At 42.0% G+C, this 144,179-nt stretch overlaps 4 protein-coding genes across 4 annotated transcripts; all 4 read right to left on the bottom strand.

The window, feature by feature from the left end:
- Window positions 1-2,983: 2,983 nt before the first annotated feature.
- LOC124712291 (trypsin delta-like) lies at window positions 2,984-6,510 on the bottom strand. Its single transcript, XM_047242585.1, has 2 exons — window positions 6,145-6,510; window positions 2,984-3,403 (listed from the first exon to the last, which is right to left on the bottom strand). Exons 1-2 carry the CDS (start codon window positions 6,508-6,510, stop codon window positions 3,005-3,007), a joined length of 765 nt encoding a protein of 254 aa, XP_047098541.1. The 3' UTR covers window positions 2,984-3,004.
- Window positions 6,511-28,098: 21,588 nt separating this feature from the next.
- Window positions 28,099-31,644, bottom strand: LOC124712290 (trypsin delta-like). The gene is made up of 2 exons (XM_047242584.1): window positions 31,279-31,644; window positions 28,099-28,546 (listed from the first exon to the last, which is right to left on the bottom strand). The coding sequence occupies exons 1-2, from the start codon at window positions 31,642-31,644 to the stop codon at window positions 28,148-28,150; spliced, it is 765 nt and encodes a 254-aa protein (XP_047098540.1). The 3' UTR covers window positions 28,099-28,147.
- A 39,794-nt stretch (window positions 31,645-71,438) lies between these two features.
- On the bottom strand, window positions 71,439-78,449 carry LOC124712289 (trypsin delta-like). Its single transcript, XM_047242583.1, has 2 exons — window positions 78,084-78,449; window positions 71,439-71,837 (listed from the first exon to the last, which is right to left on the bottom strand). The coding sequence occupies exons 1-2, from the start codon at window positions 78,447-78,449 to the stop codon at window positions 71,439-71,441; spliced, it is 765 nt and encodes a 254-aa protein (XP_047098539.1).
- An 18,197-nt stretch (window positions 78,450-96,646) lies between these two features.
- On the bottom strand, window positions 96,647-141,037 carry LOC124712288 (trypsin 5G1-like). Its single transcript, XM_047242582.1, has 4 exons — window positions 140,979-141,037; window positions 97,563-97,683; window positions 96,952-97,032; window positions 96,647-96,799 (listed from the first exon to the last, which is right to left on the bottom strand). Exons 1-4 carry the CDS (start codon window positions 141,035-141,037, stop codon window positions 96,647-96,649), a joined length of 414 nt encoding a protein of 137 aa, XP_047098538.1.
- Between the last annotated feature and the right edge of the window lie 3,142 nt (window positions 141,038-144,179).

Below are 144,179 nucleotides of genomic sequence, written 5' to 3'. Positions count from 1 at the left end.
GCCCAACCTACATAGGTAGGAATGATCATCAAAATAAAATACGAGAAATCAGAGCTCGAACAGAAAGGTTTAGGTGTTCGTTTTTCCCGCGCGCTGTTCGGGAGTGGAATGGTAGGGAGATAGTATGATTGTGGTTCGATGAACCCTCTGCCAAGCACTTAAATGCGAATTGCAGAGTAATCATGTAGGTGTAGATGTAGGATTACCTGCCTTATGCAAATTAAAATCATTTTCTTTATTTCTTAAGTTAACTGTTAAACTAATTCTTTGCCTTCGTGGAAAATAGAATCCCAAAAGGAAGAGGTCGATGTTATAATATTTACGTCACTATAGTTCAGCAGCTGACCCGTATGTATACAGTGTTCTGCCTCAACCTTGTATAGATACGGGTCATTTCATGAAGTACAGTGACATGAAGATTTTATCATCCACCTCTTCCTTTTGGGGACCTGTTTTCAAATATTTCACAGACATTAGATTAACCTTCAACTCAATACATAGGGATGGATGATGGTTTTAATTTGCATGAGGGATGGAATTGCACTTTTGGTGTATTTAAGTTCCATCTAAGTCGTCAAGGTGTTACCGCCGCCGAATATACATTGATAAGCAAATCGAACATGTGAACGCTTTCACCACAGGTGGCGCGTGTGTACGAGTGCCTCTTAGCCATCGACCAGCATCTGTAACCAGCGGACGCAGTAGAGCCGCAGTGGAGCTTATAAGGTCACGATCGCCACCCTGTCAGTCTCTCGACTTATTCTGAGGATAACCAGACGATACGCAGTCCGAAATATTACTGGAAGATGCAGTGTTTGCGTGGCTGCATGACCGAAATTTAATTGATTACGCATTACACCGCAAGTAGATAAAAATCCTCATTGGTGGGTGATATTGTCACTGTAGGTTGTAAGCCTCCTGAACATTTAGCTAATTCAGACTGCTTGTTCAAAGTTGAAAGATAGCAGTGCAAATCTTAATTTTCAGGTAAAGTAGATACCTCAGATATTAACTTCTACAACTACGAGTCGAGAGCGCTCCAGAATACACGTCGTCTCCCTCACCACCACAAGGCCATCGAACAGCGGTCGACACAGATCAAGGGATGGACTCACTCTGACCCAGTTTGTGACCTCCAATGAAGCAGTTAACATAATCTAGAAAGGACACCACTTCTACGCAAGTCTCAGGTGGAACTTTTCTTTCGTAAATGTCGAAATTGTACTTAAAGAGAAGGGTTTATAATTTTCAGAATCAAATGATGCTGTATTTATTCAAAGACTGTTGCACATATTCGACACTCTCCTGTGTCGATGGACTGTATAATGTTACCTAACTCATTTTATATCCCTATAATAAAGTGAACTAATGTTTCACATATTATGATGTCATAAGGCATCTCCCAGAACAACTGAAAAACCACAGTTATGACCGAAGGACTGTAGTTTCGTCAGGTTATTACATATATAAAATTCATTAACAATTGATATTCTGTTATATCAACAATATTTTTACAATCAGATGGAATTTTTTTACAGCTTTTCTTACATTTACATCTACCTGTCCTACATTTACATTTACATTTCTTTTATTCTGACTATCATTATTGTTTTACAGTTTCCATGATTTTAGTGACGATGATTATATTTTTATACATACACTGACGCGACAAAGAAACTGTCACACGTATTGAAATACTGAGATATGTAAACAGACAGAATACGGCGCTGCGCTTGGGCAACGCTTATGTATGGCAGCAAGAGTCTGGCAGAGTTGTTAGATCTATTACTGAATACTACAACGGCACCTTACCAAGATTTAAGTGAGTTTGAATGTGGTTTTATAGTCGGCGCACGAGTGATGGGTCACAGATGATGGTTTGTAGACAAGATGCCACACCACATGGAATATCGGACTAACCGGTTTTTCAATAACCATAGCCAAACACGATACCGCATGCGCTGTCGACTGCATACAGAGTGTTTGTGCACAAACTTTCCTGCTGTTAACACGTCCCGCTCTCAACATTAATCTTTACTATGTTTGTTAGGGAGCTCCATGCTAATTTTATGTTTCGTAGCAACTGTCAGTTGTTCCTTAACAACTGTCAATTGTTCCTTAATAATTATCAAGCAGTAACATTTTAATTAGAAACAGACATTAACCGATACTAAACAAGCAGCGATACGCAGTACAGAGTACTTGGTGATAAACTGAACTCGAAAATCTCTTTAGACATGCTCTGTTTCGCTAGCCTTCACACATGTTGGGATTGCTGCAGGGCCAGTACCGGGGCACTAGTCAGATAAATAGTTGTGACTCGGCATATCACAAGGCAGTTCGGCTGCCAGAGTTCTTGAACAATTTACTACGGTTATTTGTTTCTTTCGACGACAACTGTATCGATTTAATGTTGGGGCGCTCTACCAGGTTGATTGTCCTCCTCATCTGACTATCCCTTTTATCTCTATAAAGCTTACTGACGAACATGAGATACGACATGGACCATGAGGCATGCCTTGTTTTCTCATATGGTACTGCCCCCCTGCACAAATGTCGAGATTGGCGCTCTAATGAAGTTGCCTTTATCGGCCTGCCAAGAAACATTCATAAACGCATACTTACAAATGAGGGAAACTGAAAGATTAGCTACTTTCTGACGTTAATACCTGTATTCAGTTGTCACACAACACAAAACAAAGAATACCTCAGCACTATAAACTTGCCAAAAGATTAATTTATTTCCCATTCATTTATTAACGCGTAGATGAAGTAGTTTCCCATAGACAATTGTCAGTAATTCGGGTACCTCGTCTTCAGTGTGTTGTCTCCAGTTGGCAATACTTCCTACAGAACGAAAGAATTACGCTAAAATAAATAAAACAACGAAACGCTTGCGTTTCTCAGATTCTTTATTTAAAAGAACAAAGAATTGCACATAAACATTTTGTTCGGATTACATATTCCAATGATGGAACCCAGTACAGTAGATAGACTAGAGTCCTTAGACGCCAGATGCATTTCGGATCCAGGAACGCAGGTTGCCGACGTTGGCGAAGACACCGGGGGTGGCCTCGCACCTTGAACTGCCCCAGGAGACGATGCCCACCTGGGTGCTTCCGCTGACCAGGGGACCACCAGAGTCTCCGCTGCAGACGCTCTTGCCGGCCTGGCCGGCGCACACCATGCGGTCGGTCACAGTGTTGATGTTGGCGAAGGTGTTCCTGCACGTGTTGCGGTCCAAGATGCTGATGTCCACCTTGAGCAGACTGTTGGCGGACGGTCCATCGGTGTACGTGGCTCCCCAGCCAGTCACCGTCACTGCGAGACCACCTGGTGGGTCGTAGTTGTCACTGGCGAGGCCCACTGCCTGTGCGTTCGAACCCAGCAGAGATCCGGACACCTGAAAATCAGAATAAAACAATTCACATGTGCTACATCGTGCGACGTGCAATCTGTTACTTAACGTGTGGGAACTGAATATGAGTGTGTCAAAATACCATTCTCAGTGTAACAGAACATTCTGTCAGGAGATGGCATTGGACGACAGGGGAAGGAGGGCTGATCGCTGTTTTAGCACAAACTTAATCCACTACACAGTTGTCATATATGAGTGTAATCATTAACTATTTAACAAATACAGTGTCCCACTTCAAAATTTAGAGAATGTCCTAGGAGGAATGTTCAGTATTCAGGGTTATGCAGCCATCATCGTCAGTATTTTGTCCAAGGACAGGTGTTCAAAGGAGCTCTCCTTCTAGCTCTGTCAGTTGTTACCCTCTTCATTTTCTGATAATTGTTTTCTACTCTGGTACTATCCATCATCTCGTACCTTCCGCATCCTATTCTTCTTCTTCTATTCATAGTTTCTTCCATAACATCCAACAGTAAACTATCCGTTCTCAGCAATGTCCACGACAATTTTTGAAGGACCACATATTCTCCACTGACTGCAGAAATTATTCATTTCTCCATAGAAGTTTCGGGCTTTGGGCCATTATTGAGTGGTACTGGAAATTATTTTGCTTCACCATCATGTCAGTTTTTTAATCCTGCGGCATTATGCACACATCAATTTTAAAGTCTGACATGTGACGAAGCAAAACTGTTCGTAGTACTACTTGCAAATGGCCCAAAGGCGAAACTGCAATAATGGAATAAATAATTTCTGTAGTCAACGGCGATTATGATGTTGAATACTACATGACTATGAACTCCAATCGTGAAAAAATATCGCAAAGGCAATCGTGTTTGTTCTTCTTACTATCCTTATTTTTTTTCTCTCTTCCCACATTGTCAGTTCTCACTCTGTCTACTCATTTTATCCTTTCCATCTTCCTCCTAATTTCTCTTTCCTCCGTGTCCATGTCTTAGCTCCTTATAGTGACATGCTCCATATAAATCATCACGTTAGTCCCTTCTTCAGTTCCCTGTCCATACACCCGCATAGAAGGCTCTTGTTCTTTTTAAAATTCCTCCTTAGCAACGGCTGTATGCGTTTTCGCCTTATTATTAATTCGCATGTCTACTGTGGCTGTGCTTTCCAGATATTTCAAAGCGCTAACTTGGTCTATGTGTTCCTATTATAGCTTTATAGTTCTTATTGCTCCCGCACTTACTATCATATATTTTGTCTTTTTCTTCTTGATCTTCATTCCGAATTCTTCACAAGTGTTTATTCAATTTTTTTTTCATATCCCGATTATAGTACTTTCGCTGTCTGCCAACAACACCTCACCATCCTCGAATCGAATACATTCTATCTGCCTGATCATGAAGTAATCTAACTGAAAGTAGCATTCACTATCATTAGCTGAACTTTATTGCACAACTCAGGTAACCTTTCTCGTCCTAATTGCAACTGCCAAGCCCATATATTGCCATAACGGTTTCTCCTACTTCTTCCATTATAATCGCATTCCCACAAATCAGTTCCCCAAGAACGCTCTACTAGAAACCATAAGGCGGCATGTGGAGTTTATACTAAAGTAGAGCTAGATGCTTCCCATTATAGATACGTCGTTTAGAAATAATGTCTTGCTTAAAAAATTGTGACACACGTAGAAGTTCTGATGAGCTTATCATTTAGTAAGTCTAACTTTGTTTCCCTGCTGCTTGCGTAACTATATATACAGACAACCTCCTTAATGCACGTTACTTTCTAGAAGCTCCATTACAGAAATAGTATCCAAATTTCGGTTGAGACTAGGAAATTGAGTACAACAGAGACTTGAGAAAGGGAGACCATGTATTGAACCGTTGTCTTTTCACAAGGCCACTTACCGGTTTCACTCATTTAATTTGTGGAAACCAGAAATAAAGAACCTCTGATTCACCGAATGGAAAACTGAACACCTTTCGTCCAGAATGCATTAACTGTCACTCGAATCTGAGGTACATTGTTATAGTCATAGGGACAGAACAAAATAATCCTCACCACTGACAAGTAATGAGAAGTGCTGTAGTGATGAATAATTAAAAAAAATTGATCAAATGGCTATGAGCAGTATGGGACTTAACATCTGAGGTCATCAGTCCCCTAGAACTTAGAACTACTTAAATCTGACTTACCTATGGACATCACACACATCCATGCCCGAGGCAGGATTCGAACCTGCGACCGTAGCGCTCGCGCTGTTCAAGAGTGAAGCGCCCTAGAACCGCTCGGCCAGAAAAGCCGGGATTAATAATACCTGATGACCAATGTCCTGAGTCATACCCCAGTCCCCTTGTGGAAACTAGCTGATGCAGAGTTTATGTGTCAAGTGTGTTACGGTAGCACACAATTAATATGCAAGATTAGGACTCTCTAAAATGTACTAGCTCTGTACTGCGTGCTACTATCGGACCACTGCCACCAATCGAACTCGTTGGCTGGAGGTCCGTGACATGTAAATGCTACACATATTTGCAAAACACTCGCGCGACAGGCTACCTTGTTGATGTAAAATGCTTCAATAGGGGAAGGAAATGATATTGTAGTCAAAGAACAGGAGAACTATGAAAACAAGAACAATTTTTATGATAAACGTGGCGGCATCATGTTGTTCACCAAAGAGAGAGGACCTACCAACATCTGCACTCAGGTGATCTAGACAATGTTCAGATGTTGTATTAAATCTAATTGAGGCATATACCACGCACCTGAACAACAGCAACATCGTAGTCTACAGTCTGGTCGTTGTACGATGCGTGCATGTAGCCAGAGCTGGCGCTTCTGACGAAACCGCCGCTTCCACGGGTTGAGGTGCCGGCCCGGAAACTGACCAGAGAGAGGCTAATGCCGTCCACACAGTGAGCAGCCGTCAGCGCCCAGTTGGAACTTATGATGGATGCACCACAGATGTGCGAACCGCCGTACTGGAAAGACAGTTGCCACGGGTAGTTGGCTATGTTGGCAGAGGACCCTCCAATGATGCGGCCATTACCCTTGCTCCACAGCCTGGCCGGAGTGGGCAGAGCTAGAGCAGAGCTCAGCAGGAACACGAGGAAGATGGCCAGGCGCTGCATTGTGGAAGCTGAGTCTGCCAGAGCAGCCGTCCTCACCCTTTATATACCATTAAAACTGCAGACGTAGATGGGGTCGACGATCTTCATATCTCGTCTGCGCTTCATCATGATCTTGATAACAGCAGTAGTGATATAACTTTTATCTATTTGATGAGTCCTTGATACGAATATAGATGACGACGGTGATTGGGACAGATGTTCAACGTTCTGCTTGATTGTTACTTGTTGCAACGTAACGGTAATTTCTTACCAGTCGACTACGCGTATGATAAATGTCTATTAAGAGAGTACATAACTAGTCCACGTAACTTCAGTTACCTTGTAATCAAATCTACGTTCACCAAGAAGCTCTTAATAATTAGCGAACAGCACTGTATCTTCCGTTTCTTCAATACAGTGTCATTGGACATATTAGCAACTCATGTTTCATGTAACTGAATATGGTGTGAAATTTGTGGTGATCCTTAACACACACGAGTCTGCCAAATTCCAATCGCACATTGATGTCCATTAAACATCATCCATATTGTTTTCCGCTAAGACATTAATAACAGAAATTGTAGAAATTGCTCCTTGGCTTACAGTTGGGATCGTAATTTAAAGCGGATGATTCAACCTATGGACGACAATACACATACACCAACCTGCAAAACAATATTTATTGTTAGCACTAAACCGCTGTGTACACAAAGTTCTTACAAACAAATAATCTTGAGCTAAGAAACAACTTTTAAATGGATACAGGGATTAGTGAACACAGGGTTGTCGATACGAAACTGAATGTTTTAACCCTCAAATTCTCCATAACCAAACGAAAAATATACTAATCCAAAAAATCAGATACGTGAAAATTTATTCGACCCCTTCCTGAGAATCAAACTCAGCTCTTTCCAAATTAACAATGTAGGTGTGGAAGATATAAGGCTTACAATCAAAGAAATAAAATCAACAGCAAGAGTCAATACCTTCTCTGTGCGATAGGAATAAAATACTATAAAATATACTCGAAGTAGTGAAGCAACTTAAATCACTAAATAAAATGAAGTATTCTGGTCCAGACTGTATACCAATTAGGTTCCTTTCAGAGTACGCTGATGCATTAACTCCATACTTAACAATCATACACAACGCAGAATTACAGTTACACTAACCTCACTATCAATTCACCCTTGTCAAAATACCTCGTATATGTTACTATAAGTAAATGGTAAAATTAACCTCCACTGTACAACACATAGGAAACGCAAGGCAATATGCTCCAAAACAGTAAAACCGTTGACTCTGGGACACAGACATGCTACAGGCATATCTAAATTTCACCACTACACTAGGTGAGTTAATATGTTGTTGAACAACAGCAAGCTGTTTATCAACCGTTATGTATTAAGGTGGAATTTTCAGGTTCATTAAGTTGATCTTTTAAATTAACCGTCAGTTTCATTGTATATTGTTGGAGAAATTCTCAAATGGAGTTCGATGTATTTAGAACTTAACTATACAACTCTCAGCAGATGCCGAAAATTCTCATGCACGTTACTTTTCTTCGTTTTACATTTACTTCCTTCTTAACTTTTCATTCTCTGTCCCTAAGGATAGATAGGACTGATGAAGATGCGTTCCGCAGAACGACCTCGTTTCTGTCGGGAAGAAATACATAGATGAGAGCTTATGACAGCAGTGTTTGCAGCTACTTGAATTAGGAAGACAGTTACTAGTTGAAGCATGAAGCCAACTCTCAGTATCACTTTAAAAATGCATAATTATACATTAGAATCTATGCGACGAGGTTCCTAGTCGTAAATCCACGACACTAATGCTCATGGCCTGATGTTAAACGGGTTAATAATTTTAACAATGTAGAACTGATATTTCAGGTTCTGCTCTATCGTTTAGTTAGCTCTTATACTTTTCTTTACAAACAATGGTTTACCTTGATCTATCCAGGACGCAATCGCCATTCTTCTGCCTGGAATAGAGGTATGCAGTCCTCTCAATTCAATATTTGGGGGAGGGAGATATCCATCCACTCTCACACGAATGCTGCATCAAATCTCACAATATGCGTTATATTTTTCGTAAGATTTTCGTCTTTGATCACACTTCTTTTGAATTTTAAATCCTTCCTGTAAAATGTACAATAATCTAACTGCAAGAATAACGTTCAAAACGGATTGCATTTCGGTAAAATTGAAGGCAAATTTCACGTATTTTGCAGTCATTATGTATCTTCCCCCGGAATTACGAAAGCGTAAATCACAACGAGAATCGACATAGCTCTAACTCTCAGAAAATGTTTATGCGTTCACAGGATTTGTTCGCATCTTGATGGAATATTGTCGAAGAAGAAGCTGTGATGTAGTAGTTACGATATTAGGCTGTTGCATGGAGCGTCGTAAACTGTAAAATTTCAGTTTCTATATTCGGTTCAAGAACACTCTAGAGGTATCCAAAAATGGCAGGAATCATTGTACTAGAATGATCTGTAGCTGTATATATATTCTGAATGTGTTCTGGACGTGGCAGTTCGCTCCGCGCTCTTGAATGTGCTAGTGCTGAATAGACCTTCGTTAAGTAAAGTTAGTGCTCGTGATTCATCTACTTACACCTTCCTCTGCGTGACATTATTCTAGTGGAGATTCTGGGTACTGGAGCTTATGATACCGCACATTATCGACGACACAGTGGCTCCCATCAGAGCCGCCGTTTGCTTGGCGAGAAACACGAGTTGGAGCCATAATCAGCAGTTTACAATCTACCGGAGTCAGAAGAAGACGTTACAATGACAGCAACTGTGTGCCTCCCGTTGAGACATCCTTCTGGGTTCTCTGGTGACGATGCCCAAGATTCAAAGAAGGGGCTAAAAGTTTATGAACGTATAGCCAAATTTAACAAATGGGATGACAAGGTGTGTTTGACAAACGTATTTTTCGACCTGGAGGGCACTGCCAAGCAATGGTAGGAGAACAACGAGGACAAGTTCACTAGCTGGGAAATATTCCAGGCGAAACTGCGCAAGTATTTCGGGGACACAGAACGACAGAAGTGCAAGGCTGAAGTTAAAGTGCATGACACAGCGTCCAGGAGAAACTACAGCATCCTACATTCAAGACGTCTTGGAGTTGTGTAAAATAGTGGATCCTAGAATGAAGGAGGAACATGAAGGGTGTTGCTGAGGACATGTATCAAGCCCTACTCGTGAAGTAGGTTCCGACAGCAGTCAACTTCATAAAATGGTGCCGGTATATCGAGACAATGCATCAAATAAGAATTATACGCAAGAAGTTTGAACGGGTTGCAAACATCACACCGATGCCTGTGATGGAGGATAAAACTGATTTCACAAGTGTTCTTCGTCAGATAGTGAAAGAGGAAGTTCAGAAGCCACTTGGATTGTACGGCGAGCAAACAACCGAGACGCTTGAAGAGGTCATAAGGAAGGAAGTGGAACAGACATTGAGCCTAATCTCTCGTCCTTCATTTCCCTTTAAAACGGAAAAAGTTGAGGCCGAGGCCAAGTTACGCTCCTCAATGCCGCATGAGAAATCTGTTAGGGCACCAAGGAAGACTGACGTCTGGAGGACCCAGGATAACCAATCAGTATAATTCCGCTGCGGACGACCGGGACATGTCGTGCGCTATTGTCGAGAAAGGCGGCAAATGTTTGATGACGCCCGCGCCAGAAGGCAGTAGACCGATCTTAGCCGACGCCATCTCCGGGACGACGAAGATGAACAAGAAGATGTGGGTGCAGGCGACGTAGGTCACCACCGTTCCAAGCTAGCTGTTGGAGGGGACGCTCCACAACACCCCGATCAAGGTCTCCATCGCCGTTCAGAAGCTCCATCCGATCACCTAGAAGCCGCAACCTGAAAAACTAAAGGATGCGACCTATCTTGGAGGTGAGGCTGCCGAAGAGGAAAGTCCTCTGCCGTCGATCGCTCCAAAAATGACAGGAAACTACGTCGATATACTCATGGATGGCCAACAAGCCCAAGGTGTTGTGGACTCTGGAACATCATATTCAGTCATTTCGGAAAAGTACCGTCGCTAATTCCAGATAACGGTATTCGTTGACAGAAAAACATCTCTGCTTAAGGTGCTTAATGGGAAATATGTAAAACCTATAGGAAGATATGTCAGTCGTGTAGATACAAGTGGTCATACACAGCCGTTAGAATGAATCGTCTTACAAGAGTGTAGTCATGACATCATTCTCGGATGGGACTTTTTGAAAGCTTCTCAGGGAATTATAGATTGTGGTCGCTCAAAAATTATGCTAGATGAGATACTGTGGACAGGAGGTGGTAGAAAGGTAACCGTCATGTGTAATGCCATGCGTCAATCCATTGACTTGTAGTGGAATGTAAGAGAACCATACCACTGAAGAGTAACTTGGTTATCCCAGCCTCTGTCGCCTCGGTTAAGAACGGATTCGGTGAACTGTGGATAGTTAACTGTCGAAGAGAATCGCAGATCCTTCCAAAACGTATGTGCCTAGCAAACGCTGAGATTTTAATTGCAGAACAGCTGAGCGTCTTAGACACCCCCCCCCCTCCCCCCCCCCCCCCCACACATGCCGAGACTGTGGGCGAAATTATTTCGTCCACTACGAGACAAGATCTTCCAACTCGACTATCTCCGGATCTCACTAAGGAACAACAGAAGACGCTACTTGCCATACTTCAACAGTTCTCTGAATCCTTCAATCCACAGATGAAGAGCAGATTAGACAAATCGACAGTGAAGCGCCGGATTAGTATTGGAGAGCATCAACCAATAAAACAGAGAGCATAACGGGTCTCAGCAGCGGAACGTCGAATAATTCGAGACGAGGGAGAGAAAATGATGAAGAATGACATCATTCAGCCTTCGCAGAGCCCATGGTCCTCACCAGTGGTCCTCATCGGGAAGAAGGATGGCAATTGGAGCTTTTGTATTGATTACAGGAAGATTAATAAGGTAACTAAAAAGAACGTTTAAGATCTTTCATGAATTGACTATACACTAGATTGTCTGGAGGGGGCTAAGTTTTTCTCAACCATCGATATGTACTCGGGATACCGGCAAATCGATGTAGATGATGGCGATCGTGAGAAAACTGCATTCATCACCCCTGAGGGCGTGTATGAGTTTAAGGTATTGCCGTTTGGTTTGTGTCATGCACGAGCAACTTTTGAACGAATGATGGATAATCTTCTAAGGCACCTGAAGTGGACCATGTATCTTTGTTATTTAGATGACATTATAGCGTTCTCAGAGACATTTGATAAACACATAAAAAGACTGAGGGCCTTTCTTAAGTGTCTCCAACAAGCTGGACTGAAACTTAATCCAATAAAGGGTCTCTTTATAGCAAAAGAAATCAAAATCCTTCGGCACCTTGCGTCAAATGAAGGTATGTGGCCAGACCCAGAAAATGTCAGATCTATAACGGAATTTCGTATTCCTGGTTGTGTTAAGAGAAGCTTCCTAGGATTGTTTTCTTATTACTGTCGTTTTAAACAGACTTTTGTATCAAAGCCAGGCCACTCCAAGAGTTGTTAAAGGCCGATGCTAAATTTATCTGGGGTGGTGCTCAACAAGATTCTTTCGATCTGCTGCGAAAAGCTCTGACGACTGAACCTGTACTTGGTCTGTATGATGAGAGAGCACTTACAGGACTACACACAGATGCCAGTGGGCATGGCTTCAATGCCGTTCTGGTGGGAATTTCCGATGGAAAATAGGTTATAGTATATGCTTATAGGACACTCACAAAAGCCGAGAGAAACTACTCAACTAATGTCTTTCTGTGATCTAGGCCATGTGTAATTTTCGACAGTATCTCTATGGAAGGCCATTCACAGTTGTTACAGGCCATCATTCACTTTGTTGGCCGACAGGTTTTAAGGATCCAACACGACGACTCGGCAGGTGGGCACTACGTCTTCAAGAGTATGACGTTACCATCGTGCAAAAAAGTGGAGGAAAACATCAAGATGCCGACTGTCTCTCAAGAAACACTGTGCTTGACCATCAAGACTTTGATGAAGATAGTGACTCGCTGCAGTCCAGGATCTCTTTGCTGAGCACAAGAAGATATCTCAAATTATGCTTGCCTTAGATCGGTCAGATGATGTGAAATGACAATTTAAAGTATTTAATGGATTACTTTGCAAGAAAAACATTGATTTCTAAACACATGCGCTACGATGTTTTACGGAAATTTCATGAAACACCTGAGGCCGGACATTTAGGATTTATTTAGACATACGACAGGATCCGCAAGAGATTTTTCTGGCGAGGTTTATTTAGGAGTGTCCGTCACTATGTATCGCTCTATCGAGAGTGCCAGAGGAGAAAGCCAGTTCCTCAGAAACCACTTGGCCGACTCATACCAATGTCACCAGCCGAAAAGCCTTTCCAGCGTGTTGGGAATGACCTCCTCTGACGATTTCCAACGTCTGCAAGTGGCAATAGATGTATTATTGTTTGCACTGATTATCTAACCCGCTATGCCAATACAAATGCCGTGAAAACAGTCGTAGCATCTGAGGTAACTAAATTCATCGCTGAAGACACTGTATTAAAAGACGGTGACCCGGCGTCGCTAATTACGGATCGAGGGGGAGATTTTCAATCGAATCTCGGAACAGAATTAAACCATCGGTGCAACATTACTCATCACATGACGACTGCCTACCATCCGCAAAGTAACGGGCTTACTAAAAGCCTTAATAACACCTTGGCCGAAATGCTATCAATGTTCGCCAATATTGAGCAGAGCAACTGGTATGAGGTGCTACCTTTCGTAACGCTTGCCTGCAATGCCGCCAAACAAGACACCACAGGATTTATGCCAATTTTCCAGGTGCATGGGCGTGAGGCGACTACGACTATGGACACTGTGTTTCCGTTACAACCTGATGACGTGGACGACGACTACATCGGCCAGGTGTTAACCAGAGCTGAGGAATCTCGGCAGTTAGCTCGAATCCGCACGCTGCAGGCTCAAGAAAACGATCGCCGAAGGTATGACGCAAGGGACCGCCCTGTTGTCTACCAGCCTGGTGACCTCGTCTGGATCTTCACACCTGTTCCAAAGGTTGGTCTGCACAGAGAAGCTCCTCAGGCGCTACTTTGGACTTTATACGGTTATAAGACAGTTGTCTGTTATTACTTATGAAATTGAAGATTTCGACCCCGACACAAGACGACGAAAGATCTGAGATACGTTCCACGTCCTTCGAATAAAGCCTTATAATGATCCTGCAACCCAGGGTAAATTCGAAGCTCCAACGACAGGCAACAAGCGGAAACGTGACGAATAGCGCAGCGGCAGAGGAAGTTCTAAGAAGGTCACCGCCAGGGCGAAGATCAGTCATCGGGAGTCGGAGTATGCAGGACCGGGAGTATGCAGGACCGATGACTCGTTCCCGGACTAGGAGGCCGTAACATCGAGACGCTCTTCTCTTCAGTAGAGAGCAATCTCCCTGAAGAAGCTGTGGTGGAGTGGTTATGGTATTAGACTACTGCATGTAGGATCGTGAGTTCCAAACTCGCCTGAGCTGTGAAGTTTTAATTTCTGTATTCAGTTAGAGTAAGTCTAGAAATATCCACAAACGGCAAGATACACTGTCCTGAAATGTTCTGTAGGTGTATATATACTGTATGTCTTCTGACCAGAGGCAGTTCCCTCGGCTCTATTCCATGTGCAAGTGCTAAACAACGTTATGTGAAGTTAGTGTTCGTGATTCCTCTACTTACACCTTCCTCTACGTGGCATTATTTTTACTTATCGATTTTCGCAATAATACTCTGACCTTAAAACCAATTAATGATAAGTTTGGACACAATATTTTTATCGCCTTGTAATATTCAGCGTCACGAAACCATCTCCGCCAAAGCAGATTCTTAGGGATGTGTACAAAATTGCTAAGTGTGTACTCTGTGGAACAATTAACTACAGCAGACACATTCACTGAACTATTTCTTAATTTAATCAGTTCTCACATTGGTTTTATGCGTCCCGCTACGAATGCCTCTGCTGTGCCAACCTCTTCACCTCAGAGTAGCTCTCGCAACTTAATGCCCTCAATTATTCTATGGATGGTTTTCAGTTTCTGTCTTCCGCTGTTGTTTTTACCCTCTACAGCTTCCCCTAGTAATATGGCCGAAATGTTTCTTTTCTGGTGGTTGTGGTGGTGGTGGTGGTTGTTAGTGTTTAACGTCCCGTCGACAACGGGGTCATTAGAGACGGAGCGCAAGCTCGGGTTAGGGAAGGATTGGGAAGGAAATCGGCCGTGCCCTTTCAAAGGAACCATCCCGGCATTTGCATGAAACGATTTAGGGAAATCACGGAAAACCTAAATCAGGATGGCCGGAGACAGGATTGAACCGTCGTCCTCCCGAATGCGAGTCCAGTGTGCTAACCACTGCGCCACCTCGCTCGGTGTTTCTTTTCTCTCCGGTGCTGTGGAGGAGGTCTATTTCTCACCATATCAGACCATCCTAACTTTCAACATTCTTCCGTAGCATCACATCTCAAGTGCTTCGAATCTCCTCTGTTGTGCCTTTCCCACAGTCCATGTTTCACTACTACACAATGCTGTACTCCAAATGCACAGTCTCAGAAATTTCTTCCTTCAATGATGGCTTCTGTTCGATACTAGTAGACTTGTCTTACACAGGAAAGCCCTTCTCGCCAGTGCTTGTCTACATTTTACATCTTTCTTGCTCCATCATGGGCTGTTTTGCTACCTAGGTAGCAGATTTCCTGAGTTTCGTCTTCTTTTAACCCTCAACTCTGATGTCTAGTTTCTCGCTGTTGTCATTTCTGCTATTTCTCATTTCTTTCGTTTTATTCTCTATCCTAATTCTGTACACATTATATTCTTCATCCCAACTGCTATAATTCTTCTTCCTTTTCACTGAGGATAGTAGTGTCATCAGAATATCTTATCATTGATATCCTTTCACCTTGAGTTTTAATCCCTCTCTTGAATGTTACTTGCACGTCCGTCATTGGTTCATCGATGTATACATTCAACACTAAGGCAATCCGAATACTTCACTCTTTGTGTTCCAGTCTTACCGTTCCCTCTTGGTTCTTGTACATTATATCACCCTTCTTTCCCTACATCTTACCCCTATTTTTCTCAGAATTTCGTAAATCTTACACCATTTGTTATTGTCGAATCCTTCTTCCGCGTTGACAAGCTTTATCTAGGAACATGTCTAGATATTTCTTCAGTCTTCCCTCCAGTGCCACCTGCAACCTGATATTGCCCTTCTGGTGCCGTTACCTTTCCTAAAACCAATCTTACTGTCATGATACACATCCTCAATTTTATTTTCCATTCTTTTCATTATTATTCATGTTAGCAATTTGGGTGTATGAGCAATTAAACTGATTATGCGACTGTTCTCGGACTTACTGGCATTCTCTATCTTATGAATTTTGTGGATGATGTCTTTACGAAGGTCAAGTGGTACATCGCCAGTCTTATACATTCTACATGTCAACGAGAATGGTCGTCTTGCTGACACTTCTTTCAATGATTTTAGTGAGTCTGACGGAAAGTTGCCTATCCCCTTTTCCTTATAATGCTCATTTAAATTCTGACTCTAATACGGGATTCAACCATCCTTTCCTGTCACGTTATCAGACTATTCCTCTCTCTCACAGAGGCCTTCAATGTACTCTTTCCACTTATTTCGCCTTAGCTTCACTACACTGCCCACTTATTTCATTAGTGAGTGGCTTGTATTCCTGTAATTGTGAGTTTACCTGAATATTAGTCTTTCTCCTCTCTCATTTACATTATCGTGCCCATATTCTCTCGTCAACCTTTCTTCTCCAAATTCCCTTATAGCAGCATGCCTGTCTCCCATGACTGGTAGATTTTCACTCCCTTTGTATACTGAATTACCCGTTCATTATCCCCATAAACATTCTTTCTCTCTTCATCTCTTGCTTTCAGCATCTGGATTTATACCAGATGTGTTGTTGTTGGTTTCATGATTATGACGAGAACTGCCCTATTACTGAACTGTTCACTACAACTCACTCTCTGACCTACGTTCCTGTCCATAACGAACCCTACCCCATTATACAATTTTCTGCTGTTGTTGATATATCCTTGACTTATTTAATCAGAAATAATTGTTTTTTCCCTTCATTCCCTCCCTCTATATCTAGATTGAGCGTTAACCTTCCCTTTTCAGATTTTCTGGCTTCCCTACCACATTCAAACTTCTGACTTCCTACACACCGACTTCTACAACATTACCCGTTCATTGGTATTCCAACCTCTTTCTCATGGTCACATCGCCCCTGGCAGGCCCTTGCTAGATTTCTTAATGGGAGACTAGTCTGGAATTTTTTACCAAAGGGAAAATCATAAAGACGCTTTTTCAAATCAGGCCACACGTCCTGTGGATACCCACTATTTGTCTTTAATGAGAAATATTCCATGGACTTCTGTGTCCCTATGCCGTGGATCATTACTGATTTTTTCGCCTTTTAGGGGCAGATTCTAAATGTAAACGAAAGAGGGTGCCCTGAACCACTGTCCGCTCCTCCTCCCTCTTTGACAAGGCCGTTGCCAGAACGGGGGTAAACCCTTATACCAGAAGTCTTCGGCTGAAATTGATGATAATTTTTACACAAAATTTAAGCAGCAGACGTTTTCCAACAGTGGACCCAAGAGGTTCTGATTGATAAAGATGCTACACCCTCCTTTATTTTTCTCTGGGCGCTCGTTACGTCACACCTGTTCAAGCTGCTCGTCGAATATTTGACGCAGATTTATTTTTTTAATTACAGAGGGCAACTTGCCCTCTCGCTAAACACGCTGAGCTCCCGCGCGCCACAAAGAGTTGTCCCTGGATGGATTACAGAGTACTGGTCTAATACATAGATATTTCGGTGTGTGCAAGTCAGACACTTGAAGCTGTTAATGTGTGTACAAGGTTATATTGTGTTATCAGCCAAAGATCGCGATGTCACACCGATACGACAGTCAAAAGCGATGTCTCGGTACAGTTCTAATGGTAGATGGCAGGTGGCCCTGAAGATAAGCCCTCTCAACATCGTCGCGCCATTGTACGGAACAGAGACAAGCTTGGACTCAGCTCTGCTTCTATCTAAAACGAGCTATGATGAAGCACACATCATTATTGAGTTAGGACGACAGTGCTATTCAAGTCTCAGTTGTTGATGTACTGCTGTAAATGTTGTACTTGTACTTCAAGAGAAAACTTTGTAATTGTGCGCATAAATTGATACTTTACTAATCAAAGACAATCGTGCACATTCGACACTCTCATGTGTCAATGGATTGTACAATTATCATTCATGCACTAAAGTGAACAAATATCTCATATGTTGTTGTTCAGCTCAGCTGTCTAGCAGAGCAATCAAACGACCCACAGTCATGACCAGACGATTGTAGTTTCGTCACGTCTTAAAAAATGGCAACGAGAAATCCCCCCCGAACTTGATCGTTTTTTTTTTTTCGCCTGCCGCGTTCCCTGTGTGCGAGATGCAAACGTATTGTTCCTGATTGCTGCTGCCCTAATTTTTTCTCATTTATGTTGCGCTACGTTTCTTCATTCGTGTTATAGTGTGTCTTACAATATTTTACTATGTCTGAGCAGCCACAGGAATACCTCTAAGAGAAACTGGACAGTTTCAGAATCATCAGGTTGATTGCCTGCTGCTCACTGACAGCCAGATAACATCTTTACTAAACAAGCAGCACCCCGCTGGTAGCTGCTCCCAGATTTCGCCCATACCACAGCCAGGAAGCAAGATGTCGGACTCAATGGGGCAAACGCAGGACCACTTTGCTGCCTACAAAATAACAACGACGCAGGGCAAAGCTTACTTGTTGCCCACCATTGGTCCAGTCGCGGATCGCCACTGTGTACTGCTCCAGGGTTCTTTCATATGAAGCAGCAGCCTGCCCTGACTATCAAACAGTGGAGAGCAGAAATCAGGAATCTAACCACGCATTTCAAGCTTAAATAGTCTTGTGGAATTAACAGCAGTGGTGTCATATATCTAAATGCTATCACACGAGGAGTATCAACACACACATTCTCGATGCAATGTTCAAACGGCTACTCCCTGATATTAAATCAGTTCTGTCTGTTGTGAACTCTCAAACAGTTGTGCGGTCAACAGAGATTCTTCAGAGCCTCCGTGTATTTCAGTCGTTCACAGTGCACCACATACTCAGTCTCTACAGAAAAACAGCGGTCAGGTGTTTCAGAATAAAACTCGGGCAAACAGTAAAAGCGGTACAAGTGAAAACTACGGTGTCACTCTCGTGGTAAAAGGCGTGTCCTACAAAATTATGTGACAAAATCATGTCCGCAGTGCTTTTTGAACAGGGTTGGAAATATTGTTCTTGTCCTAATGCAAATTGCCTTCGATGTGGTCCCGCTTGCCACATTCAGTTGGTGTGTCTATGCAGAAAGAAAGGTCCGGGCATCAGCCGCTGTCACGTGAGACCCACGGTGGTCACAGCTACTCTGCCAACAGGTGTGTAAGGAAATGGCCTCACCACTCACTCACACGCAATCCGAACATCGCACTTCCGTAACGCTGAAGTCTTCCGCTGGAATATGCAGGCAGGCGAAGAAACTCTTAGTTGAGTTACGAGTGGAATAAATAGCCAGTTGGACACTGGTGCTTCTGTTTCCCAGGTGTGACAGAACTGCTATCCCACGCAGCCTATTTCTATTTTGACTACCTACAATCTGCATGAAATTCAAGTCCTTGGCGTGTGTAGTTTGCCAGAAACGTATCAGAGAGTAATGAAATATCTGAACCGGAGATAGGAAGGGCTGGAGACTATGAAGCACACGCAGCTGCGATGGACAATGCGCAGCCACGAATTTTTTGTGCACGGCCAGCCCCGTTGCAAGCTGTGAACTGGTTGCTCAGGAATTGCAAAAATGAAGGAGAGAAAGAGGATATTAGTGGTTTAACGTCCCGTACACAACGAGGGCATTAGAGACAGAGCGTAAGATAAGATTAGAAAAGAATGGAAAAGGAAATCGGCTATGCCCTTTCAAAGGTACCATCTTGGCATTTGCCTGAAGGAATTTAGGGAAATCATGGAAAACGTAAATCTGGATGGCGGTATGAGTGTTTGCACCGTCGTCCTCCCGAATGTGAGTGCACTGTGAAACCCAATGAATTGCAAACAATGACCACAACTCGTGCCATGTCATTCTGAAGAGCCACAAACAATCCAGAGCTAATAGAGAGCATCATGACTGATACAGGGATTAGTGATCACAAGGTCGTTGTAGCTAGGCTCTATACCGTTTCTTCCAAATCCACCAGAAACAAACGCAAAATAATTTTATTTAAAAAAACGGATAAAGTGTCACTGAAGCTTTCCTAAGAGAGAATCTCCATTCCTTCCGAACTGACTATCCAAATGTAGACGAGATGTGGCTCAAATTCAAAGATATAGTAGCAACAACAATTGAGAGATTCATACCTCATAAATTGGTAAGAGATGGAACTGATCCCCCATGGTACACAAAATAGGTCCGAACGCTGTTGCAGAGGCAACGGAAAAATCATGCGAAGTTCAGAAGAACGCGAAATCCCGAAGATTGGCTAAAATTTACAGACGCGCGCAATTTGGCACGGGCTTCAATGCGAGATGCCTTTAATAGGTTCCACAACGAAAAATTGTCTCGAAATTTGATAGAAAATCCGAATAAATTCTGGTCGTATGTAAAGTACACTAGCGGCAAGACGCAGTCAATACCTTCGCTGCGCAGTGCCGATGGTACTGTTACCGACGATTGTTCCGCTAAAGCGGAGTTATTGAACGCAGTTTTCCGAAATTCCTTCACCAGGGAAGACGAATGGAATATTCCAGAATTTGAAACACGAACAGCTGCTTGCATGAGTTTCTTAGAAGTAGATACCTTAGGGGTTGCGAAGCAACTCAAATTGCTTGATACGGGCAAGTCTTCAGGTCCAGATTGTATACCGATTAGGTTTCTTTCAGATTACGCTGATACAATAGCTCCCTACTTAGCAATCATATACAATATCTCGCTCACCGATAGATCTGTACCTACAGATTGAATTGCGCAGGTCGCACCAGTGTTTAAGAAGGGTAGTAGGAGTAATCCATCGATCTACAGACCTATATAATTGACGTCGGTTTGCAGTAGAGTTTTGGAGCATATACTGTATTCAAACATAATGAATCACCTCGAGGGGAACGATCTATTGATACGTAATCAGCATGGTTTCAGGAAACATCGTTCTTGTGCAACGCAGCTAGCTCTTTATTCGCACGAAGTAATGGCCGCTATCGACAGGGGATGTCAAGTTGATTCCGTATTTCTAGATTTCCGGAAAGCATTTGACACCGTTCCTCACAAGCGACTTATAATCAAGCTGCGGGCCTATGGGGTATCGCCTCAGTTGTGCGACTGGATTCGTGATTTCCTGTCAAGAAGGTCGCAGTTCGTAGTAACAGACGGCAAATCATCGAGTAAAACTGCTGTTCCTGATCACTATAAATGACCTGGGTGACAATCTGAGCAGTTCTCTTAGATTGTTCGCAGATGATGCTGTAATTTACCGTCTAGTAAGGTTATCCGAAGACCAGTATCAGTTGCAAAGCGATTTAGAAAAGATTGCTGTATGGTGTGGCAGGTGGCAGTTGACGCTAAATAACGAAAAGTGTAAGGTGATCCACATGAGTTCCAAAAGAAATCCGTTGGAATTCGATTACTCGATAAATAGTACAGTACTCAAGGCTGTCAATTCAACTAAGTACCTGGGTGTAAAAATTACGAACAACTTCAGTTGGAAAGACCACTCAGACTGGCAACACGAATGTGCATTTCGTGGAACTGTTTCAGCGTCACGATCGGCCTCATCTTAATATAGCCGTCAGGCGTAATAACATGAGACTTGGGGGTGCGCTGATGACAGAAGGCATGAGTCACATTTCAGTGGTGTCGGTGGAGTCTATCAGTAGGACGGGTTTCACTAGACATGGCCTGCACCTCAACAGGTATGGGAAGGGGAGGTTGGCAAAACTTATAGGTGACAGCATAGGTGGGGGTGGTGGGATCACTCATGGGAAAATTCCGGTAGTTGTGGGTGTTAGAGCTGTACCTTTTTTAGATTGAAGTCAGCTGATAGGTATTCCTGCTTAAGGGAAGTCTCTCTAACAAAGAAACCACTTTCTACAAAGCTTGGGTATCCGATTAATGAGGGAATTAGTATATTTCATCAAAATATACAAGGTATTCGAGATAAAGTTAGTGAACTGCTTATAGATGTTGACTCTGAAATTATTGGTATATCTGAACACTTCTTAAATAAGGAGATAATTCAGAGGCTTCCTTTACCAGGATACAGGTTGGCTGGCAGCTTTTCTAGGAGCTCTTTGCGGTGTGGGGGAGTAGCCATGTATGTGAGAAACGGTATCCCATTTGAGTCAATTGATGTTTCAAAGTACTGCACTGAAAAGGTGTTTGAATGTTGTGCAGGTGTGGTTAAATTTAGTGGAGCTAAACTTCTTACTGTTGTTATTTATAGATCCCCAGACTCCGATTTCACAACATTTTTGCTAAAGCTAGAGGAGGTTCTTGGTTCACTTTATAGGAAATACAAAAAGTTAGTTATATGTGGTGACTTCAATATTAATTGTATAAGTGATTGTGCAAGGAAAAGGATGCTGGTAGACCTCCTTAATTCATATAATCTTATGCAAACCGTATTCTTTCCAACGAGAGTGCAAGGGAACAGTAGAACAACCATAGACAATATTTTTGTTCATTCGTCATTATTAGAAGGGCATTCTGTTAGCAAAAAGGTGAATGGCCTTTCAGATCATGATGCACAAATTTTAAGTCTAAAAGATTTTTGTGCTTCAACACATGTTAAATATAATTACCAACTTTTTAGGAAAGCTGATCCAGTTGCTGTACAGACTTTTGTAAACCTTATCAAGGAACAAGATTGGCAAGATGTTTATAGTGCTGATACAGTAGACGATAAATATAATGCTTTCCTCAAGACTTTTCTCGTGCTCTTTGAAAGTTGCTTTCCGTTAGAACGTTTAAAACAGGGTACTAGCACAAACAGGCAGCCTGGGTGGCTGACTAAAGGGATAAGAATATCTTGTAGAACAAAGTGGCAATTATATCAAAACGTTAGAAACAGTCAAAATCTAAATGCAGCAGCCCATTACAAACAGTATTGTAAGGTGCTTAAAAAAGTTATTAGGAAGGCAAAAAGTATGTGGTATGCAGATAGAATAGCTAAGTCTCAGGATAAAATTAAAACCATATGGTCAGTCGTAAAGGAAGTGGCTGGTCTGCAGAGACAGGTCGAGGATATAGAATCAGTGCGTAGTGGGGATGTCCGTGTTGCTGATAAGTCGCATATATGTACAGTACTTAATAATCACTTTCTGAATATAGCAGGTGAACTAAATAGAAACCTAGTCCCAACAGGGAATCATATAGCGCTCTTAGAAAAAAGTGTTCCGAGACTGTTACCTGAAATGCTCCTCCATGATACTGACAAGAGGGAGATTGAGTTAATAATTAAATCACTAAAGACCAAGAACTCTCATGGATATGACGGGGTATCTAGCAGAATACTGAAGTATTGTTCCACGTATATTAGCTCAGTACTTAGCCATATCTGTAACTTTTCCTTTAGCAGTGGTCGGTTTCCTGACCGATTAAAGTACTCGGTAGTGAAGCCACTTTATAAAAAGGGAGACAGGGATAATGTTGACAATTATAGACCTATTTCTATGCCATCGGTGTTTGCTAAAGTTATCGAGAGGCTTGTATATACAAGGTTACTGCAGCATTTAAATTCACATAATTTGCTGTCAAATGTACAGTTTGGTTTTAGAAATGGCTTAACAACTGAAAATGCTATATTCTCTTTTCTCTGTGAGGTTTTGGACGGATTAAATAAAAGGTTGAGAACGTTAGGTGTTTTCTTTGATTTAACGAAGGCTTTTGACTGTGTTGACCACAAAATATTACTGCAGAAGTTGGAACATTATGGAGTAAGGGGAGTAGCTTACAATTGGTTCGCCTCCTACTTTAAGAACAGAAAGCAGAAGGTAATCCTCCGCAATATTGAGAGTGGTAATGATGTTCAGTCCCAATGGGGCACTGTTAAATGGGGCGTTCCCCAAGGGTCGGTGCTGGGGCCACTGCTGTTCCTTATTTATGTAAATGATATGCCTTCTAGTATTACAGGTGATTCAAAAATATTTCTGTTTGCTGATGACACCACCTTGGTAGTGAAGGATCTTGTGTGTAATATTGAAACATTATCAAATAATGTAGTTCATGAAGTAAGTTCGTGGCTTGTGGAAAATAATTTGATGCTAAATCACAGTAAGACTCAGTTTTTACAGTTTCTAACCCACAATTCAACAAGAACTGACATTTTAATCAGACAGAATGGGCATGTTATAAGCGAGACGGAACAGTTCAAGTTCCTAGGCGTACGGATAGATAGTAAGCTGTTGTGGAAAGCCCATGTTCAGGATCTTGTTCAGAAACTAAATGCCGCTTTATTTACCATTAGAACAGTATCTGAAATAAGTGACATTTCAACACGAAAAGTAGTATACTTCGCATATTTTCATACGCTTATGTCATATGGTATTATTTTTTGGGGTAATTCTTCTGATTCAAAAAGGGTATTTTTGGCTCAAAAACGGGCTGTTCGAGCTATGTATGGTGTAAGTTCGAAAACCTCTTGTCGACCCCTATTCAATAGTCTGGGAATTTTGACATTGCCCTCACAGTATGTATTTTCTTTAATGTCGTTTGTTGTTAGCAATATTAGCTTATTCCCAAGAGTTAGCAGCTTTCACTCAGTTAATACTAGGCAGAAATCAAATCTGCATGTGGAATGCACTTCCTTGACTCTTGTGCAGAAAGGAGTGCAGTATTCTGCTGCATCCATTTTCAATAAGCTACCACAAGAACTCAAAAATCTTAGCAGTAGCCCAAACACTTTTAAGTCTAAACTGAAGAGTTTCCTCATGGCTCACTCCTTCTATTCTGTCGAGGAGCTCCTGGAAGAGATAAAAAATTAAGCAAATTCCAGTGTTACATTCTTGATTTTCTTTATTTAAACTAACGACTTGTTTCATTTTATGTGTTTCTACAATCGTGTTATAATTTCATGTATTGACTCGTTCCATGACCATGGAGACTTCTCCTAAATGTGGTCCCACGGAACAATAAATAAATAAATAAATAAATAAAAAATTGAGGGGAAGGCGAGACAAAGGTTGCGTTTCATTGGCAGGACACTTAGAAGATGCAACAAGTCCACTAAAGAGACGGCTTACACTACACTCGTTCGTCCTCTGTTAGAATATTGCTGCGCGGTGTGGGATCCTTACCAGGTGGGATTGACCGAGGACATCGAAAGGGTGCAAAAAGGGGCAGCTCGGTTTGTATTATCGCGTAATAGGGGGGAGAGTGTGGCAGATATGATACGCGAGTTGGGATGGAAGTCATTGAAGCAAAGACGTTTTTCGTCGCGGCGAGATCTATTTACGAAATTACAGTCACCAACTTTCTCTTCCGAATGCGAAAATATTTTGTTGAGCCCAACCTACATAGGTAGGAATGATCATCAAAATAAAATACGAGAAATCAGAGCTCGAACAGAAAGGTTTAGGTGTTCGTTTTTCCCGCGCGCTCTTCGGGAGTGGAATGGTAGGGAGATAGTATGATTGTGGTTCGATGAACCCTCTGCCAAGCACTTAAATGCGAATTGCAGAGTAATCATGTAGGTGTAGATGTAGGATTACCTGCCTTATGCAAATTAAAATCATTTTCTTTATTTCTTAAGTTAACTGTTAAACTAATTCTTTGCCTTCGTGGAAAATAGAATCCCTAAAGGAAGAGGTCGATGTTATAATATTCACGTCACTGTAGTTCAGCAGCTGACCCGTATGTATACAGTGTTCTGCCTCAACCTTGTATAGATACGGGTCATTTCATGAAGTACAGTGACGTGAAGATTTTATCATCCACCTCTTCCTTTTGGGGACCTGTTTTCAAATATTTCACAGACATTAGATTAACCTTCAACTCAATACATAGGGATGGATGATGGTTTTAATTTGCATGAGGGATGGAATTGCACTTTTGGTGTATTTAAGTTCCATCTAAGTCGTCAAGGTGTTACCGCCGCCGAATATACATCGATAAGCAAATCGAATATGTGAACGCTTTCACCACAGGTAGCGCGTGTGTACGAGTGCCTCTTAGCCATCGACCAGCATCTGTAACCAGCGGACGCAGTAGAGCCGCAGTGGAGCTTATAAGGTCACGATCGCCACCCTGTCAGTCTCTCGACTTATTCTGAGGATAACCAGACGATACGCAGTCCGAAATATTACTGGAAGATGCAGTGTTTGCGTGGCTGCATGACCGAAATTTAATTGATTACGCATTACACCGCAAATAGATAAAAATCCTCACAGTTGGGTGATATTCTCACTGCAGGTTGTAAGCCTCCAGAACATTTAGCTAATTCAGACTGCTTGTTCAAAGTTGAAAGATAGCAGTGCAAATCTTAATTTTCAGGGAAAGTAGATACTACAGACATTAATTTCTACAACGACGAGTAGAGGGCGCTCCAGAACACACGTCGTCTCCCTCACCACCACAGGGCCATCGAACAGTGGTCGACATAGAACAAGTTACGGACTCACCCTGACCCAGTTTGTGACCTCCAATGAAGCAGTTAACATAATCTGGAAAGGACACCAGTTCTACGCAAGTCTCAGGTGGAACTTTTCTTTCGTAAATGTCGAAATTGTACTTAAAGAGAAGAGTTTATATTTTTCAGAATCAAATGATGCTGTATTTACTCAAAGACTGTTGTACATATTCGACACTCTCCTGTGTCGATGGACTGTATAATGTTACCTAACTCATTTTATATCCATATAATAAAGTGAACTAATGTTTTACATATTATGATTGTCATAAGGCATCTCCCAGAGCAACTGAAGAACCACAGTTATGACCGAAGAACTGTAATTTCGTTAGGTGATTACATATATAAAATTCATTAACAATTGATATTCTGTTATATCAACAATATTTTTGCAATAAGATGGAAATTTGTTACAACTTTTCTTACATATACATCTAGCTGTCCTACATTTACAGTTACCTTTCTTTAATTCTGACTATATTTATTGTTTTAGAGTTTCCATGATTTTAGGGAATATGCTTGAATATTTATACATACACTGACGCGACAAAGAAACCGTCACACGCATTGAAATACTGAGATATGTAAACAGACAGAATACGGCACTGCGCTTGGGCAACGCTTATGTATGGCAGCAAGAGTCTGGCAGAGTTGTTAGATCTGTTACTGCTACTACAATGGCACCTTACCAAGATTTAAGTGAGTTTGAATGTGGTTTTATAGTCGGCGCACGAGCGATGGGTCACAGATGATGGTTTGTAGACAAGATGCCACACCACATGGAATATCGGACTAACCGGTTCTTCAGTAACCATAGCCAAACACGATACCGCATGCACTGTCGACTGCATACAGAGTGTTTGTGCACAAACTTTCCTGCTGTTAACACGTCCCGCTCTCAACATTTCACTTTACTATGTTTGATCGGGAGCACCATACTAATTGTATCTTTCGTAGCAATTGTCAGTTGTTCCTTAGCAAATGTCAATCGTCCCTTAATAATTATCAAGCAGTAACATTTTAATTAGAAACAGACATTAACCGATACTAAACAAGCAGCGATACGCAGTACAGAGTGCATGGTGATAAACTGAACTCGAAAATCTCTTTAGACATGCTCTGTTTTGCTAGTCTTTACACATGTTGTGATTGCTGCAGAGGCAGTACCGGGGCACTAGTCAGATAAATAGTTGTGACTCGGCATATCACAAGGCAGTTCGGCTGCCAGAGTTCTTGAACAATTTACTACGGTTATTTGTTTCTTTCGACGACAACTGTATCGATTTAATGTTGGGGCGCTCTACCAGGTTGATTGTCCTCCTCATCTGACTATTACTTTTATCTCTATAAAGCTTACTGACGGACATGAGATACGACATGGACCATGAGGCATTCCTTGTTTTCTCATATGGTACTGCCCCCTGCACAAATGTCGAGATTGGCCGCTCTAATGAAGTTGCCTTTATCGGCCTGCCAAGAAACATTCATAAACGCATACTTACAAATGAGGGAAACTGAAAGATTAGCTACTTTCTGACGTTAATACCTGTATTCAGTTGTCACACAACACAAAACAAAGAATACCTCAGCACTATAAACTTTCCGAAAGATTAATTTATTTCCCGTTCATTTATTAACGCGTAGATGAAGAAGTTTCCCATAGACAGTTGTCAGTAATTCGCGTACCTCGTCTTCAGTGTGTTGTCTCCAGTTGGCAATACTTCCTACAGAACGAAAGAATTGCGCTAAAATAAATAAAACAAGGAAAAGCTTACGTTTCTCAGATTCTTTATTTAAAACAACAAAGAATTGCACATAAACATTTTGTTCGGATTACATATTCCAATGATGGAACCCAGTACAGTAGATAGGCTAGAGTCCTTAGACGCCAGATGCATTTCGGATCCAGGAACGCAGATTGCCGACGTTGGCGAAGACACCGGGGGTGGCCTCGCACACCGAGCTGCCCCAGGAGACGATGCCCACCTGGGTGCTTCCACTGACCAGCGGACCACCAGAGTCTCCGCTGCAGACGCTCTTGCCGGCCTGGCCGGCGCACACCATGCGGTCGGTCACAGTGTTGATGTTGGCGAAGGTGTTCCTGCACGTGTTGCGGTCCAAGATGCTGATGTCCACCTTGAGCAGACTGTTGGCGGACGGTCCGTCGGTGTACGTGGCTCCCCACCCAGTCACCGTCACGGCGAGACCACCTGGTGGGTCGTAGTTGTCACTGGCGAGGCCCACTGTCTGTGCGTTCGAACCCAGCAGAGATCCGGACACCTGAAAATCAGGAAAAAAAAAAAACAATGAACATGTGCTACATCGCGCGAGGTGCCATCTATTACTTAACGTGTGGGCACTGAATATGAGTGTGTCAAAATACCATCCTCAGTGTAATCAGAACATTCTGTCAGGAGACTTCATTTGAAGTCAGCGGAGGGAGGGCTAATCGCCGTTTTAGCACAAAATTAATCCACTACACAGTTGGCATATGTGAGTCTAATCATTAACTATTTCACAAATACAGTGTCCCACTTCAAAATTTAGAGAATGTCGAAGGAGGAATGTTCAGTATTCAGGGTTATGCAACCATCATCGTCAGTATTTTGTCCAAGGACAGGTGTTCAAATGAGCTCTTCTTCTAGCTCTGTCAATTGTTACCCTCTTCATTTTCTGATAATAGTTTTCTACTCTGGTACTATCCATCATCTCGTACCTTCCGCATCCTATTCTTCTTCTTCTATTCATAGTTTCTTCCGTAACATCCAACAATAAACTATCCGTTCTCAGCAATGTCCACGACAATTTTTGAAGGACAACATATTCTCCACTGACCGCAGAAATTATTCATTTCACGATAGTAGTGTCGGGCTTTGGGCCATTATTAAGTGGTACCGCAAATTATTTTGCTTCACCATCACGTCAGTTTTTTAATCCAGCTTCATTATACACACATCAATTTTAAAGTCTGACATGAGACGAAGCAAAACTGTTCGTAGTGCTACTTGAAAATGGCTCAAAGGCTGAAACTGCAATAGTGAAATATATAATTTCTATAGTCAACGGCGATTATGATGTTGAATACTACATCACTACGAACCCCAATCGTGAGAAAATATTGCAAAGGCAATTGTATTTCTTCTTCTTACTGTTGTTATTTTTTTCTCTCTTCCCACATTGTCAGTTCTCACTCTGTCTACTCATTTTATCCTTTCCATCTTCCTCCTAATTTCTCTTTCCTCCGTGTCCATGTCTTAGCTCCTTATACTGTCACGCTCCATTTAAATCATCACGTTAGACCCTTCTTCAGGTTCCTGTCCATACACCCGCATAGAAGGCTCTTGTTCTTTTTAAATTCCTCCTTAGCAACGGCTGTATGCGTTTTCGCCTCGTTATTAATTCGCATGTCTACTGTGATTGTGCTTTCCAGATATTTGAAAGCGCTAACTTGGTCTGTGTGTTCCTATTATAGCTTTTTAGTTCTTATTTCTAATGCACTTATTAGCATTTATTTGTCTTTTTCTTCTTAATCTTCATTCCGAATTCTTCACAGGTGTTTATTCAATTTTTTCATATTCCGATTATAGTACTTTCGCTGTCTTCCAGCAACACCTCATCATCCTCAAATCGAATACATTCTATCTGCCTGATCATGAAGTTATCTAACTGAAAGTAGTATTCACTATCATTAGCTGAAGTTTATTGCACAGCTCTGGCAACCTTTCTCGTCCTAATTGCAACTACCTAGCCCATATATTGCCATAACGGTTTCTCCTACTTCTTCCATTATAATCGCATTCCCACAATCAGTTCCCCAAGAACGCTCTACTAGAAACCATAAGGCGGCATGTGGAGTTTATACTAAAGTAGAGCTAGATGCTTCCCATTTAGATACGTCGTTTAGAAAGAATGTCTTGCTTAAATATTGTGACACACGTAAAAGTTCTGATGAGCTAAAGTCTAACTTTGTTTTTCTGCTGCTTGCGTAACTATATATACAGACAACCTCCTTAATGCACGTTACTTTCTAGAAGCTCCATTACAGAAATAGTATCCAAATTTCAGTTGAGACTAGGAAATTGAGTACAACAGAGACTTGAGAAAGGGAGACCATGTATTGAACCGTTGTCTTTTCACAAGGCCACTTACCGGTTTCACTCATTTAATTTGTGGAAAAAAGAAATGAAGCACCTCTGATTCACCGAATGGAAAACTGAACACCTTTCGTCCAGAATGCATTAACTGTCACTCGAATCTGAGGTACATTGTTATAGTCGTAGGGACAGAACAAAATATTCCTCACCACTGACAAGTAATGAGAAGTGCTGTAGTGATGAATAATTTTAAAAAAATTGATCAAATTGTTGTGAGCCGTATGGGACCTAACATCTGAGGTCATCAGTCCCCTAGAAATTAGAACTGCTTAAATCAGACTAACCTAAGGACATCACACACACAATCATGCCCGAGGCAGTATTCGAACCTGCGACCGTAGCGCTAGCGCTGTTCAAGAGTGAAGCGCCTAGAACCACTCCGGCACAAAAGCCGGCGATTAATAATACCTGATGACCAATGTTCTGAGTCATACCCCAGTCCCCTTGTAGAAACTACTGATGCAGAGTTTATGTGTCAAGTGTGTTACGGTAGCACACAATTAATGTGCAAGAGTAGGACTCTCTAAAATGTACTAGCTCTGTACTGTGTGCTACTATCGGACCACTGCCACCAATCGGACTCGTTGGCTGGAGGTTCGTGACATGTACATGCTACTCGTATTTGCAAAACACTCGCCCAACAGGCTATCTTGTTGATGTAAAATGCTTCAATAGGGGAAGGAAATGATATTGTAGTCAAAGAACAGGAGAACTATGAAAACAAGAACAATTTTTATGATAAACGTGGAGGCATCATGTTGTACACCAAAGAGAGAGGCCCTACCAACATCTGCATTCAGGTGATCTAGACAATGTTCAGACGTTGTATTAAATCTAAGTGAGGCATATACCACGCACCTGAACAACAGCAACATCGTAGTCTATAGTCTGGTCGTTGTACGATGCGTGCATGTAGCCAGAGCTGGCGCTTCTGACGAAACCGCCACTTCCACGGGTTGAGGTGCCGGCCCGGAAACTGATCAGAGAGAGGCTCATGCCGTCCACACAGTGAGCAGCCGTCAGCGCCCAGTTGGAACTGATGATGGATGCACCACAGATGTGCGAACCGCCGTACTGGAAAGACAGTTGCCACGGGTAGTTGGCTATGTTGGCAGAGGATCCTCCAATGATGCGGCCATTACCCTTGCTCCACAGCCTGGCCGGAGTGGGCAAGGCTAGAGCAGAGCTCAGCAGGAACACGAGGAAGATGGCCAGGCGCTGCATTGTGGAAGCTGAGTCTGCCAGAGTAGCCGTCCTCACCCTTTATATACCACTAAAACTGCAGACATAGATGGGGTCGACGATCTTCATATCTCGTCTGCGCTTCATCATGATCTTGATAACAGCAGTAGTGATATAACTTTTATCTATTTGATGAGTCCTTGATACGAATATAGATGACGACGGTGATTGGGACAGATGTTCAACGTTCTGCTTGATTGTTACTTGTAGCAACGTAACGGTAATTTCTTACCAGTCAACTACGCGTATGATAAATGTCTATTAAGAGAGTACATAAATAGGCCACATAACTTCAATTACCTTGTAATCAAGTCCACGTTCCGTAAGAAGCTCTTAATAATTAACGCACAGCACTGTATCTTTCGTTTCTTCAATATAGTGTCATTGGACATATCAGCAACTCATGTTTCATGTAACTGAATATGGTGTGGATTTTGTGGTGATACTTAACACACACGAGTCTGCCAAATTCCAATCGCACATTGATGTCCATTAAACATCATCCATATTGTTTTCCGCTAAGACATTAATAACAGAAATTGTAGAAATTGCTCCTTGACTTACAGTTGGGATCGTAATTTAAAGCGGATGATTCAACCTATGGACGACAATACACATACACCAACCTGCAAAACAATATTTATTGTTAGCACTAAACCGCTGTGTACACAAAGTTCTTACAAACAAATAATCTTGAGCTAATAAAGAACTTTTAAATGGATACAGGGATTAGTGAACACAGGGTTGTCGATACGAAACTGAATGTTTTAACCCTCAAATTCTCCATAACCAAACGAAAAATATACTAATCCAAAAAATCAGATACGTGAAAATTTATTCGACCCCTTCCTGAGAATCAAACTCAGCTCTTTCCAAATTAACAAAATAGGTGTGGAAGATATAAGGCTTACAATCAAAGAAATAAAATCAACAGCAAGAGTCAATACCTTCTCTGTGCGATAGGAATAAAATACTATAAAATATACTCGAAGTAGTGAAGCAACTTAAATCACTAAATAAAATGAAGTATTCTGGTCCAGACTGTATACCAATTAGGTTCCTTTCAGAGTACGCTGATGCATTAACTCCATACTTAACAATCATACACAACGCAGAATTACAGTTACACTAACCTCACTATCAATTCACCCTTGTCAAAATACCTAGTATATGTTGCTATAAGTAAATGGTAAAATTGACCTCCACTGTACAACACATAGAAAACGCAAGGTCAATATGCTCCAAAACAGTAAAACCGTTGACTCTGGGACACAGACATGCTACAGGCATATCTAAATTTCACCACTACACCAGGTGAGTTAATATGTTGTTGAACAACAGCAAGCTGTTTATCAACCGTTATGTATTAAGGTGGAATTTTCAGGTTCATTAAGTTGATCTTTTAAATTAACCGTCAGTTTCATTGTATATTGTTGGAGAAATTCTCAAATGGAGTTCGATATATTTAGAACTTAACTATAAAATTCTCAGCAGATGTCGAAAATTCTCATGCACGCAATTTTTCTTCGTTTTACATTAACTTCTTTTTTAACTTTTCATTCTCTGTCCCTAAGGATAGATAGGACTGATGAAGATGCGTTCCGCAGAACGACCCCGTTTCTGTCAGGAAGAAATACATAGATGAGAGCTTATGACAGCAGTGTTTGCAGCTACTAGAATTAGGAAGACAGTTACTAGTTGAAGCATGAAGCCAACTCTTAGTATCACTTTAAAAATGCATAATTATACATTAGAATCTATGCGACGAGGTTCCTAGTCGTAAATCCACGACACTAATGCTCATGGCCTGATGTTAAACGGGTTAATAATTTTAACAATGTAGAACTGATATTTCAGGTTCTGCTCTATCATTTAGTTAGCTCTTATACTTTTCTTTACAAACAGTGGTTTACCTTGATCTATCCAGGACGGAATCGCCATTCATCTGCCTGGAACAGAGGTATGCAGTCCTCTCAGTTCAATATCTGGGGGAGGCAGATATCCATCCACTCTCACACGAATGCTGCATCAAAACTCACAATATGCGTTATATCTTTCGTAAGAATTTCGTCTTTGATCACACTTCTTTTGAATTGAAATCCTTCCTGTAAAATGTACAATAACCTAACTGCAAGAATAACGTTCAAAACGGATTGCATTTCGGTAAAATTGAAGGCAAATTCCACGTATTTTGCAGTCATTATGTATCTTCCCCCGCAATTACGAAAGCGTAAATCACAACGAGAATCGACATAGCTCTAACTCTCAGAAAATGTTTATGCGTTCACAGGATTTGTTCGCATCTTGATGGAATATTGTCGAAGAAGAAGCTGTGATGTAGTAGTTACGATATTAGACTGTTGCATGGAGGGTCGTAAACTGTAAAATTTCAGTTTCCATATTCGGTTCAAGAACATTCTAGAAGTATCCAAAAATGGCAGGAATCATTGTACTAGAATGATCTGTAGCTGTATATATATCCTGTATGTGTTCTGGACGTGGCAGTTCGCTCCGCGCTCTTGCATGTGCTAGTGCTGAATAGACCTTCGTTAAGTAAAGTTAGTGTTCGTGATTCATCTACTTACACCTTCCACTGCGTGACATTATTCTGGTGGAGATTCTGGGTACTGGAGCTTGTGATACCGCACATTATCGACGACACAGTGGCTCCCATCAGGTCACGACAGAGCCGCCGTTTACTCGGCGAGAAACCCGAGTTCTCTGGTGACGATGCCCAAGATCCAAAGAAGTGGCTGTAAGTATATGAACGTATAGCCAAATTTAACAAATGGGATCACAAGCAATGATTAGAGAACAACGAAGAGAAGTTCACAAGCTGGGAAATATTCCAGGCGAAACTGCGCAAGTATTTCGGGGACACACATCGACAGAAGTGCAAGGCTGAAGTTAAATTAAAGTGCATGACACAGCGTCCATGAGAAACTATAGCATCCTACATTCAAGACGTCTTGGAGTTGTGTAAAATAGTGGATCCTAGAATGTAGGAGGAACATGAAGGGTGTTGCTGAGGACATGTATCAAGCCCTACTCGTGAAGTAGGTTCCGACAGCAGTCAACTTCATAAAATGGTGCCAGTATATCGAGACAATGCATCAAAAAGGAATTACACGCAAGAAGTTTGAACGGCTTCCAAACATCACACCGATGCCTGTGATGGAGGATACAACTGATTTCACAAGTGTTCTTCGTCAGATAGTGAAAGAGGAAGTTCAGAAGCCACTTGGATTGTACGGCGAGCAAACAACCGAGACGCTTGAAGAGGTCATAATGAAGGAAGTGGAACAGACATTGAACCCAATCTCTGGTCCTTCATTTCCCTTTAAAACGGTAAATAAGTCGAGGCCGAAGCGAAGTTACGTTCCTACAATGCCGCATGAGAAACGTGTTTGGACACCAAGGAATGCTGACGTCTGGAGGACCCAGGACAACCAACCAGTATAATTCCGCTGCGGACCACCGGGACATGTGATAAGCTATTGTCGAGAAAGGTGGCGAATATTTGATGACGCCCGCGCCAGAAGACAGTAGACCGATATTAGCCGACGCCAACTCCGGGACGACGAAGATGAACAAGAAGATGAGGGTGCAGGACGACGTTGGTCACCATCGCCGCAAGCTAGCTGCTGGAGGGGACGCTCCCCAACACCCCGATCAAGGTCTCCATCGCCGTTTAGTAGCTGCATCCAATCACCTACAAGCTGCAACCTGGAAAATTAAAGGATGCGACATTTCTTGGAAGTGAGGCCGCCAAACAGAAAAATTCTCGACCGTCGCTCAAGCCCAAGCTGTTGTGGACTCTGGAGCATCATATTCAGTCGTTTCGGAGAAGTACCGTCGCCAATTGCAAATAACGGTATTCGTTGACAGAAAAACATCTGGTGAAGGTGCTTAATGGGAAATATGTATACCTATAGGAAGAGGTTTCATTCGTGTAGATACAAGTGGTCATACACAGCCGTTAGAATTAATCGTCTTACAAGAGTGTAGTCATGACATCATTCTCGGATGGGACTTTTTGAAAGCTTCTCAAGCAATTACAGATTGTGGTCGCTCAAAGGTTATGTTAGATGAGATACTGTGGACAGGAGGTTGTATTCCAGCAGTCTGTGCTAGAAAGGTAACTTGGTCATCCCAGCCTCTGTCGTCTCGCTTAAGAACGGATTCGGTGAATTGTGGATAGTTAACTGTCGAAGAGAAACGTAAATCCTTCCAAAACGCATGTGCCTAGCAAACACTGGGCCGTTAATTCAAGAACAGCTGAGCGTCATAGAAACCTCCCATGCCGAGACTGTGGGCGAAAGTAGCGCTACCACTACGAGACAAGACCTTCTAACTCGACTGTCACCGGATCTCACTGAGGAACAACTGAAGACGCAACTTGTCATTCTTCAAGAGTTCTCTGATGGTTCAATCCACAGGTGAAGAGCAGATTAGACAAATCGACAGTGAAGGACCGGATTAGCATTCAGCCCTCGCAGAGCCCATGGTCGTCACCAGTGGCCCTCATCAGGAAGAAGGATGGCAATTGGAGCTATTGTATTGATTACAGGAAGATTAATAAGGTAACTAAAAAGGACGTTTAAGATCTTTCACGAATTGACGACACACCAGATTGTTTGGAGGGGGCTAAGTTTTTCTCAACCATGGACATGTACTCGGGATACCGGCAAATCGATGTAGATGATGCCGATCGTGAGAAAACTGCATTCATCACCCCTGAGGGCGTGTATGAGTTTAAGGTATTGCCATTTGGTTTGTGTCATGCACGAGCAACTTTTGAACGAATGATGGATAATCTTCTAAGGCACCAGAAGTGGACCATGTAGCTTAGTAATTTAGATGACATTATAGTGTTCTCAGAGACATTTGATAGACACATAAAAAGACTGACAGCCCTTCTTAAGTGTCTCCAACAAATTGGACTGAAACTTAATCCAAGAAAGTGTCTCTTTGGAGCAAAAGAAATCAAAATACTTGGGCACCTTGCGTCAGTTGGAGGTATGCGGCCGGACCCAGAAAATGTCAGAGCTATAACGGAATTTCCTATTCCTAAAGGTGTTAGAGAAGCTTCCTCGGATTGTTTTCTTATTACTGTCGTTTTACACAGACTTTCGTATAAAAGCCAGGCCACTCCAAGAGTTGTTAAAGGCCGATGCTAAATTTATCTGGGATGTTGCTCAACAAGATTCTTTCGATGTGCTGCGAAAAGCTCTGACGACTGACCCCGTACTTGGTCTGTACGATGAGAAAGCACCTACGGAACTACACACAGATGCCAGTGGGCATGGGATCAATGCCGTTCTGGTGGGGATTTCCGATGGAAAATGTATAGTTATAGTATATGCTTATAGGACACTCACAAAAGCCGAGAGAAACTACTCAACTAATGTCTTTCTGTAATCTGGGCCATGTGCAATTTTTGACAGTATCTCTATGGAAGGCCATTCACAGTTGCTACAGACCGTCATTCACTTTGCTGGCTGACAGGTCTTAAGGATTCAACACGATGACTCGGCAGGTGGGCACTACGTCTTCAGGAGTATGACATTACCATCGTACAAAAAAGTGGAGGAAAACACCAAGATGCCGACTGTCTCTCAAGGAACACTGTGCACCACCATCAAATCAAGACTTTGATGAAGATAGTGACTCTCTCGCTGCAGTCCAGGATCTCTTTGCTGAGCAGAAGAAGATATGCTTGTCTTAGATCGGTCAGAGGATGTGAAATGACAATTTAAGGTAGTTAATGGATTACTTTGCAAGAAAAGCATTGATCCTTGAAAAGAGGTGGCTACCAGTGATTTCTAAACACATGCGCTACGATATTCTACGGAAATTCCATGAAACACCTGAGGCCGGACATTTAGGATTTATTTAGATATACCACAGGATCCGCAAGAGATTTTTCTGGCGAGGTTTATTTAGGAGTGTCCGTCACTATGTATCGCACTGTCGAGAGCGCCAGAGGAGAAAGCCAGTTCCTCAGAAACCACCTGGCCGACTCCTACCGATTTCACCAGCCGAAACTCCTTTCCAGCGTGTTGGGATTGACCTCCTCTGACGATTTCCAACGTCTGCAAGTGGCAGTAGATGTATTATTGTTTGCACTGATTATCTGACCCGCTATGCCAATACAATTGCCGTGAAAACAGCCGTAGCATGCGAGGTGTGGTGTCACCGCCAGGCACCACACTTGCTAGGTGGTAGCTTTAAATCGGCCGCGGTCCATTAGTACATGTCGGACCCGCGTGTCGCCACTGTCAGTGATCGCAGACCGAGCGCCACCACACGGCAGGTCTCGAGAGACTTACTAGCACTCGCCCCAGTTGTACGGACGACTTAGCTAGCGATGCAACACTGACGAAGCCTCGTTTATTTGCAGAGAAGATAGTTAGAATAGCCTTCAGCTAAGTCAATGGCTACGTCCTAGCAAGGCGCCATAGCAATTGATAGTTATCGTATGAAGCATGTCTCATCAAGAACGATGTATACATATGATGGATTAAAGTTAAGTATTCCAGCAGCTACGTACTTTTCTTTGTAGCATTCATTCCGTATCCTGTTTCAGACCTCACGCCATCCTGCGTGGGTGTAAGTGCGTGCCTTTCGGTTACCCGTCACTGTGGACTGGCTGTCTTGTCAGTCCACAACACGAGGTACCCAAATTCATCGCTGAAGACACTATATTAAAAGACGGTCCCCGACGTCGCTAATTACGGATCGAGGGGAAGTTTTTCAATCAAATTTTGGGATAGAATTAAACCATCGGTGCAACATTACTCATCACACGACGACTGCCTACGATCCGTAAACTAACGGGCTTACTAAATACCTTAATACTGAGCAGAGCAACTGGGATGTGCTACCTTTCGAGACGTTTGCCTACAACACCGCCAAATAAGGCACCACTGGATTTAAGCTATTTTTCCTGGTGCATCGGCGTGAGCCGACTACGACTATGGACACTGTGTTTCCGTTACATCCTGATGACGTGGACGACGACTACGTCGGCCAGGTGTTAACCAGAGCTGAGGAAGCTGGGCAATCAGCTCGAATACGAAGGCTGCAGGCTCAGGAAAACGATCGCCGAAGGTATGACGCAAGCCACCGTCCTGTTGTACACAAGCCTAGTGACCTCGTCTGGATCTTTACTCCTGTTCCGTAGGTTTATCTCTCTGAGATGCTGATCAGGCGCTACTTTGCACGTTATAAGGCTATAAGACAGTATTCTGATGTTACCTATGAAGTTGAAGATTTCGACACCAGCACAAGACGACGAAGTATCAGAGAGACGGTCCACGTCGTTGGAATGAAGGCCTATAAGGATCATGCAACCCAGGTCAAATTCGAAGATCCAGCGACAGGCAACAAGCGGAAACGTGACGAAGAGCGTAGCTGTAGAAGAAGTTCTAAGAAGATCACCGCCAGGGCGAATATCAGTCATCAGTATGCAGGACCGATGACTCATTCCCGGACTAGGACGACGTAACACCGAGACGCTGTTCTCTTCAGTAGACAGCAATCTCCCTGATGAAGCTGTGGTGGAGTGGTTTTGATATTAGACTAGTACATGGAGGATCGTGAGTTGAAAACTCACCTGAGCTGTGAAGTTTTAATTTCTATATTCAGTTCGAGTACATTCCAGAAGTATCCACAAATGGCAAGAATCACTGTATTGGAATCTTCTATAGCTGTATATATACTGTATGTCTTCTGACCGGAGGCAGTTTGCTCCTCGCTATTCTATGTACAAGTGCTGAAAAACCTTCGTTAAGTGAAGTTGGTGTTCGTGATTTATCTGCTTACACCTTCCTCTAAGTGACATTATGTTTACTTATCGATCGTCGCAATACTACTCTGACCTTAAAACCCATAAATGATAAGTTTGGAAACAATAATTTTATCGCGCTGTAATAATCGGCGGCACTAAACCGCCGTCCGTAATTGAATGTTACTTTCCTACCAAGTCAACTATTTTTTCTCAAGTTTAGGAATGTGTACAACATTGATAAGTGTGTGCTCTGTGGAGAAATTAACTATAGCAGACGCATTCACTGAACTATTTCTTTTTTTTTATCAGTTCTCACACTGGTTTTATTCGTCCCGCTACGAATTCCTTTACTGTGCCAACCTCTTCATCTCAGAGCCGTTCTCACAACTTAGTCCTCAATTATTCTATGGATGCATGCATATATCTGTCTTCCTTTGTTGTTTTTACCTTCTTCAGCTCCCCCTAGTGATGTGGTCCAAATGTTTCTTTTCTCTCCGATGCTTTTGAGGAGGTCTATTTCTCGCAATATCAGTCCACCTAATTTTCAACATTCTTCCGTAGCATCACATCTCAAATGCTTCGAATCTCTTCTGTTCAGTCTTCCCACAGTCCATGTTTCACTACTACACAATTCTGTACGTCAAAGACACAGTCCCAGAAATTTCTTCCTTAAATGAAGGCTTCTGTTCGATATTAGTAGACTTGTCTCGCCCAGGAACGCCTTTTTCGCCAGTGCTGGTCTACTTTTTACATCTTCCTTGCTCCGTTCATTAGAGGCTGTTTTGCTACCTCGGTAGCAGAATTCCTGTGTTTCGTCTGCTTTTAACCCACAACTCCGTGGTCAAGTTTCTCGCTGTTCTCATTTCTGCTACTTCTCATTTCTTTCGTCTTAATTCGTTTTATTCTCAATCCATAATAAGTACTCATTATGTTCTTCACCCCAACTCCTGTAATCCTTCTTCCCTCTCAGTGAGGGTAGCAATGCCATCAGCAAATCTTATCATTGATATACTTTCACCTTGAGTTATAATCCCACTCTTTAAACTTACCTCTATGTCCGTCATTGATTCATCGATGTATACAATGAACACTAAGGCAATCCGAACACTTCACTCTTTGTGTTCCAGTCTTATTGTTCCCTCTCGATTCTTGTACATTATATTACTCGTTTCTCTCTACACCTCTCTGCATGAACATCACGTAGCCTAACCGAATTCTTCCCACATCTCCAGACCTTTAACAAATACATCTCCTCTTCTTGCGGTTCTTGGACAGAGCATTCGCTATTAGTTGCTGAATACAGCGGAGAACTCAATTAGTCTTTCTCCTCTCTCATTTCCATTACCGATCCCATATCCTCTCGTCAACCTTTCTTCTTCTACTTCCCATATAAGAGCATGCCTGTCTCCCATGACTGTTAGATTTTCACTCCCTTTGTGTACTGAATTACCCGTTCTTTATCCCCATAAACATTCTTTCTCTCTTCATCTCTTGCTTTCAGCATCTGGATTTATACCAGATCTGTTGTTGTTGGTTTCATGATTATGACGAGAACAGCCCTAGCACTGAACTGTTCACTATAACTCACTCTCTGACCTACCTTCCTGTGCATAACGAACCCTACCCCATTATACAATTTTCTGCTGCTGTTGATATATCCTTAACTTATTTAACCAGAATTAGTTGTAATTCCCCTTTGAGTTCATTCCCTCCCTCTATATCTAGATTAAGCCTTAACGTTTCCCTTTTCAGAGTTTCTAGCTTCCCTACCACATTCAAACTTGTAACTTTCAACACCCCGACTCGTAGAACATTACCCTTTCATTGGTAATTCCACCTCTTTCTCATGGTCGAATCGCCCCTGGCTGTGTCCTATCCTCCCAGATATCTGAATGGGGGACTAGTGTGTAATTTTTTAGCAAAGGGAAAATCGTCAAGACAGTTTTTCAATTCAGGTCACACGTCCTGTGGATGCACATTGGGCAGATTCCAAATGTAAAGGCAAGTGAGTTTTCTGAACCGCTGTCCACCCTCTTCCACAGGGCCGTTGTCGGAACGAGGGCGAATTATTATACCAGAAGTATTCGGCTGCCATTGCTGATAATTTTTACTCAATATTTAAGCAGCAGACGTGTTCGAACAGTGGGCCCAGGAGGTTTTGATTGCTAATCAAAGGTGGTATTCCCTCCTCTCTGCACCGCCACGTCATTGCGCAGAGTTCAGTATAGAGACAAGCTCGCACGCTGCTCTACTTGTCTCTATACCGATCTATGATGAAGCAGTCATCATCATCCAGTTACGACGCCAGTGCTTTTCAACTCTCAGCTGGAGATGTACTTATGTAAATGTTGTACTTGGACTTCCAGAGAAGAGTTTGTAATGCTGTGCATTATAACACTCATGTGTCATTGGATTATATAATTATCATGCATTTTCTAGAGTCAAGAAATCTTTCATATGTTGTAGTTCCGATTAGCTGTCTACCAGGGCAAACCAAGAACCCGCATTTATGATCAGATGATTGTAGTTTCGTCAGGTCATAAACAATGGTAACTAGAAGTCCCGCCTAACCTGATCGCTTTTTTCTAGTTGCCCTACGTTTCTTCATTCGGGTTACAGTGTGTCTTACAATACTTCACTATGTCTGAGAAGCCACAGGAATAGCTCTAAGCGAAACTGGAGAGTTACAGGATCATCACATTGAACGCCTGCAGCAATCAGCCAGAAAAATTATTTACTAAACAAACAAGCAGCTTCCCGCTGGTAGCTGCTCCCAGATTTCGCCCATACCACAGCCAGGACGCAAGATGGTCAGACTAAACGGGGCAATGGCAGGCCCACTTTGCTGCCTATAAAATAACAAGGATGCAGGGCTAAGCTTACTCCTGGCTCACCATTGGTCCAGACGTTGATCGCCTCCGTGTAGTGTGGCGGAACTGCTCCCAATAAAGTCTCGTAAGATGATCTTGTTCAGTTACTGGATGAACATGTCGTAGTCTAATTCGTAGAAACTGCACGGTTTCAATTCTTTCGTATGAAGCAGCAGCCTGCCCTGACAATGAAAGAGTGGAGAGCAGAAGCCAGGAGTCTAACCACGCATTTCAAGCTTACGTATTCTTGTTTAATTAACTGTAGTGGTGTCATATATCTGAATGCTATCACACGAAGAGTATGAGATACACACATTCTCGATGAAATGTTCAAACGGCTACACCCTGATATAAAATCAGTTCTGTCTATTGTGGACTCTCAAACAGTTGTGCGCTCCACAGAGGTTCTTTAGAGCCTTCATGTATTTCAGTCTTTCACAGTGCATCACGCGCTCTGTCTCTAGTGAAAAATAGTGTTCAGGTGTTTCAAAATAAAACTCAGACAAATAGTAAAAGCGGTACAAGTGAAGACTACAGTGTCAGTCTCGTGGTAAATGGCGTATTCTAAAAAATTATGTGACAAAATCATGTCCGCTGCGCTTTTTGAACAGGTTTGGAAACACTTTTCTTGTCCTTCTGCAAATTGCCTTCGATGTTGACCCGCCTGCCACATTCATTTAGTGTGTTTATGCATAAAGCAAGGTAAGGGCATCAGCCGCTGTCACGTGAGAGCCACGGCGGTCACAGCTACTCTGTCAACAGGTGTGTAAGGAAAGGGCCTCGCCACTCACTCACACGCAAGCCCGACATCGCACTTCCGAATCGCTGAAGTCTCCCGTTGAAATATGCAGGCAGACGAACAAAGTTTTTGTTCAGTTACGATTGAAAAAAATTAACGGTTGGACACTAGTGCTTCAGTTTCCCTGATTAATAACGACACGTGTGGCAGAGCTACTTCCCCTCGTAGCCTATAGCGAATTTTACTGAATACAATCTGCATGACATTCAAGTCCTTGGCATGTGCAGTTTGCCAGCAACTTGTCAGAGAGTGACAAAGGTGTGTCTCTTTTCATGTTCTTTATTCAAAGGCAGTGAAAATACACAACTGGCCATTAATGTTGCTATACTAAGATGAAATGCAGATGATAAACGGGTATTCATTGGATTAATATATATCATACTAGAACTGACATGTGATTACATTTTCACGCAATTTGTGTGCATAGATCCTGAGAAATCAGCACCCAGAACAACCACCTCTGGCCGTAATAACGGCCTTGGTCCTCCTAGGCATTGAGTCAAACAGAGCTTGAATGGCGTGTACAGGTACAGCTGCCCATGCAGTTTCAACACGATATCACAGTTCATCGAGAATAGTGACTGGCGCATTGTCACGAGGCAGCTGAACGGCTGGCCGAGCGGTTCTAGGCGCTACAGTATGGAACCGCGCGATCGCTACGGTCGCAGGTTCTAATCCTGCCTCCGGCATGCATGTGTGTGATGTCCTTAGGTTGGTTAGGTTTAAGTAGTTCTAAGTTCTAGGGGATTGATGACCTCAGAAGATAAGGCTCATAGTGCTCAGAGCCATTTGAACCAGTTGCTCGCCCACCACTGACCAGACGTTTTCGATTGGTGAGAGGTCTGGAGAATGTGCTGGCCAGGGCAGCAGTCGAACATTTTCTGTATCCAGAAAGGCCCGTACAGGACCTGCAACATGCGGTCGTGCATTATCCTACTGAAATGTAGGGTTGCGCAGGGATCGATTGAAGAGTACAGCCACGGGTCGTAACACATCTGAAATGTAAAGTCTACTGTTCAAAGTGAAGTCAATGCGAACAAGAGGTGACCGAGATGTGTAATCAGTGGCACCCCATACCATCACGCCGGGTGATACGCCAGTATGGCGATGACGAATACACGCTTCCAATGTGCGTTCACCGCGATGTCGCCAAACACGTATGCGACCATCATGATGCTGTAAACAGAACCTGGATTCATCCGATAAAATGACGTTTTGCCATTGGTAGACCCAGGTTCGTCGTTGAGTACACCATCGCAGGCACTCCGGGCTGGCTCTGAGCACTATGGAACTTAACTGCTGTGGTCATCAGTCCCCTAGAACTTAGAACTACTTAAACCTAACTAACCTAAGGACATCATATACATCCATGCCCGAAGCAGGATTCGAACCTGTGGCCGTAGCGGTCGCGCGCTTCCAGACTGTAGCGGCTAGAACCGCTTGGCCACTCCGGCCGGCGCAGGCGCTCCTGTCTGTGGTGCAGCGTCAAGGATGACCCAGCCATGGTCACCGAGCTGATAGTCCATGCTGCTGCAAACGTCGTCAAACTGTTCGTGCAGATGGTTGTTGTCTTGCAAACGTCCCCATCTGGTCAGGGATCGAGACGTGGCTGCAAGATCCGTTACAGCCATGTGAGTAAGATGCCTGTCATCTCGACTGCTAGTGATATGAGGCCATTGGGATCTAGCACGGCGTTCCGTATTACACCCCCTTGAACCAACGATTCCATATTCTGCTAACAGCCATTGGATCTCGACCAACGCGTGCACCAATGTCGCGATACGATAAACCGCAATCGCGATAGGCGGTTTTTATCAAAGTCGGAACCGTAATAGTACGCATTTCTCCTCCTTACACGAGGCATCACAACAACGTTTCACTAGAAACGCCGGTCACTTGCTGTTTGTGTATGAGAAATCGCTTGAAAACTTTCTTGATGTCAGCACGTTGTAGGTGTCGCCACCGGCGCCAACCTTGTGTGAATGCTCTGAAAAGCTAATCGTTTGCATATCACAGCATCTTCTTCCTGTCGGTTAAATTTCGTGTCTGTAGCACGTCTTCTGTGTGGTGTAGTAATTTTTAAGGCCAGTAGTATATTTCTGAGTTAGATTTGTTTGATTGGTTCAACCTGCAACCGCACGACCGCTACTACCTGTGCATTCAATACTGTACGTTACATATCAGTGTTTCTGTACTTCGCACTATTGTTTCTGACTTCTGTACTAAGAGTAATGAAATATCTGAATCGGAGATTGAAAGGGCTAGAGACTTTGAAGCACACGCAGCTGTGAAGGACAATGCGCAGCCACGAATTTTTTGTGCACATGCCAGCCCCCTTGCAGTCTGGGAGTAGGTTGCTCAGGAACTGCAAAGATGGAGGAGACAAAGAGGAGAACAGTGGTTTAACGTCTCGTCGACAACGAGGTCATTAGAAACAGAGCGTAAGATAGGATTAGGAAAGAATGGAAAAGGAAAGCGGCTATGACCTTTCAAAGGTACCATCTGTTCTGAGTAAAAAACACCAGAAAGCCCGTAACCTGTCGAGGATTCTATTCCTCCTCCACATCCAGAAGAACTAATTCACAGACTGGGATACGGCAGCAACTTTTCACAAATACTTTTAAGAGTGGTTTGTGTAGAGCTACCGCTGGACGAGCGATAGTAAAAATTCATTTAGGTTTGTTTGAGTTTCTAAGACTACCGTTTGTAACTGCTTCAGATGCTGCAATTTTTGAGTGATTCCTGGAAATTTTAGCAGAAAAACTCTCAACAAATGGTTCAAATGGCTCTGAGCACTATGGAACAACTGAGGTCCAGTCCCCTAGAACTTAGAACTACTTAAACCTAACTAACCTAAGGACATCACACATATCCATGCCCGAGGCAGGATTCAAACCTGCGACCGTAGCGGTCTCGCGGCTCCAGACTGTAGCGCCTAGAACCGCTCGGCCACTCCGGCCGGCTAACTCTCAACATGTGGAAACTATTTAGACGAGACTTCACTAAATTTCTGGAACAGCCGCGCAAGTACTACTCCTTAGAATTCTGTTTCGGCCGCGTATCGCCCGTCCATCCTCAGAGTGAGTCACAAAACTAACGACAAACAGCCAAGCGCGACCTTTTATGCTCCACAATGGCGGTCGTACGTACGCTGGTCACAGATGCTGGTCGGTAACAATGAGAGACAGTTACACTCGTGGCATTTCTCTGCATTTTAATTACACCGAGAGTCGGATTACGTGACTAACGCAAATTAAAGCTATTGTCTCTATTTATTAACTGTTAAACTAATTGTATGACTTCTTGGAAAATTGAATTCCAAAAGGAAGAGGTCGATGTTAATATATTCACGTCACTATAGTTCACCAGGTGACCAGTATCTATACAGTCTTCTGCCACAACCTTTTATATATACGGGTCATTTCATGAACTACAGCGACATGAAGATTTTGCCACCCACCTCTTCCTTTGGGAACCTGGTTTCTAATATGTCACAGACATTAGGTTAACCTACAACTCAATACATAGGTATGATGGTTTTAATTATCATAAGGGATGGAATCGCACTCTTGGTGTACTTAAGTTCCAGGTAAGTCGTCAAGGTGTTCCCGCCGCCGAATATACATCGATAAGCAAATCTAATATCTGAACGCTTTCACCACAGGTGGCGCGTGTGTACGAGTGCCTCTTAGCCACCGACCAGCATCTGTAACCAGCGGACGCAGTAGAGCCGCAGTGGAGCTTATAAGGTCACGATAGCCACCCTGTCAGTCTCTCGACTCGTTCTGAGGATAGCCAGACGATACGCAGTCCGAAATATTACTGGAAGATGCAGTGTTTGCGTGGCTGCATGACCGAAATTTAATTTATTACGCATTATACCGCAAATAGACAAAAATCCTCACAGTTGGATGATATTGTCACTGCAGGTTGTAAGCCTGCTGAACATTTAGCTAATTCACACTGCATGTTCAAAGTTGAAAGATAGCAGTGCAAAAGTTTTCAGCGCTAGTAGATACCACAGACATCAATTTCTGCAACGACGAGTAGAGGTCGCTCAAGAAGACACGTCTCCCTCAACACCACAGGGCCATCGCACGGTGGCCGACATAACAGCTAAGGATGGACTCACTCTGACCCCTCCAATGTTCTACTAGACCAGTTCTACTCAAGTCCCAGATGGAACTTTACTTTTCGTAAATGTCGAAGTTGTACTTAGAGAAGAGTTTATAATTTTGAGAATGAAAGGATGCTGTATTTATTCAAAGACTGTTTTACATATTCGACACTCTCCTGTGTCGATGGACTGTATAAAGTTACATAACTCATTTTAGGTCCATATAATAAAGTGAAATAATGTTTGACGTATCATGGTTGCCATAAGGCATCTCCCAGAGCAACTGATGAACCACAGTTATGAGCGAAGGATTGTAGTTTACGAAACGAAGGTGATAACATATATAAAATTCATTAACAAATATTATTCTGTTATATCAACAATTTTTTTGCAATAAGATGGAATTTTTTTACAACTTTTCTTACATTTGCATTTATCTGTCCTACATTTACAGGTACTTTTCTTTAATTCTGACTATCATTATTGATTTAGAGTTTCCATGATTTTAGGGAAGATGCTTAAATATTTATACATACACTGACGCGACAAAGAAACTGGTATAGGCAAACGTATTGAAATACAGAGATTTGTAAACAGACAGAATGCGGAGCTGCGCTTTGCAACGGTTATGTATGGTAGCAAGAGTCTGGCACAGCTGTTAGATCTGTTAATGCTGCTACAATGGCACGTTATCAAGATTTAAGTGAGTTTAAATGTTGTGTCACGAGCGATGGGACACAGATGATGTTTTGTAGACCGGATGCCACACCACATGGAATGTTGCATTAATCGGTTCTTCAATAACCATAGCCAAACGCCATACAGCATGCACTGTCGACTGCATACAGAGTGTTTGTGAACAAGCTTCGCAGCAGTTAACACGACCCGCTCTCGATATTTCCTTTTAGTATGGTTGATCGGCAGCTGCATACTAATTGTGTGTTTCGTAGCAATTGCCAGTTGTTCCTTAGCAACTGTCAATCGCTCCTTAATAATTATCAAGCAGTAACATTTTAATTAGGAAGACAATTGTTTTCGGCTTAACAGACATTGTCAGCTCCTAAATAAGCACCGATACACCGGGTGCATGGTCATAAATTGAACTCAAAAATCTCTTTAAACTTGCTCTGTTTCGCTAGTCTTTACACATTGTAAAGGAATTATACAGACATTTTTTTATGAATATATAGACACTAGTTCAACTACCAGAGATTAATGTGTAAAGCATTTGCTGAACCTTTAGAAGCTTTACGCTCTTCGTTTATTAGTTTTTAGAATAAGTTACCTTTCGCTGTTATCCTGTCCCAGTATTAAGACGTGTTGTGCCATTTCTTACTGATGAAATTGTGTTAAATAATGAAAGTGATTTTGAAGCAGAGAGATTTCATCATTTGTGATACCATGGGTCCAGCTCTTGAAATTCTGGAAAATTATTACTATTATTTTAATTTTATGCAGAGAATTTTGGTGGAGACGACGATCTTCACGGCGACGCTGCTCGACAACAGAGGTACGTAACTGTGTTCATCTTTTTCCTTTCATGGCCGCTACCGTCAATTTCAATATATTTGCCGTGACATTCAGAACGTGCGGTATTTTTTTCATTTAATTTCGAAGTCAACGCATTTACGTTCTAAGATTAATAAATTCATTTAACTGTAAATCTTTTTATCCAGGCCACGGGGGATGATTGCACTCAGAATGTACGTGCCTCTATCCCGTTCATATATTCTCATACATTTGAGTGTGTACTAGCGTAACTCTATTTAAGACTCATTTCTTATACAGTATTAACGCTTTTTTTAAACACTAATTTGCGAATGTACGTGCCATCTTATTTTATGTAGTCAGTCGGCTGTATTCTTGAACAACATTGTTTGTAATATTCAGTGGCTTAGTTTCCACAACTGATCTTTGCCTATGTCGCAAAAGCGCTTCACGCGAAATATTTTTTACGCAACATCCACAATAACTTTTATTTCAAAATTTCGACAACCGACTGAATAAAGATTTTTCTAACAATAATAATAGCAAAGCATAATAAAATACGAGGACGCGTTACAAATGGCGTCCGAGTGCCATGACGTTTGCTAATTTTCAGAAAAATTTAGTTCAAATTTTAAGGTGAAATATTTAAGTAATTTTTCCCATCCATTATTGCGATCGTAACCAATTGTTTCTGTTACATGTTACGCTAACTGCGTACAAGATCACCAAATTTACTAATGAAATCAGCCCATAAAATTCACATATATCGATAAAATAAAAATTTTGAATAAAGGAGGAACTTCTGGAACATGAAATTTTTTACCGACTTCTAAGAAAACGACCGGCAAAAGAAAATACGTAAGGTAAGAGCAACAGCACTACTACGCTTTTAGTAGACCGTAAATGTGGGACTGAGTAGCATTTTCCGACACCCACAGCGTAGCACGCATTTTTTTCAAAATTTCAGTTTTTTTTAGATGATTTGTAGATTGCTGTTAGTAAAATATATGTGAATGCGTCACAAAATAGCGGATCATTTTCACTGATTGCGCGCGTAAAAGTCATTTATCAGTCTACTATTTTGCCAGAGACATATTTTACTACATTGAATTACGCGAAAGTGCGCGACGTCATCTGTGATTCGTTTACGTGTAGTACAAGCCGCAGTAGTGAAGTTCGGCTGCACGCTGGTTTACGATTACATACACCTATGGTGAAGTTAAGATCACAAACCAAAACGATGGATAATTCGTCAGATGAAGAATCAGTTGCTCAACTTATACCTGATACAGAGATAGAAAACATTGCAGATACAGATTACCGCAGTCGCAACGACTAGTGGTGTTCAGTCGCAAGCGACAGGCGAAAATATGTCAACTATAGAAACTGTTCCGGATTCCGCAGATGTACCAGGTCCAGCAGAGCCAGACATTATGCAGATGTTAAGAATAATAACAACCCAGATAGGGAATGTAACAGTCCAAATGAGTACATAGGTAGAAAATGTAATGGCACAGACAGAGAATGTAACAGCCCAAATGAATGCACAAGCTGAAAATGTCACAACGCGGATAGAAAATGTCACAGCACAGATAGTGATGTAAAAACCCTTACGGAAATGCACAATAACCTGACGACACAACTGACAACTAAAAAGAGAGGTAGCAGATCAGGTAATAGAAGTGGTGCGTGAAGATCTAAACTGCATGAATCGGGATATTGATAATTTGAAAACCACAGTTAAGGATGTGCCAAATCAGATAAGTAAGTTAACTGTAAATTTCAATGCCATGAGTGTTACAGCAAACCGAGCTCAATACAAAAATGCAGGAAGCTGTAAATCAAGTTGAGGACTTGACAAAACAGCTATTCGAGGGCTTTTTAGAAGAAAAAGACACACATGTAAACTGTACTCTAGAAACAGAGTTATAAAAAGCAATAAGAACAAGTATACACTACACAAAACACATCTGTAGTTAAACTGCAAACTGACATAGGCCAGATACAGAAAACTTTGACACAGGACTTACCAGGTTGGCAGAATCAAATAGTCAAGCAACTAAACAGGACAATGAGTAAGAGCGATGGTGCGGTCAGTGAATATCCTACCCCGAATGTACATGTGTATTCACCAAACTACGAGGTGTACGGGACCAACGACACCGTGATGAAAGAAGGGAGCAGCAGATAGCTGAACCCACTTTGCCATCAGTTTTCTTGGAAGAGAGTCTTATAAAACACCGTCAATTTCAAGTGTTTATCCCGGAAAGAAAATCCGTGCATCCGGTAATTTTTATAAAGTCATTCAAAAATGTATTGCCTAAAACGTGGTCGGAACAGCAGAAGATACAATATGTTACGGGTTATATCCAAGGCGATGGAGCGTTATGGGCGATGGAACTGTCAGAAACTTGACAGACACTAGAACAATTTGAAAACGCGTTTCTTTCAAAGTATTGGTCACATGGCGTGCAAGAGAGAATAAGAAAAGCCTTATCCAACCCTGAACAATATAATCCAAAATTTGGATCACTCCGAAAGTACTTTGAGAAATATTTAAATAAAACAAAATTCTGGGATGAACCAGTGACACGCACGGATGTCCTACGCATTCTGAAAGCTAAACTACCGCTAAATATGCGGGAAAAGCTTGTACAAGTACCCGAAAGTTATTTGGAGTATTTTCTATCTGTCTTGAGCTCTATTGACTTAATTAATGAAGATGCAAGACAAAGCCACACCAATCAAAATAATTTCCGTAGCAGCGTTGGCAACCAGCCTCAGTGCCAGCCGCAGTTCGGCGTCAACAATGTAGCGCGCGCGGCTGAGTCACGACCGGCTTTTGTAGATTCCGCCGCAGCAGCGCAAATGTCAGGCACGAATTCGGGAGGCAATTTCAATAACAACTACGAGGGCCGTTCAGAAAGTAAACTCCGGTTGATTTAAAAAAATACACCAAGTTAAATAAAAATATTTTAATATATACATCTTACAACTACATCTTTGCACTATTTTTCTACATAGTCCCCATAGCGATTGAGGCACTTATCGTATCTCTTCACAAGCTTTGAAATTCCTTCTGCATAGAAATCACCCGCTTGTGCCTGGAGCCAGCCTGTGACCGCATACCACGGCGTTTGTTCTGTATAGCCCGTCGTAACTTTTTTATTGTTTCACAGTACACGTCTTGATTAATGGTCGTACCACGTTCCATGAATTCAACCAACAACACCCCTTTGGCATCCCAAAACACCGTTGCCATCAGTTTTCTGGCAGAAAAATCTTGCGAGGCTTTTCTTGGTTTGGTAGGCGAATTTGAATGTGCCCACATCTTTGATTGTTCTTTTGTCTCAGGGTTCACGTACTTAATCCAGGTTTCGTCACCGGTCACGATTCTGTTTAACAATGGTTCTCCTTCGTCCTCATAACGTGACAGAAAGTCTAATGCAGAGGCCATTCTTTGAGTTTTGTGGTGGTCGGTAAGAATTTTGGGCACCCATCGTGCACAGAACTTACGGTAACCCAATCTTGCTGTCACTATCTCGTACAAGAGAGTCTTAGAAATCTGTGGAAAACCAGTAGACAACTCCGACATTGAGAAACGTCGATTTTCACGAACTTTTGCATCAACTGTCTGAACGAGTTCGTCAGTCACCAATGATGGTCTACCACTCCTCTCTTCATCATGAACGTTTTCTCGTCCACTTTTAAATAAACGTACCCATTCACGGACAACTCCTTCACTCATAACTCTTTTTCCGTACACGGCACAAAGCTGACGATGAATAGCCGCTGCAGAATATCCTTTGGCTGTAAAAAACCTTATGACAGCACGCACTTCACATTTGGCGGGGTTTTCTATTGCAGCACACGTTTCAAACTGCCACAAAAACTAAACTAGGTACGACGTTCACTCGACCACGGCTTGATGCCGACTGACCTGTTGAGTGCGTGAACGCACAGATGGCGTCGCTACTCCCCCCACAACCCGCACTGTGACCAATCGGAGGTTACTTTCTGAACCGCCCTCGTATAATCAAAATTTTAATCCAGGATTTAAAAGAAAAAAAAAATGGGGACAGAATCTACTCTGGCTATTCCGATAACCGGAAGCGAAACTGGAATAGGAACGACAATGGAAATCAGTGGGGTAACGCTCACAGTAATTTTCAGCCTCAATTTAGCAACAACATGGATAACCCACGAAATGTGCAGTGGCAGTGTCCGATTAGCAATCTACACTATCAGCCCCAAGCTCAAAGTAACATTACCCCTGTAAACTCGGAGCAAAATCCTGATCGCAATGTGCAATGGAGTAACAACACGTCGGGAGTGAATATTATAGAAGTGACGAACGAAACACCTACAAACAGTAATAATGGGGCGCCAAACTAAACGTGGCCTCATTGTGCTCCCAAATGTTGGCCATGAATAGTCGTGGGGACGATCCATGCTACCATGGTAATAACTTGCAAAGATATCAAGACGAAACAGACATGCGTGATTTGTTAACCAATGAGGGAGAACGACAGTTGTATGAAGAGGATGGTATAGTGCAAGCTAACATACAGACTATAGTAGGAAAAATACCCACTCATATTGTTGTGGATACTGGCGCAAAAATTAGTGTTATGTCGAAAGCATTGTTTAAAGAGATTGACAGCCACAAAGCTTTACCGACCTATCCAGTGCAGAATTGCAGGATATTAGGAGCCATAGGTGGAAAATCTAAATTAATTAAGGTACAAACCATGGTCGAAATACAAATTGAAGATATTGTTTTTCAGGCAAATTTTCTAGTAGTGGAATGACTGATGGAACAGTGTATTTTTGGCATGGATTTCTTAAGGGAAAAATGTGCAAAAATTGACCTAAGAACTGGGAAGTGTTATCTGTTTATAAATGGGAAGAACTGTACTGTAGATTTGATAAAAGTCAGAAGTAGCAACACGAAGCCTTGTCAAGCTATACGCATCCAAATTTTAAAAGCAGGGTGTATACATAGACAAGCAAAAAAAAAAGCCCGGATTTTTCCCGGATTTCCCGGTTGAAAATACACTTTCTCCCGGGCGAAACTACACTTTTTCCGTGTTAAGTGACAGTATACTTCTCCTCGGCGCTGTAAAACTTATCAATCCTTAGTATGTTTATGGTTTTCTACAGAGACGTAGAATTTTCCGACACTTTAGAAACGAAACCTAGAGGGAGGGAGGGGGAGGGAGGAGGGGACACGTTTTGGAAAGATCTTTGATGTGCAGCAACATGTACGGTGCATTTTTTCGTGTTACGGAGGTACAAATTCAAATTCCACCAAACACCGCATGTTACTTTCCGAAGCAATGAAATCGAGATTGCGACGCACTTTTGTACGCCAGTCATAGCTCATGTCACGTGATCTCGCCAGCTGATGACAGCATAGGATACATGATGTCGTCAACCAATAGCAAGATTACTCTTAAGTAGCGCGAACGCAAAAAAAAAGAAAAGTTAATGGTTTAAATTAATATACACAATGTTGCTACAAGAAAGACAAAGCATTCACAAATAATATTGCTCTCGAAGGTTAATAAGCTGCAAGAGAAGCTAAGCTTCCACATATAATGCTGATCTTTTTTGCGCGTGTTACACTTTGAGATACATCACACAAATGCGCCAGTAAAATTTTTAATAACGACGTAAATGTCTGATCTCATCGGCTCGAAATTCTTCTAGATGGTCGTCCTCAAAGAGTTGATTTTTAAATGAGAGTCAAACACTCTGTGGCTTAAGAAATTCATCGTACATTCTCGCACATAGTTCATCTTGCGTCAAAGGAAATTTTTTTGAAAGTAACACTTTTCAAACCACATTCGCAGTATTTTCCCGTGACCTGATAGAAATTGGCTCGTTGCTGCAGTTGCCAGAGAGCGCCGGATAACAGGCGTCACTGCGCCTGCGCAGCTACGATGACGCAGGAAGCCCACATGTTCGTACGTGTAAAACATTAAAAGATCTTGTATTATGTCATAAAAGAAACAAGACATCAAAGGATATTTCAAGAGCATCGGAATATCGTGAACCATACTAAAATGCATAATTCGGCTTAAAGTTCACAATCCTATGTCCAGATTCGGATGTAAATTTTCTTGAGTACCAGTAGGCCTACTGTATTTCATGTTTGGTTCCTTATTATGGCATAATGGCAACGAACTAGAAGATGGAAAACGTGCACTTGAAATGCAGCGAATAGTTGAAAATAGCCAACAGTGTGAAATTAAACACTTCGTATCAAATAAATTGACTGCCTCAGCGCAAAAGATAAATAAAAGCCAAATCTCTTTAGCAAACCGACAAAAATAACTTCATTGTTCTGCAAGGCGGTTAATGCTTGACTGTCAGAAATGTGGAAATAAAACCTGAAACTAACAACATATTTTAGCCTTCCGTAAATATGCGAAACGCGACTCAACTGTGCATGCACAAGAGCCCGCCCGCAACTGCTCAAATGATTCTGATGGCCGGCCGGAGTGACCGTGCGGTTGTAGGCGCTACAGTCTGGAGCCGAGCGACCGCTACGGTCGCAGGTTCGAATCCTGCCTCGTGCATGGATGTGTGTCATGTCCTTAGGTTGGTTAGGTTTAGTTAGTTCTAAGTTTTAGGTGACTGATGACCTCAGAAGTTAAATCACATAGTGCTCAGAGCCTTTTTGAATCTAATGTAAACAGCTCTCACGTCACGCTCGTCGGAGGCAATTTGTTGTTAGGAAGCACTGGATATTCTTCCTAAAGCCTTTGACACACTTTGGTTGGCAGACGCTTGTATGAGCTCTGTGTTTTGTTGTTGTATATGGCGTATCTCCTTTGCGATTTAAGTTTTATTTTCATTTTTTTTTCTCGTTCATGTTTTGTTGCTGCAGTATTATTCTGCAGAAGCGGGATACAGTAATATCCTTTGTTAGAGTATTGGTTCTTACTAGTGAAAATAACAAAAATTTAACTGGTAACTAAAACAATGAAAAATTCCCGGGATTCTAAAAAATTCCCGGGTTTGTCCCGGTTTTCTCCCGGACGAAAAAATTCCCGGATTTTTCCCGGATCTTCCGGATGTCCCGGGTCGTATACACCCTGAAAAGTCAACACCTTTCGACACCATGACTCGACCGAAATGTGGTGTCAGCAAGTAGAGCAGCACGAATTTGAGGATAAAATATCAGAATGCACAGGAATCTGAGCCACAAAAGGACAACCTCAGAAGTGTACTGTTACGTTATGTACGCGTGTTCGACAAGAAACCTGGAGTTATTAGAACGTATCAATATCGCATGGATGTCCGGCCCCACGACACGTTCTGCAAAAACACTTATTCCATACCGTGGTCACAAAGAGAGGCAGTCGCCCAGGAGATAAGAAGGATGCTTGCATGGAATATTATAGAGACCTCCTTATCGCCATATTGCAGTCCATTGCTTGCAGTAAAGAAAGCGGATAAATCAGTGAGACTTGTTCTCGATGCCAGGGAAATCAGTAGGATTATTGTTCCAGTAACCACCCGACCTGAAAACCTAGAAGAACAATTGCAGCGATTCCACGGAGTACAATTTTTAACTAGTGTCGACCTCCGTAGTCCGTACTGGCAAATTCCCCTATCACCTGAAAGTAGGAAATACACAGCATTCATATTTGCAGGCAGGTCCTACCAGTATTGCGTTTTGCCCTTCGAGTTAAACCTGAGTGCTGGTGTTTACATCACTGCACTCGACGCCGTGTTGGGGCCTGAACTTTTACTAGGAAAGTACTTGGGCTCGAACAAACACAAATACACCAAAATCGTGTGAGATATAATGTAAAGGTCTCATATTGCACTAGTGATACTCCCGCATCTGCAAACCTCTGCAGTCGTCCGTTAGAGGCCTCTGCGCATGCCATGCCGCATTGCACACTGACCTGCCGCTACGCCAGTCGGGACCAGTAGGGACGGTGCAGTGTGCCTCTGAAGTTGCGTTTTGTGACATTGTTTGTATATTGAAGCATCAGATGGCTCGGCGATTGGTAATCAATCCTGCTAATGTATTGCGATTGGTTGAGATGAAGTTACGAGAACCCTTCTTCGTGAAGATGGTATTGGTGTAGAAGACGAATCATTCGCATGTTTTCTGGTATCTATCATAGTGCAGAAATATGAGCATAAGTTAGAAACATACTTTTCTATCACTAACACATAATGATGACGATAGGGATGATAATGACGAACAACTTATTGGAAACGGTAGTGCTACGGCAAGTGCGGGAAGAGGCGATGGAAGCAGTGACAGTGAATACCAACCGTCTTCCAAGAAGAGGCTTAAAGTTGCAAATAATCATCACGGCGTTTGATGACAACACACTGGAGAACATGTACGATGATCATTACGTAAGAAGTTTCAGCACATACGACAAGCTTCTGAAAAGATACCCTAAACTGAAGTCTAAAAGCAATATTAAAAACATACTGGATTACGTGGCAAAGAAAAGAGAATGAAATACAGTTTTCAAAGGAAATCGTACACTGCTGCTCAAGACCATCAAGGAGCGTGTAATGGCGAAATTCGATGAAGCGCGAGAATGCGGTTCCGCCGTTCATTATTGGCATTTACAACATTGGGCATTGGACGTAGCTACAAATCTCGGGTGTACAAACTTTACAGCTTCACTAGGATTTATTACTAATTTGGAAAAGGAGTTTAGGATAACATCAGGCCGTATCACTATGCTCCAAGCACGAAAAGATAAGGATGACGAAGAAGAGCTGATTGAAAGAGCTCAAACGTTTGTTGCTGACGTCAATGAGCATACCACGAGAGAAAACATCGATATTAGTTCTGTATGGAACTGTGATCAGAGTCAGTTCAGCTAAGAACTTTTTTGTGACAAAACACTACGCATGAAAGGGGAGAGAAACACTGTCGCGATGTTGCAATCAGTTAACTGTGCGACACATAGTTACACGATCGATGTTGCTATATCAATGGACGGACGATTGGCAGACAAACTCTATATTTGCTTCCAAGAATCCAGTGGAAAGTTTGGACCCCGCGTGTCAAGGGAAATAGAAACGCGGTGCCCTCCAAATGTCGTCGTCCATGCAAGTGTGAGTGGGAAGATGACGAAACAACATCTGAAGACGTTTTTTCACTCAGTTTTGAATCCACATTTGTCGAGAAAGCCATTAGTACTTTGTGACTCCTGGTCTGGATATAAGGATGAACGAGTACTGCTGGAAGCATCTGGCGGAAAACATGTAGATTTAAAAATCATTCCGCCTAAAACTACAAAATATGCAGAACCTCTGGATGAGTATTTCTTCAGGCAATATAAAATAATGGCCAAGAGAATAACAGACTTCATTAAACTACGTTCCAGTGATATGCAGCCGAAATTGCACGACAGATTCTTTATCATGAATATGCATTCTGTCATTTACAATCAGTTATCTGCGGGAGTATACAGAGCAATGCTTCGTTACGCGTGGCAGAACGCTGGCTACGATATTGGTGAACCAGTGAACAACTTCAAAAGTATTGACGTGGCGTTCAACATTGATATTATAGAATGTGCAAATACGCCATGCGATCAACTTGCATTTCTTCACTGTGCGTTTTACAGTCATTCGTATTGCTCGGAGCATTTTATTGAAATACCGCATTTGCATTTATAGTTAAGATTTCTGCATTGCGTATGGCGTCTACAATTACATCTAGAGCATGACTGCAGAGTTTTGCAGAAAAACGACACCCACCAGCACATTCAGAGGTACATAATGGTCCTGTAACCAAACGTTCATACAGATCTGTTTGTTCAAGCCCAAGTACTTTCCTGGTTAGACAAACTTCACAGTATATATAGACGACATCTTAATAGCAACACCTACTTGGGATGAACATATAGAACTTTTAGACTGGATGTTACAGAGATTTTCAGCAGCTGCTGTTACAGCGAACCTCAAGAAATCTAAATATGTAAGAAAAGACATCAAATTTCTCGGTCACATAATTTCGCCCGCTGTGATAAAGCCTAACCTGAGAAACTATTAGGATACAAAAAATTCCAGCCCCTTGCACAAAGCGACAGCTAAAGGCATTCGTAAGCTTGTGTTCATTTTTCCGCCGGTTAGTTCCGAACCAATTGCTCAATAGTCCCGCATTATTAAATCTATTAAAGAAGGACAAACAGTGGAACTGGACGCAACAGTACCAAACTGATTTTGATAGTATAAAACATGCTTTGGTAAACTGCAATATTTCAGGATATTCTGACATGAGCAAAGATTTTTGTGTAGCGGAAAATGCTTCATTTTCTGGATTACGAGCCTGTCTGTTTCAGCTGGACGAAGGTGGGGGCATAGACAATGTTAAAGTTATTGGTTTTGCTAGCCGCACATTATCCTAATGTGAACGCAATCTTCCATCACAGAGTTAAGAGCCCTTTCTATTTTGTGGGCATTCAAGATATTTAATTATTATCTATTTGGCAAACATATACGAGACTACAGTAACCACCAGGCGTGAAGCTTTTTACTCACATGTAAGTTATGACGCAATCACCTAGGGCGGTGGACTTTCTTTTTGCAGTCTTATGTTTTGAATTTATATATGTGAAGGGCAAAGACAACGTAATCGCCGATGCACTGTCACGGTTACCCCAAGAATTACCCGAGTTTGAAGAGCTGATAGAACAAAACACAGAATTTAAGGTTATGCTCATACAAGACACTAAATTTAGAAAATGTTTTTTGGATATGTGTAAAAACATGGCGAAATTGCAGGAAGGAGATAAGCGGTGGAAGAAAGTCAGATTTCAGCTAAACAATAATCCACCTGCACCTGTACGACAGCATTACAAGTTGTATAAAGATGTCTTATTCTATAGGATAAACCTAAGCAGCGATGTGTGGTGCGTTTGTGCACCCGAAGCGTGTGAGAAAAGTTTAATTTGGCATACTCATTTCACTTAGGGACACTAGGGTGCCCGCAAGTGCTGTAAAAAGTTCAATGTGTACTGTTATTTTCCCATTATACTTCGACGCACACAACAAATTTTGAAAACTTGTATTGTTTGTCAAAAGGCTAAGCCTGTCAGTCTGAACTGCGAGACAGAGTTACATCTTATTTTACCAAATAAAGCCTCTAGAGCTAGTATGCCTAGACGCAATGGGTCCTTTACCCTCTTCAAGAGGAGGGGTGAAATACACTACTGGCCATTAAAATTGCTACACCATGAAGATGACGTGCTACAGACGCGAAAATTAGCCGCCATTGGTTACACGTCTCGGTCACCTCTCCTTCGCATTGACGGCACTTTGAACAGTGGACGTTACATTTCAGATGTGTTACGACCCGTGGCTCTACCCTTCATTCGATCCCTTCGAAACCCTACATTTCAGCAGGATAATGCACGACCGCATGTTGCAGGTCCTGTACGGGCCTTTCTGGATACTGAAAATATTCGACTGCTGCCCTGGCCAGCACATTCTCCAGATCTTTCATCAACTGAAAACGTCTGGTCAATGGTGGCCGAGTAACTGGCTCGTCACAATACGCCAGTCACTACTCTTGATGAACTGTGGTTGCATGGGCAGCTGTACCTGTACACGCCATCCAGACTCTGACTGACTCAATGCCCGGGCGTATCAAGGCAGTTATTACGGCCAGAGGTTGTTGTTCAGGGTACTGATCTCTCAGGATCTATTCACCCTCATTCCGTGAAAATGTAATCACATGTCAGTTCTAGTATAATGTATTTGTCCAATGAATACCCGTTTATCATCTGCATTTGTTCTTGGTGTTGCAATTTTAATGGCCAGTAGTGTATATAATTGGTGTATATGATGTATTTTCGAAATTTGTGAAACTGTATGCCACAACCGCAGCTAAGCCTATTATTAGACGTAGCCTAAATGACTACTTTCCGTCTGTTAGCAGATAATACAATCAATTTTACATGCCATGCTTGGAAACAATTTCTAAAAGAGCAGCAGGTGAAACAAATTTTGATATCCAAATATAGCCCACAAAAAAATGTGTGTGAAATCTTATGGGACTTAACTCCTAAGGTCATCAGTCCCTACGCTTACACACTACTTAACCTAAGTTATCCTAAGGACAAACACACACACACTCCCATGCCCGAGGGAGGACTCGAACCTCCGCCGGGACCAGCCGCACAGTCCGTGACTGCATCGCCCTAGACCGCTCGGCAAATCCCGCGCGGCTATAGCCCACAACCCAACCCGATAGAAAGAGTTTTTCGTGAATGGAACAGGTTTATGAGGGCGTATGTAGCCAACAAACCGTCTAAATGGATTGAATACTTAAACTATTTCGAACAGGTAGTAAATAATCTTCCGATTTACGAAACAACAGTTACACCGTCGGAGTTAATATGCAGTAGGAAAGAAAACAATGAATGGGTTAACCCCATCCTATCTGTTTCAATACAACCTGGAGATTTAAATGAAAAGGTAAGACAGGTATTGATCTCTATTGCAGAAGAAACTCAACGACGTAAGAAACATTTTGACAAACAGCTACATGGTTAACTATAGTAAAAAGAAGAAATACGATTAGGTTAAAGTAGGTATATCTTCCTATGCAGCTACGTGAATCAGAGCATTTCACTACTTCTGTTTACATTTCTCAGTGATTGTGGACTCAATACACAAGCAAGCTAGGACATACACGTCAACTAATTTCTACCATTGTTAACATAGGATGTACTTGGAAATTAGCAAAGACCTCGGAACAAAGTAGATGTAAGTGGTTTTTTTCCGCTTGTGTTTCAAGATTATAAGGTACAGAAAATATTGGACTCCCTAAGGTACATAAGTATACGGTCACGCAAGTACATGCCATGTTGCAGAGAGAATTTTTCTTTTTTTGATGTGTCCACACCACTAGGCTTTATTTATGAATATATCGAGAAAAACGATTAGGCTAAATTTTTTTGGTGCTCCGATAATGATATGATTTCTGGCTACTAATGAAAGTTTAGCGTGTTATACACCATACGCACGTCAAACTGATCTAAGTGAAGTGCATCCAAGGAATAAGGAAAAAACTAGTGTGATCTTACTGAAATAAAAATAATTTTTTAACTTCATACACACGTTTTAGTGCAAGTACACTGCTGAGGTACGATTTGTAAACATGATATGAGGCATACTAAATACCGTCTCTTCTAGAATAAAGTCAAAGAAATATGTACGAGGTAAGTTACAGGAAACTGTCGCGCAGAGAAATTGGACAATGTCGAAACAACCTTAATTTTTTACAGGCGGCGTTCATCGAGATGCTATGAGACTTCAATCGGCGATGAGAAGCAACTATATTACTCTTACGTCACTACGACTTACGATCTACGTTACAGAATATTACCACGATCACTTATTTTGTACACTACTTGACACTCAGTAACACCAGAAAGTTTTAATAACTGGTCTTATCTTCGGCATGAGAGTACCAAGAATCTATGCTGACTTTAGAGCAGTGTATATACTGATTTTCTCTTATGTTTACAATATTTTCTCCAATCCGAGTTGGAAACGTTTTGTGAAGAATTAGAGTAAGATTACATATATATACACGTGTCAGTGATACAATGATGCACACAAGTAAACATGAACAAACACAGACTCACAAAGCAGTATAGCGTATAGCTGCCAAGCTTCATTATCAATCTGTTGTTCATACTGCCTAACATTTTAATTTTTCGATTAATGTATCAATTTTAGCATAGTGATTTATTTATTTATATGTTGTTTTAATTTCTTTCTACTTGTTCTTGATGTGTACCATGCGTTGTTACAGTATTGTGTGACGTAAAGATGAAATTCTCCCCCCCCCCCTCCCCCCCACAGTAAGTCGTGGGTAGTAAATGAACAGATTTTGCCTCATATGGAGACAATTTCTATAAGCACTTTTTGTGCATTCATTTTTTGTAGTGTCATTTCAATATGTAAGTGCGACTATAGCACGATCCTAAGAGAAATGCTGTTTATGTTCTGTGTACATATTCATCTACCAACTTCTATAATGCAATATTTTGAGCAATATGTACCCCGATTAAGTTTTGAAAGAGAATGCAGGAGCAAATAACGAACGTGGGCATAAACTACTAAAAACCAGCCAGTGGTCTCATGAGCTATAATGTTTTTTTGGGACAGAAAGAAAATCAACGGAAAGGTGTATAGTTGCCCAACGACAGTGAGTTAGTCAGTGTCAGTGACATGCGAGATATACGCATAGGACCAGTGAGAATACTATTATATCAAAAGCTTTCTCCTTCGAAATAAAGAAGACTTGGTAAATCGAGAAAGCCCGTTACGGCACGAGTCTTTGTGCGAAGTATAGGACTGTGCGCCGTTGGCAAGTTAAATAATGAAGTGCAGTACTTACCTTCGTGCAGTGACAGTAGGAGGTGCCCTGTGGTCCCTTCTCACAGCCAAGGTGTACGACGAGTGGAAGCAGATGCAGTAGTTTCGTAAACGCTACGAACGCTGCACAAAACACTTCACGGAAATGTATTGATCAGCGCGCGCGACATCGCTATTCGGCGGTATTTGCACGACTACTGGACTCCAAACGGCGCGTATCGTGCCGCCAGAGTCATTGTTGCGCATGCGGTTGCTTGTAACTGACACATTATTGACTGACAGCGTGAAGCTGGAGGGCAGTTTGAATAGGAAGCAAAAATTTACGTTCAAATGGACGCCCACCATAGTGCAAAGAGGCGTAGAGACTCGATTTCCTGACCTACTAAATAAAGTCTTACCACTACAGCTCATGATTCATGTCCCACGTTGCAAAACAAAATATAAAAAACGACACCCATGTTAATTGAACAGTACCCATGTTTGTGTATATGTTAGTGTCAAGCTAGAATAAGTACTAATCTCTGTGAATTTCAATTGTTACATGTTTATTTTGCCCATGAGGAGACAACTATGAAACCCAGAAAGGACATTATCAAATATAAAAGAGGGAGGAAGTGGAGAGCATAAGCAACAATAAGGAAGAATTTCTCCCACTTACTACTCCAGATACCCTTGCAGCCATACAGCCTGGATCGATATAATAAAATATACGACGTTCTTGTAAAACTTTCTTGTTTTCAGCAAAAATGTAACTGTAGAATCATAGAAAAACTGGTGAAATGTAATGTTATTGTCAGCGTGCGAATGAATGTTTTTTGTACGTAGGAACAATGACACAGTGAATCGTCGTAAAGAACTGAACTGTAAATTTGATGTAAAAGACGATGTAGTAACCATGTATTTAATGCAAAGGACGATGTAGTAATTTTTGTATCTGGTATGTAACTATTTTCTGTGCCCTAGAGTGTACGTTTTGTTTTAGTTGCTAAGTACCAGTGCCAGCACCAGAACTATATAAACTAAGTGATGAAGAGAACTCCATTAAAGAAATGAACAATGCAATTTAAGTACGTATGTAGAGGAGTCAAGAACTACCAGTGTGTAAAGTGGTGGGGCTCAGTGGCCGGAATTTTTACATTTCTTCGATCAATTCCCCCAAGGGGGCAATGTAAAGGAATTATATAAAAATTTTTTATGAGTAGATATACACTAGTTCAACAACCAGAGAGTAATGCGTAAAGCATTTGCTGAACAAAAGAAGCTTTACGCTCTTCGTTTATTAGCTTTTAGAATACGTTCCCTTGTCTGTTATCCTGTCCTAATGTTAAGACGAGTTGTGCCATTTCTTACTAATAATATTGGGTTGAATAATGAACGTGATTTTGAAGCAGAGCGATTTCGTCTTTTTTGATACCAAATTCTGGAAAATTATTACTATTATTTTGATTTTATGCAGAGAATTTAGATAGAGGCGACGATCTTCACGGCGACGCTGCTCAACAATAGAGGTAATCGAATGTGTTCATCTTCTTCCTTTCGTGGCCGCTACCGCCAATTTCAATATATTTGCTGCGACATTCAGAACCTGCAGTCTTTCTTTTCATTAAATTTCGAAGTGTGGTATCGATAGCTAGGATGCCACGGCGTAGTTGCCAGTTAAGTTGGCACTACGACAGAAAACGACGACAGCGCCCTCTAGCAGGCGCAATTCAGCTCTACGAGCACCACTGTTGACTCAGGCCATAGAGCAGACGGCTGGGAACTTCGCTTTAGCTTTGCTCTACATACCACGGGTTTCAGCATCGCAAGTTACTTAACTATGTATTAACTCGTTTTTTGCACCAGTAAGCCACTTTTATTTACGTGCAGCACCGACGCATTTTTCCTGCTCCTACCCACGCGCCGCCTTCCAGGCGGGATAGAAAAGTTGGCGACCAGATTGTTATTTTTTTCTGCCCTGTCACTTCCTTTTTTGCTTGGTACTGCTTTCTTTTCGTGCTAGCCTCAGTATAAGACTTTCATTTGTGTAAACCATGGCTTCGCCGCAGGAACAGGCTTCGCTGTCCGATCTTGTGCGTTTTCAGGCTCAGAACAATGACGCAGCTGCTTGCTGCCATAAATGGGCTGGTCACACTGCACACTGCAGCTACTTCGGCGCCTTCGACGCCACCGCCTGTACCGACGGCGCCGCCATTTCGTGCCTTCAATCCTGATGTTGAACGCTGGCCAGAATACATCCCTTAGCTCGAGGCACACTTCACAGTTTACAACATACCAGGTACAGAGCAGCTTGCCTTTTTCATTGCCAACGCAGGTGTTCAGTTGTACCGTGTGCATGTGAAATTGTTTCCCACCACCCGCCCAGAAACTAAAACTTCCGACGAAGTGATTGATGCTTTGAACTCCCACTTCCGTGACAGTGTAAATGTGGTAGCTGCACGCTAGAAATTTTTGCGCCTCCAGCGTGGCCTTACTCAGTCGAATAAATCTTGGTTAGCGGACCTTCAGGGACTAACTTCTGATTGTGAATTTAATTGCTCGTGTGGACGCTCATATGCGGATATTAGATACGCTATGGCGCAGAATGTGGCGTATCACCGCATCCGCGAACAAATTCTCAGATTTAAAAACCCCTTTGCAGGAAGTAGTGGACTTGCTAGACAGACAAGATACATTAGACATGGCTACTTCCGCGTTCCACGTGACCCCGGGTGTGTGTACTGTTAGCGCGGCACAACATGTGCCCTTCCGCCCAGCCCAGCCAGCCACACTGCCCCGCTCGCGTGCGCGTAAACACGTTTCCAAACAGGTACCTTCCAAGAAACTGAAATCATGGCCTCAACCGCTTTCGTGCCCACCCACGGGACAGTTGCCCATCCCGTCAAGCAAAGTGTTATTTTTGTAATAAGAAAGGTCATGTGCAAGCTGTGTGTAGTAAGAGAAACTCTAATTCATAACTTGTCTCCCGTTCACGTGACTCGCGTGGGCGTCGCCGCAACGGCAACCGCCGTGATCATGACTTACATCAGCCTATGGACGTTAATGCCATTTATTCACAGCCTTCTGCTTCACGTGCTTCGACAGCTCGTCGTGTGAATAAAGGTTTGCCAGACACTTCCTCTCGGATTCTGCGCGATGCGAAGAAACTTTTTGTTACTTTGACCATTTGTGGACGTTCTGTTCGCCTGCAGCTGGACACTGGTGCGTCAGTTTCTTTACTGAACAAATCGACGTATGACTTTCTTGGTTCGCTCCCGCTTTGTCGTTCCCATTCCACACTGACTGCATTTACTGGACAGGAAATCTCAGTGCTCGGCGTGTGTAGTTTGCAAGCCACGAATGATGCCACGACTCGTACAGTGTCTTTCCATGTGCTCCGCTCTATTGATGCTACGAACATTTTTGGCATGGACGTATTTGAAGTTTTTGGCCTCGCAATTCAGGACAATTCTTTGCATCAACGCTAGTGACCATGTAGACAGTGTTGCCACACTATGCGATGATTTTGCTGAACTCTTTTCTGATGGTCTTGGTTGCGCCACAGACTTTGCAGCGCATGTTGTAGTTAGAGACAATGCCATGCCTGTTTTCCGGTAATGCACGCACTGCGCGACGCCGTAGCTGCTGAACTTAAGCATTTGTGAAACAGTGGTCTCATTGAACCTGTTTCTGCTCCGCCATGGGCTTCGCCTATAGTGTGTGTGAAGAAACCTAACGGTCGTCTTCGTATTTGTGCTGACAGTAAATCCCCAGACAGTGGTAGCTACGTTTCCCTTGCCGCGTCCTGAAGACATTTTTGATCAGCTTGGTGCGGGAAAATTCTTTTCCACGATTCACTTGTGGGACGCATACTCTCAAATTCCGCTCGACGAACAGTCGCAGCGCTGTTTTGTGATCAACACTCGCCTTGGCTTGTTCAAGTTTCGCCGCCTTCAGTTCGGTTGTGCTTCGGTTCCTGCTATTTTTCATTCTTACTTGCAGCAGTTGTGTCCCACTGTCCCTAGTCGTTCCAATAATCTGGACGATGTAGTTGTATCAGGTCGCACACCTGACGAACATTTGCAGAATTTGCGTGCCTTATTTACTGTACTTTTTCAGGCAGGACTAAAGTGTAACGGCGACAAGTGCAAATTTTTTCAAACTGAGACTCAGTATTTAGGACATATCATTAACGGACAGGGTATCCACACCTCGCCGTCGCATCTCAGTGCGATTAGAGACTTGCCAGCACCCAGGACCTTGAAAGAACTTCAGCCTGTGTTGGGCAAAATCACTTGCTATATTCGGTTTATACCAAGCACAGCGCAGATTGCAGCGCCTTTGCATCGCCTTCGGCGTAAGAACGTTCCTTTTGTTTGGACTTCGGAATGTGACGCTGCTTTCCACAAGCTCAAATCTGCTTTGTTGACTGATCGCTGTTTGATTCCTTTCTATCCCTCCAAACCGGTTGTTTTGGCTGACGATGCATCTTCTCACGGCATCGGAGCGGTTCTCTCGCACCGCATTAATTTTGTCCATCGCCCGATCGCTTTTGCGTCTAAGTTGCTCACATCTGCCCAGCAAAACTATTCTCAAATCGAGAAAGGAGCTTTAGCTATTGTATATGGAGAGCCTAATTTCATGAATGTTTGTACGATCGCAAGTTCTATTTGGTAACCGACCATAAGCCTTTGACGTCGTTGTTCCACGCGTCAATGGCAGATCCGGCCCCTACCGCACAAAAGGTGCAACGTTGGTCTTTGTTCTTGTCAAACTACAATTACGAAATATTGTTTCGGCCTACGGCCCAGCATGGCAATGCTGATGCTTTGTCTCGTCTGCCTATCGGTCCTGACGAAATGTTTGATTCTTCCGAAATGTCCTGCATGTTTATTGACTCGGAAGATAACGAATTAGCTGATGGTTTTCTGGTGGATTTTCGTCGCATTGCTGCCACGATAGCCGCCGATGCTTCTTTGCAGATAATTTTGCAGTATATTCGTACTCAATGGCCTCAATCCACTACGAAGATTCGTGATCCACTTGTTCAAGATTACTTTGCGCACCGTCAAAACTTGTCTGTACACCAGTGTTATCTTGTTACGAACTGACAATGATCAGACTCGTGTGGTTGTGCCTCATTGGTTGCAGTCGGAAATTCTCCGCTTGCTGCACGCTGGTCATTGGGGTATAATGCAGACGGTGCAATTAGCGCGTCGTCACTGCTCTTGGGTCGGCATTGATAAACAAATTGAGAATTTGCTTGATAACTGTCACTCTTGTGCGGAGCATCAATCTGCTCCTTGCCAGCGTGGCCGACTCCTACTGCGCCTTGGCAGCGTGTTCATATTGGTTTTGCGGGTCCTTTCTGGGACACCCGCTGGTTGATACTTATTGATACGTACAACAACTTTCCCTTTGTTGTCCCTATGTCTTCATCTACGAGTAATGTTCGGACTTTGACGTCTATTTGTTCCATTGAGGATTTTCCTGAAGTTATTGTCTCCGACACTGGCCCCCAATTCGTGTCCTCCGAGTTTGAAGCGTTCCATGCTGCTAATGGCATTCACCATCTGACCTCAGCCCCATTCCACCCCGAGTCGAACGGCGAGGCTGAGCGCTTTGTGCGTACATTTAAGTCGCAGATGAGCAAGTTGGGCGCCACTCACTCACTCTCGCGAGCGTGCGCTCTGGACTTTCCTTGCTTCCTATCGCTCTCAGCCGCGCGGCATCCATTCCCCAGCGGAATTGTTACACGGCCGCGCCCATTGGCCGCTCCTGAAGCTATTGCATCCACCGCCGCTCGCTCCCGCTGCTTCGCCTCGTTCTGGCAGCCAGCGCTGGGAGCAGGAGCGCATTCTTCGCCAGCGTGGTCGCACCTTATTTCTTATTTCTGGTTCCTCCGCCACTGTCAAGCGACACCACAACCAGATTTGTTGGTGCCGTCCTCGGTTTCCTGCCGCTGGTTGTTTTCCGGCAGAATTGTAGGCTTCGCAGCTTCCGCCGCCTCAGCCCACGACTCCACTGACGGCCCCTCCGCCGCTCGCGCCTCCACGGGTGCGCCTGCCGTCGTCGCCGCTGCCAGTCTGGTCACCTGCACCGGATGGGCGCCTCCAGCCGCCGCCACGGCCCCACCTCCGGCCGCCACCTCCTCCGCAGTGGCAGAACCAATGAACGCTGGCGCCGTCGCCCATGGAGGTCGTTGCTCCGCCTCCTCATCCGAGCATACCCAGTGGCTGTGCGCGGCCTGGACAGGTTTTCCACGGGGCGTTTTCCTCACCCTCTCACGAGCAATTCGGGGTCGCGGGTGGACAGCGCGGCCCGGCAGTTCCGCTGTCCGCCCCCTCAGCTGCACCGTCCCTGGGTCCCTCCACCCGCCGTCGGAAGCCATACTCAACAGCGGTGCGTCGTTTCAGGGGCGAGGGATGTGGTACCGATAGCTAGGATGCCGCGGCGTACTTGCCAGTTGACATGGCACTACGACAGACAACGACGAAAGCGCCCTCTAGTAGGCACAGTTCAGCATTGCGATTACCACTGTAGACTCAGCCCATTTGATGAAGAGCAGACGGCTGGGACACTTCACTACAGCTTTGCTCTACATACGACAGGTCTCAACATTGTATATCATTGCAAGTTATATAACCATGTATTAACTTGTTTTTTGCACCAGTAAAACACTTTTAACCGCGCAGTTGGTTGGTTGGTTGTTTGGGGAGGGAGACCAGACAGCGTGGTCATCGGTCTCATCAGATTAGGGAAGGATGGGGAAGGAAGTCGGCCGTGCCCTTTCAGAGGAACCATCCCGGCATTTGCCTGGAGTGATTTAGGGAAATCACGGAAAACCTAAATCAGGATGGCCGGACGCGGGATTGAACCGTCGTCCTCCCGAATGCGAGTCCAGTGTCTAACCACTGCGCCACCTCGCTCGGTGTAACCGCGCGGGATTAGCCGAGCGGTCTAGGGCGATGCACTCTTGGACTGTTCGGCTGGTCCCGGCGGAGGTTGGAGTCCTCCCTCGGACATGGGTGTATGTGTTTGTCCTTAGGATAATTTAGGTTAAGTAGTGTGTAAGCTTAGGGACTGATGACCTTAGCAGTTAAGTCCCATAAGATTTCACACACACACACAAAACACTTTCATTTACGTGCAGTACTGACGTAGAAGGGATACAAAACGAAGTCCACGCATTTACGTTCTAAGATGAATAAATGCATTTAACTGTAACTCTTTTCATCCAGGCCACGTGCCTCCATCCCGTTCGTATGTTCGCATACATTTGAGTGTGTGCAAGCGTAACTATATTTAAGACTCATTTCCTACACATTATTACCTGTTTTTTTTTTCTTTTTTGACCACTCATTCGCGAATGTACGTGCCCTCTTATTTGATGTAGTCAGTCGGTCGTGTTCTTTAATAACAGTTGTAATATTCAGTGGCTTAGTTTCCACAATTGATCTTTGCCTGTGTCACAACAGCGCTTCACGCGAAATATTTATTACGCGACATTTACAATAACTTTTGTTTCAAAATTTCGACAACTGACTGAATAAAGATTTTTCCAACAATAACGATAGCAAAACATAATAAAATAAGAGGAAGCGTTACAACATAATGTGATGGCTGAAGAGCCAGAACTGGCACACTAGTCAGATAAATAGTCGTGACGCGCATATCACAAGTAAGTTCGCCTGCCACAGTTCTTGAGTAATTTACTGCAGTTATTTGTTTCTTTCGACGACAACTATATCGATTTAATGTCGGGACGCTGTACCAGGTTGATTGTCCTCCTCATCTGACTTTTATCTCTATAAAGCTTACTGACGAACACAAGATACGACATGGATCATGAAACATGCCTGGATTTCTCATATGGTACTGCACCTCTGCACAAATGTCGAGATAGCAGCTCTAATGGAGTTGCCTTTATCAGCTTGCCAGAAACTTTCATAAACGCATACTTGCAAATGCGGGAAACTGAAAGATTAGCTACTTTCTGACGTTAATACCTGTATTCATTTTTCACCCAACACAAGACAAAGAATACCTCAGCACTATCAACGTGCAGAAAGATTTATTTATTTCCAGTTCATTTTTTAACGTGTAGATAAAGAAGTTTTCCACAGACGATTAATTGTCTGTAATTCGTACCTCGTCTTCAGTTTGTTGTCTTCAGTCGGCAATACTTCGTACGGAACGAAAGAAATACCATAAAATAAAATAAACACCGAAACGCTTACGTTGCTCGGATTCTTTATTTAACAGGGTAAAGAATTACGTACAAGCATTTTGTTTGCGTTACATATACCAGTGATGGAACCCAGTACAGTAGGTAGGCTAGAGTCCTTAGACGCCAGATGCAGATCGGATCCAGGAACGCAGGTTGCCGACATTGGCGAAGACACCGGGGGTGGCCTCGCACCTTGAACTGCCCCAGGAGACGATGCCCACCTGTGTGCTTCCGCTGACCAGGGGACCACCAGAGTCTCCGCTGCAGACGCTCTTTCCGGCCTGGCCGGCGCACACCATGCGGTCGGTCACAGTGTTGATGTTGGCGAAGGTGTTCCTGCACGTGTTGCGGTCCAAGATGCTGATGTCCACCTTGAGCAGACTGTTGGCGGACGGTCCATCGGTGTACGTGGCTCCCCAGCCAGTCACCGTCACTGCGAGACCACCTGGTGGGTCGTAGTTGTCACTGGCGAGGCCCACTGCCTGTGCGTTCGAACCCAGCAGAGATCCGGACACCTGAAAATCAGAAAAAACAATGCACATGTGCTACATCGAGTGATGTGCCACCTGTAACTTAAGATGTGGGAACTGAATATGAGAATATTTAAGTACCATTCTCAGTGTATTGAGAACATTCAGTCAGAACACGGAATTTTACGACAGGGGAGGGAGGGTTAATTGCTGTTTTAGCACAAAGTTAATCCAGGACACATTTAGCATATATGAGTGTAATCATTAACTGTTTCACAGATACAGTGTCCCACTTCAAAATTTAGAGAATGCCCAAGGAGGAATGTTCAGTATTCAGGGTTATGCAGCCATCATCGTCAGTATTTTGTCCAAGGACAGGTGTTCAAATGAGCTCTCCTTACAGCTCTGTCAGTTGTTACCCTCTTCGTTTTCTCATAATTGTTTTCTATTCTGGTACTATCCACCACCTCGTACCATCGGCATCCTATTCTTCTTCTATTCATCGTTTCTTCCATAACATCCATCAGTAAACTATCCCTTCTCAGCAAAGTCCACGAAAATTTTATGAAGGACATCATATTCGCCGCTGCCTGCAGAAATTATTTATTTGACGATAGCAGTTTCGGGCCTTGGGCCGTTCTTAAGTGGTACTGCAAATTATTTTGCTTAATCATCATGTCAGTTTTTTAATCCTGTGTTATTATACACAAATTAATTTTAAAATTGCACATGCTATGAAGCAAAACCGTTCGTTGTACCACTTGAAAATGACCCAAAGGCCGAAACTGGAATAGTGAAATAAATTATTTCCACAGTAAACGGCGAATATGATGTCATATAAAAGAATTGTACATGACTACGAAGCACGATCAGGAGAATTTATCCCAAAGGTTATTGTGTTTATTCTTATTATTAAAATTTTTTCTGTCTTCCCACATTGTCAATTCTCACTTTGTCTACTCATTTTATCCTTTCCATCTTCCTCCAAATTTCTCCTTCTTCCGTGTCCATGTCTTAGCTCCTTATAATGCCATGCTCCACATAAAGAATTTTGTCAGTAACTTGTTAAGTTCCCTGTCCATACACCTGCCTAGAAGCCTGTTGTTCTATTTAAATTTCTCCTTAGCAACGGCTGTATGCGTTTTCGACTCATTAATGATTCGCATGTCTACTGTGATTGTGACTTCCTGATATTTGGAAGCGCTAACTTGGTCTACTATATGTTCCTGTTGTAGCTTTTTAGTTCTTATTTCTCCTGCACTTATCATCATACATTTCGTCTTTTTCTTCTTAATCCTCATTCCGAATTCTTCACAGGTGTTTGTTCAATTTCTTTCGTATTCCGATTATAGTACTTTCACTGTCTGCCAATACATTCTAGCCTCCCACCATGAACCTACACATCTCTTTTTTGTCTTAAACTCTTCTGAATAGTAGGCACAATATAAATGTTAAACAGTATTGTGGAGAAAACAGTATTGTGGAGATACAGCAGGCTTGGGTCACTCACATTCAAATCATGCGTTAGCATGTCATTTCGTTTCCAGTCGTTACTCGTATTTTATGTTGTAGTTAAATATCCGTAATCTGTCATCTATCCCTACAGTCGACTCTCCCTTCCGCAGAATGTACACCATGTGGCAATTAGTCTATTTCATATGTCTTATTACATACACAGTTTAACTATTTCACGTCTCTATTCCCTCGGCTCTTAAACAACACTGCCAGCAATCCACGAATTCCACTTCCCTCTTCATAACTCTTCAAGAACTTTTACTTTCTCTTCCTTTCTCCTTTCCTGTAGCTCTCGTCTTCTCTTCTAATTCAGTATGACAGGATATAACATGAACGATCAATGGCAACAATAAAGTTAAGTTAACCTGGGCTGCAAAACGTGTACATTTTGAATTTTCTTGCGGAGGAGGTAGTATGCACGAAAACAAGAAAAAATACTCTGGTAAATATTGGCACTAAAATGCATCCTTTAACGATCGCAATACTAAGGGAGTATTGTTATTAAATGGTGTACTTTATATTTTAAATTTTTGAAAAAATATTTGTTGTTTTAACTACTTCTTATACTGCATTTAAAAACTGTTCATTATTTCTATGTTAAACTTAAACCAAAAGTTAAAGTCTAGGTATCGGATGGGAGTTTTCGGATCAAATGTCATATTCATATCTATTTTCATGTTCAGTGCCCTTTTTATACATATGCATATCTTTAAATAGTATGTTATGAACAAACGTCAGCGGCAGTTAACGAAATTTGTATCTTTAAATTTTTTGTAGTAGTCATATAAGACCTCTCCACACGATGTACATGTTACATAAAACACGTTCGTATTCCTAAGATTGCACTACTGGATATTTTCAGGTTCTGGACGCTACTTACGTACATGTACAACTTTACATATTTAAAAAAAGAACGATTTTAATAAAAGTTAATAATAACTAACGAAATTAGGCTCCCTTTCTATTTTTTAGTCGTGGGCATAAAGAACAAACTCCCCCACTACCGACAATGGATGTTCGAGTTATGGAAAATACGGTGGTACTGATAGGACTAAGAGCGATGAGCTCTTGTACGGTAGAGGAGATGTGTTCCACAGTAGCGAACATGCAGAAGTGTTCATAGCTCGTAAGGTATACAATTTAGAGCTCATGTTATCTGAATTTTCTTCTCCTTTTGATCCACACCACCACCACTCACAATATGGAAATCAAAGAGCTTGCAGTAGAAGAGATACGTCCGATAGTGCCAGGGATGAAGAAATGCTCAGAGCTCTGAAGGCAGGCATTTAAAAGCCCATGTTCACTAGCCTTTTTTGCTTCCAATGAAGTTTTCTGTCGTATTCCTGAATATTGACCATTCCTTGTGGGACACCCTGTACACATAATATGAAACAGACGCCAAATAATGCCCCCACGACAAGAGTACGACGACGCATATGTGGTTGTTTTTTTAAACCACATATATAGCGCTTTATCACAAATTATAATGAATTAATACCATAAAGCACTCCGTCTTCAGGCCACAAGTGGCCCATCGGGACCATCCGACTGCCGTGTCATCCTCAGGTGAGGATGCGGATAGGAGGGGCGTGTGGTCAGCACACCGCTCTCCCGGTCGTTATGATGGTTTTCTTTGATCGGAGCCACTACTATTCGGTCGAGTAGCTCCTCAATTGGCATCACGAGGCTGAGTGCACCCCGAAAAATGGCAACAGCGCATGGCGGCTGGACGGTCACCCATCCAAGCGCCGGCCACGCCCGACAGTGCTTAACTTCGGTGATCTCACGGGAACCGGTGTATCCACTGCGGCAAAATTAATACCATAGCTGAACAAAAAATGTGTACAAGAATAGGTATTCTGTAAGCGTTCAATGAATTCGAAAGTAAAATAATGCCAACAGATATAATTAAAAATAGTGCTTTTAGTAAAGTCAGTCATTCAGTACTAATACTGGAACTAGTACGGAAGATGACAGACAGTCGGCCGATACTCTGTATTGGTCTTCCGGAATTGTTTTACGACGAAAGATCGAAATACGTCTATTACCACTCAATACTGAAGAAGTATCCGGAGGTCACGAGGTACCAGGTACCAGTGAGATGCTGTAGAGATTATTCAAAAGAACATGTTCTCCTTCCAGCAACAGTTTATCCTAGATAGTGCGATTATCGAAAGGCACACTGCTATAAAGAGTAGTACAAGTAATTCCCGTTACCACAGAAGTTCGGCATAAGCATGCACGCACTTCAGGGCCCATATCGACGATGACTGTGTTGTGCAGATTTGTGGAAAATACGTTATGATCAAGTTTATTACCTTTTTAAAGAAAGAAAGCTGCTATGATCGGCACTGATAGCTAAAATGTTGTAGAAACGGTGCTCAGGTGAATGCTGCGGTCTTTAACCTCTCCGAGGCAGCCTGTTCAACCTTGCATTGTTTTCAATGAACATAATATGGCCATATCAGGAAGACTGCTGGAAATTGCAGAGGATCGACAGCTGATGCTTCAGCTGGCAATACAGACAGAAACTTGTTAGTCTTCCGACTGGTTTGGTGTGGCTCTTCAAATGGCTCTGAGCACAATGGAACATCCGTGGTCATCAGTACCCTAGAACTTAGAACTACTTAAACCTAACTAACCTAAGGACATCACACACACCCATGCCCGAGGCAGGATTCGAATCTGTGACCGTAGCGGTCATGCGGTTCCAGACTGAAGGGCCTAAAACCGCACGGCCACACGGGCCGGCGGTTTGATGTGGCCCCCTACAATTTTCTCCCGTGCGCCAACCTCTTCATCTCAGAGTACCAATTGTAACCTACGTACTCAATTATTTATTGGGTGTATTCCATTCTCTGCTATCTTCTACAGCTTGTACCCTCTACTGGTCTCTATAGTACCATGGAAGTTATTCGCTAATTTTTAACACAGTCTTATTATCCTGTCCCGTGTTGGTGTCAATGAATTCCAAGTATTCCTTTCCTCGGGGGAGAAAATCCTCATTCCTTATTTTATTAGCCCATCTAATTTTGAACATTCTTCTGTAGCACCACATCTCAAATGCTTTGATTCTCTTCTGCTCCAGTTTTCCCACTGTCCATGTTTCACTACCATAAAACGCTGTGCTCCAAACGTCCATTCTCTGAAATTTCATCCTCTGATTAAGGCCTATGTTTGATACTAGTAGACCCTTCTTCGCCTGAATGCCCTTATCTTCGCTGCATTATTTGATCTTAAGTCGTCCTAAGCTGTTTCACATTGTGATTCTGCTGCTGGATCCACTCTCTCTTACCTCATGTTTCTTCTTCTCTCACGCCATGAGAAAAGTCCTCCCCCTTAGAGTGACCTTCAGTGTACTCTTTCGTCACACCCACTCACTCCTTTGAATTTAACAGTGGAATTCCCTTTTCACGTTTATTATTACCACCCTTGCTTTCAATTTCAGCGAAGGTTGTTTTGACTTTTCAGAATGTTGAATCAGCCCTTCAGACAATCATTTCTTTTTCGATTTCTTCATTTTTCTTGCAGCCATTTCTCCTTTGCTTCTCTACACTCCCTATTGCTTTCTTTCTTAACTCACTTATGTTCCTGTGTTTCTCAATTGCCCTGAAAATTTTTAAACACCCTTCTTCATCGATCAAATGAAGTATTTCTTATATTATCGATGGTTTTTTCTCAATTACCTTGCTTGCAGCCTTGTGTTACTTTCCAACATCTATGATTGCCCTTTATACATGTCCATTCCTCTTGAACTAAACTGCCTACTGAGCTATTCGTCATCTCAGTGTCTATATCCTCATAGAACTTCAAGCGTATCTCTTATATCCTTAGTACTTCCGTATCCCACTGCCTGGTCATGCCCTCATATTTCACCCTACCCTTCATCATTACTAATCTGTGATCTCTGTATCTACTCCTGTGTCTGCTTAGAGTCCAGTATCGGAGCCACTGCCTGATCATGAATTAATCTATCAAAGTAGCATTCACTATTATTAGCTGAAGTTTATTACAGAACTCACGTAACCTTTATCGTCCTAATTAAAACTACCAAGCCCACATATTGCCATAACGGTTCTCCTTATAGATACGTCGCTTAAAGAGAAAGTCTTAGTTAAAAAGTTGACATACGAAGAAGTTCTGATGAGCTGATCATTCAGTAAGTCTAACTTTCCAGAATGAGATTTTCACTCTGCAGCGAGTTCGAGTCTCGGTCGGGCACACAGTTTTAATCTGCCAGGAAGTTTCAAGTCTAACATTGTTATTCTGCTGTTTCCGTAACTACATATATAGACATCTTGTTTAACTTACGTTATTTTCTCGAGGTCCCATTACAAAAGTAGTATTCAAATTTAGTTGAGACTAGAAAATTTAGTGCAACAGGGTACATGATAAAGGGGGGGCATGTATTGAACCGTTGTCTTTTCACAAGACCAGTCACCGGTTTCACTCATTTAATTTGTCGAAACCAGAAATAAAGTACGTCTGATTCACCGAATGGAAAACTGAACACCTTTCGTTCAGAATGCATGTCACTCGAATCTGAGGTACATTGTTATAGTCGTAGGGACAGAACAAAATATTACTCACCACTGAAAAGTAACGAGAAGTGCTGTAGTGATGAATAATTAAAGAAAAGTGGATCTAATGGCTATGAGCAGTATGGGACTTAACATCTGAGGTCATCAGAGAGAGGAACTACCATCATCTACATTCAGGTGATCTAGACAATGTTCAGATGTTGTATTAAATCTAATTGAGGCATATACTACACACCTGGACAACGGCAACATCGTAGTCCACGGTATCTTCGTTGTACGATGCGTGCATGTAGCCAGAGCTGGCGCTTCTGACGAAACCGCCGCTTCCACGGGTTGAGGTGCCGGCCCGGAAACTGACCAGAGAGAGGCTAATGCCGTCCACACAGTGAGCAGCCGTCAGCGCCCAGTTGGAGCTGATGATGGATGCACCACAGATGTGCGAACCGCCGTACTGGAAAGACAGTTGCCACGGGTAGTTGGCTATGTTGGCAGAGGATCCTCCAATGATGCGGCCATTACCCTTGCTCCACAGCCTGGCCGGAGTGGGCAGAGCTAGAGCAGAGCTCAGCAGGCACACGAGGAAGATGGCCAGGCGCTGCATTGTGGAAGCTGTGTCTGCCAGAGCGTCCGACCTCGCCCTTTATATACAATTAAAACTGCAGACGTAGATGGAGTCGGCGAACGTCATATCTCGTTTACGCTTCATCGTGATCTTGATAACGGCCAAAATAATTACATGTGACTAATGAAGTGTGTGTGTTCTCACAACTGTGATCTTACTATTCAATGACGCACAGTGGAAGTGATATAACTTTTATCTATTTCTTGACTCCTTGATATGAATATATATTACGACGGTGATTCGGACGGAGGTTCTACCTTTTGCTTGATTTGTACCAGTAGCTACGTAACGGTAATTTGTTACCAGTCCACTAAGTGTATGGTAAATATCTATTAAAAGAGTACATAACCATGCCACATAAATTCAGTTACTTTATAATCAAAGTCAGATTCAGTAAGAAGTTCTTAATAATTAATCCAGAGCACTGTATCTTTCGTTTCTTCTATATAGTGTCAATGGACGTATTAGCAATACATGTTTCATGTAACTGAATGTGGTGTGAATTTTGTGAAGATACTTAACATACACGATTCTGCCCAATTCCAACCGCACATAAATGTCTGTTAAATATCAAACATATTGTTTTATCCGCTAAGACATTAATAACCGAAATTGAAGAAATTGCTCCTTGGCTTAGAGGCGGCATCGTAATTTAAAGTGGATAATTCAACCTATGGACGATAATACACATACACCAATCTGCAAACAAATATTTATTATTAGTAGTAAACGGATGTGTAAACACACTTGACTTTTTACAAAGAAATAATCCTGAACTAATAATGAACGGATACAGTGATTAGTGATTGTCGATACGAGACTGAATGTTTATACCCCCAAATTCTCCATAACTAAACGAAAAGTATACCAATCCTAAAAATTAGATACGTAAACATTCACATGACGCCTTCCTGAGAGACAACCTCAACTCTTTCCAAATTAACAGTGTAGGTGTAGACGATATAAGGCTTAAGTTCAAAGAAATAATATCGACAGCAATGGACAGATTTCTATCGAATACAGTTACAAACGATCGAGCTGATCCCACTTGGTGCATAAAACTAGTCCGAATACTGTTGCAGAAACAAAGAAAAAAGAACGGCAAATTGAAACAACAGCAGAATCTCCAAAATTGGCGATCTTTTACAGACGCTCGAAATATAACGCAGACTTCAATGCGAGATGCTTATAATAGTTTCCACAATGAAACTTTGTCTCAAAACTTGGCAGGAAAACCAAAGAGATTCTGGTGGTATGTTAAGTATGCTGGCTGCAAGTAAAAGTCAGTGCCTTCCCTGTGCGATAACAATAAAATACTATCGGCGACAGTGCTACCAAAGCGGACGCCTTCTGTTGCTCCTTCACTGAAGAAGACGAACAAAATATTCCAGTATTAGAATCAAGAACAGGTGGCAACATGTGTAATGTAGAAGTAAATATACTCGAAGTAGTGAAACAACTTAAATCACTAAATAAAATCAAGTCTTCTGGTCCAGACTGTATACCAATTAGGTTCCTTTCGGAGTATGCTGATGCATTAGCTCCATACCATATACAACCGCTCGCTCGACGAAAGATCCGTACCCAACGATAGGGAAGTTGCACACGTCACGTCAATGTTCTAGAGAGGTGGTAAAGAAAGGTAGTAGGAGTAACCCACTAAATTAAAGGCCCATATCATTAACATTGATATGCAGTAGGGTTATAGAACATTGAGTTAGAATATTATGAATTACTTCGAAGAAAACAATCTTTTCACACATAGTCAACACAGATGTCGAAAACATAATTCTTGTGGAACACAACTAGGTCTTCACTCACACGAACTGCTGAATAATATTGACAAGGGATTTCAGATTGTTTCCGTAGTTATAGATTTCAGAAGACATTTGACACTTTATTACATATGCGGCGTTCAATGAAATTGCATGTCTGTGGAATGTCGACTCGGGTATATGACTGTATTCGTGATTTCCTATCAGAGACGTCACAATTCGTATAACTGACGGAAAGTCGTCCAGTAAAACAAAAGTTACTCCTGGCGCTCCCGAAGGTAATGATTTAGGTCCTCTGCTGTTCCTTCACTAAATAAACGCTTTAGGAGACAATCGTAGCAGCAGTCTTAGGTTGCTCGCAGATGGTTTATCGTCTGCTAAAGTCATCAGAAGATCAAAGCGAATTGAAAAACGGTTTAGAATTATATATATATATATATATATATATATATATATATATATATATATATATATATATATATAGTTCGAAAACTGGCAATTGTCCCTCAGGAAAGAAGAAGTGTGAGGTCCTCCACATGGTGGAGAGGGGGTGGGGGCGGGAGGGGGTTGCACGATAAACCAATTAAATCGAAAGCCCCTAAATTCGGTTAAATACCTAGAAATTACGGTTATGGCAAACTTAAATTGGTAAGAACGCGTAGAGAATATTGTGGGGAAGACGAACCAAAGACTGAACTTTATCAGTAGAACACTTAGAAGATGCAGAAGATCTACTAAATAGACTGCCTACACAACGCTTGTCCGTATTTTTTTTTAAGTACTGCTGCGAGGTGTGGGATTCTTAACCGATAGGATTAAAGGAGCACATCGAGAAAGTTCAAAGAAATGTGGCACATTTTGTATTATCGAGAAATAGGAGAGAGTGTCACCGATATGCTACAGGATTTGGGGTGGACATCATTAAAAAAAAAGTCGTTTTTCGCTGCGGCAGGAGACTTCAACCTCCAACTTCCTCCTCCGAAAGCGAAAATATTTTGTTGGCACTGACCTACATAGGGACAAACTATCGTAGTAATAAAATAAGGGGAATCAGAACCCGCTCTTCCAGATTGAAATAATAGAGAATTGATGTAAATGTGGTTCGATGAAGGCTCTGCCAGACACTTGTGTGTGATTTGCGGAATATTCATGTAGATACAAATGTAGATGTAGGATGTGTGTAATCTTGCAACGGTATATACTGCTATTTAGGCAGGATACATTTACTGTACGAAATGAGTTTCAGTACATAACGAAGTAATGTTTCTTTGATGTCGAATACACCTTAAATTCCAAGTAAGACTTTGGCGATTTTCCGGTAGATGCTCCCTCAGACATTATAACTTCTGCTCAAGATAATCTCATTACAACCGTACTTCCCGCATATGCATATGCAAGTTACTGCTAACTACAAGCACAATGAAGAGACCATTCTCAGTCAATAATATGGACTAATTTTAGCAAAACAGTTCTACGCAGAATTACAGATACACTAACCTCACTATCAGTTCACCATTGTCAAAATACCTCGTATATGTCGTTATAAGTAAATGTTAATATTGATCTCCACTGTACAACACATAGGCAACCCAAGGCCAATATGCTTCAAAACAGTAAAACCGTTGACTCTGGGACACAGACATACTACAGTCATATGAAAATGGCACCACTACAGCAGGTGAGTGAATATTTTGTTGAAAAACAGTGAGCTGTTTATCTACCGTTATGTATTAAGGTGTAATTTTCAGGTTCATTGATCTTTTAAATTAACTATCAATTTCATTGTATAATGTTGGAGAAATTCTCAACTAGAGTTCGATTTATTTAGAACATAACGATACCACTCTCAGTAGTTTTGGAAAATTCTCAAGAACGCTACTTTTCTTCGTTTTACAATTACTTCCTTCTTAACATTTCATTCTCTGTCCCTAAGGATAGCTAGGACTGATCAAGATGAGTACCATTGAAGGGCCCTGTTCTGTCAGGAAGAAATACATAGATGAGAGCTTATGACAGCAGTGTTTGCAGCTACTAGAATTAGGAAGCATGAAGCCAACTCTTAATATGACTTTCAAAATGCATAATTATTCATTACAATCTATGTGACGTGGCTCCTAACCGCAAATCCACGACACTAATGCTCATCGCCTGATGTTAATGAGGTTAGTAGTCTTAAAAATGTAGAACTGTTACTTGAGGCCACTCTCTTAGAACTGTTCCTGCTCTATGATTTAGTTAGCTCTGTATAGTTTCCTTTACAAATGTCCTCATTTATTCTATGGATGTATTCCAGTTTCTGTCTTCCTCTGTTTTTTTTTTTTTTTCCCTCTACAGCTCCCCTTATTAACATGGCCTAAATGTTTCTTTTCTCTCCGTTGCTGTGGATGAGGTCTATTTCACACCATAACAGGCCACCTAATTTTCAACATTCTTCCGTAGCATCACACTCAAGTGCTTTGATTCTCTTCTGTTCCACCTTTCCCACAGTCCATGGTTCACTACTACACAATGCTGTACTCGAAACGGACAGTCTCAGAAATTTCTTTCTTAAGTGAAGGCTTCTGTTCGATATTCGTAGACTTGTCTCGTCCAGAAAAGCCCTTTTCGCCAGTGCTTGTCTACTTTTTACATCTTCCTTGCTCCGCCCATCATGGGCTGTTTTGCTACCTAGGTAGAGGAATTCTTGAGATTCGTCTGCTTTTAATCTTCAACTCTGATGTCAAGTTTCTCTCTGTTCTCATTTCTGGTAATTCTCATTTCTTCGTCTTGCTTCGTTTTATTCTCTATCCATATTCAGTACACACTATATTCTTCATCCCAACTCCTGTAATTCTTCATCCCTCTCACTGAAGATAGCAGTGTCATCAGCAAATCTCATCGTTGATATCCTTTCACCTTGAGTTATAATCCCACTCTTGAACGTTACTTATATGTGCGTCATTGATTCATCGCTGTATGCATTGAACACTAAGGCAATCCGAATACTTCACTCTTTGTGTTCCAGTCTTATTGTTCCCTCTTGGTTCTTGTACATTATATTACCCGTCTTTTCTTATACATCACCCCTGTATTACTGGTTCCATCAAATCAACCACATGCCACTGGTTACCTGTACTGAGTCACCTCCCTCCACCTCACTTAAGGCGGAAACAAGCTCTACTGAGGGAGGCCAAGAAAATCTCTGCATCACCCTCTCTGCCACTGCACCAGGAATTCTGTCATCCGCCACAGCAACGATTGCGATCAAGAAGACCAGCAAGTGTTACTGCAGGACAACTCATCGCTGATGGTTTTGATCTAAATGAAAACTGGAAGCATGAATCGACAACAAAAACATTGGGAACAAGACCCCATCACCTTGATCCCACAAGGAAGCCAAAATGTTTTGACCTACCGAGGAACCTCTGGTGCCGCCTCAACAGGTTAATGCCTGGACATGGTTGTTGTAGCTACTTCAGGTACAAATGGGGCTGGATCGGTTCACCAATGTGTGAATGTAATCAAGAAGAGCAGACAATTGAACATTTAGTCCAACGCTGTCCACTTAATTCATATCTTGTAATTCCTGACGACTGGTTCACTTTCACACCCAGCTTAATTAATTGGTTGAAAAACACGGACTTAAAGGTTTAATCTTGTCTTATATCATACGTATATTGTAAAAATCATTTGCTTTGTATCAACTGTATATAGTATAAAATCACCATACGATTATATTAAATAACCCCTAGTTTTCTCAGAATTTCGTAAATATTGCACCATTTGTGATTGTCGAACGCTTCTTACGCGTTGACAAGCCCTATCTAGGAACGTGTCCAGATATTTCTTCAGTCTTGCCTCCAGTGCCACATCTAACCTCATATTGCCCTTCTGGTGCCCTTACTTTTCCTAAAGCCAATCTGATTGTCATGTTACAAATCCTCAATTTTATTTTCCATTCTTTTGTTTATTATTCTTACCATAAATTTGGGTGTACGAGCAATTAAAATTATTGTGCAACAGTTCTCGGACTTACCGGCTTTTTCTATCTTAGGAATTTAGTGGATGATGTCTTTATTAAAGTCAGATAGTACATCGCCAATCTTATACATTCTAGACGCAAATGTGAATGGCCGTCTTGCTGACACTTCTTTCAATGATTTTAGTGACTTTGACGGATAGTTACCCACCCCTTCTTCGTTATTTGATCTTAGTCCGCTAAAGATCTTTTAAATTCTGACTCCAATACTGGACCCCATACCTCTTCCCCGTCACGTTATCAGACTATTCCTCTCACTCACAGAGGCTTTCAATGTACTCTTTCCACTTATTTCGCCTTAGCTTCACTGCAGTGCCCATTTATTTCATTACTGGGTGACTTGTTTTCCCCTATTCCTGAATTTCCCTGCATATTTTTTTCCATCCATCTTACGTCGATAAATCAAGGTATTTCTTCTGTCATCGATGGTTTCTTTGCAACTGTACCTTTGCTTTTTTTCTAACTTCTGTCACTGTCATTTCAGAGATGTCCATTCCTCTTCATCTGTACTGTCTACCGAGCTATTCGTTATCGCACTATCCATAGTCTAAGAGAACTTCAAGCATTCGTTAGTTCTTCAGTATCGAAAGTCTTTGCGCATTGCTTCCTCCTGGCTAGTCCCTTTAAGTTCAGCCTACCCTACATCGTTACTATATAGTAATCTCTGCCTATGTCTGATCCTGGGTACGCTGAGAGTCCTATATCTGAATACGGAATCTGTGCGTGAACATCATGTAGTCTATCCGAATTCTTCCCTCCTCTCCAGAACTTAACAAATACACCTCCTCTCCTTGTGGTTCTGGAACAGAGCATTCGCTATTAGCTGCTGAGTTTAACAGAGAACTCAATTAGTCTTCTTCCTCTCTCATTTCCATTATCGAGCCCATATTCTCTAGTCAGCCTTCCTTCTACTCCATGACTACTTCCATGACTGTTAGATTTTCACTCCCTTTGTATACTGAATTAATCGTTCATTATTGTCATCCACTTTATTACTCTCTTCACCTCTTGTTTTCAACATCTGCATTATACCAGATCTGTTATAGTTGGTTTGATGTCGATTCTGAAAAGAACAGCCCTAGCACTGAACTGTTCACTATAACTCACTTTCTGACCTACGTTCCTGTACATAACGAACCCTACCCCATTATACAATTTTCTGCTGCTATTGATATATCCTTAACGTATCTGACCAGGAATTATTGTTTCTTTCCCTTTGAGCTCAGTACCTCACACTAGTTCTAGATTTAACTTTAATCGTTGCCGTTTCAGATTTTCTAGTTTCCCTGCCACATTCAAACTTCTGACTTTCCGCACCCCAACTCGTAGAACCTCACCCTTTAATTGGTAATTCAACCTTTTTCTCGTGGTCACATCGCCCTTGGCAGTCCCCTCCCAGATATCTGAATGGGGGACTAGTCTGTAATTTTTTACCAAAGGGAAAATCATCAAGACAGTTTTTCAATTCAGACCGCACGTCCTGTGGATGCACATTATTTGTCTTTAATGCAGTGCATTCCATGGACTTCTGGATCCATATGTCGTGGATCATTGCTGATTTTTCCGCCTTTTAGGGGCAGATTCAAAATGTAAAGGCAAGAGAGTTCCCTGAACCACTGTCCGCTCTTCCGCATTCTTTGACAAGGTCGTTGTCAGTTGAAACAACCAGGGTGAATTCTTATACCAGAAGTCTTCGGCTGCCATTTCTGATAATTTTTATACGTGACACCTGTCCAAGTTTCTCGTCGAATATTTCACAGATTTTTTTTAATTTTTTTTTTTTTTGGTTACAGAGGGCAAGTAGCCCTCTCGTAAAACACGCTGAGCCACCATGCGCCACAAAAGGCTGTCCCTGGATGGATTACTGGGTACTGGTGTACTAGACAAATATTTCGGTCTTTGCAAGACGCTTGCCACTTGAAGCTGTTGATGTGTGTACAAGGTTATATTGTGATACCAGCCAAAGATAGCGGTGCCACACCGATACGAAAGTCATTAGCGATTTCTCGCTGCAGTTCTAACGGCAAAAGGGAAGTGGCCCTGAAGATAAGCCCTCTCAGCACCGCTGTGCCATTGCACGGAGTTCGGTATAGAGACAAGCTCGGACTCTGCTCTATTTGTATCTAAGACAAGCTATGATGAAGCACTCATCATCATCAAATTAGGACGCCAGTGCTATTCTAGTCTCAGTAGGAGATGTACTTTTGTAAATGTTGAACTTGTACTTAAAGGGAAGAGTTTGTAATTCTGTGCATAAATTGATACTTTAACGTTCAATGACAATCGTGAACATTCGGCACTCCCATGTGTCAATGGATTATATAATTATTATTCATTTATTAAGTGAACAAATATTTAGTATATTGTAGTTCCGATTAGCTATCTACCAGAGCAATCAAAAGACCCACGGTTATGACCAGACGATTGTAGTTTCGTCAGGTCTTCAAAAATGGCAATCAAAAGTCCCGCCGATACTGATCGGTCTTTTTCGTCTGCCGTCTACCCTGTATGCGATGCCGGCCGCGGTGGCCGTGCGGTTCTGGCGCTGCAGTCCGGAACCGCGAGGCTGCTACGGTCGCAGGTTCGAATCCTGCCTCGGGCATGGGTGTGTGTGATGTCCTTAGGTTAGTTAGGTTTAAGTAGTTCTAAGTTCTAGGGGACTTATGACCTAAGATGTTGAGTCCCATAGTGCTCAGAGCCATTTGAACCATTTGAACCTGTGTGCGAGATGCAAACGTGTTGTTCCTGATTGCTGCTGACCTAATTATTCTCATTTATGTTGCCCTACGTTTCTTCATTCGCGTTATAGTGTGTCTTACAGTATTTCACTACGTCTGAACAGCCCCAGGAAATATCTGTAGGCGAAACTGGACAGTTTCAGGAGATAACATCTTTACTAAACAAACAAGCAGCACTCCGCTGCTAGCTGCTCCCAGATTTCGTTCACATCACAACCAGGACGCAGGATGGTCGGACTCAACGGGGCAATCGCAGGAACACTTTGCTGCCCACAAAATAACAGGGACGCTGGGCAAAGCTTACTTGTTAAATACCATTGGTCCAGACATTGATCGCCTCTGTATAGTGTGCCGGAACTGCTCCGAATAAAGTCTCGTAGGACGATGTTGTTCAGTTGCTGGATGAACATGTCGTAGTCAAATTCGTAGAAACTGCACGGTTAAAATTTTTTCGTATGAAGCAACAGCCTGCACTGACTGTCAAACAGTGGAGAGCAAAAGTCAGGAGTCTAACCACGCATTTCAAGCTTAAGTATTCCTGTGGAATTAACTGTAATGGTGTCGTATATCTGAATGCTATCACATGAAGAGTATCAGACACACACATTCGCAATTCAATGATCAAACGGCTACACCCTGATTTAAAATAAGTTCTGTCTATTGCGGAATCTCAAACAGTTGTGCACTCAACAGAGGTTCTTTAGAGCCTCCATTTATTTCAGTCGTTCACAGTGCACCACACGCTCAGTCTCTAGTGAAAAATAGTGTTCAGGTGTTTCAAAATAAAACTCAGAAAAACAGTAAAAGAAGTACAAGTAAAAACTACAGTGTCACTCTCGTGGTAAATGGCGTGTACTACAAAATTATGTAACGATATCACGTCCGCTGTGCTTCTTGAACTGGTTTGGAAATACTTTTCTTGTCCTAATGCAAATTGCCTTCGATGTAGACCCGCCTGCCACATTCAGTTAGTGTGTTTATGCAGAAAGCAAGGTCAGGGCATCAGCCGCTGTCACGTGAGAGCCACCGCGGTGACAGCTGCTCTGTCAACAGGTGTGCAACGAAAGGGCCTCGCCACTCACTCACACGCTATCCGAACATCGCACTTCCGAATCGCTGAAGTCTCCCGCTGCAATATGCAGGCAGGCGAACAAACTGTTTGTTCAGTTACGAGTGGAAGAAATAGCCAGTTGGACACTGGTGCTTCTGTTCCCCTGATAAATAAAGACTCGTGTGACGGAACTGGTAGCCCACGTAGCATATTTCTATTTTGACTGCCTACAATCTACATGAAATTCATGTCCTTGGCGTGTGTAGTCTGCCAAAATCTTATCAGAGAATGACAAAGGTGTGTCTCTTTTTATGCTCTTAAAGACAGTGAAAAAATTTTTGAGTTAGAGTTGTTCGATTTGTTCAACCTGTGCATTCAGTACTGTACGTTACAAATGTGTGTTTCTGTACCTCGCACTATTGTTTGTGACCTCTGTAGTAAGAGTAATGAAACATATGAACATGAGATAGGAGGGGTTAGAGACGTTGAAGCACACGCAGCTGTGAAGGACAATGCCCAGCCACGATTTTTTTGTGGACGGCCATTGCAGTCCGTGAGCAGGTTGCTCAGGAATGGCAAAAGTGGAGGAGAGAAAGAGGAGATCAGTGGTTTAACGTGCCGTCGACAACGAGGACATTAGAGTCAGATCGTAAGATAGGATTAGGAAAGAATGGGAAAGGAAATCGGTTATGCCCTTTCAAAGGTACAATCCCGGCATTTACCTGAAGCAATTTACGGAAATCATGGAATACCTAAATCTGGATGGTGGTACGCGTGTTTGAACCGTCGCCCTCCCGAATGCGAGTGCACTGCGCAAACCAATGACCACCGCCCCCACCCGGTCATCTGAAAAAGCCATGATGTAGTTAATGTTTTTTGTTCTGACTATAAAGCAACACCAGGCCCGTAAACTGTCGTGGATTCTATTCCTCTTCCATATGCAGAAGAACTAATGGACAAGACTGGGATAAGCAAGATTCTTTTCAAAGTTAGATTTACGATTGGTGTGTGTAGAATTACCGCTGGAAGAGCAGTAATAAAAATTCACGTAGGTTTGTTTCAGTTCCAAAGACTACCGCTTGTAAGCGCTTCAGTCCCTGCAGTTTTTCAGTGATTTCTCGATCTGTTATCATAAAAACTCTCAACATGTACAAACTATTTAGAGAATAAGTCGTTAAATTTCGGGAACGTCCGAGCAAATACAACTCCTTAAAATACTGTTCCGGCCGCGTATCGCCCGGCCATCCTCAGAGTGAGTCACAACGCTAACGGCAGTCTGCCAAGCATGGCCTTATATACTCCACCACGGCGGTACTGCGTGCGCCTGTCACACATGCTGGTCGGTGCCAAGGAGGTACACCTACACATGCGCCACTTCTCTGCATTTCTATTACACCGAGAGTCGGATTACGTGCCCTATGCAAGTTAAAACCATTGTCTCTATTTATTAAGTTAACTGTTAATCTAAATGTATGACTTCTTGGAAAATGGAATCCCAAAATGAAGAGGCCGATGTTAAAATAATCACGTCACTATAGTCCATCAGATGACCAGTATCTATACAGTGTTCTTCCACAACCTTGTATAGATACGGGTCATTTCATGAGCTACAGTGACATGAAGATTTTAGCATCCACCTATTCATTTTGGGAACCTGTTTTCAAGTAGGTCACAGGAATTTGATTAACCTACAACTGAGTAAGTACGGATGATGGTTTTAATTTGCATAAGGGATGGAATCGCACACTTGGTGTACTTATGATGATGATTACGAAGTCCCATACTCTTGGACAGAGCGTAGGGGAGCGCTCTGGATGACCCGCACCGCCGTACTAGGCAAGGTCCTAGTGGAGGTGGTTTGCCATTGCCTTCCTCCGACCGTGATGATGATGAAGACGACCCAACAACACCCAGTCATCTCGAGGCAGGAAAAATCCTTGACCCCGCCGGGAATCGAACACGGGACACCGTGCTCGGGAAGCGAGAACACTACCGCGAGACCACGAGCTGCGGACCTTGGTGTACTTAAGTACCAGGTAAGTCGTGAAGGTGTTACCGCCGCCAAATATACATCGATAATGGCAATGGCAAGGAAATCGTTTCTGAAGAAGAGAAGTTTGTTAACATCGAGTATAGATTCAAGTGTCAGGAAGTCGTTTCTGAAAGTATTTGTATGGAGTGTAGCCATGTATGGAAGTGAAACATGGACGATAACCAGTTTGGACAAGAAGAGAATAGAAGCTTTCGAAATGTGGTGCTACAGAAGAATGCTGAAGATAAGGTGGGTAGATCACGTAACTAATGAGGAGGTATTGAATAGGATTGGGGAGAAGAGAAGTTTGTGGCACAACTTGACTAGAAGAAGGGATCGGTTGGTAGGACATGTTTTGAGGCATCAAGGGATCACAAATTTAGCATTGGAGGGCAGCGTGGAGGGTAAAAATCGTAGAGGGAGACCAAGAGATCAATACACTAAGCAGATTCAGAAGGATGTGGGTTGCAGTAGGTACTGGGAGATGAAGAAGCTTGCACAGGATAGAGTAGCATGGAGAGCTGCATCAAACCAGTCTCAGGACTGAAGACCACAACAACAACAACAAGCAAATCGAATGTCTGAACGCTTTGACCACAGGTGGCGCGTGTGTAGGGGTGCCTCTTAGCCACCGACCAGCATCTGTAACCAGCGGACGCAAAAGAGCCGCAGTGGAGCTTATAAGGTCACGATAGGCACCTTGTTGTCAGTCTCTCGACTCGTTCTGAGGATAACCAGACGATACACAGCCGAAATATTAGTCGAAGATGCAGTGTTTGCGTGGCTACTTGACCGAAATTTACTTGATTACGATATGTAACCAGGCAGAACGCGGCACTGCACTCGGCGAGGCCTGTATAAGACAGTGACACAATTGTTAGATCGGCTACTGCTCCTGCAGTGGCAGGTTGTCAAGATTTAAGTGAGTTTGAACGACGTGGTGCTATAGTCGTCGGAAGGTCGATGGGACACAGCATCTACGAGGTAGCGATGAAGTGGGGATCTTTCGTTACGACCATTTCGCGAGTGTACCGTGAATATCAGGAATCTGGTAAAACATTAAATCTCCGACATCTTTGGGACCAGAAAAAGATCCTACGAAAACGGGACGGACTACAACTGAAGAGAATCGTTCAACGTGACAGAAGTGTACACCTTTTGAAAACCGCTGTAGATTTCAATGCCGGGCCATCAATATGTCAGCGTGCCAACCATTGAACGGAATATCAACAACATGGGCTTTCGGAGCCAAAGGCCGACTCATATACCATTGATGACTGCACGACACAAAGCTTTATCGCTCCCCTGTGCCCGTCAACACCGACACTGGACTGTTGATGACTTGAAACATGTTGTCTGGTCGGATGAGTCTCGTTTCAAATTGTATCGAGCAGATGGACGCTTACGGGTTGGAGTAAACCTCATGAATCTATCGACCCTGTAAGTCAGTAGGGTACTGTTGAAGCTGGTGAAGGCTCCGGCAGTGGTTTGCGGCGTGTGAAGTTGTAGTGGTATGGGACACCCGATACATCCAGATACTGCTCGAACAGGTGACACGTACGTAAGCATCTTGGCTGATCACCTGCAACCCTTCATGTCCACTGTGCATTCCGACGGACGTGGGCAATACCAGCGCCTTGAAACGAGACTCATCCGACCAGACAACATGTTTCAAGTCATCAACAGTCCAGTGTCGGTGTTGACGGGCCCAGGGGAGCGATAAAGCTTTGTGTCGTGCAGTCATCAATGGTATATGAGTGCGACATTCCACCAGTCCAGAATTGCTACAGAGTGGCTCCTGGAACACTCTACTGAATTTAAAAGCTTTCACTGGCCACCGAACTCTCCAGATATGAACATTATTGAGCATATCTGGAATGCCTTGCAACGTGCTGTTCAGAAAGGTCTCCACCCTCTCGTACTCTTACGTATCCCTGCAGGATTCAAGGTGTCAGTTTCTTCCAGCACTACTGCAGACGTTAGTGGGGTCCACACCATTTCGTGTTGCGGAACCTCTGCGTGCTCGCGTGGGGCCTCCATGGTATTAGGGAGGTTTACGAGCTTCCTTGGGTCTTCAGTGTATATTACCTCTGTAAGACGGTCATTTCATGTCTTTCCTCTCATTATTTAAATAATGTCAAGGTACTCAATGCATGAAATTGCTGGTTTGTAAAGCGATATTGTGGTGACAACACAATACACTTCGCCACTACAAGCGCGCGAAATCATCTCGGACTATGAAGGCATCTTTTCTGAATAGTTACTGTATTTACAGTCGTCGATCTTCTGTATCTTGTTACATGCCACGCTTGCTTTATAAACTTAGCATCGATTACTAAGCAATGTTTATTGTGAACGAGAGAATGAGTTCGAGTTCCCATAGTGGTGACCACAGAATTGAAAATTAATTACTTTAAGCTTTGTGATAATGCATTTATTTTAATATTTGACGAATTTGAAAAACATTCGTGCAAATATTTATTTACAGTTGCGAAGGGACTATTCTATATTCCAGATAGAATTTTTGTATATGTCCTGCAGTAGCGTTGTGGACAGCTTGTGAAAATACACACTGGTGTTCAAAATTAAAGCAATAAATCGCTATTTCCCCGTCTTGTGTCTGATTCACGATATAATCATACAAACTGTCTACAGTTGTCAGTACGACCATGTTCTGGATGGAATATGGCATTTCGGTCAGTGGACAACCACACCAACGAAGACATCAGGGCACCTGTTAAACGTGCTAGTGTTTTCCGGGTCGTCCGACATCCATAGTCGCTGTGAACACAGTCACAGACGGCGCAGTATGGCAGATAAGACGCCTACCAGAGGCCATAAGGTGGAGGGCCATAGGAAGACTGGAAAAATGTGTTCAAATGTGTGTGAAATTTTATGGGACTTAACTGCTAAGGCCATCAGTCCCTAAGCTTACACACTACTTAACCTAAATTATCCTAAGGACAAACACACACACACCCATGCCCGAGGGAGGACTCGAACTTCCGCCGGGACCAGCCGCACAGTCCATGACTGCAGCGCCTCAGACCGCTCGGCTAATCCCTCGCGGGAAGAATGGAAGCAGGACAGTCGAAAACTGATGTGTCCTGATGGCTTAATGTGAATCGTGGTGTCGTTTCTCGGCTGTGGTGACAGTTTATAGAGACCGGAACTGTGTTCCGAAGACCGAGGCAGAGCCGACCACCTGATCATCAGAAAGAGAAGACCGTTATTTGACTGCAAGGGTACGACGGTACCACCTTTGTACTGGACAGAAACTCTCATCTGACCTCGCAGCGCCGACCATTGTGACCGAGCGGTTCTAGGCGCTTCAGTCCGGAACCGCGCGACCGCTACTGCCGCAGGTTCGAATCCTGCCTCGGGCGTAGTTAGTTACGTTTAAGCAGTTCTAAATTCTAGGGGACTGATGCCCTCAGATGTTAAGTCCCATAGTGCTCAGAGCCATGTCAACCATTTTTTGACTTGGCATTGCCCACTGGAGGTGTTGTATCGAGGCAAACGATGACAGAAGCCTTTGACAGAGTGGCCTTTATTGTCAGAGACCTACTGTTCGTTTACCTCTAACGTGTCTTTACTGAAGGGAAGGTGTAGAGTGGAATCGTCAACATACCACCTCGACGGTCGAATAATGGGCCAAGGTTCTTTTCACAGCATGGTCTCCATTTGATGTGGAGAGTGATTCTCGCTACATTCACACCAGGAAGGAATGTGTAACACGATTTCGGGACCAAAATGTTGTGGTGAAGAGACCGATTTCGAATAGGATGGCTACTGGTGTTGTCAATAATTATGTTGACTACTCGAACAACTCCATGAAATTATACGGGTGAAATGGTAATGTTTAACTCCTGTCTCTTATTGTGACGCGATACTGAGTCGTCATGTTAGGTTGTTGTGAGATGCTGTGTGCCCAGATTTTGTACTGATGGACGACAATGCTCAATCCCATAGAGCACAGGTAAGTGACGTTTTCTTGAAAACAGAAGCTGTTGCACTCATGCCGTGGCCCTGCTCGCTCTCTCAACTTGAATCCCATAGAGCATTTCTAGGATGCACTAGGGAAAGGGGTTGCATCACGTCAGCATCCATCAACCATTCTCCAAGACTTGCGGGCAGCTTCGTAGCAAGAATAAGCGTTATTGCCTCAAGATGAGATTTATGACATCATTCACTGCATGCCCAGTCGTTTTCAGGCCTGTATTGCTGTCAAAGATGGTAACACCCCATACGGAGCACATCAACCAGTTGTCAGAACTTGTGTGCAAAGTCATTAAGTTGAAATAAACGAAGACCATTTTTGTCTACCGTTATGCATGTTGCAGTTGTTTAGAGTCTATATTTTTCATATTGTTTCTACATTACTATTACCTGTTTACGTTGTTCTCTAGCAAAATAAAAGCAACCTTGCAAAATTTCCGTTTATTGCTTTAATTTTGGGCACCAGTGTATTTGCACTGCATAAATATAGTACCCTGATTTAAGGAGACAAATCTGTAGTTTTGTAAATAATATATTTCAGCTATCAGTCGTCCTTTGGAATATTTATTGGCAAATCTAGATTTCGGCTAGCAACTAGCCATTCTCAATGCACTATCCTTCTTTTGGTCAATGCATGTAATGCCTGTTGGTCTGACTTTCTACACAGTATTCCATGAACTGTGCACACAGTCGGACCAACAGGCATTGAACCAAGTGTTAGCTATGATTAAGTTATGCTCTGTGCAAATTTCTACTATGCGGTTTCCTCTTTCATTTCTTATCCCCAGCCCATATTTGCATATTACCTTTCCCTCTCTTCCTTATCCTACTACCAAATTCCAGTCCGCCATCACTACTACATTTTCGTCTCCCTTCACTATCTGAATAATGTATCTCATCATATATTTCTTCAATCTCTTCGTCATCAGTGGAGCTAGTTGGCGATGTTGTAAGATGTATCGTAGAACTTAAGCTAACATCGCTGATGTGCGCGAGGGCGCAGTGGAAAGAGTCAATCTTAATCTTTGGTAGAGTCAGGCAGTAAAAGTTTTGTTGTGTTAGACTGAAGCAGACCATGTTTAGGTATGTTACAGTGAGGACGCTGACAAATGTTAATCTGTGTTAGAGTGAGGAAGCAATGGCAAGATTACGTTTCAAATTTAAAATCTCAATTTATCAATGAATTATTTGTGAAGGAGGTTGCGCAGAAAAGAGGTAAGGAGAAATTATGATTTTTTATTTGTTCAATCAGGAGCAACTTACGTTATTCAGAGCCAGTTTTTGTGATCAATTTTGCCAAACCAATTTCTGTACGTTTCATGTCAAAGTTCATAATTCAGGCAGTTTATATTGTTCAAAATTCTTGCAGTCAGATTGCTAACTTTTACAGTATGAAAGGCTTTTCTTTTCACTACGACAATTAATTGTTATACAGTGCAGCTTTGCCTTCTCATTACGACAGTACATGTTTCACTACGACAATTCATTTATTATTACAGCTCTGGCTTACAACCAGAAACAGAGTCATCATCATCAGTTATCTGCTATATTAGCAGGTCCTTTGCTAACTTTTACAGTATGAAAGGCTTTTCTTTTCACTACGACAATTAATTGTTATACAGTGCAGCTTTGCCTTCTCATTACGACAGTACATGTTTCACTACGACAATTCATTTATTATTACAGCTCTGGCTTACAACCAGAAACAGAGTCATCATCATCAGTTATCTGCTATATTAGCAGGTCCTTTGCCTCTCCATTTTCTGCGATCCTTTGCTTCCTTCTTAACGCTGCTGTATGTTGTACCGTCCATCATGTCATCCAGTATCTGGAATCTCTTCCTTCCTCGCTTCCTTTTCCCTTCTACATAATCTTCTAAAACTGTTTTTACCAGTCCGTCATTCTTTCTTAATATATGCCCAATCCAATTCCTTTTTCTTCTCTTTTTTACATCTAGTACCTGTCTTTTTTCTCCCACTCTTCTCAGTTCCTCTTCATTTTTTACTCTGTCCATCCAACTTATTCTTTCTATCCTCCGCCATGTCCAGATCTCAAAAGCCTCCAGCCTTTCTCTGTCTTTTTTCCTCATAGTCCATGTTTCAGCGCCATTTAGAAGAACACTCCATACAAGACATTTTATGAGTCTCTTTCTGAGTTCTCTGTCCAGACCGCTGCAGGAAATTCTCATTTTCTTATAAAACGCCTCTTTTGCCAGTGCTATCCTTGTTTTAATTTCTGTGCTGCACTTCCAGTCGGTGTCTATCCTGTTTCCAAGATACTTAAAATTTTGCACCTGTTCTAGTATTTCTCTATTCAGCATAATTTTTATTTCCTCCTGGTGGAAACAGAGTACTTCAGTCATAATTTTGTTTATTTAGATGACTTCTAGTCTTCAGTACTTGCTATGGAATAAAGTTAATAAATATATAATAGTAAATTAACGATTAAAAGTTTACGTTGCTCAGACTCTTTATTTAAAAGGACGGAGTGTTGCAGACAAACAGTATAATCACGTTACATATGCCACTAGATGGAACCAAGGACGGCAGAGGGCCAAGAGTCTTTAGACGCCAGATGCAGATCGGATCCAGGAACGCAGGTTGCCGACGTTGGCGAAGACACCGGGTGTGGCCTCGCACCTTGAACTGCCCCAGGAGACGATGCCCACCTGGGTGCTTCCACTGACCAGGGGATCACCGGAGTCTCTCTTGCAGGCCTGGCCAGCGCACACTAATGTGCGGTCACTGCGTTGATGATTGAGAACAGATTCTTGCAGGTGTTGCGGTTCACGATGCTGATGTCCACGTTGAGCAGACTACTGGCAGGCAGTCCATTGGTTTACGTGGCGCCTCAGCCAGTCACCGTTACGGCAATACCACCTGGTGGGTCGTAGTTGTCACTGGCGAGGATCACAGCTCGTTCATTCGTACCAAGTATAGACCCAGACACCTGAAAACCGGATGTAACCAGTTCACATGTGCTACATGGAACGCTGTGCCATGTGTAACCTGTGATGTGGAGAGCTAATGTAAATATATTAAAATATCGTTGAACATTCAGCTAGAACACGGAGTTTGACGTCAGAGGATGAACGGTTGTTCGTTGCTTTAAATTCAAGACAAAACTACCATTTACAACTACAATTAGTAAAGGTTTCAGAAATACATTGTCCCTCTTCAGAATCTGCCATGTGTCCCAGGGAGAATAATCATTATTCAGGGATATAACAGAAACAGTTATTTGCGGCATAAAAGTCTTACAAACAGGGGCTCTAAAATGCATATACTAAGAGCTATGAGTACGTCTTTATCCTATAGTGCGAACGAAACCCGTTGTACTGCAAGATTTTTCGCTTCCCACGTTCTGGGAGGAGGTAGTACGGACCGAAACAAGCATCTGTTTTAAATAAACTGGAAGCAGTCTTGATCGCATAAATTGTTTTAATGTGGTGACCAGTTTTGATCTTACTATAAGATCACCTTCAGACCATAATTGGCTGCCGGAGGCGGTGGCGCATGGCAAACCTCTTGGTTGTGGCTGGTGGTGTACTGGTTGCCATGCGCCACCGCCTCCGGCAGCCAATTATGGTCTGAAGGTGACCTTATAATAAGATCAAAACTGGTCACCACATTAAAACAATTTATGCGATCAAGAATGCTTCCAGTTTATTTATAATAATTACAGAGCGCTATTTCCTATGATAAGAACTATGTTCTTTAAAATGTTTACTAGATGAGATGTGTTTCAGAGCTCTTAACGTATACACTTTAGAGTCCATGTACACTGAATATTTATTTCTCCTTTTGATCCGCAATACCACTTCTAAAAATATGGAAAGCAAAGTGAGTGCCGTAGAAGATATTTGTTTCACAGAATTGAAGAAGAAGTGCTCATAGCTCTTAAGTCATACGTTTTCAAGTCCATTTTTAGTCGACTTACTTCGAATGATTGTTTCTGTCATATTTCTGGATATTGCTCATTCCTCCTCGGACATCATATATACATCATATGAACCATATAGGAAATACTGTGCCCACGATAAGAGTATGAGCACGCATATTGCAATGGCTTTTTTAACCACTCTACTGAAGTCAAACACTACTTGAGAAACCAGAGGCCAAACAAGATAAAATGTATAGAAGGGGAGAAATTCAGAACGCTTCCTATGAATTCGAAAAGATAATTATGCTGACAGACCTAATTAAAATAATACGAAATTCCCGTCTTACGGAAAGTCAGTGAGTGGTGTGAATCATCCACTATGTCGCTTGGTGCCTATAATATCACCGAAATGGAAGATGACGGAGAGAATGCCAAAATACCGAACTGATGTTATAAAATTGTTTCACGGCGTAAGATCGTAATACCTTTCTTTGTGTCAACGCCAAAATGACAGATACTGAGACCAGTGATTGTGAAATACAAAATTAACTACAGCTACCCAATATGGGAGAAGTACCTGGACGGGATGAGATACCGGTAGGATTCTGTAGAGACAGTGCTAAAGAACACGCTCCCCTTCTAGGAACAGTTGATTCTAGATAGGTGGTGTAACGAACGGCATTTAGCTTTGCAAAGGAGTTCAGGTGATTCCTCTTACAAGGAAGGTTCGGCATGAACATGGACACGATTGTGGCTCGATATCACTGAAGTCGGTATTGTGCAGAATTGTGGAACATGTTTTATGCTCAAGCATTATGTCGACTTTGGAGAATGAAAATCTCTTGTGTGAAAACTGCGTGGATTCAGCAGATAAACATCAAAGTAAACTGAGACCGCTATTATCACCCATGAGAACAAAAATGCGGTAGAAACAGTCTCAGGTTGATGCTGCGTTCCTTGACTTCTTGTAGGCATTGGGTACAACCCCACACTGCAGTCCAGTGAACTAAATGCGCCCTTACTAAATATCGGAAGAGACCTGCGACTGCTTTCCTCACCATCTTACAGACAGAACTCAAAACGTCGTTGTTAACGGAACAAAACTTATAATTAGCTAAAGGTATACAATAAAGCCATACTGTTCGCAGTATACATAAATGATGTAATGCATAAGGTCGGAAGTTCCTTGTGGCTCTTTGCAAATGGTGCAGTTGCCTCTTAGATGGTAGCAACACCAGAAGACTGGGCCGGCCGCTGTGACCGAGCGCTTCTAGACTCTTCAGTTCGGACCCGCGCTGCTGCTACGGTCGCAGGTTCGAACCCTGCCTCGGGCATGGATGTGTGTGACGTCCTTAGGTTAGTTAGGTTTCAGTAGTTCTAAGTCTAAGTGACTGATGACTTCAGATGTTAAGTCCCATAGTGCTTAGAGCCATTTGAACCATTTTGAACCAGAAGACCGTAGGAAAATGTAGGAAGGCCTGCAGAGGATCGACGACTAATCAGTTTACTGGCAGTTGGAGCAGAATGTAAGTACGAGTCCTGTTCTTAAAGTAAGAACCTTTTTGAAATTCCGCCGCTGCAGAGCTGCGGACGGCAATAGGCGCAAGCACGCCGTGTACACCACTCTGTAGGCAAGTCACAGACGCCATTATAGAATGATTCGGGATGTTTACGTCTGTTTGTGGGTGTCTGAAATACCCCCTCCGATGGAGGTTCCCGCCGCCTGTGAACTACGCGCTGTGATTGTTTTACTTAATGCTAAAGGTGCGAAAGCGCCTGAAATTCACCGTCAGATCACCGAACTGTACGAATAAATCTTATGAGCGATGGGATGTTGCAGAAGTTATTGAGATCTGAAAGATGGTCGTACAAACGTACGTGATGAGAAACTAAGTAGTCGACCGTCAGTCATTACCGACGATTTGATGGAGAAAGGTGTTGGAAAAGTGAGAGAGGGTAGTCCTTACGATTTCGATACTATGTGATGAGTTCTCTCAAGTGTCTAGAAGTGTGCTTTAGAATAATTAAATTATTGAATGTACTGCACCCGCTGGGTACCGAAGATGTATTCTGAGATGCCAAAAATTTAACATTTAGCCGGTTATTTGAACAGTAGAGTGAGGAAGGTGACGAGGTTTTAAGCCAAACCGACGAAGCGTGACTTATGTTGCACCTGAGTCAAAGTAGCAATCCATGGAATAACAGCATTCGACGTCACCCAAGATAGTGAAATTCAGGCGAACAATTCACCTCGAAAAATCACGTGTACTGGTGTTTTTTTTTAGAACAGAAAGAGGGTGTTGCTTATGAATTTTGTGCCTCATGATGGACCATAAATTCTACAGTTTATTATGAGACGTTAAAATAAACTGCTCCATGGCACCCAAAAGAACTGGGGTGGTGCCGCGTGGGGTAGCCGCTCGGTCTGAGGCGCCATTTCACGGTCCTGCGGCTCTTCCCGTCTGAAGTTCGAGTCCTCCCTCTGGCATGGATGTGTGTGTTGTCCATAGCGTAAGTTAGTTTAATTTAAATTAAGTAGTGTGTAGGCTTAGGGAGCGATGACCACAGCAGTTTGGTCCCATAAGACCTTACCACAAATTTCCAAACTAGTGTGATGTACTGTGTAAAAGGATTGTTTTGCTTCAAGACCTGTCCACACGTGGAATTCGAGTTCAAGAGATGATCGGATCATTTGGTTGGGAACAACTTGATCACCCTCCGTATAGCCCTGATCTTGCACCCAGTGACTGCTACTTGTTTCTCCATTTGAAGAAGCGTCTGGGTGATCAACGCCACAACGACGATGAAGGTATCAAAACGACCCTGTTTCCTAATCAGGTGGCAGATTTATATGGAGATGGTATCCAAAACTGGTTTTATGATACGACGAGTGCTCTATGTTGGTAGGACTTAATGTAGAAGAATACATTAAAGTACAAGATTTCATAGAATGAAATTTTCATTCTGCACCGCAGTGTGAGCTTCCTGATAGAGTAAAACTGTTAGCCGGATCGATACTCGAACTCTGGATCTTTGCCTTTCGCGGGCAAATGTTCTACCACCTGAGTTACACAAGCACGACCCACACTGTGTCCTCACAGCCGTACATCCGCCAATACCTCGTCTCCTACCTTCCAAACCTTAAAGAAACTTTCCTGCGATGCTGCTGGACTAGCAGTTCTGGAAGAAAGGATATTACGGGGACATGGCATGCCACATTTATAGTACTTGATTCTTCTTCGACCCGAATGTGTTTCTAATGATCACATCGTCCATTGGTGCCTGACGTTAATGCGACATTCTTTCTATTCTCTCCAGCACTCTACCACTTTCCTATTTCATCCAGTGCCAAATTAGGTAATCTTACCACAATTTCTCTGTTGTAGTTCCACGGAAACATCTCCCTCTCACCAATTATTTCGTACTGTATTTCACCAAATTACTTCATTTAAAAATTGCAGCAACCCCAATAATTGTCAGAGGATATTGTTTTCTTATATCTAATTGTGTAACAAATGGTTCAAATGGCTCTGAGCACTATGGGATTTAACATCTGTGGTCATCAGCCCCCTAGAACTTAGAACTACTTAAACCTAACTAACCTAAGGACATCACACACATCCATACCCGAGGCAGGATTCGAACCTGCGACCATAGCGGTCGCACGGTTCCAGACTGTAGCGCCTAGAACCACTCGGCCTTTTTGGCTTTCATTTGTTTGATTTATGTATCCCTTATGTATCCCTTGTTTGCCAAATGAAGAACTGAACCCGTCCTACCCAGAATGCAAGTGCAATGCTTGGATCATTGTGATTGTCGGCTTTTTGACTCTGAGATACACTGTTCCAATCCTAGTGATAGATTAAAATATTCATCATCGCTAACCAGTAAGGAGGACTGCAGAGGAAACGAAAATTTCGTGATCACCGATGTCGTGAGTCGTATTTTAAATCTCGTTGGGGTAACTCAGTGCGTGAGGAAATGATATGCTTCACGCTAAATATTTTACGTGCCATGTGCGTTTCCGTAGGGGATGAGCTATGTGAAAGTACAAACCCTCTGAAACGTACTTACATTATACTTTGCCACAAGTCGGACTCGTGGGCTGGAGTCCTGCAACACGTACCTCACGGATCTTAAATGGGCACGTACCTTGCTCTCTTAATAATTTCAAGCGCTTTAGTAGTACAATGATTTGATATGGCAGCCAAACAACCGAAGAACTATAAAGGGACCAAAAATTTTATGAGAAACGTGGCGGTATAATGTAGCATCCAGGACAGAAAAAAACAGTTCCCCAAATATGCACATGCGTGGCACCAAAGCGCGAGGGCTAACGAACGTCATCACCCAGGTGCTCTAGGTAATGTTCATACGTCATGTCAAATCGCCTTTACACATATGCTACACACCTACACAACCGCAACATCGTAGTTCACGGTCTTGCTGTTGCACGATGCGTGCGTGTAGCCAGACGACACCGCCGCTTCCATGAGTCGAGGTGCCAGCTCTGAAACTGATCAGAGAGACGTTGAGGCCATCCACATAGTGAGAAGCCGTCAGCGCCTAGTTGGCATTGATGATGGATGCTCCACAGACGTGCGAACCGCCGTATCTGAAAGACAGTTCAAAAAATGGTTCAAATGGCTCTGAGCACTATGGGACTTAACTACTGTGGTCATCAGTCCCCTAGAACATAGAACTACTTAAATCTAACCAACCTAAGGACATCACACACATCCATGCCCGAGGCAGGATTCGAACCTGCGACCGTAGCAGTCTGAAAGACAGTTGTCACGGTTAGTTGACTACGTTGGCAGACGGTCCTCTGCTCCACAGCATGGCCGGAGTGGGCAGAGCTAGAGCAGAGCTCAACAGGAACATGAGGAAGATGGCCGCGCGCTGCATTGTGGAAGCTGTGACTACCAGAGCGGCCGTCCTCACTCTTTATATACGTAGGTAAGTCAGTTATTATCCGCAATTCAGTTATATTTTTGTTTATTTTGGTAGTACTGTCGTTTTACACTGATAATGCAAGCTCTGTTTATTTGTTGTTGTATATTTGCAATTTTCAAGCAGCGAGGTTAGTTTCGTTATCGCTGCCGTGCTGTTAATCATGGCTGCTCCGCTGTCTATTTGCACCAAAGAAGACCAACATTCAGTGATCCTTTTTTGTGCTAGGAAGGCGTATCAGAGTACGAAATTCATCGAAGACTTTCGGTATAGTACGAGAACAGTGTTTTGCCACAACCGAGTGTCTACGAATGGATTGAAAAATTTCGAAATGGTCGCACAAGTGTTGTGCACGATGAAGGAGCCGGACGACCATTTACCGCCACAAATGAAGAAACCATTGGAGCGTTCACGTGAAACGATTCTCTTAGACGGACCATTAATTATTGACGAAGTGGCACATCGTCTGCAAATTAGTCTCGGTTCTGCCTACGAAATCATCCACAACTGTCTTGGGTTTCATAAAGTTTGTGCAAGGTGGGTCCGTAAAGAAACTCACACAGATGCATAAACAAACGCGCTTGGACATCTGCAAAAAAACATTTGTATCGTTATGGTAACGAATGGGACAACTTCTTAGACAGGATCATTACTGGTGACGAAACATGGATCCATCATTATGAGCCGGAGAGTAAACGGCAGAGTATGGAATGGAAACATCCAAATTCGCCGTGCAAGGAAAAGTTCAGTACCCAAACGGCCGAAGGAAAACTGATGCTTACCGTTTTTTGGGACGCACAAGGTCCTGTACGGGAATATTATGGGGAAAGGGGCACAACAATAAAAAGTGCACGTTACAGTGAGATGCTTACTGCCAGTCTAAAGCCCGCAATTCGAAGCAAACGCTGAGGGTTGCTGTCAAGAGGTGTTGTGTTGTTGCACGACAACGCCCGTCCGCATACTGCTGCCCACACTGCTGAAACGCTCCCACTCAAACAGCCATTATGGAGCCTCGATTTGCCTCGGACGAAGCAGTGAAAGAAGCGGTGCATTCCTGGCTCGCAGCTCAACCGAGACCCTTCTTTTAATGCAAGGAGACTATGTCGAAACATGATGTTCTTGTAATTTTCCTATTTGATTAAAATAAAATTTTATAACTACTTTGCGGATAACAATTGACTTAACCTCGTAGCATTAAAACTGCTGACGTACATATGGAGGATGGCCTCCGTGTCATATTACTGGGGTATCATGGCCCTCCAGATTTTTCACACTACTTCCGTCTCTTCAGATATGATGCTCTTGATAATGGGATAATTTTTACTTGTGGTTTATGATGCGAGTGTGTTCCCACGATTGTAACTTTTTAAAGAGTGTCGAAATTTTTATCTCTTTTATGTGTCCTTGATACGAATAGAGATGATGACGCTATGTGGTAGAAATGTACTACGTTCGACTTTTCTTTCTACTGACACAGACGTACTAGGAAATGTTTCAAGTTTTAGTTTACCGGCTTCTCCGGTTTGGTTTGTGCATATCAGCCACCAGACAAATAATCGTAGATAATAATAATAGTATGTGATCAGAGTAGCCTGCCGGAGTGGCCGAGCGGTTCTAGGCGCTACAGTCCGGACTGCGCGACCGCTACGGTCGCAGGTTCAGATCCAGCCTCGGGCATAGATGTGTGTGATATCCTTAGGTTAGTTAGGTTTATGTAGTTCTATGGGACTGATGACCTCAGAAGTTACGTCCCATAGTGCTCAGAGCCATTTGAACCATTTTTGATGTACCAAATAATTATCTGCAGTGATGGCAGATATGCATCCCATCTGGACAGCTACAAGAATAAAAAAGGTCCCGTCTTCTCGGCAAGACAACTGAACTGCGTAATCAGTCTAATGTTTCCGCAGTTTCACTCCACAATCGATACAACCGCTTATACTAATTTAATATTATAAGTAAATCTTTATTTATATTCTCAACTTATATCTATGTTTTTGCAATATGTCAACGCCCATCCTGCAAATGTGCCTTTAAAACGTCCACTATATGTGCCGAAAATGTCTATGAAGAGAGTACATAAATAAGCCATATAAATTCAATTACTTCACACCCAAAGACATAATCGTAAAGAGGTCTTTAATTATTAATACGTGTCGCTATATATTACATGCCTCCAGTACAGTCTCATTGGACTTATTAACAAACACACCTTTTGTGTAGTTGAATATGCCGTGTACCTGGTGGTGGCAGTTAACCTGTATGATTCTACCTCATTCCACTCGCATATATTATTTTCATTACGTGTTAAATAATATCTGATTCTTTTTCACTAAGACATTAATACAATACATTAAGACAATAATAAATACAAAGTTGATGATTCCAACTAAAACTAAACTCCGCTCGAATAGGCCATGAAACAGTAATGACCGACCGCCGTGTCGTCCTCAGCCCACAGGGATGCGGATATGGAGTGGCATGTGGCCAGCACGCCGCTCTCCTGGCCCTATGTCAGTTTACGAGACCGAAGCCACTACTTCTCCATCAAGCAGTTCCTCAGTTTGCCTGATAACGGCTGAGTGAACCCCGCTTGCCAATAGCACTTGGCAGACCGGATGGTGATCCAGCACGACAGTGCTTACCTTCGGTGATCGGACAGGAATCGGTGTTACAACTGCAGCAAGGCCGTTGGCAAATGATTCCAACTACGGACGATAAAACATATACACCAGTTGGCAAATAGTATTTGTTAGTAGGATGTTTGTAGTCTTATAGCGGTGTACAGGTATACTGTTGCCTAGCCTGGAAGTATTTACTATTTGAAATGATGTTCAGTTCATAAAAAAGGAAAGTTTCTCTAACCATAATTCCAAATAAAGCTTTGTCGGATTTTCAGTAGATATGCTCTCAGATATTATAACTTCTACTGAAGATAGTCTGATTGTAATATTTTGGTTTACTTGAAAAGACATTCTGAATTTATAGTACTTTCTGAGAGATAACAGATGACACAGTGGTTAGTTTGTTTGACAGCTCCACGATTATATCATAACGCTATTAATTTATATTATTGCTTTTGCGCTGTATCTGTTTTATATCTGAACAGTTTTTCTACATTCTTCTGCCGTCTGCTTCACGTCTGCTGTGCAGCGAGCTACGTTAATTTACGTATTAACTGTATTTTCTTACTTGTCACTTCTTCTTCCTCGTGTTTTTGCTTTTAGGAAGCTTTAATTGTCGAGTGCTAGTAATAGTGGTCCACAGATTTCGTGTTTGTTTTGAATACAGTCAGAGAGAGAGTCCCTTTAGTCAACCATAGTGCCAGTAGTGCTAGTGTTTGTTTTCAATACAGTCCAGAGACAGGTAGTGCTATTTTCATTGTTTTCTACAAGAAGTGTCTAGCAACCATATTTTAGTCAACTATCAGCCGCCTTTAGTGAATTAGCACTCTAGTTAAAAGTTGATTAACTCTCCACATTAAATTGATTTGTTAGGATGGATAGGATGTGTGACTGCTGTGTACGGACGCAGGAGGAGCTGGCCACTGTTCGCGAACAGCTGAACGTGTTGATGTCCGAGGTCAGCCGTCTTCAGGCTGCTGCCTCGGAGTGTAGCGGCAGTGGGGAGTCAGGTGCGTCGCATGGTACACCCCAGGAGTTACATGCTTCACCCATTGTCCCTGCTGTCGACCATCTTCGCGGGTACCGGTCGCGGTTGGGCCATCCTCTCCCCAAGGGGAGTGGCGGGTTCAGCGGCGTTCACGGCACACGAGGCGGAGGGTCAATGTGGAGGCTGGCCGTGTGGCATCGCCCGCTCTGCCTGTGAGTGGACATGTGGCCGCTCCTTCAGCAAGGTCCGAGAAGGCACACGGGGGGGAGGAGTTTAGGAGTTTATTAGTTATTAGGAACTCCAACGTTAGGCGGATGATGGAGCCCCTTAGGGAACTAGCGGAAAGGTCGGGGAAGAAGGCCAGTGTTCACTCTGTCTGCTTGCCGGGGGGTCTCATCCGAGATGTGGGGGAGGCCCTGCCGGCGGCGATAGAGAGCACTGGGTGCACCCGACTGCAAATTGTTGTTCTTGTCGGCACCAATGCCTCCTGCCGGTTGGGTTCAGAGGTCATCCTCAGTTCGTACAGGCGGTTGGCGGAATTGGTGAAGGCGGAAAGCCGCGCTCGCAGGGTAGAATCTGAGATAACTATTTGTAGTATCGTTCCCAGAACCGATCGCAGTCCTCTGGTTTGGAGCCGAGTAGAAGGCTTAAACCAGAGGCTCAGACGATTCTGCGGAGATCTGGGGTACAAATGTCTCAACCTCCGCTATCGGGTGGAGAAATGTAGGGTCCCCCTGAGTAGGTCAGGCGTGCACTACACGCAGGAAGCGGCTACAAGGGTAGCGGAGTACGTGTGGGGTGCATATGTGGGTCTTTTAGGTTAGAGAATTCCCTCCCAAGGCCCGACAAGACGCCTCCTGAGACGCGGCAACGTAGTAGTAGGCAAAATGCAACAGGGAATAACAGTATTAATGTGCTAATAACAAACTGCAGGAGCGTCTATAGGAAGGTCTCAGAACTGCTCTCATTAATAAGCGCTCACAATGCCCATATAGTACTAGGAACAGAAAGTTGGCTGAAACCAGACGTAAACAGTAATGAAATCCTAAACTCAGATTGGAATGTATATCGCAGAGACAGGCTGGACCGTGAAGGGGGAGGCGTGTTTATTGCGATAAGAAGTGCAATAGTATCGAAGGAAATTGACGGATATCCGAAATGTGAAATAATTTGGGTGAAGGTCACGGTTAAAGCAGGCTCAGACATGGTAATTGGATATCTCTATAGCCCCCTGGCGCAGCAGCTGTTGTGGCTGAGCACCTGAAGGATAATTTGGAAAATATTTCGAGTATATTTCCCCACCATGTTATAGTTCTGGGTGGAGATTTTAATTTGCTGGATATAGACTGGGAGACTCAAACGTTCATAACGGGTGGCAGGGACAAAGAATCCAGTGAAATTTTTCTAAGCGCTTTATCTGAAAATTACCTTGAGCAGTTAAACAGAGAACCGACTCGTGGCGATAACTTATTAGAACTTCTGGTGACAAACAGACCCGAACTACTTGAAACAGTTAACGCAGAACAGGGAATCAGCGATCATAAAGCGGTTACTGCATCGATGATTTCAGCCGTAAATAGAAATATTAAAAAAGGTAGGAATGTTTTTCTGTTTAGCAAAAGTGGCAAAAAGCAGATTACTGGGTACCTGACGGCTCAACACAAAAGTTTTGTCTCAAGTACAGATAGTGTTGAGGATCAGTGGACAAAGTTCAAAACCATCGTACAATATGCGTTAGATGAGTATGTGCCAAGCAAGATCGTAAGAGATGGAAAAGAGCCACCGAGGTACAACAACCGAGTTGGAAAACTGCTGCGGAAGCAAAGGGAACTTCACAGCAAACATAAACATAGCCAAAGCCTTGCAGACAAACAAAAATTACGCGAAGCGAAACGTAGTGTGAGGAGGGCTATGCGAGAGGCGTTCAATGAATTCGAAAGTAAAGTTCTATGTACTGACTTGGCAGAAAATCCTAAGAAATTTTGGTCTTATGTCAAAGCCGTAGACGGATCAAAACAAAATGTCCAGACACTCTGTGACCAAAATGGTACTGAAACAGAGGATGACAGACTAAAGGCCGAAATACTAAATGTCTTTTTCCAAAGCTGTTTCACAGAGCAAGACTGCTCTGTAGTTCCTTCTGTAGATTGTCGCACAGATGACAAAATCGTAGATATCGAAATAGACGACAGAGGGATAGAGAAACAATTAAAATCGCTCAAAAGAGGAAAGACCGCTGGACGTGATGGGATACCAGTTCGAATTTACACAGAGTACGCGAAGGAACTCGCCCCTCTTCTTGCAGCGGTGTACCGTAGGTCTCTAGAAGAGCGTAGCGTTCCAAAGGATTGGAAAAGGCACAGGTCGTCCCCGTTTTCAGGAAGGGATGTCGAACAGATGTGCAAAACTATAGACCTGTATCTCTAACGTCGATCAGTTGTAGAATTTTCGAACACGTATTATGTTCGAGTATAATGACTTTTCTGGAGTCTAGAAATCTACTCCGTAGGAATCAGCATGGGTTTCGAAAAAGACGGTCGTGTGAAACCCAGCTCGCGCTATTCGTCCACGAGACTCTGAGGGCCATAGACACGGGTTTACAGGTAGATGCCGTGTTTCTTGACTTCCGCAAGGCGTTCGATACAGTTCCCCACAGTCGTTTAATGAACAAAGTAAGAGCATATGGACTATAAGAACAATTGTGTGATTGGATTGAAGAGTTCGTAGATAATAGAACGCAGCATGTCATTCTCAATGGAGACAAGTCTTCCGAAGTAAGAGTGATTTCAGGTGTGCCGCAGGGGAGTGTCGTAGGACCGTTGCTATTCACAATATACATCAATGACCTTGTGGATGACATCGGAAGTTCACTGAGGCTTTTTGCGGATGGTGCTGTGGTATATCGAGAGGTTGTAACATTGGAAGCTTGTACTGAAATGCAGGAGGATCTGCAGCGAATTGACGCATGGAGCAGGGAATGGCAATTGAATCTCAATGTAGAAAAGTGTAATTTGCTGCGAATACATAGAAAGATAGATCCCTTGTCATTTAGCTACAATATAGCAGGACAGCAACTGGAAGCAGTCAATTCCATAAATTATCTGGGAGTACGCATTAAGAGTGATTTAAAATGGGATGATTATATAAAGTTGATCGTTGGTAAAGCAGATGCCAGACTGAGATTCATTGGAAGAATCCTAAGGAAATGCAATCCGAAAACAAAGGAAGTAGGTTACAGTACGCTTGTTCGCCCACTGCTTGAATACTGCTTACTGATGTGGGATCCGTACCAGATAGGGTTGGCTGGCTCTGAGCACTATGCGACTTAACTTCTGAGGTCATCAGTCGCCTAGAACTTAGAACTAATTAAACCTAACTAACCTAAGGACATCACACACATCCATGCCCGAGGCAGGATTCGAACCTGCAACCGTAGCGGTCACGCGATTCCAGACTGAACCGCCTTTAACCGCACGGCCACACCGGCCGGCCCCAGATAGGGTTGATAGAAGAGATAGAGAATATCCAACGGAGAGCAGAGCGCTTCGTTACAGGATCATTTAGTAATCGCGAAAGCGTTACGGAGATGATAGATAAACTCCAGTGGAAGACTCCGCAGGAGAGACGCTCGGTAGCTCGGTACGGGCATTTGTTGAAGTTTCGAGAACATACCTTCACCGAAGAGTCAAGCAGTATATTGCTCCCTCCTACGTATATCTAGCGAAGAGACCATAAGGATAAAATCAGAGATTAGAGCCCACACAGAAGCATACCAACAATCCTTCTTCCCACGAACAATACGTGACTGGAATAGAAGGGAGAACCGATAGAGGTACTCAAGGTACCCTCCGCCACACACCGTCAGGTGGCTTGCGGAGTATGGATGTAGATGTAGATGTAGAAAGTAAACTATGTTTTAGTAGTAACCTCTCTAGCATAGCTGCAATGAGACAGCCTTTTCTGTAACACAACAATACGTTACAGTACAGTACTTTCTTGATCATGGGAATGAGCGTAATAACTACGTCATCTATACGTGTAGCATTTCACTTTTGTTTATAACGGGGTAAATACATTGACTTTTGCTGAACTTTGCTTACGGACGACGATAATTACGACACTTCGCACATTTTTACCGTCGAGTAATGACAGAAATTATCTTACACCAAGACGCACAGTTTAGCGCTGCAGGACACCATTTGGGTGATTAAATTTTTCTACCTAAAACATTTTTTGAAAGATTCACGAATTACAAACATATAAAGAAGGTTTTCGGTGATACATTTCATTCCATTGCTGTAATCTGTAACACATGAGGGTATAATTACATTAATCCTCCGGGGATACACGTTTACTTTGTGTACTAAGCGTATGGCAAGCGCTAGGAGCCCTAGCTAATATGGTATTTGCTTATACAACTTGACACATCGGTACCATATTTCTCTAACACAGAATTACACAGCTATCTCATCATTTAAGAGAGACAAACATTTTTTTCTATGTCAGTGACACATATTTACGCAATTACACAGTTACATTAATTCACACTTACGAAATTGTAATTTTTCTATACTTTGTGAAATGTTGAAAGGTGGCTACACTGAGCCACAGCGCCAGAGATTGCGCCAAAGAGTATTATTCAGCCGCCTCCACAGGCAGTGCTTGGGGAGAACTCGTAGTAGTCAGTGCTTGTTGAGATGTGCTAGTGAAAAGTGCTTGTTGAGAACTCGTAGTAGTCAGTGCTTGCTGAGATGTGATACTGAAAAGTTCTTGTTGAGATGCGGTAGTAGCGAGTCGGTGTGGAGATATTGTAATGATTAGAGTGATTTTCGTCAATATATGAAGGTAAAAAAAAATTTCCTTTTCTTTTTATTATCTCAGTGTCTTAAATAATGCAGCATTTCAGGTTCAGTCAACAAAGCATCTGGCTTGTGTTCTTGTATTAGAGTGTAATTCTGGTTTTCTTGCGCAATTATAGGATTTCTATTTTTCTTAATTACTTCAGTATAAACGGTATTTAAAATTTCTCGTCTTATTGAAGAAGAGCTTTGCCAGATGTGTACGTTGAGTCATACTTCCACACACAGAACAGTTACACTTGTGTTTTGGTTTCGGAGGTTTTATAGTTGCTGGGGACTTAATTAATTAATTGTGTTAACGGAAATTTTCATTTCATTCTTTGTTGTTGTTCTATGCAGTCAGATTGCGTAATAATACTAGTCAGGGCCAACCGTTTACGAGACACAGCGTAATCGGACATACAGCTACGAAAAATTAAAAATATTTGCATTTTATTTAATTAAGCCCCCATGCACGTGGCGACAGCTGCTTCGGATCGTCCCTTGGAATTCTTCTGATTGTAAAAATAGTAGACAGTAGTATTGTTGTAGTAATTTGTAGTTTAGTAATTGTAGTCTATATTGCATGTGTAGATTTGGTAATTGGCATTCTTCTAATGGTATTTTTCAAAATTTAATTTGTGTTGTCTTGTCTACGGGTTTGACAATTTAGTGCAATTATTTCAATTGTTCGATTAATCGTGTTTGAGGGAAATATTTCGTGTAAATGATATTGTTGGAGATAAAGAGTCATTATGTGTAATTTTCGTACAGTGACGAGTTTTGTATGTTTTGTAAATGATTACGCGCTCAATGAAACAGGCAAATATGATGAATAGTCAGAATAACGAAATTGTTGACATGGGGAACTCGCCAACACAGGATAACAGTATGATGAATAATGGTGTTGAAAACAACTTAATAAGCAGGGAAAATAGTCCGGAAACAGTTCAAAATTTTTCTCAATCAGAAAATTCAGAGATTACGTGGTTAATGACAGAAGAAATGGAGCAGTTAATGAGTGCAATATTAAATTTGGGATCTGAATTAAAAACAGAGTTAGGAACAATTAGAACTGAGATGAAAGCAGTGATAAGAGGGTTAGGCTCACAAACAGGAACAAGTAAAACCGAGATGGAAACAATGGAAACACAGTTAGGCTCACGATGTTTCAAAAACATGAAAGATGAACCAAAGAAAGAATTTAGAGAAGAAGTACAACCGATTTTGAATGCTCACAATAATATTTTAATTTCAACAGAAATCAGACAAGAGGAACAGGACAGAGAACGGGAAGAAAAAGATCGCGTGATAGTACAGAAATTTTCAGAGTTAAATTTACAATGTGCGCACGATAAGGAAGAAATATTTGAAAGAATCGAGGAATCAATACCAAATGACAGGACAATTAACTTAACGCAACAATATGAACAGTTAACTACTAAATGTGTCAACACTGAAACCCGAGTCGCGACACTTACAGAAGACGTAAATAAACAGAAAGAACAATTAAGTGACTCATCGGAAAGAGTTGAGGAGATCTCAGATAAATTGACAAGTGTTAGTTTAGCAGAAGGGTTTGAAGAAAGTAATTTGTTTCATTTACGGGATGCAACAAGAGAGCGCCAGGCGCGCGAACTTGATAATAATCGACTTTGGGACTGGGACAGACGCGGTAGGTCTTTGTCGCCACGAGGAGAAAACTTTGACTATAAACACTTTTTGACTGTTCGGAAATTTAAGATCTTTCGTAATTCTAAGAATGACATACATCCATGTTCATGGTTAGATCAATTTATGTACGCACTTCCACCAAACTGGCCATTAAGTCACAAATTAGAAATTATGTGCAGCTATTAAGGTCCTCAGGGGATTCACTACACTAAGTGAATATGTGCCGTAGGGAGCATAGGGCCCCGAGCTGTAGTAGTGCTATTTCCCTTTTAGTTTTCTGCACCGCTGCCTACTCTTTTACTATTCTTTGCATCTGTCAAAACAACTCTTCGACTATCAATCTATCTACAGAGTCGTTAAACAATAATCGGATATGACTATTTTACCTAAATGTGATTTCGGAAATTACCGTTTGGACTTACTGTACCTTCAGCAGCATTCATTCCTAGTTTAAACGAAATTTTACCTGTTTATCTTCGTGACAATATTACTTCATATGTTGACGATATTCTTATTGCTAAACGTTCTTGGAGTGAGCACAACAAAATTTTGGATTCATTATTACGTATTTTTGCAAGAGTTGGCATTACAGTGAACTTAGAAAAATCTGAATTTGGTCATTCTCAGGTGAAATTTCTTGGTCACATTATTTCTACAGAAGGTATTCTTCCTGATCCAGAGAAACTAGACGCTATTCGTAATTATGCTGTTCCTACCACAAAACGTGATGTTCGTAGTTTCCTTGGTGTCTGTAATTTTCTTAGACTCTTTGTTAGATTGGACGATTTGGCCACACCTCGTTTTTGCGATCTATCTGGAAAGTTCTTTTTAAACGAAAATCGCTCGACAACTCTGTTTGGTTAGTTTGTATTCCTGATGAGTGGGTCAATAAATTGATTTGGTATACGCATTTCAGTTATGCACACTTTGGTCCCAGAAAATGCTTTAATAAATTACGGGAAAATTGCTACTTCAGTAATATGGAAAAACGTATTCGATCTGTTCTGGCCAAATGCAAATTATGTCAAAAGGCCAAGCCGCCAACAATTTCTCACAGAGCACCGTTGTTTCCTATCATTCCAGCGAATTTAAAGGACATGGCTGCAGTCGATTTGTTCGGTCCAGTGGTTCGTTCTACTAATGGTTTTGCGTACATTTTCGTAGCAGTGGAGTTGACATTAAAATACGTGTGTTTTACTCCGTTACGCAAAGCAATGGCTCGTTCGGTATCTAATGCTTTCATTAACCATTTTCTTAAAGAAGTTGGTCATGTCGATAAGGTTATATCAGATAATGGATCACAGTTTCGTTCTAAAATTTGGCTTCGTACTCTACGGCGTCGTAAAATTAAACCAATTTTCATTTCACTCTTTCACCCTCAATCTAATGCTTCAGAGAGATGGATGAAGGAAATCAATAAATTGTGTCGTCTTTGTCATCAGAATCACAGAACGTGGGATCAGTATCTTCATATTTTTCAAAACATTCTGAATGAACTCCCTAATGATTCAACTTCTTTACCGCATATACTGATATTAAAAAACAAAGCACCGACAAATCGCATATCTGAAATCGTTCCTTTTCAACCTTCACGGAAACTGCGGCATTCTGAAGTTGTGAACATGGCTCTGCAAAATAATGCATCTGCGGCTGCTAGAAGAGAGAAATCAGCTGAACATCCTGGTCGTTTAAAAACCTTGTCAGTTGGTCAGAAGGTGTTAATTAAGTCTCACCGTTTGTCGCACAAAGGAAAAGGCTTGTGTCGCAAATTTTTTCTGCTTTATAACGGTCCATATAGAATTCGCAAAATTATTCATGATAACACTGTTGAAGTAGAAACTCTTAAATCACGACGCTCTAAGGGAATACATCATATATCTAACGTTAAAATTTTTGTGGAATAACATACTTTTGAGAAACTAACAGCTAGATGTAAACATGCAGAGAAGACAAGGATACCGCGCTGTGTTTTGGCGGCGGCACATACTCAAAGCAACAGTCAAGTCTGCGCGCCGCACAAGGCAGTCGTTGACCGCAAACAATTACTTCCTACGTCACGCGCCTACAGCTGATCGAGCGCTCAGTGCGAATGCGCTGACAGCCGTAAACAAATACACAGTTTAATTTCTCCGATTAAATTCAGTATAAAGCTATAGTGACTAGATGAATTATGTTATTAACATTCAGTATTTTTCAGGATACGGTTCTATAAAATATTTAAGAACTTCAGGTAAATTCTGTGCGTGTCCGACGTTAAGAGGACTTGCTATCGAGAAAATTTCAGAAAGAATGTAATTTCCAAGAAGAAACTAATAATTAAGAAGGTAACTATTAATTGAGTTTATTTTTTCAGGTAACATATTTCCACTTAGGTACGTACTTTAGACGTAATTTGCTGCTCGCGATTACGTGATTCATACTTTGTGCTAATTTCATGTTCTATGAATTTACTTGTGAAGCGACGTGCTTGCGTACATTAACTGATTTTGACAATGATTGATGATTGAATAGGGTTGTTATTTGTATATATTATGCATCGCTTGGCTGCACTGCTTTTTCACTGATGTCATATTTTTTTAATTATGTGCCTGCTGTGCTTATTTATTTAAATTATAATTGTCACCTGATTCGTTGTGCTGTTATGTATGTAAGTTATACTTTGTGATTTATCTGCTTGCGTTTTCATGTTTACTTATTAAGATGACATATGAACATTTATTTGCTTATGCTGATATGATGCTAATGACCTGTTTATTACGTAAGATATATGTTTACTGCTATACGTATGGATTGCATATTTATACATTTCTGTTTGTCGTCACAACTACTCTTTAATTTGGTATATAGAAATGCTGATGTACTGTGTACGAACAGAGAGTTTAGGTCACACTATTGTATCAACTATAGATTGTTCGCTTGGCAGAGCCTCGTTGTAGGATTTGTGATGCATCCACTTGTTGACATTCTGTTCTCTACTGGTATATTTACTCGCTATTGCATGTTTTGCTTACGCTCAGTGCCTTATTTTTTTAAGATAAGAAAATGAACTGGTATAATTCGACGAACGACATTAGTACAAGAAACTTCATAGAAGTCACATGAGCTGAGGTTCTATGAAGCTGTATAAATGTATGCTAATAGGAAGGAAGCTAACGACATGACATACCAAAACTAGGTTTAGACCATTGACAGTTATTACACTGCATTTTTCGTGAGCAATTGAAATAGGAAGTGACACTTGACACAAGAAATACTCCACATGTTTGCTTCTGTTTGCCATAATTCTTGAAGTGGTGTACACATTGTGAGATATTATGATCATTCACACTCCATAATCGTACTTAATTACTGAGAGTTATTCGAACTAAGTCTGTCAGAGGTCATGTATGCATTTCTTTGTTTATAATTCATAATGAGTAGAAGATTTGGCTCAGATGGATTACACAGAGGTTGTGTGTTGAAGATGTGTCTTCGGATTGTATGGGATGATGAGGTTTGCATTAGGATTTTATCTGTACTTGTTCGAGGAGACTGACTAGAGGAAAGAGTTGATATGGAAGTGAAATGATATTGGCGATAAGGTTTATATGTGTCGACGTATTGAAGAGATATTATTGAGGTATTGAGATTATATGAAGTTGATGATTATTGGAGTTTTTATGGACAAGAGGTAAGGTAAATGATATTGATGATGAGATTTATATGTATCGACGTAAGAGGTATTATTGAAGTATTGAGATTATGTGACGCTGATGATTATTGGAGTTTTGTTGGATAAGAAGTAAAGTAAGTGAGGTGCATATTTTTTTTTTGTTGGTCTATATGGAACAAGGAGGATGGAGATAGCAGACTAGAACACACAAGTCGAAGGAAGATAGTCTATACACACACTTTGTTAAATCACTAAGCAGTATATACTTTATTTTTTGTAGAGAGGAAGTAATTGCATATCTTGGCTCACTGACAGTTGTTCAGCAACCATACATTTTGATTTGGCTTGGCAAACATTGGTCTTGACATGATGACTATGACGCTGACTAACTATTATTGACTGTTATACATTGCTGCCACTACTACTTGATACACATGATGAACATCAAATTTTGACAGAATTGCATTTACACAGTTAACACTATTCAATTACACAGTAGTACTTAATGTGTATGAAAGATGAGTGAGTGTGTTTTGTGTGTTTTCCTTTCCTAATCCTACCCACCTATCTCCTAAATGTTATTTTTTTTGTTGTTTGTAGTGGCTCGCACTGACACCCATAAATATTATAGGTTTACTGATATTTGAGTATTTGTAATAGTTAATATGACAATTATCTGATATCATCTGTGTGTTTATTAGAATTTATATGTTTAGTGTGTAAAAGCATTTGTATGTGTATTCAAACTATTGTTCATGCCTGAACTGTCTGATTAGTGATGGTGAATATTATGAACTGTTACCTGCACTTGTTCAACATTGATGTGTGACACTTACAAATGTTTAATTTCTGCTGATGAACTGTGTGATCAGTGACAGTAAATATTATGGACTGTTACTTGTACTTTTTCTACATGATTGGTGCCACTAGGACATGTTTAATTTCTGCTTATAAACTCTGATGAACAGTGTGATTAGTGATAGTGAATATTATGGACTGCTGTCTGGACCTGCTCATCATTGCTAGGTGCCACTAATGGCACTGCGTTTACTGACATAATGTCACTTGTTGGTGTCTGCACATGTTCAACAATGCTGGGTGCCACTAATGGAACTGTTTCTACTGAAATAATGTCACTTGTTGCTGTCTGCACCTGCTCAACATTACTAGGTGCCACTGATGAACTGCTTCTACTGAAATAATGTGACTTGTTGCTGTGTGTACCTGTTCAACATTGCTGGGTGCCACTGATGGAACTGCTTCTACTGACATAATGTCACTTGTTGGTGTCTGCACTTGTTCAACACTACTGGGTGCCACTGTTAGAACTGTTTCTACTGAAATGATGTTACTTCTTGCTGTCTGCACCTACTCAACATTACTGGGTGTCACTGATGGACTGCTTCTACTGAAATAATGTCACTTGTTGGTGTCTGTACCTGTTCAACATTGCTGGGTGCCACTAATGGAACTGCTTCTGCTGAAAGATATCACTTGTTGGTGTCTGCACCTGTTCAACATTGCTGGGTGCCACTGATGGAACTGCTTCTACTAAAATAATGTCACTTGTTGGTATTTGCACCTGTTGAAAATTGCTGGGTGCTACTGCTGGAACTATCAACTACTTGTTTTTTTTTTTTTTTTTTTTTTTTTTGAATCATTCAAAACATTTTATGTGAACATTTGTATAAACTGATTTTTTGTGTATTGTGTAAACTATTATGTAAAGTCACATGTATGAAAGAATTTGTATTGCTTACTGTATTTTATATATTAGGTTATTGAAAGGTCAGTGCAAAGCCAAAATTTTAACTAATTATGTGATATTTAGGTATTAATATTATCTTTTATTTTTGTCTGTATTTTTGTGGACGAAGTTGGTGGTATTTTCACCACCAATGCTGGCAAAAATACCATCAAATTCTGGCCTGTGGAGGAGGGGCATATGAAAGGTGGCTACACTGAGCCACAGCGCCAGAGATTGCGCCAAAGAGTATTATTCAGCCGCCTCCACAGGCAGTGCTTGGGGAGAACTCGTAGTAGTCAGTGCTTGTTGAGATGTGCTAGTGAAAAGTGCTTGTTGAGAACTCGTAGTAGTCAGTGCTTGCTGAGATGATACTGAAAATTTCTTGTTGAGATGCGGTAGTAGCGAGTCGGTGTGGAGATATTGTAATGATTAGAGTGATTTTCGTCAATATATGAAGGTAAAAAAAAAAAAAAAATTTCCTTTTCTTTTTATTATCTCAGTGTCTTAAATAATGCAGCATTTCAGGTTCAGTCAACAAAGCATCTGGCTTGTGTTCTTGTATTAGAGTGTAATTCTGGTTTTCTTGCGCAATTATAGGATTTCTATTTTTCTTAATTACTTCAGTATAAACGGTATTTAAAATTTCTCGTCTTATTGAAGAAGAGCCTTGCCAGATGTGTACGTTGAGTCATACTTCCACACACAGAACAGTTACACTTGTGTTTTGGTTTCGTAGGTTTTATAGTTGCTGGGGACTTAATTAATTAATTGTGTTAACGAAAATTTTCATTTCATTCTTTGTTGTTGTTCTATGCAGTCAGATTGCGTAATAATACTAGTCAGGGCCAACCGTTTACGAAACAGCGTAATCGGACATACAGCTACGAACGAAAAATAAAAATTATTTTCAAAAATATTTAATTAAGCCCCCATGCACTGTTCATAATTTTTTGGAACCATTGTGATACTATGAAAGCTTTGAATGATGTATTTGGTAAGGGCTCGTAATTTTTGGAGTACATTTGGCGTAGATGACTCTATTGAAACGAGCAGAGAGCATTTTTTAAAGGTTTTGATATTACTGAAGGAAGCTACGACGATTTTGAGATATGATTGATATGTGATGGTGATGTTATTACGACGATGATGTGTATCATACTGTTGAGGTATGTTAATGATCAATAAGATAATGCTTTATGAGCAATTCATTAAATCTTTATATGTACGAGGGTTATTCCAAAAGTAAGGTCCGATCGGTCGCGAAATGGAAACGACTATGAAAATCCGATAAAGCTTTGCACAAATGTGTTGGGTAGTGTCTCTAGTATAACCCCAGTTAGCATCACGTCGCTCTTCTCATTTCTGAGCTCGCAGTGAGTGCGTAAAGATGTCTAGAAAATAGTGTCTGCCGCCAAGTACGAGGGCCTGGTGAGAAATTTCGCCTGAAGCTATGCAGCCAACATTACATAACTGTTGTGCTGTTTCGTCTTCACGACAATTCTCAGCCGCATTCTGCAGGGGCAATGAAGATGCTCCTGCATCGTTTTCAAATGGAAATGTTAGATTACCCACAATACAGTCCGCAATTGTCTCCCCCTGAGTTTCATCTCTGGTCACATGAACCGCTGTCTTTGAAGACAACATTTTGACACAGACAACGAGGTGTAGGCCAGCGTGGAGAATTGGCGGAAAGCACTGGCGGCTGCCTTCTATGATGAGGCTATTGAAAAGTTGGTACAACGCTATGACAAAAGTCTAAGTCAGAACGGCGACTACGTAGAGAAGTAGCTGAAAGGTGTAGCTAATTGTTACAAGTAAAACATTTCTGATGTTCACTGTGGTTTCAATTTGGCAATCAATCGGACCCTACTTTTGGAATAACCCTCGTATATGGATAATGAGTTGGGGGTAGGGACTCTGGTTTGTGAAAAAGGATGTTGGAAATTAAGAATCATACTTTAAGAGTTATGGAATGTGTGTACATATGTGAATGTGAGTACCACAATGCTGACGAAAGTTTTTGGAGACTGTTATATATGAGATTTTGTTTCTACACACCTCTAACATAAATTTTCAACCTGTGAATTTTTTTTATTTTACATGACACTATCACTGTAGTGGAAACTACTGTCGTAAATATTTCAGTAAAGGAGGTAAATGACCTTCATGTAATGCACTGTTGGCGCCCAGCTCTGTGACAGTCACTTGGAAAAAAACAGTGTGTGCCTTTCAGAGCCACAGGTGTAGGTAAAGACGCCATTAACCTCGCTACTGACATTTCTTTGTAGAAACCATTGCAAATGCGACACACTCATACTTGAAAACATGTGATTACATTTTGGAGCTCATAATTTCTGATATGTACTGAAATGCCTGATGAAATGATGAGAAATATTTTATGTCTATACACCTGATTATGACTACTGTCTTTCTAGTTGAGAGATTTTTTTTACTGCCTTATGGAATGCCATATGGCTAGTGAACGATGTTTCATGGTTTGGTTTATATATATATATATATATATATATATATATATATATATATATATATATATATACATGGGTAATGTCTACTTGTGCCCCCCCTTTTTTTAAGAAAGTAGATCATAAAATTATTATTTAATGGATCTGTAGACAGAAAATATTTACATTAGTACATCTATTAAATTTTCTAGCTGTGCTGCAGCATTGGTAAATAATAAAATTTAATAGATGTACTAATGTAAATATTTTCTGTCTACAGATCCATTAAATAATAATTTTATGATCTACTTTCTTAAAAAAAAGGGGGGGGCACAAATAGACATTACCCATCACACGAATTGCGTAAATAATTTCTTCAACAATTTGTAACTTGTTTCGTAGAGTAAGTTATTGTGATGCATCACTCTAGTGTTAAGATGTGACATAGGTATTAGACATGACTATCTTTACTGTAATATTTTTTCTGCTTGAGCTTTCTCATGTTTAGGTATAAGTTATTGCTTTTGCTGCTGCTGTTTGTCAGGCATTGTCCTACTGAACTTCCCTTTGTATTACTCTGCTAAGCCAGTGTTACTACTGATTTATTTTTCTTGTTGAAACACATTGGCTCATATTAGTTGTAATGTTGCATTTGCTTTGCTTATTTATATTTATTGCTACTTGCTGTGCCACTTTGCATTTTTTCTCGTTCTTGTTTGTTAATGTTCATGCTGCTGCATTGCCTCATTCTCTAGTGTATATATCTGAGCTCTGAAGGTTTAAGTTAGCTTAAGAAACTAACTATGAAGAATGGGGAAAGATTGCATTGAGAAGTTATAAGGAAAAGGTTTGGCCCAGAAAGTAGTGTACAATGAGGAATAATTATTTTGAAAGAAGAGATGAATAAAACAAAAAATTGGGGTTTAGAGACATCAGGTTTATGTAGGATTATCTTGGAAACAAATGATGAGGTAAGATAATGAAAAATAAATGATGAGGTCAGACAATGGAAAATATAGAAAGCATGCTTAGATATGACCTATTTGCAAAAAAAAAAAAAAAAAAAAAAAAAAAAGTTGAATTGAGAGGAAAGATCTGTTGAATGAAGTTTTGGGTTGTACTGCAGTACCTAATGTTACACTGAAAACAAACCCTATCCTTTCCTTTTGTGTTATTCCGTTATGTGTTTGTGTATCCTTGTGTATTTGTGTTCTTACTGCCTCAGTGTTTTTTAATAGAAATTTTTTTCTCTTCTAATACTAAGCTACATTCACTATGATGAGGAATACTGTTATCCTCAAATATAACTTGCATTAATAACATCTTATTTGCTTTGTAAAGACGTTTAGACATTATTTAATGTGTTCTGTTTTTAATGCTCATGTGAAGTTAACGTTTCGAAAGATATCCTCATTTTTTATTTATTTACTTAGTCATAATTCCTGTCACACTGATGTATATGTTTATTTCCATTCCTTTGTAAAGCCTGTATTACTACAAATGTTATCTGTATTATTATGTTCTTCAGTGATGTTTTCTGTATTGTTATAATTGTATTCTTATGTGGTAATTGTATAGACACCAGTTCTTCAACTTAAGTGTATAGTAGGGTTTCATTTCACAGCACACATTTCTGTTGGTCATAGTATATGCACAATATGTGAGAAGCTAAAAAAAGGACTGTTAGTGCTCGCATGTGTGTTGATAATTCAGCAAGGGTCTGGTTAACAGCACTGCTGATTCTAAGGACATTTCAAAAAATTTTTGTGAGTGCACAAGTGGTGGTTCATGGACTTACTATATTATCTGCAAAACTCTTCGATGGTGATTGTGCACCTGCAAAGTAGCAACAGAAGGCTGCTGATCTCTACAAGGACTACAGTAAGTCTGCACCTTTGATGGCTCAGCAATACCATTATCTCTTAGAAGGACTACAGTGGGTCTGCACCTTTGATGGCTCAGCAATACCACTATCCCTAGAAGGACTACAGTGGATCTGCACATTTGGTGGCCCACCAATACCATAATCTCTACCAGGACTACTGTGGATCTGCTCTTTGATGACCTACCTACCAATATTCTTCAAAACTTCGACTGACTCTGCCGTGGGTTCGCTCTGTTGTGGCCCATTACCTGTCTGCATGTCAAGAGTCAGCGCTCTTTCCGTTGGAAGGACCACACTAATTCTTCGAGACTGCATGGAAATCCACTACTTCCATGTGCATTTTCTTTTACTGCTCAGACTTTGTGGATAAAGCTGTAATTACTACTGTGATGAATGATCAAGGCTGTCTTGATGGACTGTGAGGACAATTTTTGCTTTTGACCAACACTGTATCAACAAGTGTGTGCATTTGATATTTTTGTTAATGTAATTATGAAAAAATTTATCAAATCAGTATTTATCACTGCCCAAAACTATTTTGTTACTGTTAACTGTAAATTGTATAATGCGAAATTATGTAACTATCGATGGCAGAAAGAATAATGTACTAGTGACTTTGAAAATAAAAGACTAAGAAAAGCAGCCTAACTCTCAGTAATTTAATCACTGACGTACTACAGCTGTTTTTCTGTTACTTGAAATATTTCCGTTTTACTTAAATAACTTTTCCGGATTGGTTAATACTATATTATTTTAACACCAGAGCTGCACATGGATATCCATTTTCAGTTTAATTTGTTTGTCGTAATATGTAACAATAATTTCAACGGCTCGTCGATAATGAAAAGAAATACAATTTGCATCATTGCCTGTATAGTGAATTCAGTAGAATTCTGTGCTGGCGGAAACGCCGTATCAGTTAAAGATTGCATCTGTCAGCTGCACATGTCTTGTAGTCTGTTGAATTAACCTCCTCAGGTATTAACCAACTTCATTTTCAGGAAATGCTTCGCCCACGAAGAATATTATTCGCAAAGAGTGCTGATACTGATCGCTATAGCTTACCTCAGACTTTAAGTGAAAGGATCCACTAAGCAACAGACGTATCTGTCGTAATTTTGAAAAGTAAATGCCCAACACGAGCGGTTAGTCGCCCTGTGTTGTGCAAATTAAATTGGAAGTCGAACTTCAGGTCATTTACCCCACGATAAAAGACAATGATGTGGTAAATTAGCATTTCGTGTTACCAGGCTCACATCTGAAATCTCAAAAGCTGCAAATGGAAAGTTCATAATTACATAGCATTAATACACGAGGATATGGTTTGGCTTTGAAATAAATAAGCCAGATAAACGTTAAAAGAATTCAGTACTTTCATAGTTAAGTAGAGGCTAATTTGTCGACGCTTACCTGATGGTTGCTGGGCGAGAATGAAAGCGCAGAACAGCAAGGCTTCTCCTCGTTGGTCGCAGAAAATAAGAGTGAAGGTGCGCCTTCTTTTATTTTTAAGCGATCTTATTACAGTAAGTTAAATACTCAGACATACATTACTTGGCCCGCAATACCGCGTAAAGTATGATTAATGTCACTGTAGCCAACACTTAGAATCGCAATATGGCGGCTAGCGCAAATGACATGTAAACAGCTGTTTACTAATAAAACAATATCAAGAAATGTGCATAAACAGATATAACTGCGTAACCTTTAGAGTTTTGATATAATACTCGATACATGCGTCGTGTTTAGCTATAGTTTTTCTTACAGCAGACGGAAAATACGAGGAAAGAACCCTGTCAAGCGTAACTAGAAATATCTTATATAATTTTGTTTTTTTTACTGTGTTTAAGCGTAAATAATCACGTTATAGTATGTCTCATCTAAAATACCGACAGCGTTTGAAAGATTTATGTATATTTCAAGCGGTTTATTTAATATAGTATTAGCAGACGCAGCTTAATAATTTGTTTTTGACCAAATATGATCAATTTCGCCTTTTCTTCCAAAGTATCTTTATGAAAGTGCTCCTGTAGGTAGAACGTGCAATGTGTCGTCGATAACCAGCGTCTCTATTCATTTGAATGCGTTTACGAAAACTGCAGTGTACTTTAAACATGTGTATGTGGAAAGCTTGATTTTTTTCTATTAACAGAATTCTACAGTGTATATTTTAAACTCAATTGATATGCAAATATTTTCTCAGCTGCAGAACTTGTTTAGACCACGTCATAAAGCTTGTAACTTCATTTAGTTTCAGAAAACCGATGGAGTACCACACACTAGCTTCCTGACAACATCTTACGTCACCAAGCCTCAGTAAAAGTAAAAGACGGTGAACACATATCTGTGTTTAAATATCACTAGCGCACTCTTTGATCCTCTTTGTCATGACATACATTTGAAAACTTTACGTATAGGAGAAAACAATGGATACGGACTAGTATTATTCCTTGACAGCTGCAAAGCAACAGAGATCTTGCTGGAAGGAGTAATCACAGGCAACGATGAGTGACATGAAATAAAATACGTACGTAATAGACATGGAGTGTCATATTTATAACGAGAAGCAGTACAGTTTTTACCGCATTGGAAAGCAGGACAATAGATGTAAATAACGTTCATTGTTCAATGTTTGACTGAGGTCAGATTCCCAACATAAAGGTCGATATCAGACCACGACTACGCTCTCCTCAGGTACTAATACTGATTTTGCACCTGTTCTTCATGCTGGCTACCAGACTGTTGAAGATTCCATGGGGCATATTGTCCTATTCCTCTCTCAGGGCGGTTTGCAATTCTTGCACGGTTCGGGGACTGGTTGTTTCTTGAAATACGTCTGGATCCCAGGGTTTATATCCGTGGAATAGGCTGGCCATTCTATACGTTAGATATCTTCTGTTTCCGTTGTGTCCGACACCTCAGCAGTCCCATGTGGGCGCGTCTTCCACAAACAGACCATTGGCACCTACAGCACCCGTAATCTGACGGACAGTATCAAGAATAATCTCAAAACAATCCTGAGTGCTGTAACGGTACCTCGCACAAAGATATGCAGCTGTATTCCGCCACTGTGCATTATTCCAGCCCGCACCGTAACGCCTAGGCCTTACCGATGACGTTCACGAACATTATGTGATGTCTAATGAGTTCCACTGCCATTCTGTACTAAGGAGTGGCCACATTCACTTGCCATACTGAAGTGACAGTCGCCGGAAAATATAATCTGGACCGCCGGCCGGTGCGGCCGTGCGGTTCTGGGCGCTACAGTCTGGAACCTCGTGACCGCTACGGTCGCAGGTTCGAATCCTGCCTCGGGCATGGATGTGTGTGATGTCGTTAGGTTTAGGTAGTTCTAAGTTCTAGGGGACTGATGACCACGGATGTTAAGTCCCATAGTGCTCAGAGCCATATAATCTGGACCACTGTTGCTGACCCCATCCAACGTTCTTCCTACCCCAACGAACTCTTCTCGACGATGACGTAGTTGAAGTGGGATGCATTTCAGAGGCTTCTGAGCATATAAACAAATCTGATTGGTATTCCAATGGAACGTGGAGGGGGGAGAAAGGAAAGAAAAGCGAAGGGACTATTGATGTCAGCTGCAACGTAGCGTAGAAGTAAGTATGTGGACGCCATGGGATACCCGAAGGTTTCTATAGAGATTATGTAAAGTAACATGCTTCCCTTCTAGCAATTATGAGTGTCCAGCAGAAGTTCGGACGCAGGTGTGCGTACGCATTGAAGGTGGTGGGTTGATTTCCCACTGAAACAAGATAAACCACGCATTCATGTAACTGATTCGCTTCGACGGGAAATTAATCCAGCGTCTTCAGTGCGAGGGAAGAGCTACATTCCACCTCCTATAGCAATCTCAAAATTGAGTGCATCCAGGACACGGACAGCGACAGCAAATAACTGGCGCCAGGTTGGAAAAATAGGTTCAAATGGCTCAAATGGCTCTGAGCACTATGGGACTTAACATCTGAGGTCATCAGTCCCCTACAACGTAGAACTACTTAAACCTAACTAACCTAAGGACATCACACACATCCCTGGCCGAGGCAGGATTCGAACCTGCGACCGTAGTAGCAGCAGCGCGGTTCTGGACTGAAGCGCCTACAACCGCTCGGAAACAACGGCCGGAGAAAAATAGATTCACCGAAAAGCGTGATGCTATAATCAGCACCGATTAACTCGGTGTCCAAGAGTGTAGAGGTTAATGCGGCTGCTAAGTAAGGAGCGGATCCCGGATTCTTGTTCGGCAGATATTTTCACTCATCGCAGTTGATTCCGTATAAAGCATAGATGCAGCTAACATCAATAGATCCGTCCCTTCCCTTTCCTTTCTTCACATCAGAATTCAATTTACATGGATTCAGAATGGTTCAGGTGGAAACACGTGTACCTGTAGTGGTTGCAAAGGCTGTAGCGGTCTGTCTACCTTTTGGCCTTTGGGCTCCGTACCGACCCTCGTGCAGTGCGGTGGTCCGTCAACGACCAACGATATTCTTTCGCATAGCTTTTCCACTACCACCCCTAGCGAATACGAACAAATGCTCAAAGCTCTTAAGATATACACTTTAGAGCCCATGTTAACTCGATTTTTTTGTTCTTTTGATCCATAGAACCACGTATCAAAATATGGCAATCAAAGAGCTTGCAGCTGGTCTAAGAGGATCGAAGATGAAAAAGTGCTCATAGCTAAGGGTATGTATTTTACACTACTGCCCATTAAAAATGTTACACCAAGAAGAAATGCAGATGATAAACTCGTATTCATTGGACAGATATATTATACTAGAACTGATGTGTGATTACATTTTCACGCAGTTTCCGTGCATAGAACCTGAGAAATCAGTACCCAGAACAACCACCTCTGACCGTAATAACGGCCTTGATACGCCTGGGAATTGAGTCAAACAGTGCTTGGATGGCGTGTCCAGGTACAGTTGCCCATGCAGCTTCTACACGATACCACAGTTCATCAAGAGTAGTGCTGGCGTATTGTGACGAGCCAGTTGCTCGGCCACCATCGACCAGGCGTTTTCAATTGGTGAGAGATCTGGAGAATGTGCTGGTCAGGGCAGCAGTCGAACATTTTCTGTAACCAGAAAGGCCTGTACAGGTCCTCCAACATGCGGTCGTGCATTACCCTGCTGAAATGTAGGGTTTCGCAAGGACCGAATGAAGGGTAGAACCACGGGTCGTAACACATCTGAAATATAGCGTCCACTCTTCGAAGTGCCGTCAATGCGAACAAGAGGTGACAGAGACGTGTAATCAATGGCACCCCACACCATCACGCCGGGTGATACGCCAGTATGGCGATGACGAATACACGCTTCTATTGTGCGTTCACCGCGATGTCGCCAAACACGGATGCGACCATCATGATGCTGTAAACAGAACCTGGATTCATCCGAAAAAATGACGTATTGCCATTCGTGCACCCAGGTTCGTCGTTGAGTGCACCATCGCAGGCGCTCCTGTCTGTGACGCAGCGTCAAGGGTAACCGCAGCCATGGTCTCCGAGCTGATAGTCCATGCTGCTGCAAATGTCGTCGAACTGTTCGTGCAGATGGTTGTTGTCATGCTAACGTCCCCATCTGTTGACTCAGGGATCTAGACGTGGCTGCATGATCCGTTACAGCCAGGCGGATAAGATGACTGTCATCTCGACTGCTAGTGATACGAGGCCGTTGGGATCCAGCACGGCGTTCCGTATTACCCTCCTGAACCGATTCCATATTCTGCCAACAGTCATTGGATCTCGACCAACGCGAGCAGCAATGTCGCGATACGATAAACCGCAATCGCGATAGGCTACAATCCGACCTTTATCAAAGTCGGAAACGTGATGGTACGCATTTCTCCTCCTTACACGAGGCATCACAACATCGTTTCATCAGGTAACGCCGGTCAACTGCTGTTTGTGTATGAGTAATGGGTTGGAAACTTTCCTCATGTCAGCACGTTGTAGGTGTCGCCACTAGCGCCAGCCTTGAGTAAATGCTCTGAAAAGCTAATCATTTGCATATCACAGCATCCTCTTCCTGTCGGTTAAATTTCGCGTCTGTAGCACATCATCTTCGTGGTGTAGCAATTTTATTGGCCAGTAGTGTAGATTCCGTGTTCACTAGACTTTTATGCTTCGAATTATCGTCAGGGTCGTATCTTTGATTGCTACCATTCCGCGAGGGACACCCTGTGTACATAACATGAACCATACGCCAAGTAATGCTCCCACATCACACCGCATATTGTGGTTGTTTTTTAACGACATATACAGCACTTCACCACATATTTTAATGAATTCAAACCCTTGTTAACAGTCCAAAGCTGAACAAACCTAAAATATGTACAAGGAGAGAAATTCAGAAAGCGTTCATGAATTCAAAAGTAAAATTTAGCTACAGATTTGGTTAAAAATGATAAGAAATTCTGCTTTTTGCAAAGTCAGTCACTCAGTACCAATATTGCAACCAATACAAAAGATGACGGAGAAAAGGTCGAAATACCGAACTGATCTTCGGGAATAGTTTCATGGCGGAAGATCATTCAATAAACTCAAGAATGCAGAAATGACAAATAGTGAGAGAAGTGATTGCGGAATAGTAAATCAATTACTACCATTCAATATCGTAGTAGTTTGTGGACGCGATGGAATATCCGATAGATTTTTAGAGATCATGCAAAGTAACATGCTTCCCTTCTAGCAATAGTTTATCCTACAAAGTGCGATTAACGGAAGACACGTAAGTGTAAAAGTTCGGCATGAACATGCACACAGTTCTGGACCGATATCGCGGAGGTCTGTCTTGGGCAGGGTTGTGGAAGATGTTTTAAGCCTAAGCATTATGACGTTATAGGAGAATGACAAAGTTTCGGTTAGCAACAGCGTGGATTAAGCAGACAGAGATCGGAGAGAACTCATCTCGCTGTGATAGGACATGGGAAGGAAAATATTGTAGAAACGGCGTTCAGGTAGATGCTGTTTTCCCTGACCTCTCGCAGGTATCCGGTACAACTTCGCATCGTTGTTAATGAACTAAATACGCACTTACCACTTATCGGACCACAAGTGTAACTGATTTGTTGTCCTTCCTGCAGACAGCACTCGACACGTCGTTCGTAATGGAGTAAAATTGCTAGGTGTAAATGTAATCTCTGGGGTACCTAAAATTGTGTAACAGAACCGTTACTGTTTACAGTGCACATAAATGATATAATGGACGACGTAGGTAGGTCGACGAGACAGTTAGCAGATGAAGCAAATGGCTCTAAGCATGAAGACTGCAGGAAATTGCAGCGGATCGACGGCTGGTGCATCAACTGACAGTTCAGACAGAATATTATCAACCTTCCGAATGATTTGATGTAGCCGCCAACGGATTCCTCTCCTGTGTGCCAACATCTTCAACTCAGAGTAGCAATTGTAACCTACGGCATCAGCTATTTCTCGGATATATTCCATCCTCAGTCGTTCTCTACAACTTTCACCCCCTACAGGACTCCCTCTACTACTATGAAAGCTATTCCTTGATGTCTTACACAGTGCTATCATCGTGTCCCATCATGTTTTCAGTGATTACCACACATTCCTTCCCTGGCCGATTCTGCAGAGAACATCCCCGTTCCATATGGTTCAAATGGCTCTGAGCACTATGGGACTTAACAGCTGTGGTCATCAGTCCCATAGAACTTAGAACTACTTAAACCTAACTAACCTAAGGACATCACACACATCCATACCCGAGGCAGGATTCGAACCTGCGACCGTAGCAGTCGCGCGGTTCCGGACTGCGCGCCTAGAACCGCGAGACCACCGCGGCCGGCCCCGTTCCATATGTGATCAGTCCACTATGTTTTCGACATTCTTCGGTTGCACCCCTTCTCAAATGCTCCGATTGTCTTCTGTTACGGGAATCCCACAGTCCATGCCCATTACCATACAATGCTGTCCTCCAAATATACAATCTCATAAATTTATTCATCACACTAAGTCCTATGCTTGAGAATAGTAGATTTTTGTCTGCCGGGAATGTCCTTTTTGTCAGTACTAGTCTGATTTTGATGTCCTCCGTTGGTTTTTTGCTGCCTAGATAACAGAACTATTTCGTGATCACCAGTTCTGATGTTAGGTTTCTGGCTGTTGTCATTTGTGCTACATCTCAATACTTTCGTCGTTCTTCGATTTGCTCTCAGCCCATACACAGTCCTCATTACAATGTTCATTCTGTTCCACAGATGCTGCAATTCTTGTTCAGTTTCTCGGAGGGTAGCAATGTATTCGGCGAATCTTATCATTGACATTTTTCCATCCTGAATTGTAATCCCAGTCTTTAATCTTTATTTTATCTCCGTGATTGATTCTTCGATGTATGTATTGAACAGCAGAGGCGAAAGACCACAACCTTTACACAATTTCTAATCCGGGCACATCGTTCTTGGTCTTCCAGTGTTATTCTTCTCTCTTGATTCTTGTACTTGTTGTGCATCACGCGTCCTTCCCTATGGCTTGACCCTATTTTTCTCAGAATTTCGAATGTCATGCACCGTTTCACATTGTAGGACGCTTTTTCGAGGTCTGCAAATACTGTAAACGTGTTTTGATTTTTCTTCATTCTTGCTTCCATTATCAACCGTAACGTCAGAACTGGTATATCTCCAGTCTGTTACATTCTACAGACCAACGTGAATACCCATTTCCCCCAATGATTTTAAAAGTTCCGATGGAATGTTATCCATCCCTTCTGCGTTATTTGATCTCCAGTCGAACAAAGCTCTTTCTGATTCTGATTCTAATGCAGGATCGCCTCTATCTTTCCGTCAGTTCCTGTTTCTTCTATCATGTCGTTAGATAAATCATCCGCCCAAGAGAGGCCTTCAGTTTACTCTTTCAATGTGTCACTCTCAGCTCTGGATCTAACAGTGGAATTCCAGCTTCACTCTTAACGTTAACCGTGTTAGCTTTTAATGTCACCGAAGGTTGTTTTGACTTTTCAGTATGCTTAGTCAGGCCTTCAGACAATCATTTCTATTTCGAATTTTTCTCATTTTTAATGCATCCATTTCCCTTTACCTTCGGTGCACTGCCTGGTTATTTATTGCCTAGCCACTTGTATTTCTGTGTTCTGAATTTTCCTGAACCTTTTTGTACGTCCATTTTCAGTCGATCAACTGAAGCATTTCTTCTGTTACCGATGGTTCCTTGGTAGTTACCTTTTTTGTACTTTTATCTTCTTTCCAACTCCGGTGATTGTCTTCTATGCAGATGTCCATTCCTCTTCAACTGAACTGCTTACTGAGCTATTCGTTATCTCAGTGTCTATTGCCTGATAGATCTTCAAGTATATCTCTTCACTCCTTAGTACTTCCTTATACCACGTTGTTGCGCATTGTTTCTTCTTGAACAGTCTCTTAAACTTCAGCCTACTCTTCAACAATACTAAATTGTGATCTGAGTGTAAGTCTGCTCCTGTGTATGCCTTAGAGCCTATAACTGATTTCAGAATCTCTGCCTGGTCATGATGTAATCTAAATGAAACCTTCCCGCCTCTTCCGTTCTTTCTTAAGTATATATTCCTCATCTGTTTCGTGAACAGCATTCCTAATGACACACTTTTCGACTAGGGTTGCTCATTCGCTGGATCATAACCTAGTTGGAATATTAGAAGAGATACAGAAGTTCCAACGAAGAGCGCGGCGTTTCGTTATTAGATCGATTAGCAAGCGCGAGAACGTTGCAGATATTCTCAACAATCACAGTGTCAGATGCTTCAGGAGAGTCGCTGTGTATCACGGGGAGATTCACCATTAAAATTCCAAGAAGTTACGCTGTAAGAAGAGTTGGATATCAATCTCATTTTACTTCCTCATATTCATGTACCGCGAAATAAATTACAGATGTTACGTGTTTACGGACAATTCCGACGCGACTTTCACGTATGGAACACGGGGGAGGTAAGCTCCACTATGGTGGCACGAAGAGTGTAAAAAGTAGATGTACATATAGATGTATATGTAGTAACCTGAAGTTATCGTAACCACATTCTGTGATTTTGTTTAAAATGAAAATATATTACAGTGCTCGAAAAAACATCTGTATGGACTGTCATTGTCTCCAAAAATGTAAGAGTTAATGTAAAACCGTAAGTCTGAGTTCTCGTTCGTCATAACCACGTTCTACGTGATTTAGTAATGGCGCGACATGAATGACATTAACTTGCTACGTTGTTTATGAACAGATTATATTTTTCGTAAAACTACGGCGTTTCCTGTCGAGTAATAGGAAATACTTCTCATCTGACACAGATTGTTTTTCGAATGTTCTCTATTAACAGATTAAGGGGAACATTTTGAGCACGAGATAAAAACAACGCGATTTTCATATCGATACAGCTCTCAAAATTTGTGCAGGATTTCGAAATAACACTCTATTTGTTATGTGGATGAAACAGTCATGCTATCCTCAAATCTCCCTGGCTCTTCACTATTCTTCTTTCAGTGCGCATTCTCTACTCACAAGTCTTGACGTGCAGCTTCCGTATTTGTCGTGACTCATCTATCTATGATCGTAGTATGTCTCCGGTTATCTGAACGCCAGATGGTGCTAGACCCTAATTTGCCATTCTTTCTATCTTCTCCTGCAATATTCCTACTTGCTTTTTTATCATGTGCCAAATTAGGTAAGCCTCACTATATTTTCTCTATTTTAGTTCCCTAGAAATATCTCCTACCTAGTAATCTTTTCGTATCGTATTGTACAGAATAAGTTTATTTACAAATTCCAGCACCCACAATGAGTTTCGGATAATTTTGTTTTCTTATTTCTAATTGTCTTACAGCCTTACTTTCCTAAAGCATTAACACGTTGACTAGTTGGATTCATCAGCTGACGAAGAATAGTTGTTGACTGTTGTCTGCTGTGTTCTGAGAAACAACTTTCGTGACTGATACGTCGAAAGGAAAAAATATCTTAATTTAAAACTTGAGACGCATCCAAAGATTGCGATGAGCTCGTTCTTTAGTAGGTCTGACTTTGTTTTCCATCCGTTTCCGTAACTACATATACATACAACGTGCTTAATGTACTTTATTTTCTTGAGGGTCCAATGCAAAAAATAAATTGTGTTCATCACCTACCTGGCGACTAGGAAAAGGTGCACCACATCGTACTGGTGAAAGTCCGACCAGGTATGAAACCATGATGTTTCACAGGAACCATTTCTTGCTTTCACTCATTTGACTGGTGCAAAACCAGAAGAAAAGATCTCTGGTTCGCCGAATTGTAAACTGAACTCCTTTCGTCCATAATGCATGTCTCATGCCTGGATCATCGTAACAAATTGTCATTCGAATCCGAGGTACACTGTTCCCGTCCTAACGATAGAACACAATACTCATCGCCACCAACCAGTAAGGAGAAGCGCAGCAGAGGTGAAAAATTCGTGGTGACCAATGTTCCGAGTCAAGTCCTAGTTCCCCTTGTAGCAACTCACTGAGTGAAGCGCTGATGCAAAGTTAATGTGACAAGTGTGTTTCGTTAGCGCGCAGGTAGCGTGCAAGAGCAGGCTCCTCTTAAACGCACTAACTTTGTACTACGTCCCACCAACTAGACCCTTTCCCTCCAATTGGCTTTGTGGGCAGGAGTTATGCAACACCTACACGCTAGCCACAGTTGCAAAATGTGAGGTGCTCTCTTCACGATTTCAAGTGCTCTAGTAGGGAAAGATTTGATACGGGACGCAAAAACACAGAAGAACGGTAAAAGAACAAAAAAAATTTGTGAGAGATGCGTCGGCATCATGCAACATCCATGATAGAAGAAAATCTTTCCTGAACATGATCCTGTGTGTTAGCAAAGAAGAGAGGCCTCGTCAACGTCGTCATCCAGGTGATCCAGGCAATGTTGAGAAGTTATGTCAAATCGATTTTAGGCAAATATCACAAACCTGAACAACAGCAACATCGTAGTCTACAATGTGGTCATTGTACGATGCGTGCATGTAGTCAGAGGTGGCGCTTCTGACGAAACCACCGCTTCCGTCGGTCGAGGTGCCAGCTCGGAAACTGGTCAGACAGGCGCTGAGGCCATCCACTCAGTGAGAATCCGTCAGCTCCCTGTTGGCATTCATGATGGATGCTCCACAGGTATGCCAACCGCCGTACTGGAAAAAAGTTGCCACGGGTAGTTGGCTATGTTGGCAGACGATCCTCCAATGATGCAGCCATTACCCCTGCTCCACAGCCTGGCCGGAGTGCGCAGAGCTAGAGCAGAGCTCGGCAATAACATGAAGAAGATGACCAGGCGCAGCATTGTGGAAGCTGTGACTGCTACAGCGTCCGGCTTCACCCTTTATATACCATTAAACCTGCAGACATAGATGAGGACGACAACCTTCGTATCTCATTTGGGAGATCATTACCCTGCAAGTTTGTCAAATTACTTGCCTCAGATATGATGATCCCGATAATGGCAAATGTCATTAGTCTGATTTTATTATTAAATCACGCACAGCAGGAGTGATGAAACTTATCTGGTTGGTGAGTCCTTGATAACAATATGGATGATGGAGCTATCTTGGACAAACGTACAACGTTCTATTTGATTTCTAGTAATAGCAAGGTAACGGTAAGTTCCTTTCACTCTACTATTTGCATCCAGAATATCTCTAAAAGTAATACATAACTAGGCCAACTAATTCGATTAGTTCAGCCATTTTAAACAAGAGGCACCTAATTATTAATAGTGCTATTTCTTTCGTGAATTGGACTTGTTAGAAATACATGTTGCGTGAAACTGAATACACCTCGAAGCTGGCGACGTTAATCAAAGTATAAGAGTCTGCCGCATTCCAATCGCTTATATTATTTCGAATGTGTGTTAAGTATTATCCGTATTGTCTTTCGCTGAGACATTAATGAAAGAAATTGAACAAATTGCTTTTGCCTCATAGGCGGCATCCTAATTTAAAGTGAATGATTCCATCTGTGGTCGATAAAATATGTACACCAATTTGCAAACAAATATTTATTAGTAGAATGTATGTAGTCTTACTACATTACAGTGTTCCGTTCTGTTAGAGCTAAATACAGCTTCGGAAAACGGTTACCAGTTGAAACATGTATGGACCATTTAGTGTGATTTTAAGAAGACATGTATATTAGAATCTATGACACCTGGTTACTAACCTAAATTAACGGTACTAAAACTCATTGCCCGATGGTTAATGTTTGATAGTTTTAACTCTGTTGATTTATTACGTAAGATTTTTATCTTAGGTTTGTTGGTACTGTGTCACTTCGTTAGCTGTCTTTACATTTTTTTACATATGGTCGTTAACTTTGATCCATCCAGGATATTATAGATATTCAGTTCTCTCACTATCAGTACATTAGTTGGCAGAAACAGACATCACTCCACTCTCATATAAATGATGGATGAAATCTGTCGATGTACATGACATCGTTAGTACGATTGGCGCATTTGATCACATTTCCTTTGTGCTTGAACTGCTTCATGTAAAATCCAAAAAAATCTAACAGCGTGAGTGAAGCTAAAAACAGAGTATATTTCAGTAAAATTACCTTTTGGAAAGTTAATTTCGCGTATTTTGCCACCACTATGCACCTTCGGTGGAGGATTACGAGGTTGTATAAATCAGAACGAGGATCGGATAGCACTAACACTCAGAAAATGTTTATGCTGTCGAACAGCTTAGTAGCATTAACTCTCAAAAAATGTTTATGGCTCTCAGCAACTTACTCTCAGCTTGATTCGCTATGTGTACTTACCAGTTCTTGCAATAATACTTTCTCTGACCTTAAAACCCATTAATGACAAGTCTGATCAGAATAATTTTATCTCGTTTGAATATTCAGCAGCATGAATTTTTCTCCTTCAGAACAGATTCATATGCATGCTGTACACAACTGAATATTACTTTTGCCAACTAATCCACTTTTTTCTCTAGTTTAGAAGTGTCCACAACACTGACAAGTGTGTACTCTATGGAGCACACTGACGAACAATTAACTGCAGCAGACGCATTCACTGGACTATTTCTTTTCTTGTTTTCATCAGTCCTCTGACTGGTTTGATGCGGTCCGCTGCGATTCCTCGCCTGTACCAACTTCTTCACTTCAGAGCAGCACTTGCATATAACGTCCTAAGTTATCTACTGTACGTATTTCAATCTCCGTCTTCCTATAGTGGTATTACCATTTGAAGTTCCCTCTAGTACCATGTAAGTTACCCCCAACGTCTTAGCAAATGTCCTGTTACCCTGTCCCGTCTTCTTGCCAGTCTTTACTAAATATTCGTTCCTTTCGATTCTGTGGGGAACATTTCTCACATTATCAATCCGTCTAATTTTCAACATTCTTCCGTAGCATTACAACTCAAATGGTTTGATTCTCTTCTGTTCCGGCTTTCCCACAGTACATATTTCACTACCACACTATGGTGTACTCCAAATGGACAATCTCAGAAATTTCTTCATGAAATGAAATCCTATGTTTGATACTAGTAGACCTCTCTTGCCCAGGAATGCCCCTTTCGGTCAGTGCTTGTCTACTTTTTATGTCATCCTCGGGTTATTTTGCTTCTTAGGTAGAAGAATTCCTGAACTTCATCTACTTCGTTGCCCTCAACTCTGAAGTAAGGTTTCCCGCTGTTCTCATTTCTGCTACTTCTCATTACTTTCGTTTTTCTTCGATTTATTCTCAATCCATATTCTGTCCTCACAAGATTGTTCATACAATTCAACACATCCTGTATTTCGTCTTCACTCTCACTGAGGGTAGAAATGCCTTCAGCAAATCTTGTCATTGACACCATTTCACCCCCAATTATAATCCCATTCTTGAATCTTACTTCAGTTTGCGCTATTCCTTCTACCACGTGTAGATTGAACACTAAGGTGATCCGAGCACTTCACTCTATGTTTTCCAGTCTGATAGTTCCCTCTTGGTTATTGTACATAATGCATAGGCTATTACCTGTCTTTCCCTATATGTTAACACTATTTTTCTCAGAGTTTCGTACATTGCACCATTTCACGTTGTCGAACGCTCTTTCCGGGTTGACAGATCTTATCTAGGAACTTGTCTTCATACTTCTTCATTGCCGCTTCCAGTGTCAATCATATTGTCCCTTGGTGCCGGCCATGGTGGCCGAGCGGTTCTAGGTGCTACAGTCTGGAATCGCGCGACCACTATGGTCGCAGGTTCGAATCCTGCCTCGGGCGTGGATGTTTGTGATGTCCTTAGGTTAGTTAGGTTTAAGTAGTTCTAAGTTCTAGGGGACTGATGACCTCAGAAGTTAAGTCCCATAGTGCTCAGAGCCATGTGAACCATTTTTGAACCTTGGTGCCTTTACTTTCCTAGCGCCGAACTCATAGTCATCTAACACATCCTCAGTTTTCTTTCTGATTCTAAGTTAAGTCCCATAGTGCTCAGAGCCATGTGAACCATTTTTGAACCTTGGTGCCTTTACTTTCCTAGCGCCGAACTCATAGTCATCTAACACATCCTCAGTTTTCTTTCTGATTCTAATGTTTATTATTCTTGTCAACACTTTGGGTGTATGGGCAATTAAACTGATTGTGCGACGTATCTCGCACTTTTTGGGTCTTTCTATCTTCGGAACTGTTGGATGATGTGTTTACGAAAGGCTCACAATACATCGCCAGACTTATACACTGTACACACAAACGTTTTGTTGACAATTCTCCCAATAATTTTAGTGATTATTATGGAAAGTTACCTATCCCTTCTGCCTTATTTGATCTCAAGTCGTCTCAGGCTATTTTAAATTCTCACTCTAATACTGGAACCCCTGTCTCTTCCCTGGCGACTACTATTTCTTCTTCCATCACGTCATCAGACAAGGCCTCCACCTCATAGAGACCTTCGATGTAATCTTCCCACCTATTTCACCTTAGCTTCCTTGCACGTCCTATTTATTTATTTCCTAAGTGACTTGTATTCCAGAATTTGTCTGCATATTTTTGTACTTTCATGTTAGTCGAACCTAAGTATTTCTTCCGTTGCCGATGATTTTCTCGCAGCTACCTTCCTTGTAGCTAGTTTTTCTTTCCAACTTCCATGTCCCCGTTTTAGTGATTTCCAGTCCTCTTCAACTGGACTGTCTACCGAACTTTTCTTTATCGGACTATCTATAGCCTCAGAAAACTTCAAGCATATCTCTTTATTCGTTAGTCTTCGGTATCTCAAATCGTTGTGCATTGCTTCTTCCTAACCAGTGTCTTAAACCTCTGCCTACACTTCATCATTACTATACTGTGATTTCAACTTATATCTGATCCTGGGTGCTCCTTACAGTCCAATATCTGATTTCGGAATCTCTGCCTCAGCACGATGTAATCCAACAGGAATCTTGACACATCTCCCTGCATTTTACAAATACATCTCCTCTTCTTGTGATTCTTGAACAGAGTGTTCGTTGTTAGTAGTTGAAATTTATCGCAGAACTCAATTAGTCTTTCTCCTGTTTCATTCCTACTACTGAGCCCAAATTCTCCCGTAAGCCTATCTTCTACTCCTTCCCGTACAGCGGCATTCCTACCTCCAATGACTACTAGGTGTTCACTCCCTTTATGTACTGAATTACCCGTTCACTATTCTCTTGCACTTTCTCTCTCTCGCTTCACCTTCTGCTTTCAACATGGCCATTTATACCTAATCTATTGTTGATTTGGTGTAGATTCTAATGGGAACAACCTCAACACTTAACTGCTCACAATAACTTACTCTTTATCCTGCTTTCCTATTCGTAACGACCCATACTTCCACTGTACTATTTTCTGCTTCTCTTGATATGCCTGTCATTCGTCTTATTTCCATTTCAATTCGCATTTCCCATAATATCTAGAGTGAGACTTAACAATTCCCTTTAGAGATTTTCTAGTTTCCTTACCACATTCAAACTTCTGACATTCCGCACTTAGAATCGTAGAACTTTACCCTTTCATTGGTTAGTCAGTCTCTTTCTCATGGTCACTTCGCCCTTGGCAGTACCCCCCTAGAGACTGATGTGGAAATCGTCCAGAATTTTTTGCCAACTGAGAGATCACCATGACACTTTTACAGGCCATGCGCCCTGTGGATACACGTTATCTGTCTGTAATGCAGTGGCTTCCATTGTTTACTGTGTACAATAACGATTAGTATGTAAAAAATTGGCAGTAAGTTAAGGTTTCACTGTAGTTATCTGTAATTTTATTTAACATAATTGTTTGAATGAATTTAAATAGCGGAGTGAAAATGGTCACCAGCTCCAAACCAAGCTCAATTTCGTACGTAACAGTGAAAATGCTGGGGCGAATGGTAATGCAGCAACTGAACAAAGTACACTCACTCGAGCTTATATTGAGAAAACACGTGTAACACGTGTAACACGTACACTGAAGACGTCATTCTGGAATGGAATGATGTTGGTTATAATTACTATCACCAGTAACGTGCCTTGACTAGCAACACTTGATGGAAAACATGTTCTATTGAGTAACTCGTTCCAATGCTGTCAGATTGTAAATACTGTTAATCGTGACCAAATTTACTTACTGTTTGTTACTGATTATTTGTCAAATAATGCTGTAAATGTTTCATTCATGGCATCAACTATTTGTCAATACTAATGTTACGTAGACGTATGCTCATAATATTACTTTGACTACAACAGAGACAATATACTTTTGTCATAATAATATGGAATAGCATTTAAATCACTTTCTCTTTGAAGTGATTATTTGCAGTAGTAGCGCAAAACTATGTGAGCAGCTAGAGTTACTACTGATTTTTATTACAATAATTACTTGATTGATCCGTATTCCATTAACTTCTCTTTGATTCGCGAATTTCTCGGAAGTTACGGTGAGGAGGATAGGGCCCTACTGATGGATTCCTTAGCTAAACACACTATAATATTCGAAAAGAAATTACTGTTACGCTGGTATGCCTATTATACAGCTATTAAAAATACTGGCTGGATCTTATTTTGCAATGAGATGCTTGTGGTGCGACGTAATGCTTATTATGAAATTCGTTATTGGCAGTAGGCTCTTGTTATTAGCCATCCGCTTGAATGAATTTGGGCCACACAGTATTCTTTATTAATTGCAAAATCTTCTGACACGCATGTACTGTGACCATGCACAGCCTCGCTCACTTGTGTTTTTCCTTGTCACATATTATAACACCATATCCTGCACAATCATAGTTCGGCATTTCTGCGCCAACATACACGCCAGTACAACATCAAAGATTCTTCGCAATTCTTCTCTGCCATTGCACTTGCGCCAACGATGTTATTGTTATATGGAATTTATGTTTCGTTCAGTTTGAATGCCCTGACACTGCCAGCATGTTTACTACAACTATTTGACATCAGTATTTCTGACTTATTCTTTGAGCATACATTACATTTTCATGAGCACTAAATACTAACGTTATTCATAAATCTATACAATTATAAACATGAATTTAAACTATTGGAATCAAGTAGCTGAGAAATATGTGAGGCATTGGGTTGTAGTGTTGCAAGCCCGCCAATGGTCTCAGAGATGGGCATTAAGTCACGCTAACGTCTGTCAGCAGCACAAGCTCCTATATCACAGTTGCGGTGAGAATATATGCAAATGACACGTTAGCAGCTCTCAACCGATCGCATTGGTCGTTTGTAGAGTACCAGTTATCAAGTGACAAGTTTCTTGTTGGTACACATTCAGATGTCAGCGTCTGCCCAACACACATTTGTGACACACTTTCTGCCACAACGCATCATATACTTACCGCCGCCGACGATTCCAGGATCGATATCTACGGTGAAAACGTGTAGTACCACACTAAGATTCAAACGTCCACCCGTCGTCAACTTCTGTGATTGGAGACATGTGTGATCACATAATCGGAGCGGACTTTTTATGTCATTATCGACTTATGCCCCTACGCCCGACTCGATCAGACGCTAATTAGTACCAGTGTACTGCGACGCCTGTGGAGTTTATAGACTGCTTAACAGCTGCACAGTTCCAGACCGCTACCCTGTAACCTACATAACAGATATTAACAGCACCATTAGTAACGCAAAAATATTCACCGTGATAGACTGCGCTCAGGTTTATTTCCAGATTGTCACAGTGCAAGCCGACATTAAAAAAAGCCAGCAGTGATCACACCGTTTGGCTTTTATAAGTACCATTGTTTTGGCCAAAGCAACGCCACACAAACCTGTCTACGGTTCACGTAGGAGGTGTTTTGAGAACTACCGTTCGTTTTTTGCTACGTGGACGTCATCTCCTGTTTTCTGCGTGTCAGTCACCATTGCCACTGCAGGTCGAAAGAGTACGACATATGCCTCTTGCCACGACGTCCAAGGGACTTCACAGATTCTTAGGCGTGCTCGAAAGAAGAAACAAACGACACACTGTGAAAGAATTATCCCAACAGGATGGAAATCGGTAGATTTCCGTCCCATTCGGACAATTTCTTAATCTACCGATATGGTGAACATGTACAAAGAAACAAATGATTACACACTACCGGCCATTAAAATTGCTACACCAACAAGAAATGCAGATGATAAACGGGTAATCATTGGACAAATATATTATACTAGAACTGACATGTGATTACATTTGCACCCAATTCGAGTGCATAGATCCTGAGAAATCAGTACCCAGAATAACCACCTCTGGCCGTGATAAGGGACTTGATACGCCTGGGCATTGAGTGAAACAGAGCTTGGATGGCGTGCACACGTACAGCTGCCCATGCAGCTTCAACTCGATACCACAGTTCATCAAGAGTAGTGACTGGCGTATTGTGACGGGCCAGTTGCTCGGCCACCATTGACCAGACGTTTTCAATTCGTGAGAGATCTGGGCAGCAGTCGAACATTTTCTGTATCCGGAAAGGCCCCGTACAGGACCTGCAACATGCCGTCGTGCATTGTCCTGCTGAAATGTAAGGTTTCGCAGAGATCGAATGAAGGGTAGAGCCACGGGGCGTAACACATCTGAAATGTAACCTCCACTGTCCAAAGTGCCATCAATGCCAACAAGAGGTGACCTAGACGTGTAACCAATGGTACCCCATACCATCACGCCGAGTGATACGCCAGTATGGCGATGACGAATACACGCTTCCAATGTGCCTTTCACCGCGATGTCGCCAAACACGGATTCGACCATCATGATGCTGTAAACAGAACCTAGATTCATCCGAAAAAATGACGTTTTGCCATTCGTGCACCCAGGTTCGTCGTTGAGTACACCATCGCAGGCGCTCCTGTCTGTGATGCAGCGTCAAGGGTAACCGCAGCCATGGTCTCCGAGCTGATAGTCCATGCTGCTGCAAACGTCGTCGAACTGTTCGTGCACATGGTTGTTGTCTTGCAAACGTCCCTATCTGTTGACTCAGGGATCGAGACGTGGCTGTGCGATCCGTTACAGCCATGCGGATAAGATGTCTGTCATCTCGACTGCTAGTGATACGAAGCCGTTAGGATCCAGCACGGCGTTTCGTATTACCCTCCTGAACCCACAGATTCCATATTCTGCTAACAGTCACTGGATCTCGACCAACGCAAGCAGCAATGTCGCGATGGGGTACAATTCGACCTTTATCAAAGTATGAAACGTGATGGTACGCATTTCTCCTCCTTACATGAGGCATCACAACAACGTTTCACCAGGCAACGTCGGTCAACTGCTGTTTGTGTATGAGAAACCGGTTGGAAATTTTCCTCATGTCAGCACGTTGTAGGTGTCGCCAACGGCGATAACCTTGTGTGAATGCTCTGAAAAGCTAATCATTTGCATATCACAGCACGTTCTTCCTGTCGGTTAAATTTCGCGTCTGTAGCACGTCATCTTCGTGGTGTAGAAATTTTAATGGCCAGTAGTGTAATTGCATGCAAGTTGAATTTTAACATATACATTGTAGAATCGTGTTACGAGCAAAAAATATGAGTTTTATACATACACACGTTTAAGCAGACTGCAGTTTTCGTAAGAAATAATTAGCGCACTGGACTCGTGTAAGGGGGGGACAACGGTTCAAACCGGCGTCCAGCCAACCTGATTTAGGTTTTCCGTGATTTTCCTAAATGACTTAAATGCCAGGAGGGTCCTTTCAAAAAGGCACGAAAGCTTTCCTTCTCAATCCTCATCTGATCCAAACATCATTGTCGACGGGACGTTAAACGCGGCTGGTCCCGGCGGAGGTCCGAGTCCTCCCTCGGGCATGGATGTTTGTCCTTAGGATAATTTAGGTTAAGTAGTGTGTAAGCTTATGGACTGATGACATTAGCAGTTAAGTCCCATAAGATTTCACACACATTTGAACATTTGACGTTAAACGCTAATCT

Source organism: Schistocerca piceifrons, chromosome 8, assembly GCF_021461385.2.
Source record: "Schistocerca piceifrons isolate TAMUIC-IGC-003096 chromosome 8, iqSchPice1.1, whole genome shotgun sequence".
NCBI classification, from domain to species: Eukaryota; Metazoa; Arthropoda; class Insecta; order Orthoptera; family Acrididae; genus Schistocerca; species Schistocerca piceifrons.
This window is presented reverse-complemented; position numbering and strand designations above follow the sequence as displayed.

Bases quoted from the DNA above. Each gene is read 5' to 3' on its own strand.
- LOC124712291 (XM_047242585.1), bottom strand. From the start codon at position 6,510: ATGCAGCGCCTGGCCATCTTCCTCGTGTTCCTGCTGAGCTCTGCTCTA. The intron at 3,404-6,144 runs GTGCGTGGTATA...TCTGATTTTCAG, and splicing joins ACGATGTTGCTGTTGTTCAG to GTGTCCGGATCTCTGCTGGG.
- LOC124712290 (XM_047242584.1), bottom strand. From the start codon at position 31,644: ATGCAGCGCCTGGCCATCTTCCTCGTGTTCCTGCTGAGCTCTGCTCTA. The intron at 28,547-31,278 runs GTGCGTGGTATA...CCTGATTTTCAG, and splicing joins ACGATGTTGCTGTTGTTCAG to GTGTCCGGATCTCTGCTGGG.
- LOC124712289 (XM_047242583.1), bottom strand. From the start codon at position 78,449: ATGCAGCGCCTGGCCATCTTCCTCGTGTGCCTGCTGAGCTCTGCTCTA. The intron at 71,838-78,083 runs GTGTGTAGTATA...TCTGATTTTCAG, and splicing joins ACGATGTTGCCGTTGTCCAG to GTGTCCGGATCTCTGCTGGG.
- LOC124712288 (XM_047242582.1), bottom strand. From the start codon at position 141,037: ATGCCGAACTATGATTGTGCAGGATATGGTGTTATAATATGTGACAAG. The intron at 97,684-140,978 runs GTGAGCGAGGCT...TCTTATTATAAG, and splicing joins TGTGACAAGGAAAAACACAA to GTCACCTTCAGACCATAATT. The intron at 96,800-96,951 runs GTAACGGTGACT...TGCGCTGGCCAG, and splicing joins ACCCACCAGGTGGTATTGCC to GCCTGCAAGAGAGACTCCGG.